This window comes from Ornithodoros turicata, chromosome 7 (assembly GCF_037126465.1).
Source record: "Ornithodoros turicata isolate Travis chromosome 7, ASM3712646v1, whole genome shotgun sequence".
Taxonomy (NCBI): Eukaryota; Metazoa; Arthropoda; class Arachnida; order Ixodida; family Argasidae; genus Ornithodoros; species Ornithodoros turicata.
The window spans coordinates 6,061,367-6,205,545 of NC_088207.1; the positions used below are offsets into that span (position 1 = coordinate 6,061,367).

Below are 144,179 nucleotides of genomic sequence, written 5' to 3' on the forward strand. Positions count from 1 at the left end.
GGCCACGTATACTTAGTATGCGCAGAACCCTTATTAGGAAATTTAAGAATAATATGCAAAAAAAAATAACGTGACGCCAACGCAAACACAAATGAATCTCCTTTTGCTTGTTACTCAGTTACCATTCTTCCCTTCAGGACATCCCCGTATTTCGAGCTGCATTTCGCGCAACGACTGCCATCTTATAGAAGTGGTTCTACGGATTCATACACCAGGTGGGTCATGGACGCCGATTACCTCACAGTGTGTCTGTTCTGAAATAAAATGATTTTCTTTTCATGTGACCCCTAGCATCTGAGCGCGTGCCTGTCACATACATCAGATGTCAGTGTCAGCTGCGTGTTTCACCCCTCTCTGAAGTATATACAGCCACATTCTGATTGGCCGCTTGCATGACATTTAAGTATCTATCTCACGCTCAATCGGACGTCTTGGCTAGTTCCCCTGTGTGCTTGCCTGCCTGCCTTCTGCTGTGTGCGTGAGCGCGCACACTCAAGTTTTATGCAAATAGACGATGTGGTGACCACGAGGACAATGTCACGATTGATGCCCTGAGGGAATGTCAGTCGTACGCTGACTTGAGGGAAATGTCCCGACATATCTCTGAAAGAGTCTGAGGAAAAATGAGTGAAAAAAACCTAGACAGTACAGCCGCCGGCACGTCTGTGAGGCCAACAATGGTGAGTCCTTTAGCGAGCACTTTTACTGTGAAGCTGCTTCCACGCCGGCAAAGTTAGATAACTAGCACTAATTATATGTAGCAGTGGGCAATTGTGACACAGCGTTTACGGCAGTCGCCGCACTAACAATGTTTAGGATAATAGGATATGATATTTATTGAAAGAGTAAACTAAGGCCTAAAGCCCAGACAAAAAAAAAAATACATTACAGAGATTAGAAAACCCTCATGCACAAAAGAACCACACATTGCCAAAAAATATACAACAGACAGGCGCATGAATGCCTCCGGCTTAAAAATCAGGCAACTCTCGACAAGCGTCTCTGTACAACAATACACTATACACTATAAAAAGACTATAGAATGCTATACACTACACCACACTACGCTACACGCTGTACGCTACACTATACCTTACATTACACTACACTGTATCATATACAACACACTATACAACGCTATACAAAAGTTAGGTGAGTAGGCCTACTCATGAACATAACAGCAACACAGCAAAAGGCAGGTAAATGAGCAACCCCAAACCCAAGTTGGAGAGTCACAAGCCATGAAGGGTACCCTCACTTCACACTCGAACTATTGTACAGTCAGCGAGCGATCCAGGCCGAGTCACAATTTGATGACGATTTCACCATTGGCGAGTACAAAGGGGTTACAGTGACTCCTCCACCGGCGCCGGAATCCGTCTCGTCCGAGCCGCCTAAGGTCGGCCTGCAAGCGAGTCCTGAGCGCGATGCGGCAAGCCATCAACAAATTGACCAGGGTCGTTGGCTGCGCACCATAGACGGAGGGAGTCCTGGCACACCAGAGCTGGTAGCAGATCTCGGACACTAGGATAGGATAGGATAGGATAGGATAAACGCTTGTCCCATCCTACAGTTGGCGACACAAAGTCAAACCGGGACTTTTCATTTTTCGAAAAAGTAAAATGAACTTACAGGCGAGAAATTAGTTCTATTTTGCAGCGTAATTTCCAGCTGCACTATGCACTTGTCCCAGCGTTTCACGAGGACTTGGATGCCAGCAGCGTAGAAATCCCTACCGGGACTATCGTTGACTTTGCTGACCAAGAGCGAGGGAGGCTCCGCCCCCAAATGGCGCGCCAATAGGAGGACTCGGGTGGCGGAGCGCTGCGGCCTCTGCTCTTGTCTAATAGATGGCACATCGGTAGCGCTCGGCTCGGGATATGTGAGCCGCTGTCGTCTGCTTCTTCCGGTAGAGCTACGACCTCGAAGCCTCTGCTCTCGCGTAAGAGATAAGCGAGATGGCGCAACATTGGCGCTCGGTAAGGGCACGTGTGGTCACCATAACTTTGATCCTCGACCTTGAGACTGGCCGGTAACCTAAATTCCGATGACGCGGCGATAGCAAACCATAGTGCGTAGTTTTGACAATTATGCTTCATGGATATGTAATTACATTACCAAATTTGTGGCCAGTTCGACGTTTCGCTCCGCTCTTTTGCGTAAACATTGTCTCAGCTCATGAAAAATGAAAGAAATATTTTTTCTACTCCTCGCACTGAAATAAATCATTTAAAATAATTGTACTGTGTTTCTTTTTTTCTTTTTGTAAGTAGTTACGCAAGTATATAAAAAGAACAGAAATGTTGCTGCTTGTTCTACTCCTGGGACTGAAATAAATAATTTAAAATAACTGAACCTCTGTATGCAATAAGGGGATAAGTCGAAAAATCCCAAAATGAGAAAAGGGGCCTGATATGATTGTCCGTCCCATTGACACACATGCATTTTTCGTTTTTTACCATGCTGTAGCGGGCCAAGAAATCGCAATAAGGTCCTAAGTTTTCATTGGCAGGTGCATACTGGTATGTAGATGTCATTGCAACAAAAATAGTAAAAAGAGGATAAGTCGACTTATCCCCTTATTGCATACAGAGGTTCAGTTGTACTGTGTGTTTCTTTTCACGTTTTTGTTTTCTTTTTGTAAGTAGTTACGCAAGTATACTGCGTAGTTTTGACGATTATGCTTCATGGATGTGTCATTACATTACCAAATTTTTTGGCCAGTTCGACGTTTCGCTCCGCTCTTATGCGTGAACATTGTCTCAGCTCATGAAAAAGGAAAGAAATGTTGCTGCTTTTGTTCTACTTCTCGCACTGAAACAAATCATTTACAATTGTACTGTTTGCGTGTCTTTCTTTCTTTTTGTAAGTAGTTACGGAATGAAATAATTGTACTGTGTGTTTGTCTTTTTTTTGTCAGTAGTTATGGAAGAAAATAATTGTACACTGTGTGTGTGTTTCCTTTTTGTAAGGGTTCCGGGACGTTTGATCGAACGTCGTTTGGTCGAAAGCTGTTTGATCGAACGCGGGAGATTTGGTCGAAAGGCATTTGATCAAACACCGTTTGATCGAGACGGCAGCAGTCGTTCGATCGATTCTTTTATTGGTTCGCTTGGAGCGTTGATGAAACAAAAAAGAAGAAAACAACAAAAGAAAGCTTCAGTTCTAAATGCTGTTATCCCAAGGAATATTTCACTCTGTGTCATCCGCTCGCCCATAAACACATTCGTCATCCTAATCCACTTTTTCACATCCAGAAGGCGATCCGATGATGTGCTTTTTTTTTCGCTATTTATTTGCATTTGCTGAAACTGCGTTTGCAGGAGCTTTGCAAGTAAAATTAGACGTTTAGCTCCACTCTTATGTCCTCGTGGCTGATACTGTCTCAGCGTATTACTAGAAGTACGCCCAAACATTTCATTTGGTAAAATGCTCCGCAAACTGGGACAACTTTTTCCTACGCCCACGCTAACGTGAGACATGTGGTTCTCTGCGTTTTCCCAACATATCTGCAAAAAATATGCAGAAGGTATCAGGGCCTTGGGGAATTGCTGCTTAATCTTGCCACGTTGCCTGTGTGTTCTGTTTCATGACCGCTGCCGTTTCGGTCAAACATTGTTCGATTAAATGGCTTTCGTCCAAATTTTCCGCGACAGCTTTCGACCAAACGACGTTCGATCCCGGAATCCCTTACAAAAACAAAACAGTTTCTTCCGTAACTACTTACAAAACGAAAAAGACACACACAGTACAATTATTTCAAATGATTTATTTCAGTGCAAAAAGTAGAACAATCAGCAACATTTCTTTCCTTTTTACGTACTTCTGTGCTTACAAAAACGAAACACACACACACACACAGTACAATTATTTTCTTCGGTAACTACTTACAAAAAGGAAAAAAAGAAACAGCGTATAATTATTTCAAAGGATTTAGTTCAGTGTGAGGAGTAGAACAAGCAGCAACATTTCTTTCCTTTTTACATACTTCCGTAACTACTTACAAAAAGAAAGAAAAAGATACACAAACAGTACAATTGTAAATTATTTATTTCAGTGCGAGGAGTAGAACAAGCAGCAACATTTCTTTCCTTTTACATACTTGCGTAACTGCTCACAAAAAAAGACACACACAGTACAATTATTTTAAATGATTTATTTCAGTGCGAGGAGTAGAACAAAAGCAGCAACATTTCTTTCCTTTCCCATGAGCTGAGGCAATGTTCATGCATAAGAGCGGAGCGAAACGTCGAACTGGCCAAAAAATTTAGTAATGTAATAATGACACATTCATGAAGCATAATCGTCAAAACTACGCACTATACTTGCGTAACTACTTACAAAAAAAAAACACGTGAAAAGAAACACACGGTACAATTGAACCTCTGTATATAATAAGGGGATAAGTCGACTTATCCTCTTTTTACTATTTTTGTTGCAATGACATCTACATACCAGTATGCACCTGCCAATGAAAACTTAGGACCTTATTGCGATTTGTTGGCCCGCTACAGCATGGTAAAAAAACTGGAAATGCATGTGTGTCAATGGGATGGCCAGTCATATCAGGCCCCTTTTCTCATTTTGGGATTTTTCGACTTATCCCCTTATTGCATACAGAGGTTCAATTATTTTAAATTATTTCTTTCAGTGCGAGGAGTAGAACAAGCAGCAACATTTCTGTCCTTTTTACATACTAGCGTAACTACTTACAAAAAGAAACACACAGTACAATTATTTTAAATTATTTATTTCAGGGCGAGGAGTAGAACAAATATTTCTTTCATTTTTCATGAGCTGAGACAATGTTTACGCAAAAGAGCGGAGCGAAACGTCGAACTGGCCACAAATTTGGTAATGTAATTACATATCCATGAAGCATAATTGTCAAAACTACGCTCTATGGTTTGCTATCGCCGCGTCATCGGTTACCGGCCAGTCTCAAGGTCGAGGATCAAAGTTGTGACGACCACACGTGCCCTTACCGAGCGCCAATGTTGCGCCATCTCTTACGCGAGAGCAGAGGCTTCGAGGTCGTAGCTCTACGGGAAGAAGCAGACGACAGCGGCTCACATATCCCGAGCCGAGCGCTACCGATGCGTCATCTATTAGACAAGAGCAGAGGCCGCAGCGCTCCGCCTCCCGAGTCCTCCTATTGGCGCACCATTTGGGGGGCGGAGCCTCCCTCGCTCTTGGTCAGCAAAGTCAAGGATAGTCGAAATGTCCGTCTTTCGAGCCAGTTCGAGACGTATTATCCGTCAGTCCTTGAGGATCAGGCGCTCCACAAGTTGGATGTTCTCAGGAACTCTGACACTGGGCTCTGAGCCGCCCCCGCCGGGATCGTCCTGCACTGATGTACGGCCGTCTCGGAACTGTTTCCACCACTCAAACGCTTGCTGCGGCTAAGTGTATCGTGGCCATACTGGGCTTGAAGCCTTCTGTGAATTTCAGATTACTTTACGCCTTCATTCACGAGAAACTTCATGACAATTCGCTGTTCGATGAGCACGCTCACCATGTTGTCAGTCATCTTGTCAAGCACGTGTGTTCTGTTTTGCACAAACTTTGGACCACTATGTGGTGGACGCGGATGCCTGTCGCGTGTGAAAAAGATTAAAAAGAAGTAGCGCGAGCCATTTGTACACTGAGGAGACAGAAAGTCCCGGTCTGACTTGAACGCCCCTCGTAGATAGGAAAATAGAGCTACTTCCACGTGTGTACTAGAGTACCTCTGTAGGTAGCTCTCCGCACTAACATTCAACTATCGCCTGCGGTAGCGGAGAAGGGCCCGTCGATAACGCGGTCTGCCCGCGGGTTGGTCGTGTCCTTGCGCGGCATATAAAAAAGGTTGTGGAGGCAATACTGCTTGCGGTGTTGTTCCGGAAAGATTTTTCTTTAATCTTTCGGTACTGTTTCCGGAAAAGAGTTTCTCTTTTGACTATCATCTCATTGAATACTTGCTGAGTAAGGTACTGTCACCAAAGTTGCTCGCGTGACCTTCCCTCAGAAAGAGCTAGAGGGTATTGAAACGGGCAACCGGCGCACTCTTATGGAAATGCGGACCCCAGATCCGAACCTCATAAGTGTGCGCATGGTAAGCGTGAGACCGTCTACTATGACGGTATGAAACGAGTTTGTATGCGGTGTGGCGCAGAGGGCCACTTCAAAAAGACTGCGCGCTCCCAGTGTGTGCTCGCTGAGGTGATTTTGGGCACGAGAGGTGCGATGCTTCGTCTCTAAGCGCTGTGGTAGGGGTCACGCTGTATCCGAAAGTTTTGCTATAACAGGGGCATCGCTTGCTTCTGGTAGCGGTGTGCTATCAACCGCTCTCATTGGAGCGCCTCCGGTGCAGGCGCCCGCGGACGAGAGTGTCACGGCTGAGGTGTTATGTTCGTCGGGAGTGCCTCTATGCCTCTGTGCCTATCGCGGTTCGTGCTGGCAGTCAAAATGGTAGTGGAGACGCAGCTAGTGGTGACGATGCCGATAACGACGACACCGTCGCAGGTGTCTCGTCTCTGCTGTTAGCGCCGTTACCAGTCCTGCTGGTGCTGTTCAGCTTTTCAGCTTTTAAATTCGCTGCATTTCCTTTCTTAATGCCTCTGTTCAGTCCTGCAACCTTAAACGTCCGGGGGATTGGCAGGGAGGCCAAGCATATGGAGGTTGTCGATTCGGCAAAGCTGGCAGGTGTGGACATGCATAATCCTTCTTCATGAGAGTGGTTGCCCTTACGGGCGTGCAATCAAGTCCCTTGACGATTTACATGGGCTCACAGCTTTCTTCAGTCCTGGCTCGCCACACAAGGCAGGCGTGGGTATTTTAGTGTTCCCTTCATTCCGGGGTACCGTGCGATGGTCCGACACAGTCACCGAAAGTAGGGTTGTGGTGGTGGAGTTCGAGTACGGCAGTTGTGCTTTTCGCATTGTTAATGTTTACGCCCCTGCCCGTCGCAGTGAGCGCTCCGATTTCTTTCGCACAATTGACCCTTTTTTCTATGGTAACCAAAATTTACTGTTTGCGTGCGACTTCAACTGCACGATATACGGACAGCACGGCAGACAAGCAAATAGAGGACTTGCGCGCTCAGTATATTCTGTTGGCTTCATTGATGCTTTGTCACACGACAACGGGAATGCCTATGAACTCACCTGGGTTGCTACCCGGGGCCGCCACAGCCGACTGGACAGATTTTATGTCTCGCCAGGACTGTTGGATTTCATCTCCCGCTTTGTGACGCGACCTGCTGGGGATCTCACGGATCATGTTGGTGTTCTGCTATCTTTATCTGGCCTGCTAAATTTTCGCGATTTTTATATAGTCACACAACGACGGAATCACAGCCCTCTGCAATACCCTTTCTACAACAAACACCAGGAAAGACACGGAAACCATACTCGCTCTAATGGACTTGGTCCTTAAACTGAACTACTTCGAGTTCAATGGCGAATACTACCTACAAGTACACGGTACAAGTATGGGCACACCTGTTGCACCCACATACGCAAATATATTCATGGGTTTCTTGGAAAACAAAGTTCTCAGCGCCCTCTCATTAAAACCCACTGTGTACCTTCGATACATCGATGATATACTGATAATATGGGAACACGGGGAACATGAATTTCAAAAGTTCGTAGATCTACTGAACACCGCGCATAGCACCATAAAGTTCACATCACAACAGTCAACTCACTTAATTAACTTCCTCGATACCAACAATATCACTAGACAACGGCAAACTCATCACAACCCTGTACAAAAAGCCAACTGACAAACAACAATACCTTCACTTCAAGAGTCACCACCCGCGCCACTGTAAGGTTGGAATTCCTAATGGGCAGAGTGTAAGACTACGCAGAATTTGTTCAGACGACACAGATTACGCTGAGAAGCTTGACGAACTCTGCAGTACACTTGCCCAAAGGGACTATCCAGACTCCCTCCTAACCGAATTCCGTCGCAAGGCACTCACACTCGATCGAAACGAGGTTCTGGAAAACCGAAAAAATCCTGACGCGTGCCAAATAAGCTTCATCACAAGATATTCCAACGCACTTCCAAACATCAAAGCCATTCTACAGAAGCACGAGCCCCTCCTCCAAAGCAATGACCGACTTAGTAATATATTCACCCATCCCATACAGGTGACATACCGACGCGCAAAAAACCTAGCAGACTCGTTGGTCAATGCCAAAATCAGCAAAACGAGCGCCCCGTACACGGGAACACGACCCTGCAACCTCCCGCGCTGCAAAACATGCAAGCACGTTCAACACGCTAACTCCATCAAAAGCACTGCGAGCAATTACACCCACGCCGTTAACCACGCATTCACATGCACAAGCTCCAATGTCATATACTGCATTGAACGCGGCGACTGCTCTATGCAATACATTGGTGAAACCGGCCAACAAATGAGCGACCGCCTTACCAGACACAGAACCGACACGTCCAACAAACTCCCCAAAGCAGTCGTCGAACACTTTAACGTTCCTGGTCACAATTTTGACAACATTAAACTATATATTCTAGAAACCGGGTTGAGATGCACACGTGACAGACGTGATACGGAGTGTTATCTCATATACAAGTTCAACGCTCTTCACCCGTCTGGTATCAACAAATCACAAGGCACCCTAGAAACACTTCACAAATAAAATATGCTTTTCCCTTCTACCCCGATTATCATCTGTTATGTTCTGCATGACCACTGCTTTCTGCTTTCTTTATTGCATGCACAACTTTGTATCACAAATATATATATATATATAACACTTTGCTCGTCCTGGAATTTTCCCCACGTAACCACTAACCTCCTTATCTTTCACTATGCTTGCCAATTCTTGTCTGTTGTCCCGTTTCGTCCACGTGTTCGTGAACCTTCCATTTTTCTGTAACCGGTCTGTAGCCTAGATCACTACGTTCACATAATCCCCTCCATGCTGTAACAAAGCAGCCATTCACTCCGGCCATAGAAGCCCGTAAGGATCCTTTCTTCCCCCCCGGTCTGTTGACCCACAATTCGCATGAACCTTTAAACACGTCACACCTAACCCTTTAACTACCATGCCAATGATGAGGACGGTGCCCAGAAGAAGAACAGTCTCTGTTCGAAATATCGGCGGCTTCTGTCCTGAGGCAACTCCCTTCCTGCATCTCTACCGGTTCGCTGGATTTCTACCCATCTACTATTGTAGGAGTGATTCCTATATAATATACTTCAGTAAACGCCGTACTAAAATACACCAGCCACTTTGGTGTGAAAAAAGGAGTCAGTTATAGGAGAAGCAGTTTACTCAAAAAAGGTGTAAAATGATGTACTGAGATATGCGCGGCATTGTGTCAGCATATGTTCGATAGTCTCTTAAAACAGGGCTTCACCGCATATAGCACGCTCATATGTTCGATAGTCCCTTAAAACAGGACTTCACCGCATATAGCACGCTCTCAGCAAGCCACCACTTCGGCTAACACCGTTCTGGCCAATAATTGTTTAAGAACGGGCGCAGTACCCCTTTTGCTGACACTATGCAGTTATGTTAGTTGCTATAAAAAAGCATCCGGACCCGCGCATTACATAAATTCGGGTGGGGTGGGGGGTATCGCGAAATTGATATTCTATGATATATGTGTTCCAGCCTCAGAACATCAATTGTCTCGTGGTGGTTATCAATCTGTGCAATGGCTGAACCTCACCGTGCTATGTGGTGAAGTTATGTTTTAAGAGCGGAGGGTTGAATCACTACAATTTCTCTTCGTAATAACGAACCTTCACCACGGCGCCGTGTTTATGAGTAAAACGTACGCTAGTGACCCGTAAATACCGTATACGGCCTGCTTAAAACATCCAATTTCGCGCGTGTTCACTTTATGTACGGGCTGCCAACAACTGGACAGCAAACACCGTTGAAATTACCCTGTGGCTTTAACATCGCTCAGTATAACAGCAACTGCTCAATAAAGGACGAAAAGAAATTGGGTTCGCCCGGCTGACGTCACGACTTCAAATTAGTATACTCGCGCTAATGCGCACCACCTGCGTGAAGAGAAACGGCGAGCTCGTTTTAATAACTCACTCACAAATGCAGTAACTGGTCTGCAGGGCACCCCTCTTGAAACTCGTTTAGGTTTCCTCTCGCTGCGTGGCATAGAATTTTCGTCATGTACGCTTCGTTACTACTGCTCTTAGTGTGGACACTCATGCTGGTAAGCAAACTTGAGAAGATTAGGTTCAGAGGACTCTACTGGTCGGCTGTACAAAGCAGTATAGTAAGATGAAAGGTTGAGGACACTGAAAAGAATGACCAGCTGTAGGACTCGGACCCACGCCTTCTGGATTACCGGTCCAGCGTTCTACCAAGTTTAGCTGAAGGGCTTAGCTCAATTGGTAGATCTCTGGACCGGTAATCCAGAAGATGTGGGTTCGAGTAATCCCTCTTAATTTTTTACATCCTTTAGGGTGTATTTAGGGTGTAATCCATTCGGGCGATAACTCATTGCCTTTAGGGTGTAATATAACACACTTTTCCATAGGCTACACCCTCAAAAAACAGGCTATAACCTGTGGAAAAACGGTGTTATAGTGCACCCTGAAGGATGTGGGTTATCGCACTTTTGGATTACACCCCTATTACATACTAAAAGGTGTAAAATATTAAGGACCATACAGTTGGCTAAGCTTTTCAATGACTTCCATCTTTCATGATTAATTTCGTAGGTAATTGAGTACGTACGCAACGCCGTTACCGTAATCGAATCGATACTCTATGTTCGGCAACACAGTGTGGGTCGCGATACTTTTTTTTTTTCTTTAAGTAGATACCGGAATAGTATTTCGGCTACAAATTTGTGGTAACGCGATCTCCGTGTCGTTACCGATACATATACTCTCATAGTGCCCCCCCTCCCTTCTGCACCGGCCATATTTCTTACTTTTATTCATTTTCACTGGTTCGCCTGGCGCATACCAGTGTACGGTTTGGAGAAAGCGCAGTAAGATGGCAGACGAGGAGTTTGAGCGACCCCTATTGCAAATTCCAACCAACATATCGAAGACTCTGTATATGCTTTTGCGATTCCAGTTTTAAAGAGTTTCCATGCCGGAAGAATGTTTCCGATATGAGTTGCGCCGTTCCTTGCAACGACGTTATGTAAGACACTGGTATATACTACAGTGTCTTTAGTATCGTCCATGTATTGACCTTGTCCACATTTCGTTGTACACTGGAAGTACACGAATGCGCGCGAGCGCGAACGTTTCTTCTTCTTCTTAATTGTCGGGGATACCATGTATTCTAACTCGTTTTTACCATCCTGATGATCGCACCTCATTAGTCCTGGCCAATCTGCCTTACGGATAAGCGCCATCCCGCTCAAGGAGCAATAACAACAACACCAGCGACATCCCCAGAAGCGGAAGATGGGAAAAGCGTCATAGCTTTCTGATGTCACGTGAGCGCCAGCGCTCAACGTCATGTCTTCACGTACACTGCTAACCGTGGGGAATATCCTGCTACACAGCCACCGGATATTCCGTAGCAGACGACAGCAAAACACGCTGACGGTGTCGTCTGCTAAGCGTCGTCTGCTAAATACGCAGTACGCCACTCCCGATATTCCGCACCGTGTGAATGTTCAACATAACACGAGAGGGAACTTCGGCTCTGTGAGAAGTGTTTTGGCTTTTTTCTTTCACTAGAATATTTCGTGAGGATGTCGCTCGTGCGAATACACGGATGAGTAATATTTTGAAAGAACAGGGTGTTTATGGAAGTCTTTAGATCATGTTATGTTGTGTCTTGTGCTGTCGACCTGCTTTTGTATGTTGCGCACTATATTATTTCGCTTTAAATTTCTTTCACAATTTACAAAGGGGTGTGGTAAGAGCGTGGTCCGACATACATGTCATGATCATGTCTTTCGCACTGATTTAATTGCTGCGAAAGAGGCCCATAAGAGGGGGATTATCCGAAACGAATAGAGGACTTTACTATTACGACGACGGATGCCGGGTCATACGAAGATGGCGCTTTGGCTACACGACGTCAAGGCGTCATCGCGGGCCCAGCGATCCCGTCGGGAGCCACACGGGAATATAGAGGTGCGAAGTAGGAAGCCCACTTCTACGGGCTGCCATCGTTGCGGGGACGCTGCGGATGATAGAGGCTCTCTTGGTATGTGGCGGCGGCGGTAACTCAGGGAACTGGCATGAGCCTGATGCACTAAAGTTTCGCTCGGCGACCGCAGCGCCAACTCCCTCCTCATGGGAAGCGTCCCCTTTCTAGACCGTAGCGTCAGGTGTGTCCTCTGCCTTCGTTGAGCGCGGATGTCATCCCTTTTGTGGAAATCATTGCGCCACGGTTTTTCAGAGCCGCACTTTAGGCGATACACAGAAAGAAACACGCACAACAGCATCCTCAACTTGCGGCAGGCCCCAGGCAACATGAGGCTTGTGTTGTGCTTGTTTGTTTCCATGTTCCAACCTCAGAACCTAAGTTGAGTCGTTTACAACCACAGTTTTTTGCGCTCTATGGTCTCAGTCGCTTTTGCGCCGAAAACCTCCAATTATCATCATCATCATCAACCTCAGGTCAAGTTCTTCCGTCATGTTCACCAAATGCTTCGAATTTGTGTCGTGTTTATATATCTCGACCATCTCTATAATACCCGACCATAAGACTCGCACCTGGCCCCAGCGCCGCTGATTTAGTTTCGCCAAGCGGCCGCCGTACATTTGTTGCGCTGAATACGGGACCCTCGGCAGACGACGCATGCTATGCGGATACCGTCGTTGCCGTAATTCGAGTTTGGCTCCTTGCTGGTTTCCACGCGGTGGGCAGTGTTTGTCTCCAGTGCATGGTTTGTCAGACGTGAGACGTGATAGTGTACTGCACCGTCCCGCTTTGCAAGCCGAAGAAGGCAGGGTCGGACCCAAGTATTTCCTTCCGCTCAAATTACTGCCCTATGGGAGAAGTAGCTCGAAATATATCGCGGAGTCCTGACACAAGTAACTTCACTGTGATTGTTTCATGCCATATACGGTGTGCTTTACTGACGGCAGCGCGTACCATAAATAGTTATATCTAGTAGCTGAGTACCTGTTACGCCCCTCTCTCTGAAAGAATGAATGATAAACTGTGGCCTCCGACCAAGGATGGGCATAAATACAACTTTTGAATATTTAAATATAAAAACAAAATACTTTGTTGAAGGAGGTGTTTAAATACTTCTCGATATCACACTTTTAAACACTCGATAAACACTTTTCGATATCAGTATTTAAATACAAAATATACATACAGCATTTAAACACCATAACTACTACGATAAATACTGTGAAGAGGATGTCATCTGGAACTACAGAAATAATGATGATCATAACAAATCAGCGAGGAAAAATAGTATTTATTTGTTTGATTATCATGGTAATTTTAAAATTACAAGTCTTTTGAAGACTGCATCACTTCGGCGTCTTGTGTTCGGCCGTACAATCTGATTCGCAAAAGACATCACCATCTTCGCAGGTGCCGATGAACAAACGCTTGCATTAAATTTGACGAATATGCTTGGCACTACAAGGTAATCAGCCGCGACCGTTCTCTCCAACAACAGGGAAGAACTCCCCATCTAAAATCGTTTTTCGGCTGCATGCTAGACCAAACACTGCGCCCTAAACTCGCCCTTCTTTCCAAAAAGTCAAATGCACAGCATATTTAAGACATGAGTCAGTATATTTTTAGGAATATATATTTTTATTTATTATTACTATTTCTATATTTTTTGGAGAGTATATATTTAGGAGTATTTATAAGGCATTTACAAGAATAAATACCCCCAAACGGATATTTAAATATAATTATAAATACGTTTTTCTACTATGTATTTAGATACAAAATATAAATACGTGTCGTATATATTGATACGGGCAGCACAGCGTGGTGATGGCAATGGTTTAATGGTCAGAATGAGAATGACCGTGCGTGACACGCGCCCGTCCCTGCCGACACCGTCGTCGTCGTCGTAACATTGCCCCCCTCCCCGAGGCGTGACCTCCGGGACACGACAGATGAAGAATGCCATGCTGCCGGGAGCACAATAAGTGATGTACTCGACGAAGAGCGAGGCGACGGTGTGGTCGATGATGGGAATGGATCGATACGGTGACGTTCGAAAGATGGACGGGTGGGCGACGATGGGACGATGGTGAAATGACGCTGTGCTGCCTCCACAGGGTCGGGACCGAGGGTATCCTCCACTGAGCGCCGTCGTCGTGGGCGTCGTTGGGCGTCTTCGGGACTGGGGGCATCTTCAGGGCTTATTCATTGTCGTCTCCGGTCGTCGTCGTCTCTTGTGGTCCTGGGATCGGGGCTGGGGCATTGATGGCCAGAACAACAGTGCTTCGAAGAAGGATGCCCCGCACCTCCACCAAATGACACGGGCAGCACAGCGTGGTGATGGCAATGGTTTAATGGACAGAATGAGAATGGCCATGCGTGACACGCGCCCGTCCCTGCCGACACCGTCGTCGTCGTCGGAACAATATATATATTTTAAGTAGTACTTTAATTACAATATATTTAAATACTGCCCATCCCTGCTTCCGACAGACTACTCGACAGCGTGTTTACGGCATTTCAAGGCCGAAGTTTAACGATCCCGAAGTTTAGGTGGCCTTGCATCTCACACGAGTGCAAAAGTAACAGAAAAAAGGCACCACAAGGTAGTGTCGCAGAAAAGCCACCATCAAGAAAAGTTCTCAAAGTGGCTTCTGTCCGAACAGCGTAATAAAGGTTAGCAGAGCCTTGTAATGGCAAACCGAAAGAAAAAAGACCAATAAGTAGGAAAACAAAACAAGCAACTGCTGATTCAAAACTGAAGTGCTTGCTTATACAACAAATTTTTTTGGGCGTCGTAACTGGTGTCAGTCATCTCTTAAGGTCGCATTCACCCATTATCTGTAACTGCCCCGCATGTTAACATGGAACGCCTCTCACGTGAAACGTAAAGTCCGAACGCACTTGCGTCTGACAATTATAAACGCATGATAACTGGCCCAACACAGAAGGTGCTGCTGCTAACTTTATGTGTACGATGTACGGTATATAGCGCGCGAGTTTCACAGTTTTGGCTTGCCACCTCACGCTTCAGGGCACAGCCCATTTCTGAGTATTTAGTTTCATAACTCTGAGCTTTACATGCACAGAGAACCTGCGATGATACACAAGCATGTACGCACGAAGAATTCTCCACAATGACCACTCATATTGCACACAGTTGAGCTATAACAGGCGCTCTCCTGGGGAACTGCAGGTGGCACCCCTGGCGGGCGCTCCGCGCGTAAATACGGCACTTCAGCTCCTGGAGCAACGGACGGAAGTCCCATAGGCGAACGGGCGAGTGTTATGGTCGTGTATTATTGAGATGGTCGTGGTACATATACATGTGTGTGTGTGTGAATTACAAGAAATGTAGGAGAGAGTGTGATGAGAGTGTATGCGTGTCCCTTCAGTGAATTTCGGCACGATGACGTAAACGTAATTTTTTTCGCAAGTGCTTTATTGTCACAAATGCGCTGCAGTGCTTGCGCCATGGTAGTGAATTTCAGTGTACATGGTACACAAAGTAACAGAAATGTGGCGTAATGACCAACACTCCAATATCTGAAAAATGCTGCGCTGGAACACAACTTCATTATGGAGTGGATAACGTATAAAAGAAGGCACCTCCGTAATAAAATTGCACCTTCATAAGAAACACTTTCTTTGCTGATACCAAAGACCGTAGCAAACACATGCATACTGCAGTTACAAAAGCTTTCATTCTAAACGTTATTGTGTAGCTTACGTCACCGTCATAGTAGAGTACAAAACAATCAGGGTGTTAAAAGGGCTATGAACTCTACTGAGCAGGCCCGCCGACTGTGCCGGCTCCAAACGGCGATTTTAACTTGTTGACTTTTGTATAACCTTTTTTATAAATGAATCTGACTGGTCCGTCTCTTCACCACATGTGGCAGGCTGCTCGTAAACCATCACCTCCAATGACAATGTTTTCGCTCCTGATTTGTTGATAACGGGAGGCGGAACCTATTATATACCATTACGTGCATCATGATGGTTACGAAATAGGCTCCGCCTCCCGTTTTTCAACAGATCAGGGATGAGAACTTCCTTTTTCGGGATGATAGTTGGCTACGAGCATGCTATCTGGTGAAGTGCGTAGAGCAGAACGTTATGTGTACCTCGGCGTTGGCGTCTGATTGGGTGCTACAATTCTTCAAATGACGTAGCAATGTATAGAGGTATCCTGGATGGCACTGCGTCTACTAGCCCGTATCCGAAAAAAAAAAGAGTGAGTTTTTGCATTAATGCTGCGCACGTTATGAAAGAGAAGAATTGAACAATAAATTGGGGGGGGGGGGGGTAGGTAGAATTACGAAACGTAGAAGAACAGTGTTACACATATTACACCCGTAAGTAAGTATACCTGCAGATAGGAGCTTTTACCTCCTTTGATACATACTGCAGTTGCGAACGCTTTTTTAGCCGACTAAAATAATAACGCTTTTTTTATTATTATACGTGTTCAAGAACAGCTGCGAGGGCCTTGGAGTTGGCGCACGCTCATCAATTTCTACATAATGCTGAAGACGACACATACATAGGAAATTGAGAATACAGTTACGGCTTAAGACCCTACGTAATCCCCTACAAAATAATTAGAGCTGCAGGATTCCGTAATGCACTCGTAGGTCACAAAACATATCGGTGAACATATTGGTACGTCATCAATAATATATTGTACATTACAGATACGTGAAACTAGAACTAAATATATGAGCGAAAGACTGCATAAATTACATGCAATACTGATCAGAAAAACTATAGGATATAGTAGGAAGGGAGTTGCCTCAGGACAGAAGCCGCCGATATTTCGAACAGAGACTGTTCTTCTTCTGGGCCCAGAAGAAGAACAGTCTCTGTTCGAAATATCGGCGGCTTCTGTGCTGAGGCAACTCCCTTCCTCCATCTCCACCGGTTCACTGGATTTCTACCCATCTACAGGATATAGTAGCCAGTTATATCATCGCATCCATGGAACACGCCACCGTTCTTCGTGCGTTGCGTACGGAAATACGTACGCGCGGATTTCGAATCACAAAAACTGTGTGTATCAAAATCACATGGAAAAGGGTCAAAACTTCACCGGCCCAACTGTCAAAACCATATCCGATTTAGGTATTATGTAATATTAACCATCGGTTAACGGAGCGCCAATGCACTGTGACAGCGTCCCAGGTGCCACAGTTGCTCCCCATATCACAGTCAGCATCCACTATACGCAAACCAGCAATAACCAAGTGTATGAAAATCAACAGCGCCATTATATCCTCTTACTGCATACTGCAGTTGCAAACGCGTTATTAACTGGCCAAAAAGTAAAAGTATCGTATCAGAGTTAAAATGCTCTGCGCTGCTTCGAGTGTCGCTAAAGCACCGTTATTATTTTTACACCGTGTTTACACCGTACCACCATTTACACCATGTTTACACAGTATTATTTTTACCGTGACGGCATCCTTGCTAGTACGCTCCATGCGCTGCTCGCATCGGCAGCATCCGCTGCTGCGCCTGCCGCCGCCGTCAGTCCCACATGGATGGCACCCAATGTATCGCTCCGTAGACGAAAGCGTTCTCGGCGAACGCAATGCATCCTGGACAGGTCCTGGTCGCACGTCACAGCAAGCGTAAAGGCACACCTGGCCTTAAAGATGGCTGCGCCCGTGATCGGCGGCCAAACCGTTTGTAAACAATGCGGTTGTTGTTTCTGCGCGACGTTTTGAATGTGTTTCGATCACGGTAATTATTTTTATCCGATAATCTCGCAGTAAAACGCGCAGTTTTGCACATAAGGCCTTGTAATGTTGAAGACTTAGAAAGATGTGATGACGACCGCGCGTTACGACTCACTGTGCCGATGCGATGTACTTAAACTAATGAGAAACGAGCTACTGCGTTGCGGAAGAAGCACCGCATAGTTCACGCTGGCAACGACGGAGATATGCGGCAGGCGGCAAACGGCATGTAAACAAAGTCACATGACCTCAAAATGACGTTTTCTATAACGTGCGACCAGGACAAGAAGGCAGTTTTGCCGTAGACACCCGCTTGAGGGTAGGTACAACAATGGCGGGCTTGTGTCACCCCTGGGGTCACTACATCTCCGACGCCCGCAGCGCCCCCGACGAGTAACGTGGACTCCCTACTTACCACCCCTAACCACGTTCCCTCTCGACACAATCGCCGACCCCGTGATGACGTTATGACGTCAAGTGGTCAATGCGCCATCTTCAGGTGACCCACATTCTGTCGGTGCCACCGACTCGATAGGTTAATCCCTATCTTGGCAACAACACCCAAGCTTGGGCAGTTCTGTTAGCGTGCCCTCAGTGTATATCCATCTGGCTTATAGTACCATTATGTGGAAGTCTTGTGATGACCTTGTTGTACAGCTCGAAGCAGAGTTAACTGGAACTCCACTTCGAACAACGGAGCAAGGGGGGAGCCACCCTGGCGGCGTTTAGTAGAAATAAAGGGGTGCGCAATCAGGTTGGCGTTATCAACGCTGGGCTCGTTTGTTTTGGGCGACCCTGTCTGAGGGATTGCGAAGAATCGATGATATCCCGATGGTGCGCGCCGGGTTAGCACGTGCGAACCTGTCGTCTCTCACCTCTCCAAACTTCCAAAATTAAAATTAAGGTGAAGTGATCGAGATGAGGAAAATTTTTAGAAAGGGATTGATGTGGGACAAAAAAAATCAAAATGCGATTTACGAAAGGTGGGAGAGGCAAATTTGGGGAACGTGCAGTCGATGTACGAAACGAACCTCTGCTGACGGAAACTGAAGTGAGGACAAAGGTCATGGTGAATTTGTCTAGCTCTGGTCATCATTCACTACACCAATAATAGAAAACGTTCACGGTGACTCCCTGCACTGTGTGCCAGCATGCACACAAATATTTGTTTGTACTAATTGGTTGTTTTTCCGAGAAACTCCCGAGAAACGCGAGATTCTACATCATGAAAGCATCGTTTTATTATTATTTAAAAACTCATTACGATAGTTTCGCGATTCCCATCGTTAATTATTTAAAGCCTCTTCGCATCACAACGAACACCCCTCCGACTGGAATGGAAATGTCGAAACGCCCTCTCCCTTTAATTCTGCTAAAGGCCGCCAGGGTGGCTCCCCTCTTGCTCCGTCGGTCGAAGCGGCGTTCCAGTTAACTCTGCTTCGTGCTGTACTTGACCCGTCTTCCCTCTGTCCCTCGCCGTCCTTTTCCTCTCAATTTTCCCACGTCTGTGGTGTATACTATATACGTTCCCTATTTTGTGTGAAGTAAATGATGCAGTACCGTTCTTTATTGCCCAAACTCATGCTTTTTTACTGCACCATTGCGTTCCTTAGGAAGGTACTTAGGCAGGTAGCTTTTTTTAATGTAGTCCCCTAAGTATTATATATATATATATATATATACCTCTTGTACGCAGAGCCCTGGAACAGCCATCAGCAGTGAAGAGTTTGGGCTGCATTACGTCAAGGCTTATTTTGATGCCATCGGTGTCGTAAGTTGCAACCACTGTTTTTAAGACACTCTTAGCACACCCTAAAGGGTTCACTAGAATGCGATAACAAGTTCACTTCCAATCACGTTCTACGCTATGTTAATTTTCTACTTGTTATCATAATTCAAACCTTTGATTCATTCCGTTACCAGATTTCCATCAAAAATATACAGGACTCTTTCTTGCTTCGGCGCTAACGACTGTGCCTCGTTGCAGCTCGTACATCGGTGTTTTTATTGCATGCTGCGCGTGCACGCGCGTGCCATGCCAGTCCCGGCGAAAAACATGGTTGCACGTTGCGAAGCGGGCTGGCGTCGCTGTCCGAAGGACGTGAAAATGGATGTTGTCGGTGGAACATCTGCGAGAGCTGTAGAGCAGTGAATCGGTATTGAAAAATGAAGCAGTGCGCATCATGCCGCGCATATACGGAACACTACGATCGAACCCGTTCCAAATCCCCACGGCCACGATAGGTAAAGCACGCGCTTGTCCTGTTGTCTCGTTGGATGCCGTTAATCGTCGCTTCCTGTGGATCCCATTCGTTGCCCCCAAAGACGGCTCTGTTTGCACTGCGTTTTTCTTCTACAGCGTTGCGCTGTGGGAACTAACTTTGCTCGCATTATACTGACTGAAACACGTACTTTCATTTCAAAACAAGATGTCTTTGCGTTTTAGCGCTCCTTTAAGCCACCAGAGGATACCTCAGACACCCTTAAGACACCATAATATACGTAACTCCAATTGCTGTGTATCTCATATCATCTTGCACGGCGGGCGATGGTTTGCATAACTATTGAGGAATGCAGGAAAGAATACATTCTGTGTCGGTAACCTGGTAGATAAAAAGAAGCATGAAGCACAGGAAGAAACGGTGAAATTAAACACAGGTCTACGTTTCTTTCCTTTTCTTCGTTCTGTTCTAACTTTTGTGGTTCATGAAGTGCCGCACTAGTTAATTATTCAATCTGGCTCAGCTCAATCATGACAACGAAATCAGCCGAAGGTACCGACTTTCATGGCACTGAAGGGTTTTCGTGTCGCCGCTTCGTAAATGTTTGTGTAAATACGCAACGAATTTTAATCATTATAAATTTTATAATACAGTTTACTTTTACAAACGTGAATCTGTACACAGTTTCTTCCGTATTTAAAGCTTATTTACAGGCAGCATGGCGATAATTAAATATAAATCAAATAATCAAATAAATAATATTTCAAATAATCAAGTTTTGAAATAATTCAAATAATCAAGTATCTGAATGCCATGGAAAATCACAGAAAACTTTCACCTTGATGGTGATGGTGATGTGATAAAGAAAAAAGTGGGGATAAAACTTTCACCTTGTTCACTTGCTCCTCGGCTCTTCTGTACTTGTATTAAAATACTTGTATTGAACCATTGGACTATGTCCAGAAGTAGATTGCAACTGTTAAAATGAGCAGTGACAGCAGTGTAGAGAGTCAACTTGTCTCAAGCGGTATCCCCACCGCGCTATAAAAGCCACATCGAGGCGCAATGGGCTTGAATCCATCACTGGAGAACCAGCCTGTGCCCTGCTTCGTAGACGATGTTGTAAGCCATTAACACATCCATCACCAACTATGCGGATAAGCATCGGATGCTAGAATTTTCAATTGCTAGCAGCGTAGACATAGATTCAGTGAACACAACCCATTCCCGCGGGATAAGATCAACGACATGCTGCAGAATGAAAGGTATGGCATAGAGTTCCGCAGCTGTGGAGGAGGTTTAATGAGAAAGGCGACGGCCTTCCACTACGCCTTCGGTTGGGATGACGAATGCCGATGCGGACTTGCCATTTCGAGGCTGAGCGCCATCGGTGTATGCTGCGGCAGAGGTAGGAAACTTCGCGTCTACCAGAGCATAAAAACGGGCTCGAAAAACTTGTGGGGGAACCTGACCTCTTCGTTCCAGCTGGTCGGTTGCCACCCGTACCACCCACCGAGGAAGGTGAGTGGCACAGGAAGGAATCAGGGGGTCGGTGTGACGCCTTGTCCGGCGGCGTGTCCTCTGCCCAACTCGATGGAAATCGCTTTCAGCACGGTATCGAATTTTCCCGAGGGAAGTGGTTGACGCGCACGCAAGCGTAGGAAGTGCACAGCCACTTCACGCTCACGGAGAACGTCCACCGGGAGTTCACCAGGTTCAGCCAGGGCTTGCCGTGTTTCAGACATTCTGAGAACTCCAAAGCAGCGGCTTCTGGCAAATAGGGCGCGAAGAGTATTGAATGACGTTGTGGAAATTCTGTGCAAGACTGGAAGGCTTTAAGGCACGTACAGTAGGCCTCACCAAAACCGCGTGAACGGCTAGAAGGGAGCGCTGATCACAGCCCCACTTAAGGCTACGGTCCCACTCATCACCCGAAAAGTGTCATTTTCATTCAAAGGTTACACGACTTCTCGGCAACTTACGTGAAATATGTTGGTACCGTTGGAAAGCTTGTTCTTTGGGCAAGCTAAGCCAAGAACTCGCTTTTTTATGTGATGATCAGCTGTGGCGTTATAAAGCGAGAAGGACGACCATATCTTCCATTTTTGGTGTTTTTCAATCAAGGATGATGCGAACACGAAAAGAGATAGCGCTGTCAATCTTTTTTCAAAGTGACGTTGCACAGTATACAAAGGATAATCAAGAACTTTTTTTCTCGCGTAAAGCGTCATTAATTGATTATTGCCTATCAAATTTAAGGAAAAAAACGCTACTTTTACACTTGCCATAAAAAGCTATTCTGTACTTATTCTCGGCTGAAAATATGATCAGCGGGTAGGTAATTATCAGCAGGAGTGATGTCCAAAGTTTTATCGCAAATGAAAGAATAATAAATAAACTAGCGTGGTTCAAAATCGCACACAGAAATGCAGAAAATATGCTGACAAGCGCCACCTGCCGTACGCGTTTGAAACCAGCGGCAGCTTCGCGTTGCAAGAGGTTGCCGAGAGATGGCACGGGTTCCTATGTGCTGATCACGTGATCACGTAGCGGTTCTCTGTTCTCTGACCTCCGTGACTTACGAAACGTTGGCCCCGTGCGTGATTCCGTATACGCAGGTTCCTGCCGCGTGTATTTTTGTTGATCGTACGGCTATATTGTGTCCGTTTGGCTGAATTTCGTGCTGAGGAGTTGCATTATTCTCCGTTGGGTGTGTAGACAGCACCCAGAAAAGAAGGAAAATGCCGTGTCCAAGTACGAACCCAAAGAAACGATGTTATTCCCGTCGAAAGTCCAGTAAAGCGCATTGCCGACTGCTCCGGAAGAAACGACGGTAAGCATATTCGTTCCTTTCCGTTCTAAAAAGACCACTTCAGAATGGAGGTCATGCGAAGAGTATTGATAGCTAGGCCGCAAATTTTCATGCCAATGAACTTTTCTGTTATTCTTTTTTGCTTGGCGTCTTTCGCGGTGATTGACCTTACACCACGAGTAACGCGAACAGCAAGCCATTTCATACGGGTGTGTTAGTAGACGTTGTATATGATGACATTTTCTGTTAGTATGAGGGTCGGTTAGATTGCTTGTGCTGAAGCATTTTATCTGCGTGGCGGTCACGTTAGGGTGTCTCGTTTTGCATTGGCAACTTACGAACGATCAGACACTTACACCCCGTGTACATGCGTCTGGAGACAATTTCCTAAAATAAACCAGAATTTAAGAAAGCAGCAACTTTGGAAATAAAGCAGGAAAGTAATGCAACAATGCTGTCGTCGCTAGTTGACAATCTTGGCTGAATATATTTGGCTTGTAGCATTTCCCGTTACTCGTGGTGTAACCCAGCTGGCTGTTCGCGTTACTTTTGCTGTAACGCTACCCACGGCGCGTTTGGGTTGATTACAGCGATTTTAAATGCTTGTGCTGTACGTTAATGCATATTTGCACTGAAAAGGCATGTTTCGCGCAAAATTGCACGAGTAGTGCATGTTTTGGTGACCAGCGCTCTGTTGATAATGCTATGGTTTTCAGACTCAAGGCTCATGCGACAATTGGTGACAACCAAGCTGACACTCTGCAGCTGTCTGATGGTGCCTTGGAGGAATCACCGTTCACACGTGACCTATCCGTGGCCAGTGATTGCACGGAAGTAGAGGGATCGGAGCACCGCCCTTTAGAGACACCGCCAGGTACTCTGTACAGCATTGCCAATGACATAGCCCAGGATCCTCAGACATCACATCCTGAATCTGCATTTTGTTCTGCGGGTGAGGAAGATCTGCCGGACCTTCCCGTGGAAGTGAACCCTCCTGTACAACATGAAGAGGACAGAATTCTGGGTCGGAGGCTAATTTCCCCAGCACATTTCATCAAGAGTTTCCGTGAGATGGCGGAGCACGTTTGTCCAGAGATATTTGGAGAGCAGTTCACATTTCAGAAGGAAAGGAAAGTTGGGCTGTGGTCTGAGTTTACGTACAAGTGCAGTGGGTGTGGCCAAGTGAAGAAGATCACTACTGACCCTGTCCCGGAACCCACATCTCTGGTGGCTGAAGAAAAGATGATGGGAGTCAACGATGCTGCTGTCTGGGCCTTCATGGCCATTGGATCTGGATTCTCCAACTTTGAGGAATCGTTTTCAGTGCTAGGTGTGCCCACAATGAGCAAGGGAGCATTCCTGAGAAGAGAGGAAGCACTGGGAGAGGTACGTAACAAATTGTTGATTTTCTGTTGTCCTTGCTCGAGTGAGACAGATGCATACTTGTTCAGTGTTGGCCCCACATGGTTTCGGGTTCTTTTTTGTGATGAACAAGGCCATCGTGCACACGACACAATGACTACTAGTCATCAATGTTGGCAGAAATAGTTTGTTGAATGTGTGGTTTTGTTTGGATTTCCCAGTAATTCTAGCAGCCTAATTGTAATTGGCACTGCACAAAGAGTAATTTGAGAAGGGTGAGCTGTGCTACCAGAGCATCGTTTGCCACATTGGGTTGCTCATTCTTCCTCGTTTTGTTTTCCCTGTTCAGCACTGGGAGGCAATTCTCATGAAGTCCATCATCCTTGCTGGGAAGGAGGAAAAGGAGCTTGCACTAGAAGCTGGGGATGTTTGTGAAGATGGGACAACGGCGCACACTAAGGTCATCGTTGACGGTGGTTGGTCACACAGAAGCCATGGCCACCGATACTCAGCTTCTTCGGGTCTTGCTGTGATCATTGGAGCGAGAACTAAGAAGATCCTGCAGTTAGGTGTGCGCAACAAGTTCTGCAGCTATTGCGAATACCACAAGCTAAAAGATGCTGGTGTCCCGTCACACAAGTGCTACCAGAACTGGGACAAGGCCTCGACTGCGATGGAAGCTGACATTATTGTTCACGGCTTCCAGGTGAGTGAGCAAGTTCATGGGCTCCAGTACAGAACACTAGTCGGGGATGGAGATTCTTCAGTTTACCATCAAGTGATGACGCAAGTACCGTATGGATACCTGGTACAGAAGAACGAGTGTGCAAACCATGTTGTGAGAAACTACACAAGCAGGTTATACAAGCTCCGTGGAGAAAACTCAGAAAACCAGAAGCTTCTTACTGTTCCACGTTTGAAACGTATTTCAAATGGTGCTCGAAAGGCAGTATCTCACTACGCACAAGAGCTTGCGAAGTTCCATGGCACAAACAGTGAGAAGGAAGCATTTCAACTGCAGCTCACCAGACAACTTCAGGCAGACCTCATCAATGGCCCAAAGCACGTGTACGGCTTCCATGAAAAGTGCAAAGACTACTTCTGTGACGGAACGAAAGGAACCGATATCTTCAGTACACTGCCATATGTTTTCCAGACGAAACTCCTCTCTGCCGCAAACATAATTGCTGACAAGGCAGGCCGCCTCATTACCAATGACACAAGCAACCTCGCTGAAAATGTGATGTCATTGGTGGCAAAATTCTCGGGCGGTAAGCAAGTAAACAGGAGCCAGAGGGGCTCTTACCAACACAGATGCTATGGTGCAGCACTCAACTACCAATATGGGCCATCATGGCAAGGCATTGCAGTCAGAGGGATTACAGACAAGAGCCCTTCTGCATCCGTGAAGAAATTCATCGCAATGAGAGAACAAGCAAAGAGAACAGCAACTGCCAGGAAACGGCGACTGGAGGCAGAGTTTGGCGGCGGTCTAAAACCAAAGAAGAGGAACATAAGTGAGGCTATGTCTAATGCACACTACGGGGAGCACTGCCAGCAGCCAGATATGTCGCCAATTCAGTATGAGGAGAAGTCATCAGCACTGCTGTCAGCTCTCCAGGTGGGGTCCCAGGAGAGGGATGGAATTGAAGTTCGCACCAGAGGACAGGCAGCAAACATGGCATGGATGATAGAGCGCAAGAACCGACTGTCGTCTTCAAACTTCGGTAAAGTTTGTAAAAGGCGGAGCACCACACTTAGCAGCAGCCTTGTGAAGCAGCTTGTGTACCCAAGGCCATTCTCTACAAGTGCTACAGAGTATGGAAAGCAGAATGAGGATGTTGCCATCAGATTGTATGAAGCACAGCGAAATTGCAGCGTGCAGAAATGTGGATTGTTCGTTGATCTGGAGTACGGGTTCCTGGCCGCATCCCCAGATGGCATAGTTCAAGATACTGGGATTGTGGAAGTGAAATGCCCTGCATCAAAGAAGGACCTTGCTCCCGAAGCAGCAGCAAAAGCACTGAACCCCCGAAAGTTCCAGGAACAATTGGCATTGCATCAAGGGCATGACTACTATTACCAGATACAAGGCCAGTTGCACATCACAAAGCGTGAGTTCTGCGACTTTATTGTTTACACACAACAAGGCATTCACGTTGAACGAATAATGAGGGATGACGACTTCTGGGCAAAGAAGATGGAACCTTTTCTTCTTCCATTCTACATGGATTGTATGCTGCCAGAAATTGTGGACCCCCGGGAGACAAGGAGCATGCCATTGAGGGAGCCCAAGCGCATCATGGCTGCCATCCAGAATCATAAGGAGAACCTCGACAGAAAGCTGCAGAAGAAGTCCACAAGGAAGCCAGGCCCTCCCCTAACTGTGATAAATTGAACCTCCCACTCTGATGCATCTGCACAAAGTGTAGCTGTGCAGCTTCTTGCTGCGACTTAGTCCAAATGTAAGACGCCAACAGTTGCCTCGTAGGCAGACACAGCTGTTGAGGCCTTCTTCCCCTGCGACTTCGTAAGTCCAAATGCAGGATGCCAACAGTTGCCTCGTAGGCAGACACAGCTGTTGAGGCCTTCTTCCCCTGCGACTTCGTAAGTCCAAATGCAGGATGCCAACAGTTGCCTCGTAGGCAGACACAGCTGTTGAGGCATTCTTCCCCTGCGACTTCATAAGTCAAAATGCAGGACACCAACAGTTGCCTCGTAGGCAAACACGGCTGTTGAGTTCACCTGGCGACCTACACATGTCTAGCTGAGGGTCAGTGTAGCGTTTTTGCCCCCTTTGTATCGTCTTAGGCATCAGTAGATACAAAAACCTGGTGTCATTGCCGAGGCTCTGGGGGCAAGACTGAGAAGCACCTGTACTACAACTTTCTACTGACAATTTTTCTTTTCTTTCTTGTTTTCTTTTTGTCTGTAGAGCTGTTGTGGCTGAGCTCACTTGGTGACATTTTATCTCTGCGCATGGGAGAACTGACAGGTTTTTGTGATTTTTATCTTTTTCAGATCACCACTGTGGTGCCAACTTTTCCTTGCAACTTTCCACAGGGACGGCCATTGGATGTGATGCGGTTCAACTCGGCTTGGATATTATCTTGGGCAATATATGCTCTTACCAAACTCTGATGTCTGTTTTCTATTCTTTCTATTTTCTGTTTTGTTTTGCAACAGCTGCTCCACTACGAAGCCGAGCGAATGGCAGTGCGATGAGCTCCACAGCGGATGCTCACAGCAAAACAGGAAAATGAATCGCTATAGCGTGTTTATAAATAACTTCATGAATGAGCTATAAAATGAGCTACAGGTGCTACCTCAGCTGTAGGAGATGTTTGTAACTCAAGTAGCAAAAATGCAACGCTAGCCTTTCTTTCTAGTCTTTCCTTTTTTTTTTACTAGTACTAATACACTTCAAGTGAACCACCCCGCATGTGCAGCTCCAACACGATAACCACCCGCACGTTGGATAAAGACCAGGCGGCTTGCAAAGGCAAAACATTTTCATTTACGTCGCTTCCGCGAATACTACGAAATGGTAAATGTAATCCAAGCGCGCGCGCCAATGTTTTGAAACCAGAGACAGGAAAAAGAAAAACATGCCGCCACACCTACGCCGACACGCAGAAAAACGGGCGAAAAAAAAGAGCAACCCCGTGACTTGTGACGCGGCCACCCACCCGCCCCCAATAGGATCCCTTCGTCGTTCTGCCGCCAGTGCCGTCTCCTCCGCACCGAGTCAGATCTTCAACCGAGAAATTTCCAGCCTTGTTTCAGTCGTTGCCGAGATGCTCTGTGTATCGGCGTTTCCGAACATTTTATCTAAGAAGCAAGCGAGATAGTGGTAACGATTCGTAAGAACTCCGTAACTTGAGAGACCTGGGACGAGGAGAGACGCATGGAGCGTTTTTCCTGCTCCAACCGCATGGAGCCCATCCTCGGCGCCGTGGGCAGCGTGGTCGCCACGGGGAAGTGTCGGAGGTTGGAGCATTTTCTGTTGCCACACGACGTTTGCTCAAACACCATCACACATATCAGCTATGTACTGTCTTATCAGGTTTAGTGACACGAAAAGCGTACTGCTTGCAACATATACTTGTTTGCAGTATGGGTTCCGCGGTTTTGCAACGTTCTGCGTGCTCTGTGAAGGATTGTTTGAAGTAATTGGTTATAAACAGGCCCAGAAAAGTACTCATTACGTGCAACAATTCTTCAGATGTCACAACGGCATTTAGCGAATTATCGGTAGTGACGGTCCTGTCACTCAAACCATGCAAACAGTTTATCAAAATACCCTCAAAAGAACACTCTGCATTTTTTTTTCTCGTTTGTAAGCATAGCCCCACAGACAAAATAACGTCATCAAAGTCAACAGTACACGGCTCTTGACGACAGGGTTTGGTTCTTTCCCTGTCGTTGTTGCTCCGATCCCGAGTAAAGAGAAATAACCCCCGTTCCAGACGGACAGGATCATCCTCGTAAAAATGCTTGACATGCCCAAAATCCGTTGGCAATTCTAGCACGCACTCCAGCTCAAAACCGGCCTCCATATTTTCCGCCGAACACGGAGGGCTCGCTCCTTCGTCGCCACTTGGCTGACCCTAATCCGCTGCCCCTACGTGGTTCGCGCAAGCAAAACATCTAACCGGCCGGTGTTAGCGTTTCGGTTGCGCTCGATTTGTTCCCCTCCTCGGCTGAGCTTGCGCTGACCTTCGGTTCACGCTGCGCTCGGATTCTAGATACGTGAAACACCCAAAACATACAAGCCAGGATAGGAAGCCACCACGGACGAAAGTGCTTGAATTTTTTCAACGTCGTCTTTTATTGGGCGCATCTCTTGAACCCGTCGGTCGAGCACGCCTGTACGGGTGGGCCGAGCCGCGAGGCTGGTGTTGCCGTCTTGGGGTTTCGGTGGTGGTGGTGGGCTGGTCTGGTGGGCTTCTCTGCCTCCTGCATGAGTTGCCTGAGTCGTCAAGCGCGTTCATGTTGGCGGTGACGCGTCCAAGCCGGTCCGAGAAGTGACCCCCGAAGAGCTGGCCTTGCGACGCACGGAAGTCCGGCTCCATGTGTTTCATACCAGGGACCAGGGTACCCAAAAAACGGATCCTTCGTTCTGACGCCAGCTTCGCTACCGCTTGTCCGGTGTGGTCCAGTACTGCACCTACGTGCTCTGCGACCTCCGCAAATGAGAGCTGCCCCTTGGCTGCCGCCAATGCAAATAGGGCTGCTAGAGGGTTGAGTGACGCCATTATTGAGCCCTCCACGTTACGTAGCCCTCGGTCAGCTGCGACGACGTCTGTGGCGTTGCGCCTCCTGGCATAGGTTGCGACGTCAGGGTCCACCTGCAGTGGTGTCGCGAAGGGCCACGGCACACGAGGGAAGGTCCTTTTGTTGTGCTGGCACCTCTCCTCCTGACCGTGGAGGCCCCAGTGCCGGGTGAAAAAGTCCTCTGTCCCGTCAGGAAACCGAGATGCGGCATCGAGGCGGCTTACGTTATCCTGCGTGGCAAAGAAATATAGATTAGTCCGCGCGCACAATGTGAGCATGAATGTCGCGAACAATATAAAATCTGCTTCTGCTAGTGTTCCATGGGAAAATATGCAATCCGGGCAAAAATTTTGAACTACAGGGTGTCCCAAGATAAGTCGTACCTATTTTGCCGTGGCGGCCAATGGCAAACTGGGTATTTTATCTTGGGACATCCCGTATAATGACCTACTGTTCCGTTCATCACACATCTCAAAGCAACCGTACTTCAAACGTAGCCTCCAAGCATCGTGCTTTCCGACATGAACACACACACAGTGTATCAGTGTTGTAGCAAAAAGAGCAGCATAAAAACAGGTGAATGTACAGGAAAACAATCTTAGAGAAATAGGCATAATAAGACCGAAAATGCGACATACCATGATTGAATCCTGGACTGGTGCGGCTACAACGTACGGCGATAAGTGCAGCGAAAAAAGGTGTCTGTCAGGTCAGGTGTCGGAAACCGTGATGTCTGACATGAGAAGTCGCTGTTTTCCCGGGTTTTATAATCCTGCATCGCCCTTTCCCACGTTGTCTTTTCTCCTTCGCCTTCTATGGAAAACACACAACTACCCGTCCGCAGTTCTATGACCCCAACACGTGCTTTGCTAGGAAAGAGCCCTACGTTCCAGTCCCAAATCAACAAAGACGGACGTCTTGACAAAGATGTTCTTCTGCTTTGTGCACGAAATAGAGCTTCCCAACTACACAGATGCCCTTGCGCCCTAAGGGGTTCATGGCCAAGTAAAGGGTAAACGAACTTCCAGAAAACCCCGAAGATTTAGTTTTCGAGGACACTGACGAAACAATCGCCAAGCATCCCACCCGGCCTGGCTTGCATGCTTCCCGCTGCTGGTCGCCAATCGTCCTTTTGTAGTACTGCAGGGCTGCACATTGGCACGTGTGGGCACGTTGTCCTCATGTGATTTCTTTATTCATATGTGTTGAAGTCAGGAGTTGAGAGCACCGGGCCAACCGCATGGAGCCAGTTTGGCTTAGATCAGCCAGTTACCCACACACTGCAAGCAAACACCACTGAGCATTCACACTGGAATGGTGGAGCAGATGCTCTTGGTCGAAGTTCGGCCTTTGTCACGTTATGCGCACCATTTCGTCGTGTATTCGATCACCCAGGATTGTAATCAGACTACCTAGAAAATCACTCTCTCGCAAAAGCAACATATTTCGTTGCTGCCATCTTTCCTGCATATTTCGTGTTTCTGTTCGTGCTTCCGGATTACTGTTCGAGCTAAATTTAGATAGCAAAGAAGAGCGTTTACTATTATTATTTTTGGTGTGTGTTGTTGTTGTTCTACCCTGACAATTACGTCCCCCGCGGGGTGCAGGTTTGATAGGTATTTTCTCAGTCCTATTTTAGGCCCCCTTACTTTTCTGTTGAAATTATTCCTGTACTGTGTGAGAAATTTTCTACCTTTACGAATAACTGGACTCGAAATGTGGTACGTTACCAGATAAAGATGGAACGCGTTACTTTCGTCGTTACCGCCCACGTGATCAGAACAGTGCCCGTCGCGACGTCGTTGTGTACGATATAACCAGGTCACGCCGGAGCAAGGATGATCAAACAGCATCGAGAAATACACTCAAAGCAAATATATTCGCACTGGAATGGCGGGAGAGAGGCTCTTGGCGGAACTTTAGACTATGCAAAACGTAGTAATCACTTCGTCGTGTAACTGATCACTCAAAATTATATTCATTTTACCTAGAAAAATTACTTGCTCGCAGAAGACTGATTGCAGACAAATTCACTAAACGAGTAATCGATCTTCACGTGTTACGTACAACTCGGTCGTGACGTTGTCCGCTCCACTGAGGTAAACGTTGCAGCTTTCACAGAGGCATAATTCCATCTGAAACATGTCTACCTCATGCTACTTTCGAAAATAAAGATACCGTTCGAGGCAAATTTCGCCAGCGTTCCAATTCGAGAAGCGACATGAGAAGTGCGGCAGACACCGCGTTCAGGGGTGCGTGCAAAATCTCGCCCTTGGAGTATGGAGCCAGGGCACATCATCACGACAGGTAGCTGTGGGTCAGCTTCTTCGCTTCTTTTGTCTTTCAAACACACTTCTCTGTTGGGTTCAGTTTGCTTTCTCTCCGTTTCCTTGTTTGCAACTGCAAGGTACCATGCTCCCTTCTACCCCTCCCCATCCTTCCAGAGAAAAGAAAGAGAAAGAGCCGTCCCCCTGTCATTCACGATTGCGCCGTTCCTCGCCAAGAACAAGTTCAAATTCAAGAATCGGGTGCTCCAAGAACCAGGATAAAATTCATTTTGTAGACAAGGGGACGGCATGGTGTTGCAGGCATTTTGCTGTGAGGAACCTTCGCCACGCGATGCTGTTTCATTTGGAATCAGTTTATGGAAACCAATTTCTTGAACTGAACTCTGAAGTTTACATGAGGGATCCTCTGTTCGCTCGCAAGAAGGACGATCACTTCAATCACTTCACTGCAAACTAACGCGGCGGAAAAGACTGAACTAAAGTAGCGAAATCAGCGACTTGACTCTGAGAAAGGACACACGTCTTATCATCACATAAAGCAATAACTGCGCCCAGTACCAAATTTAGGTGGCGGACTACTGCTACCCGCTACTCCTCTAAAAAGTAGCACAATTACAAGCGGCGCTACTCATTTCTGAACGATAGTGTGATATATCACTCTTCCTAATTACTAATTATGTATTCGCGTTGTGGCGAACACGTACCCATTTTGACTACATGTTGCTATAATCAGGAGCAATGAGCACGAAAATCGTCGATACCAGCCCTGAAACCAGGATTCTAGACAGAATAGGTTGGCGCAGAAATTGAAAAATGTCACCATATCACCCGATCATGTTGGATTGTGGGGCTAAAGACACGGCTCCGCCTTGTCCAAGTGGAACGCCCTGAGATACGGTATACTTCTTTCCATTTTTCCCACTGAAATAGCGACAAAGTAGCTGTAGCAGCATCGAATCCGCTGCCAAGCTTTGTGGCGGAAATTACTTTTCCGCTAGTGGTTAGAAACGTAGCACATCCGCTCCTCAGCTAATGAAAATCATGTATAGCGATTAGCGACTACAGCACTGCCCATTGTGGTACTGTCACCGTGGCTGCCGTGCGGAATACAGACGGGTCTAAGAGTAAAACGCGCAATTTCCCTATTTTTGCTTCGTTTATGCCATTTCCGTATTACGGGCATTGATGCTGGTCAGTTTCCGTGCGCAGTGTATGCCAGTATGCCATTTCCGTGACTGCTCGGTTCCATAGGGTAATTTTATAAATAATTTCAAGCTGAAATAATAGAAATAAAGGTGAAAACACATAAACAAGCAACTTCACAGCAAAAAACTGTTGACTACAATGTCTTTTTTATTATGATTGTTTCGTCATCTTGCATTTGAGAGGAATTCATTTTTTGCACACTGTACGTCACATGGCATGGACGCTGCAGGCAGCACCATACATAGGACGGTGTGAATGTTTGGGTTTTTGAGCACCGAAGCGAGTAATCGTATATCCTATTCCATTTCCTAATCAAATATGGAATTCAATGTTCGAATTCCAAATCGAATTGATGCTTCTACTAAATTGAATATATTTGAAGAGACCCGGCACATGGAGAACAAAAAAAGAGTAAGCGCTATACTTACGCATACATATACGTACCGTACATGTTTGTATTCCAATATATGTTGTATATGTATCCAATTACGGTTATTCAACGAGTAGCTTAATTTATTCGTATTCAATTCCATTTTAAAATGACTATTCACGCATAGCATTTCTTTGCCTAGGTAGTCGCTGTGGGTCTGTTTTGGTGAATTTGCTTCCTTGTGTCTTGCAACAATGCGGCCTGTACAGTCATGGGCCTCCCGAGATGTGATACCGCTAGATATATTGAAATATATTTTTGCCTGTCAATTTTGTTGCTTTCCCCCCGCATTTTATTTCCCTCTTTACACATCACACCTCTCGTCATCTCACAAAGCGATAACACGAATCGCAGCCAAATAGAAAAAAAAAAAAAAGTTATCTTCACCTACTAGTCACGGCCGCTACTATGCGGAATACGGACAGGTTACATAGCGTATAATTGTCGACTTCCCTATTTTACTTCGGTTATGCCATTCCTTTGATTCTTATCATTTTGTGTGCGTACTGTGAGTTGGACTTCTAGTTTCAACAGAAGTGGTAATTTCATAATTCATTTCAAGAAATCCTGTTTCTGTAAGCTGTATTGAGATAAAACTGCTACCGATCGGCACGTGAACAGACTCTTCACAGCTGACTGCAATTATTTAGTATTTGCGTCCATTTTTTATGACGGTTGTTTGACCATTTTGCGTTTGAGATATATATTTTTTATATCTCAAATATATTATATTTTGCACAGTCTTCGTCACACGCTACGCGCGCGGCAGCTACCCCCGTGCTACTCAAACCACGAAAGCACCAAAAATCAACTCGCCGTCTTGCACGACAGTTTCAGAAGGCTTTTACGAGACAATGCTCCCTTCTACACACGTATAAACACCGGGTACGGTGGCATACAGAAGAGACTCAAGGTCAAAGGGTCCAGTCGGGAGAATCGCGCGCAGTTCTCCATAACGGGGTCATCCACGGAAACCGCGACGGTGGCGCCCCGCCGTAGCAAGTCCGTAAGTAAATTCAAGATGGCTACCGTGAGACCGTAGCCTTAAAGTATTGGCATCATCAAAGACGTTTATTCCTGGGAGCCACACTCTGTATTCTCACGAAGGACATTCCCCAGAATACAGCGGAGAATGCAAAAAAAAAAAGGTCATAGCTTTCTGCTGTCACGTGAGCGCGAGTACTCAACGTCGTGTCTTCACGTAGACTGCTAACCGTAGGGTATCCTGCGACACAGCCACAAGATATTCCGTAGCAGACGACAGGGAAAGACGCTGACGGTGTCGTCTGCCAAGTGTCGTCTGCTATGAATGGCGCCGTATGAACTCTGCACGTAACATGGGATGGGACAGGACTTCGAGTCTGTGAGCATTGTTTTCGCTCTTCGTTCCACTAGAATCTTCCGTGGGGATGTCGTCCGTGTGAATACACGGATAACCATAGATTTCTTCCCGCTGTGCGCACTGTGGGTCAGGAATAATGGGGGGCCCAGAGGGAAAGCCGACGATATTGAAGTCAACCAGGTCGCATGGCGTAGCGGTTAGAACAATCGCCTTCCATGTCGAGACTGGGAGGTGACGCGGGTTTGTTTCCCGGCACCGGCTGTGTTGTCTGAGGTTTTCCCTGGGTTTTCCGAAGACTTTCCAGTCGAATATCGGCACAGTTCCCCCTGAAGCCAGCACAGGATCCCCCCTCCTTAATGCTGCCCTCTCTCCACGACTGTATGCCGCTCATAGGCACAGTTGCTTCGCCGCAAAAACTCGGATTTTGAAAAAAAAAAAAAAAAAGGATGAGGCTCTTGATAATTATTAACGCAAAGTATCTGTTCACGTTTCTTTATTGGTTCGCTGGATTTTCTACCTTTCAACTACAAGTAATGGTACGTTTACACGTGCACTCTTAAAAGAGAAGCTCGTGGCATAACGGATCATTAAACAGAAAGATCACATCCGATGTCCCGAATAGGCGAGACGACTCTTCTCGACTATTAAAGGGACACTAAAGTGACAACGTTTCCCTTTGCTGATGTCGCTACCTTGACACCAACAGAAAAGGAGCGGAATTCATCCGCTGCGTCTTTCGGGATTTATGAGCTGAACGAAATGAAACTGCAACACGCGCGTTAAGGCCAATATCCATGGAGCGAATGTAGAGCGAAAAAGCTGCGAACTTCGCTCAGCGTCGGACGCCCTGAGGGAGGCGTCAAAAATGTGAGAGTTCGCCGGCGATCCACCCTTGCCAGGTATTTTCGCCAAGTGTCTGCGATTCTGGAAGCGTCAACTGCAGATGAACCAATCAAAGCGCCCTCCTGCTACGAATCTACGCCGGCTAGGTCTTGTCGTCTGCAAGTAGTCGTCTGCTCTCGTGAGTCATCGTCGTCGTGGTCGTTGTCCTCTTCTCTATGGGATGCTGTCGTCTGCTCGCTGTTTCGCCTATACTGCATTGCAAGAACGCCAGGCATTCTCTGCTAAGAAACATGTTTTCCTTTCGTAGTAGTGAATGTGCCTTTCGGTACATTACTGGGCACACTTTTTTAGGCAGTTGATGGATTTAGTTGCAAAATTTGTGACATTAAATGCAATTTTTCGAGCAACTGATGAACTGAGCAGCTTTCACCTTGTATTCTGACAACAGTGACATCAGGGCGTGACTTTCCGAAACCGTCCGCTAGTTTTTCGTCCCATGGAGCTGGTGACGGCGTACAACTGTGGGCGGAACAGGCGTGGTAGTCTGCCGCGCGAACTTTGTTCCAAAAAATTCGCTCCATGAATGTTGGCCTTTATCCCTCCCAAAATGCCGGATGAGGCACAGACTGGTTTCAACTTAACGACCTCTCTCGATGATTGGATCGATCGTGTACGCGGACCAATCGGAGGCCTTTCCTCATTGTGGAGCTTCTTGCGTATAGGAGAGGGATAAAGCGTGGCTACCTTTCCCTCACACATCACTAACGACGTACCGGTTTACTATAGTTCCTTTTGTGCTTGTGTCAAGGTAACAATGTTTTTTTTAATTTCGCGAAGAGAAATAATTGCGCTCTGGTGCCTTCTAGTGTCATTTTAACATTACGGTGGTGGTGCTGGTGGTGATGGTAAAAGGGCACGCCGTTGTAGGCCTCAAGATGTGGTCAACGTCACAACTGACGCCCTGGGCCGACTTCTAAGGAAACTATGCCGACATATGTCTGAAAGCGTCTGAGGAAACGTTACCGCGTGTCACATAAAGCCGTACGCTTCCCGTTGTCGACAAATCAACCGAGAGAACGATGTCATTCGGGATTATGGTTGGGAAGGGACCTGTTATGCAGTGTATATATGTTTTTGGAATGTAAGCTTAGTCTGCCAATATGTCTGTGGCGATGCGCTGCATGCGGAGCGGGCTACGAGTACGGAATCATTTCGATGACCCGGGGTCTTGCGCAGTGCGCCGGAAACCTTCGACAAACATTGCGGAGGCAATGTTCAGCTTACCCATATTGTTATTGACCTCGACTTCGTACGATAAGTATTCAGGATAGGAAGGGGAGGTCAGATGCGGGGAAATAAGGATACCGTGATGTTACACGTAAGGTTTGTCTGCGCAGTGTGGCGACATGTTGCACGTGCCGCAGGGTGTAGAGCTGCGGATAATTTGGACCACCTGGGGTAATTTTTGACGTGTGCCGGAGATCTCCGACAAAAAGAACGACACACGGTGTTGGAAGCAATTTTTACCTCTCCCACATTGCTACGGCCCTCGGCCGGGATCGAACCCACGATCTTGAGCTCAGCAAACCAGTGCGCTACGGACTGAGCTACCGAGGACGGGGTAGCAGGTTGCACGTGATGGAAGGGAGACAAGGAATAGACGTACACGTATATTCCACTGTACTTCTACGTCTATTCCTTGTATCGGTCGTGGTTCCTTTCCATCATTCAGAATATAGTGTGATTGTGCTTTTAGACTTTCTTACACTCTTTAGTACCTCTATAACGCCACATTTTCATGTTAAATGGGTGTAGGCACCTGCTATCAGCATTAAGCGCGATTTCTGGTGACGCGTTCCTGCCTACCGTTCTCTACCTGTGAAAAACCGCACGTATTCCTCAATTCCGTATAGAGAACAACATTTCGGGCTTTCATTCGTATCACGGCATTAAATTAGTCTGCTGAGTGAAGTTAACGTGAATCATTTAAGTTACGCATATCGTCCTCACAAAAAAGAAAAAAAGAAAAACGAAAGAAAGGGTTTGCATATGTTCTACCAAAATTGCATGAATTTGACATATATTTGTACGTTTTAGGACTTCGATGACTCCGCTTGCCGCCCTCAGTCCAGGTACATTACGTCCACGGGTGGGACCAACATGCCTTTCCAGGCTCATCCATTCTCCCATGTAAGTTGCACGTTTGAGTACACGATAGAATACAACCTTTCAAACGTTACTTCGTAGTAGATACTGTGCTTAACAGTGATGCATACAGGGAGTCCCAGCTAAATGCGAACATATTTATTAGAAAATATATACATCACTTTTTCCGAGATGAAATCAATTGCAATATAGCGTATGCTGAAGGGCACACCTCAGGAGGGCATTAGCAAGCTCCTAAGGCAATGTCTTAATTAACTTTCAATAATGAACTTTTTAGTTATAAAAGCTACGATGTTGTCCCAATGACAACAAATGATCTATCTCTACGGTCGCCTGATAGCGCGGCCGTTTTCAGAACAAAAATCTCTTCCATAGATCGTCCGAAAAAAAAATCCTGAAGGAACACAATTTTTTCTTTATTTTCTTTGTTGTGCATCTGCGGAGACCTCCAACCACAATGTGAAAGAGTGAAAGGGCACGCTATCGCCTCTTGCGTCCTGGAAGAAGATTAAAAGAGAACAGAAAACGCAACCCTAGATAAGGGCAGTTCCGCTAGGGTCACCCGATACATTTGTTTTTGTTTTGTTTCCGCAAGTTAAAGCTCATCTTCTACGCACCAGGCTGCATTCTGCTCCTTCACCCTCTCACACTGTTGGTGAAGGAAAGACGCATCTCCGAGGATGCGCAATGAACAAAACACAGGAAAAAAAAGGTGTTCTTTCGATTTTTTTTGCGGACGATCGCTCAACGAATTTTTGCTCGGAAAACGGCTCCGGCATCAGGTGACCGAAGGAAAGCAGATTTTTCTCACTGGGTCCCCTGTCGAAAAAAACCATACAGCCATCTGTATGAGCAATCATATGAGGCTCGTATATGTGTTTATTGTATGAGCAATCATATGAGCTATATGAGCATGTATGAGCTATATGAGCATGTATGAGCTATATGAGCATGTATGAACTATATGAGCACTCTCTCAAACAGCGTATGAGCTATATGAGCACTCTCATACAGCGTGTTCATGTACATGAATGCACAACCGTCTGAACAAACGTGCAACGGCGTGATTAGGCCAAAATGACAACACGTGATTACAAAATACCGGTTTATTCAGGTACTGGCGCGACGTAGGTCCTTCAGAAAGCTTGCCAAATGCTTTTGATGAGCTTTTTTCGTTTCTGTACAGGCACCTTTGATGTCGATAGCTTACCGTTTTCTGCATATTTGACGAAGGTATCTGTTGAAAAGAACGAACAAAATTACAACTGCGCTAAATTTCTGCGCCTACAAGTATTCCAGTTCCCACAACTTATACAGCCGTATGGGTTTATGCTGAAATGAACATGACTAGGGCCTGTTTCTCATCCCAACGCGTAGATCACACCTTCAAAGCATTAAGTTGTATTTAGTCAGTCGGAATAACGCACGAGGTCATTTTGCCGATTAAAATTTAACGTAACCTTCCTCTAATGCTGGTGATGTCCAATGAACGCGGTTCTGAAACATCTGAGTATGTTTGCGTTGTGGTTGCAAAACTAAGTGCATGTACTTGTTCGCGCAGCAACGGGTTACTGACACAGAGTGTTCGTGGCTTGCTTCACTTTGGGGCATCCAAATACACATTTTTTTTCATGCTAACGTGCGATTTCGGTATGCCCTGGTGCACGACTTTATTTTAAACACTCTATACACACATGCAAAGGCTATCAGCGAACCGGCTTTCCACAAAAAGTAAAAAAAAAGCACGAATATGGTAGTTGCAGACAGCTAACCCGACAGACATAAAGGGCGATAACGGAAAAACGGGACTGCAACGTACCTGCATTGCGCACACACCTGCCACGGCTTCTGTAGTTTGATTCTAAGGTACACACACAAAACATCTTCAGTGATCACTGAAACGGTACAAAGACGCTGTCACAGCATGGAGACGGCGACGAAAATATGACTCCCACGCAGAGCGCAGCGAAATACGTCCAGACGGCTCCGAGAAGCAGGGTAGAATAAGCAAGTAAGCGTCCAAGCACTGAGATGGCACTCGCAACGGCTTGAATGAGAATCCGGGAGCCAAAGAGAATGTAGGACACGATCGGAACGGGAAATATGCACCTAAAATTTGAACAGAATCGGACGAAAGGAAATGGAGCTGCGACCGTTACGGCCCGCCGACTGTGACGAGCGTCTCTTGAAAGGCCATCACCAGACGCTGTGGCGCCAGCACTTCTAGGTGAATAATTGGTTAACTAAACGGTCAACCTTTCTCATACTGCTCATACTGCTCATATCTTTCTCATACTACTCGAAATGCAGCTCATACTGCGCATAACGTTGCTCATACTGCGCATAACGTTGCTCATACTGCGCATAACGTTGCTCATACTGCTCATTGCTTTTCTCGTATTGCTTATATCTGCGCACATAGCGCGTCGTTGGCCTTGCCGTGTGGTTCATACCATTGCTCATACTGCCCATAGCGCTGCTCATACTGCTCATTGCCTTTCACATATTGCTCATTGCCTTTCACATATTGCTCATTTCTTTACACATATTGCTCATTTCTTTACACATAGAAAGTTATATGAGTTTTTTCAACAGGGGTCCACTTCGTAGCTTTTATAATTAAAAGGTTAATTATTAAAAGTTGATTAAGACTTTGCCTTAGGAGTGTGCTACTGCCCTCCCTAATGAGTGCCCTTCAGCATATGATATATTGTAATTGATTTCATCTCGGAAAACGTGATATATATATTTAAAAAGAAAATATGTTGGCATTTAGCTGGGACGCCCTGTAGGCGGGCACAGCGGAATTTCCCTGCTGCTATGCACAGGAAGATATGCATTTAAAGAGCAAAAAAACTGTGTGTGACACAGTTTGGAAACTCTCTACAGCAGTGATTCTCAACCGATGGAAAATGTCACGGGGGAATAAAGCCAGCTAACATTCGTCTACAAATGGCACTTGCGCGCACACTCTGCGTACTATAGTGTTGTTGAAGGTAATTTTCTGGGATTATAATGACGATTACAGAGAGAATACTGGCTTTCGGGACCTGTGCATCGAGGGACTTGGTGTGCATCGAGGTGAACTGTTTTAATTCCATGTTAGCACCGCGAAGCAAGAGAATGTTATGAAACTATTCAAGACAATCGACCTCAGAAAGTCCACAGAACCCTTTTCGCTTCCGTTCACTACTACATCAACAGTATGTCCGCAATGTACTATTAAAGAGAGCAATTCGAACACTACTATATGCATCCATTTCGCCTTTGTTCTTCATCACAACACCCGTAGCTATGAAGACGGAGTGAAGTATACGGTCGCAAGTCCTCACAAACGGTGCGGAGAGCGTTTCTTGGAGGACGGAAGAACTTTACAAAATCTGTCTCGTCCAGTTGAAAGGCATCCTGACGCCATCACATCCATGGGGCACAGTTAGCCGCTTGTGTGATCGCCCAAGCGGAGAATCACTCCGCCATCTTTCTTGGGCAGCTTCAACGTCAGCGAGTCGTTACGAATAACGAAACGAAGAAACTTATCGACGCCCTGCTGTGGCACAATCTCTGCTCCTCGTTTTGCTTCTTCGTTTTGGCTATCGTGCTCGTAAGTTGCCGTTACGTGTTGTGATGTCACCGCACTGAACGAACTACAGCTGCCAACGAGGCTGCAATCTTCTCGACCAATGAGGTTGTTTAATTTTGTTTGGATAGCTCGCATGGTTTGTCTATGGTTTGTCTATGGCTTGTCGTTGTCACTTCTTCGTCTTCTTTCTCGTCTTCATCTGCATCTTCTCGAGAATATCTCACAGCCCTCATGTAACCACTGGTGTAAATACGATGAAATGGGGAGCATGTAATTTTGTACACAGTCGTGGAGTAATACATGTTCGTTTCTGCAAATCTCCAAATGAAGATGTTTCACATTCTAACGAGTGGGTAGACCCACTCGTTAGGCAAACGATCTAATTCGATCTTAACTGGACCGAGAGATTACGCCCCTGTCACTTTAACGAAAAGAGCGCGTCATACACCACGTGCTCGAGCTCCCGAGTGACTCGCGCCTAGTTCGATCATGAGCCATGTAGGCGATGAAGCACGTGAGCACGTGAACACATTCGTTAGGCAGACGACACCATCCGTCGTTACGCGAGCAAGAGATTACGCCTTTGTCCCGTCAACGAAAAACGCGCGTCACGCGTCACGTGAAACGTGTCACGTGTTCGTGTTAACGAGAGGCTCCCCCCTCGTTGGCTCGCAAACGATGGAAGTGATTAAGCCCCCAGGTTGTTTGCTGTACAGGGAGGCCATAAGAGATAGCAAAGCGGGTTCGAGTTGTATCAGAATCCCTTCTGTGTTCCTCTGTTCGATAAGGTGATGAACTTTCTGGTGACCCAGGTGGGGTTCGGCAGTTCTCGGATATTCCACAGGAGAAGGAAGGGGGGAGGGTTGTTGTATTATAAAAGGGGGAATGTTTCCCAAATAAAAGTCTTTGATTGGCAGTACAGCGCTGTGTTTGTCTCGTCCTTTGTCTTTTTCGTGGCCCCATAGCAATGTTTTTTTTTCTCGCTTTAAGTATGGATCACCAACCCGCCCGAATTTTAACTTTATTTTGTTGTATAAAATAGCTTCATACAGCATTTTTGTGCATCAGGTTCGACGCACTCCGTTGCTCTCAATGCCAATTCTCACTGTGCGACGTCCGACGCGACGTCGCGAATCGGCTGCGGAAGTAGAGGCGCATTTCCGCCGCCCCGTCAGCGCGCACGATTTTCATGTTCCCACCACAGCGGCATTCCGTCATCCAAAGCATACGAAAACTCAAGAGGCGTGGCGTGGGTGCAATACTGCGATGAACAAATGATCAGTTTTAGTTCTCAGTGGTTCCTGGTTGTGCTGTTTCGATATTACACTATCACGAAACATTCCTTAAATGCACTTTTCCTTCTGTATACTTCCAGGCTTTGGAGAACTATACACATGCGGCAGAAAAGGTAATTATCGAAAAGTCAGCAGTACAGGCTGTAGGGAAAAGAAAAAAAGTGCCAGCAAGAGCTAGTATGGGGAGATTGAAACTTGCGCCATCTTGGAAAGAAATGTAACAATATGATGACAGTCTCCAGAGTGCATGGGCGAACGAGAAGACGTCTTGACGTATCACGGGATCCGGCACGTAACCAGTGACACACAACGGCACTGCTCAAGCATGTATAAGCGGCGCGTGAGTCGAGTAGAAAAAACAAAGCAGACGGGCACTGAGCAGGTTGTACGTCACGCGGGGCTCGTGTCTGTCGTCCGCGACTGCTTTCTCCGACTGTTTTTCGTAAATTTTATTGCGCAGAGACACTACGCCGCATAGCGAAACTGTCTTGCATGGTGACTCCTTGATGAATAGGGATGAAGGAGGGTTTCGTGCCATGTGAAATGTCACTTCCATGCTCCTTTAAGGAGGTGGCAACACTTAATCTCGAGTTATTCCGCATAAACGTAAATGTAATCAGGTTTAAATCCATGTGAACCTGCATTCCATGTTGTACAGTAATGGACTTTATAGACGCGTAGAAAACCGACAGAGCAAACATACCGGAACTCATGCGTCTCTGACGTCACAGCAGGTCTCCGAGAGTGAGGAAGCGCGGTAGAAGTCACGTGCTTAAGAATACCAATGGGAATGGCCGGAGCTCTTGATGTCAAAGCTTAGCGCGTACGTGTGTTGAGGGGTTCCCATCTCGCCAAGTACTACACACAGGAGAATAAACCTCTTTCCCCTCAGTGTTTCAGTGTCCAATACGATGTGTGCGTGACGTAATGGACCACATGAAAGTATCAAACCCCTTGAACGCGGCAGTCATTCCTAAGAGTCATCACCGTGATATTTGTCTGCACACATTATCCCTTTGGTTCAATGATAATGCTGATCTTCGAAGAGTGTTTGATATCCATGCCACTACCCCATAATGTGGTTTCTGTCCTGTGCGACATATCTAGGGTTCTCAGAGGCGCATGTATACAGGGATGACAGAGCAAAAACACTGTGACTCCCCGCATGATCGTAGACCTGGACGCTCCGCCCTTCCAGTTATATCAATGAACATAGCACGCTTGTCTTATTCCTTCCAAGGTCATCGACTACATGGCGAGCGGCGTGAATGCCTTCATAGAGGTAAGATAATTCCCACGTTTATGTTTCCCCAAGAGATGAGATCCCCCAGGTAGCACAATGTACTGAAAGTCGAGTGCAATAAGGGTGGACGATATGTGTCTTATCAATGTTTTCAGTTTCACGAGCCTGTTCGAGGCCTTATATCCACCTACCCGTTCACCCACATTGCACTCGACTTTGAGTACATTGTGCCGCTTGGGGGCTGTCTGCGTAGTCTCAGGTTTTCTCTGGCGCTTGCAGACAAACGACGGCACGGTTGTCCTTGCGGCGCGGAGCTTTTTCTGTGAATAAAATGCGCTCGCAATTCTTTTCTTCTTGCCTATAATGCTGAATAACAATTTGCGAGAGTCGTTCAGTAAATAACCTTAGAGATTAAATTAAAATCCTGAACTCTCTCCCATACAAAATGTTCTTCCTGCGGGCTGTAGTAGCCCCCTCTGTGTGTGTGGTGCAGGGGGAGTATTGAGACACCCTAGTGAAAATGTAGTTACATGACGATACAGATGTGCAGAAAGTGAAGTCGTTAGCGCTGAAACGGGCAGGTCTCTTCTGGATGCGCTCAATGGACTCTGCCAGACAAGTTTGTGAAGGGTCCCACACAGAACAGGCGTACCCCAGTTCTGGTCGTACGCAACAAGTGTATCTCAGATGCTTTAGGTGTGTGTGTGTGGGGGGGGGGGGGGCTCTTTTAAATCAACGCCTACTGCATTTATAGAAATGTGTGCAACGTGACTGTTCCATGTACTGTTGGATGATACGGAAACGCAAAGATATTTATAACAGTAAGGGAAGGGGATGATCGTGTCATTAATCCTGTACGTAAAATCATCTGCGGCACGAGGACTATACGGTGACCACGTAAGGGAATATTACATTTATGTGTAGGTTTAATGGCACACTCTAACGAAAAAAAAAAATGCGTGAAATGGCGGTAACTTCTAGAGTTATCAATATCACCTAGGTCAACGTAACGTCTGATAAAGGGTGTAAAAGGGTGGTAGAAGCAATTATCATATCTCTAAATCTCGAAAATGCGTACGCCCTCCTCGCTCACCAAATCAGAGCGGTAACCCTATCATTCATAGATAGCAGGCAGAATATTTTCAACGTTTTACGCACAACATATGCGACAACCTATTGCCTCTTAAAAGGTGTAACTGGTTCACCCTTTTTCTAAGAGTGCATGTGCATTGTTACGCACCACTCGTGTACACGTTCACAAAGTCGGTTTCTAACATTCGTTGATCAAAGGAAAAAAAAAGTTCGGTAGATAAGGGAATCATTTGCGAACAGGCTGACAGTAGACGAAATGTTAGCTGGTGGGCCATTACATCATATCAAGAATAACAGGAAGCCTATTACACCCTAAGAAAAAGATGAGTTATTTTCCTCCTTTTAGGGACTAAATGCATTGCCAAAAAAATAGTCCCTTTCGGGAGTAAATGCACGAGAGTCAATGAATGTCACACAGTGGAGACTGCATTTCACGCTCTGTTCTAAGAGCCCCAGGTACGTAGCTCGTGTCCATGCATGAAAATACTCTGAATCAAAAGGTCAGCCATGATATATCGAGGGATATAAAATCTCGCGACATACATACGGGAGATTTTGAGAACAAAGAAGCGCTGTGTCTAACTCTGAGTGGGTGGAAAATTGATAAGTTGGCTGAGTTATGCAGCCATACGCCGTCAGATTAATTGACCAAGAGCACATATTCACGTAGACTGTTGCATTCGGAAGACCATTTGTTAAGTTCAGTGACAATTTACGCTCCTGGGGAGTAACTGCCGTGGTTAATGGACTAAAATTGGGACTACAGTCTAAGTGACTAGAAACTGCAATTACTCCACTTTTTGGCTTATGATGAACGGAGCCTTGGGTAACGCATGATTCAATATATATATTGTCATTAGCCTGGTTAACATTGTGAATTTACTTTCAGAACGCTAACCAGTCCCGTGGGCCCATGAAGGATCTGCAACTGTTTTTGGAGGTAAATCATACTGCAGAATTTGTGACACCCTCATACTAAAATGGGTGCTCTACGTTTATCATCACGTTTGCACTAGCATTCCACCAAAAGCAATTACATTTTATCAGATCAGTATGATGAAATGAAACGTAAGATATGTTTTGTAACGTTGTAATACAGGATGCTCCACGAGAGAAAGCAACTTAATTCCTAAAAGTGGCTTTCATTTCAGAAACTTATGGAACCACTTAAAATACATTCATTAGGACTTTTGCCACACACTGAGGCCGTTTGCGTTCGTGATACGTATTAATTAAGCTAGGTTGCATAATGAATCTCGAGAAACTGCCAACCAAAGGCAGTTTTTACATTCCTGAATTTTCCTTTCATTTTCCTTCCTGAATTCGGAAGCCCATTGCCGTAACACACTATTCCAATGAAAAACACGTGTTTTTCTCAAGATTTCTACAAGTATTTCACAATCAGTCGCTAGGCGAAGCATGCCCAGTGAAACTTGCGTTTTCGAAAGTCTTGGCTCATCCGAGGGGAAGTGGAAATGAGCGACACCGTTTTACTCCGATCGAGGACCTTGTCGCGCAGTCCGTCGTTATCAGTCAATGGCGGATGACGACAGCCATGTTGGTAAAGGCGAAAGATGTTATATTGTTGCGTAGCTTGGTTCCTTCTTGCACAGGGGAGAGGGGGGGGGGGTTGACGCCAACAGTGTCGCACGTGTAAATATCAACGATAAAAAAGTGCGTCGAAACTTTCCAGACGGTAGAGGCAGGCTGTATATTGTAGTACATTTACAATGGACACTTTCATTTTGGCACTGCTGTGCAGAGAGCGTACCGATGAGCAACCTAGTATATTTAAGAAGACAAGACAAAAGTTCATACTTTATCCGATATGCCTCCTGCTGGCGCAATGAATATCTATATCTTTAGGGAGCAGAACAAAATTAAAAGCCATACTGTTCTCAACAGACCGGCTCGGCTGTCCTGTATTGGATCGTCACATACCATACCAGGGGATGTTGAAATGTCCTCGGTCCGATAAGGATGTGTCATATAATTCTACATTACAGTTCGGCATATTAACCTGTTTAGTGCCCTTGGCACGTCGTTCTTGAAGCTCCTTTAAGCTTCGAGAAAAAGGCCTTGCTCTCGGTCGGGCAAGATCCGGGGAGTACGGCGGATGTGCAGTGCGTTAAAACAGCATGTCCTTCAGGACCTAAACGGACCATTTGCATGTACGTGTCGCCCCTGGCGCTAGAATTCAAATAAACTTCGCATTTCAACTCAAAATGAGCGTGGGGCGCTTTTCGGACTGTCACGTTGCGTGGGAAAGTAGCCAGAGCAAATTGCAAAAAGAATGCGGAAAGAGCGAAAGCGTATTGTACTGATTAAGAGTACAAAGTGTCGTCAAGTGTCGGCCTCGAACGTCCGTGCAACCTTGACACCAATTACCTAACCCAAAATGACATGTCAGCTGTCTGGAGGTTGATGAGCAAGCGCATATGCTTAAAAGAAAAAAGTCAATTGTCTTGCATGCTTTGTAAGTCCGAGAGAGCTATAGTCACTTCCGCATAATGTAATGTTTACTGTCACCTGAGAACCACAGTGTGCTGGGCATAAAAGTCTTAAGCAACCAAGCTGGTGTAAGCTCGACTCATGCAGCATATCCCAGTGTTTGTGGTGCAGACAAGCTAGGGGACGAACAGACAGACAACACAGGACAAGACAATCGTTAGGTTTGACATCGTCGTCAGGTATCGACATACACAAGTCGTTAGGCACGAACGTCTTGCGTATGATTGGAAATGCGCTATCTAGTGCAAGTATCTCTGGTTGGCAGTGCTACTCTGTCAAAACAGACCTTCACTGAATAGCATGCTCCTCGCCAACCATCATTCCGAATCATATCATTCTGTGTCCTGATTTGTTCAAAGTAGGGAGGAGGCGTCTATCTGGGACAAGCATAATGTTCTCAGATAGGCGCCTCCACCCATTTTCAGCAGATCAATGCACAGAATGATATCATTCGGAATGATGGTTGGCTATGAGCGTGCTATGAGCTGAAGTTCTGTTTTAACAGTGCAGAACTTACACGCTTACTTGCAGAACCTCTTTGGTTCCTTGCTGAGCACAATGTAGCTCCTTGTATAGCAGTGCCTCAGATGTCAGCAATCAAAAATAAGTGCGACATAGTCCTGAAAATGGGTTTGTCGCTTCGTCACATGGCCGTTGTATACTGACAGTCAAAGGACATGATCGCCAGTCGTACAGAACAGAGATTGGCCATCATGCTCTTAAAGTATCTCACCGTGCCAGTAAAACAATGCATGTGAACTGACGCTCGTTACAGCAACTAGGCAGCGATTCCTACGACTGCTGGTTCTATACTGGAACTCGCTTGGCGTGGAATACTCCTTATCCTTCTAGCTTTCATTGTGGAGTTACGAATATCTAAACGATAAACGACCGCTCCCGTCGGGTTGGTTGGTGGCGTGTCAGTACTGAGTGGTGCACGCTTGCCCGCTTACCGCGCTGTCCGCTCCGATCAGTTCATCTCCTCTAACCGGACCAATCAGCAACGCCTTTCTCCGGTGCGTTCTGAATGGAATAGGGTCTACAAATACGGTGCCGGGTGCAGGAACATTCTTAAAAGAGAACTTCACCACATAGCGCGGTGAACGCGAACCTTTGCGCAAAAATATACAACTATCACTCCTGATTTATGGAAAGCACGGGGAATGCGCAGTTTTTCTCAGACGTTCCCTGAGAAGTTGGCCCAACACGCACGCCCCCTTCCGTGACTTTGTGTGACTCCGTGAGCGTGGCCGGCTACGACAAGTAGTGCCGTCACATCCACCACCACCACCACCCCTTGACAATTAGGATAACCGCATAAGTGTCACAAAAGGCGTTCGCCTACAAATCAGGGGGCACTGTCACTAGGGATGGTGGTTGGCAAAGAGCGCGCTATGTGGTGAAGTTCTGATTTAAAAATGCAGGATCTTGGTTGAAGCGCCATTGCTTTTCTGGTGCATTCCCTGGTCCATGTGTGCCTGATTTTGTTGCTCCGTAGCGGACTCAGGTACTTGCTTGCGATTGATCAGTGGAATTTGCGATCATGCTGGCCTTCAAGTTTTTTTTGTTCTTCATTGTGCATTAATAATATAAGTAGATGGCTTAGATGCAGCTTGCGTTCCCGCCACACACAGGTGACCCTGCAGGATGTCATCAACGAACCCAAGGTATGTGAAATATATTCTATTGGTGTAACGTTGTTGGTGTTACCATTCGATGCTTGAGGGAAAGAGTGTCGCTACCCGCCTAGGACTTAGATTAAGAAAAAAAGATCGAAAGGAATAAATTTAATAAATGGATGACTTTTCTTTTATGAAGTCGAGCACGTAAAAGCAAGAAACTATTCTTCCAAAGCAGAGTGCCAACTATTTGGAGACGAAACGATGGAGCCTGCCATAATCCTGTAGCACAATGTTTCCACGAAAGATTATTCCATTCGTTGTCGTGGCGCATATATCGACATTACTAATCAGAGAGAATGTTGTCAAGTGTCGGTAAAATTTAACACTGTTGTGCCACCCTGGTGTATGTGTGAAATGAGGCTCTACACAACAAACTATTTCATTCTGAAAATACGTACCTTGAAAGTGGTATACAGTGTTGGCACCATCATACATACAAAACATTCCGCGCACACTGTCAAGAAGCGTTTTACACACGCACACAAGCTTCAATGTCACAAGACATCGGACAATGGACAGCCATTATGACTCGGTGCAGTCCGCGCGTGTTCTTCTGGTGACCTACGATTAATCACGGGACATTTAATATCCAATAGACATTTTTCACAGCTGCGCATGCGCATGCACGGCGGCGTCGATGACCTTGGGTTTGCGCTGGACCAGGTTATCTCCGTGTTCAATAGATGGCGCTGAATGGTAACGACTGGATGGGGACCAGTGACACACAGCGCGAACATGTCAGCCTTACTCCAAGACCGGTTTTGGTCCTTTAAGCTATACCCACGTGTGATTGTTTTGGCGCACGCCGAGTGTGGTTCGCTGGAGCACCGATGGGATACGACACAAATGTGAAAAAAGTCAATTGGATGTCAATTCGTCAAGTGGCATAAAGAAAGCGAAGTTTCTGAGGCACTGGACCGAAAGGTGTATGAAATGGAGTGTTCAAGCACAAATTAGCAATGTTCGAACCGTACAGCTGAGTAAAATCATGACAGCAACAAAACGTTGGTTTAACCAGCTTTGCGCTTCACACAACAATGCCTGCAAAGTCGAGACTGAAATTTGCGGTGGCAACACGAACTAATACCCTAGACAGACGGCAAACTTAAGGCCATAAACGGAGCAGCCGTAACTTCACCGGTATAGCCCAGCCATCGTCTCGAATGAGATGCCGTTACTCTGACAGAGCGTGATCTGGAGCTGCTGCTCGATAGGATATACAGCACAACAGTCCTGGCTTGAATATAGCTGAAGCCTGATCAGCACCTCGGGAAAGCTCAGAGACGGCCAACAAACACACAACCAGCTTACTCCTTACGACGCAAAATCGCATCCTCGTTTGCTCTTTCATGGTCGACCACCAGGCGAGCATTGATCTGATGCACGCCTGTTGCAACATACATTCCAACAACCTTCGGGTGATATCGATTGCGATGACCGCTCCGCAGCGATACGAGGCACCGAGTTTCCTGTCGCATGCGCAAGAAACGGACGGAACTTTGAATGATATAGGATATTGAAGTATTAATCAAACAATAAACCACCTTTTCAAAGCACAGTCCAAAATGTAGTTTAGGATATTCCGGGTGTGTCACGTAATTTTCCAGAATTTTCATAAATTCGCGATTTACTTTCTTTTAGAAGAGTCGTTGAATATATATATATACTCATGTTAGAGTCTGCTCAAAGGTATCAGTGTGATTATCAAGGGTGTATCAGTAATTAATGTAGACGTTAATTAACTTTCATAATTAATCTTCATAGTTAGTGGTGAGAATAGATTGACCGCGAAATTGCAGTGTTGTAGAGCCCAACCCCGAGGAGCCGATTCCGCTATGGAACCGAAACTCCAGCGCTTTTCTATGTCTGTAGTAGAAATATAGAAACTGCACAATTTTCGAGCGGTGCGCGAGTTTTGCGACCGCTTTTTTCCTATCCCCCTCTCGCTATCACCCTCTCTCAACAGACCGGTTGTGTACCTTATCCTACGGGTCCCATTGCTTCCGAGAGGTACACAAAAGGTACGCAACGGGTGTCAGATTTACAGTGTAGCTAACCCTTCCCGAACAGCGTCCACCGTTTCTTACACTACATCAATCCTATTGATGCGGCGAAGTGACATTGCCACCTAACACAGAATTAGCTACCCGCTTGCAGATAGCGGAGTTGAGATAGAAATAGCTAGCGGTGGGGTATTTCTACATGGCAGAGATTCTCGACCCACTACTGCAGGGAACATTATCCTTTTATTTCTCACCTAGGTTAACGCATGCGAGGGCACATCCCTCTTCAAGCATGTTGTGGTAAGTCCTTCCGTCCTCTTTTCAAGAAGACGCCCTGCCCGTGCAAGGGTGCAAGAAAATACAAACAAATCTTACTTCCACTAACGTTACAACACCACATTTTCAGCCAATAAGCTTGTTGCAGTTATTTGAATGAAAGAGGGAATTTTGATCTCTCTCGCGCTGAGTGTCTACGCTTTCTAACATCTTGTCGGGAACCATCCTCAATCTGGGGAGTGTATCCTGTACCTCGTGTATGCTGTCTCGCTCCTCGCGCTTCCTCCACACAAGGAATACTCCCTCTTGTTCACCCAGTCATGCAAAGAACTGTCGTACACAGCAGCGCACGCTGACAATCAGTCAACTCATTACTTTTGCCTTCAGAAAAATATAGATGTAACCATCAAAGAAGTTAATCTGCTTTGCAACCAACACCATCAACCCAGAGCAAGAACACATGCAGTGGCGCCATCTCGCGTCACGTCCGTTAATGATTCAATACAAACCCACAACCATGGTGGAAAGAAGAAAAGGAGAGGCCCCAACGGCTCTTCGACACAAGAGAGAAGCGTGGGGCAAGTGACGTCAGCATAGGAGATGAGCTGTAGCTTCATTGGAGCCGCGAGAGGGTCACGTTACCTGAATAGCCCAATGAGGTCGCTTTGCACACGCTATTTCGGGGACCACTTCGGCGCGCTACCACCACACCTCTACAAGTACTCCGAAGCTATACAGGGTGTCCCACCAAAAAGGGCCAGGGGCTAAACAAAAAACGGAGTGCTCTACACAAATGGAGCCAACTGCACGTGCTTGGCAGTTGTGTGGTCTATCCAAAAATATATTTTTCATCGCCCCTCGTCAATTAATTGGAGGTAATTAATTTTCTGACTTTTCAATTGTCGGTTCTAGCTCCCACAGGTCAATGAGGAAGTTGTAGTACATGACGAAAAAGGCGCAACTAAAGTGGTTCGAGGTTGCTATGGCTTGTGATTTCGTTTTTTCGCGAGTTTAAAAATTGGTTTCCGAAGCCGGTGCGCACCACAGAGCGCTCCCCATAATTCGGCACCTAATTATTCCGGCACCCATAATTCCGGTGCACTCTGACAGATGTGCCGTGAAACAGGTGAAATATCTTCCTCTTGTGTGACGTGGTCCAAGGATGGTCTCCAGGCGCTAATCTCAAGGTGAATGTACGCCGGAGGGCGCTGGAACCGTCACGCGCGGGAGCCGATTTGTGGGCAGCGATCTGCCCAGCATCTGAAACCACCTTTTAAACCCGAAAAAAAAAAAACGGAACCACAAGCCGTAGCGACCTCGAACCACTTCAGTTGTGTCTTTTTCGACATGTGCTACACCTTCCCCATTGATATGTAATACCTAAAACCGATAATTAAAAAGTTAGAAAATTAATTACCGCTAATTAATTGACAAGGGGCGACTAAAAACATATGACCACATAAGACCACACAACTGCCAAGCACGTACAGCTGGTTCCATTTCTGTAGAGCAGTCCGTTTTTGCTTTAGCCCCTGGCTCATTTTCGGTGGGGCACCCTGTACATGCGTTGCGGGCTCCCATAGAGCTGTATGTAACTGAAACCAGAAAGCGAGTGTTGATGTCACTGGAGTGGCCGCCAATCTCGGCTTCACTTCTCCGAGCAGTAGGGCTCCTCCTCTCTTTCCTTCCTCCATGCCCACGACGGAGCAGGTCGTGGGTTTCAGATCTAAAATACCGATTCGGCGGTATGATTCCAAGCGCAATATGACTTAAGGAGTAGTAAGTACTGGACTCTCACGGTGCACAACGCTCAACTGTCCTGAACACGATTTAATTAGCAATTAGAGCTAATTGGGACCCCCCACATTAATCAGCACCCTCCAGGGAGCCACCACACTAATTGGGGAAAGTCTAACTCGTGTCCAGACCAGCTGAGCGTTGTGCACCATGAGAGTCCATAAAAAAGAAAAATAATAGGCAGAAAATAAAATAAAAAGATAGAAATAGAGTGGAGAGAAACAATTTATTCGAAAATCAACGATGCCGCGGCGAAGAAGCCGCTCCGCAACACCCGAGTGACCAGCACCCGCCATGTTGGTAGTTTGCACCCAGCAGTTGCAGAGATCGACGACAGGTGGCCACTTAGTTGCAAGGCATCACACCAGATGGCGCCACCATCATAGCTCTAGACGAGAAAGACAGAACAAGATACTAGCGGCAGGTAAAAATGACAGCACTGCCAAGCAAGTCTAGGCATGCGAGAGAAAAGGTCTAACCGCTACTGCTAAACAGAAAACAGTACACATCGGGGAAAAAGGCTTACGGGGACGATCGCTTAGGCCTAACCTCAACACTACGCAGCTAACACAAGGCGGGAACCACACATCGCTAAACATGCGAGAAAAGGCTTAACACGAGCGCGGTCACCGCTAAACACGGCAAACATACGAGGAAAGAGGCTTACAGGGGGCGATCGCTTAGGCCTAACCCCAACACTACGCAGCTAACACAAGGCGGGAACCACACATCGCTAAACATGCGTCAACAGGCTTGGACACCGCAAAACAAGTCTAAACATGCGAGAAAAGGCTTAACACGAGCGCGGTCACCGCTAAACACGGCAAACATACGAGAAAAGGAGCGCGTCAAATCACTCACCTTTTCCCCCGCGGCAACTTCCAGGCAGAAACTGAGCGAGCGCGGAGAACATACGTCTGCTCTCTACGAGAGGCAGCCAGCAACTGAGCGAGCGCGCGGAGCGCACGTCCGTCTTCCGCGACGGTCCGAGAGAAACTGAGAGAGGCGACGCGCAGCGGCCGCTATGGATGCGCGCGCGCCCTCTGCTCCACCCGTCCGCGCATGCGCGCGCGCGCGCTCCTAGCGCCCCCTGCGCCGGCCGCGGGTGTTTTCGGTTTCGGCTCTCTGCTGCTGCGCGCGCGCTCCTAGCGGCGACGGGTGGCTTTTCAGTTTCGCTTTCATTCTCCGTTCGTTGCGCGCGCGCGCGCGTTTATCTGTATAAAGGCAGCGCGCACCGCGCTCGCGTCATCATTCTGACCGATACGTGGAAAACGCCATGTGTGGTTTATTCTCCTGCGTTTCTCGTCGTCGCAAGGAAAAGACAAAAAACGAAGAACTTCGCGAATTTATACGCGGCATCGTGGAGGAAGCCTTTCAAGTCCACCGTCTGGAATGGTTGCAAGCACGTCAAGAAATGTGTCAGGACAAGATGAAGACGCTCGACCGCATCTTAGCGGCGGACAGACTGACGAAAAAGAAGTCCAACTTTAGCCTGGACAATCTGTATTGGGAACGCAGTTCCGATGTAGAGGACGACGACGAGGATGTGTAAATAAAAAGCGATGCATTTCTCTTCGAGTCTCAGTCTCTTCTTTCTCTTCGTGCAACGTGTACGCACGCAACATGTCTTCCCCCGAACCTTTTCGTTTCCGTCATCCCTTTCGCTGTATCTTAAGCGGCCCCTCCATGTGCGGCAAATCTACGTTCGTTGCTAACGTGTTGAGGAACCTGAACGACGTGGTAGACAAGCCTCCGTCACAAATATTCTACGTGCAGAAATATGCTTCGCCGAGCATGCAGGACGAATTCGGGGACTCCGTAAAATTTACCAAGGAGCTACCGCGAGAGTGGGACACGTCGCGCGCTACGCTGATCGTCGTCGACGATCACATGACCGATGCCGGTTCCTTGAAGGAGGTGACCGATCTTTTCATTCGGGGTTCTCACCACGCCAACGCGTCGATCTTCTTACTCGTTCAAAACATCTTTTTCGACAGTAGCCATTTTAGAACAATATCCTACAACGCCAGTTACGTCGTCCTGTGGCGCACCGTGCGCAGCGTGCACCAGATGGAACATTTGGGCCAACAGCTATTTGGCAGAAAAAGATTGGAGTATTTTCTGGACGCATATAAACAAGCGATGTCGTCGCCCCACGCATATTTACTCGTGGATCTTCACAACTATACGCACGAGGATCACAGGTTGCGTAGCAATATCTTTCCGGGAGAACGTCAATATATCTACGCTCCGAAATGAATCTCCGCCCTCACCTCACTTTACTCAAAGTACTCTCCACTCTACCCCCTCCACGCCGCCGCGACGTCTTGAGACGTTCGTCCTCGTCCGACATGAAACACCTCTCCGAAATTTGTCTCAATGTATTGAACGGAAAGGTGGCTCTAGCTCCAGATACGTTCGCGCGTTTGAAGAAGCACAAACGCTTTTTACGACGGCTCGCCTACAAAAAGATTCACAAGAATCCGCAACGTTTGAAGCGCTATCTGTCTCAGCAGCGAGGACAGGGCGTTCTTTCGTCGGTGGTTCCTCTCCTGCTTTCCGCCGTGTTGAACCTTTTCGCCAATGGCCAAGAGAATTGAAGTGACCACCTCCATCGGAAACATTCTTTCCTCGAAGGAGAGTGACGACGTCAAAGTGAAACTCATACTGCAAGCACTGTATCGTATACTCAAGCAGTACGGATTTGACCCCTACGACAATAAAAACAAGGCGTCCGACGCTACAAATGACTTTGACTATTCGCTCCTCTCTCCAGAGGTGGACGAAGAGGAAGCGGAAAGGGTCGTCTCGGAATTAAAGAAGGTTCTTTCCTGGGATCGCGAGGGTTGTGTCTCCGTGTCGGGCAAGCCCATCAGACACTCCTCCGTTTACGAACTCGTCAATTATTTGTTGCAACGTAAAACGGGAAAGAAACCTTCCTGGTTCCCCAAAGTCTCGAAACTATTGCGTCTGATTTCTCTACCCAAATCTCGCGAGCCTCAACAGCAGCAGCAGCAGCAGCAGCAGCAAGCCTCCATTGCGTGGACGACTTATGGAGGGATATGAGAAACCAGAGGGTGGTTTGGGGGGTGTGGAACGCTATAGAAAAGCGCATCACTTGAGCAAAAAGAAGGCTCTCGCCATTCTCAGAAAGCTGGATGCCTACACGCTCCACCATCCGGTCAGAAGAAAGTTTAATAGGAGACGCATCATCGCACTCAAGATCAACGACGTGTGGCAAATGGATCTCGCCGATTTTTCAAAATACAAGAGATTCAACGGTGGCTACCGCTACATTCTCGTGGCAATCGATTCCCTCTCCCGCTTTCTGCGCACCCTCCCGCTAAAGACGAAGCGCCCCGCCGAAATGAAAAGGGCCATGATAAGACTTTTTCGGGGAGGTAACGTACCTACACGCATCTTTTGCGACAGAGGCGGGGAATTCTACAACAAGACCGTCAAGGAGTATCTCTCACGAAAGAAGGTACAGATGTATTCAACCTTCTCTCCAGTAATCAAAGCGTCGCAGGCAGAGCGCGTCATACGGACTTTACGCGACAGAATATTCCGTTATTTTAGAGTAACGGGAAAATACCACTTCGTTTCCGCGCTTCCCAAGATCGTGCGCGACTACAACACCACCAAACACAGGACTTTGGGCATCAGCCCGTCCGAAGTCACGCCCGAAAACGAATTGGAGCTGTTCAATAAGATAAATGGGAAGCCCGTCGTACCCTCCGTGAAAAAGAAGCTCAAACTGGGGGATAAAGTGAGGGTCCTACTTCACAGAAAAGGTTTTCATAAGAGCTCGGAAGGGAGTTGGTCGCCTCAGATTTTCACCGTCTCCCGTCTGAGAGACACCTCTCCTCCCGTCGTACACCTGGAAGATTACCGGGGTAAGGAAGTGGACGGATCTTTCTACCCGGAGGAGGTACTCGTCGTAACCCGAGACGCCAATCAGCCTTGGCCAGTAACGAAAGTGCTGAGGAAGAAGCAGGTGAACGGTCAGAGCTTCTCCTTGGTTCGCTGGTTCGGTTACGACAAAGAACACGACAGTTGGGTTCCGAGCAGCGACGTGGTCAAGATTGGGAAATGATGTCGGACATCTACGTCCACCTGCTCTCGAACGCCAGCATGGATAAGTTTCCCTCGAATAAACTCAACGCCTTCACGGTAGCTTTCGATAGTCCGCTTCAGCTCTCGAATCGGTATAAAGTCGGTCTGATGGATCTCAGCATAAGTAACGATTTTTTAAATATCGGGTACGAAAGGCAAGATGCGAAAATCGAGGTTTCTTTCGAGGACACGGTGGAAGCCGGCAGAACTTTTCGTGTCACCTCGGATCTCGAGAGGGATTTGGGAAAAGCCCTTTCGGAATTCGACGTTTCTTTCGCGTACAATAAATCGCGATACGACTTCGTCTTACCCGTGGACGTGAAAGCCGTGGAATTGGACCCTCGGCTCGCGCAAGCGCTCGACGCCTCGCTAGCGTCCCGCGAAGCAGGTCGTGCGGTGAAACCCCCCAAATTGAGCGAACGCGAAGCCACCTCCATCGTATTGGAGCACGCCGCAGCCGCCGTTGCTTTCGGCGACGTCACTCTGAATTCGGAAACCACGTCCCTACGGAACACACTCAACAAGTATTTCCAGACGCACAAGCTGGACGCCTCACTAGAATTCGCGGATAACGTGTACTCTCTGAAAACGCCGAAAGGGTTGCACGTACCGGAACCCTTTGTCAAGCTGCTACAACTCACACCCGTCGAGGGACACGAAGAAACGCTACGCGTCTCTCTCCCCATAGCGCGTCAATTTTCTTTCACGATCAAGACGAAAATTCCTCGATCTTTGCAAGTACATGTGCCTCCCGGCTATTATGCGACGCCGCAAGCACTTCTAAATGCGATTAATCAGCGCGTAGGCGAACGCGCGCGCTTCAGCTTCGACGGAACCGAACAGAAATGTAAAATTCGGCTTTCCGAGGGCACCTCCACCCTAAGACTTTCCGAGTACCTGGCCGTGCTTTTGGGCTTCGAATCGCGTACCGTGTTCACGGGGGATGAGGATGCCACGAGCTCCGTCGAGGTACTCCTGGAACCCCCGTTTCACAACATAATCGTGTACACGGATATCGTGGAACCCACGTACGTGGGGAGCGGGAAAAAACCGATATTAAAAATACTACCCTTTTATTACGAGAAAGACAAGCACGTCGTCACCTACACGTTAGATAACATCCAGTATTTTAACCTGTCTCAATTCGAAATTCCTTCAGTGACGATCGTTCTCGCGGACGAAACGGGAAGACGTTTGCCGTTGCGGTCCAAAGGCAGAACCAATCTAACGTTGCATTTCAAATATGTACCGTAATTCCCCCAAAATAATTCCCGTGTACACGGGACCCCTTTTCCAACGAGGGGGCGGTGTGTTGAGCAACATATCCAAGTTTATCGTTCCCATCTGGCAGCAAATAAAACCGATCGCCAAGAGAACGTTGAAGCGCTTGGCGCGGAATTTGGCCGATGGCGAAGGAATATCGCGTGCAGTAAAAAAGACGGCCATAGCAACGGGGAGAGACGTGCTGGATTCCATGGAGGGCTCTGGAAACAACAACAATGGAAAGAAACGCCGCAAACGACAACAAAAGGCGCCGACACACGACGCACCTGCAGATATCTTTGGTACGCCGTGAAGGTCACACATCCGCTGCGCGCGCTCCGTCATGACGTCAACGAAAGGAAAAATACAGACGCCGATCTGTCTAACGAGTGACGTGATGATATTCGAACCCCCCTCCATTCAATACGGCGTGGAAGATACTTCGTACCAACTCTTTTATCCGGTCAACGGAGTAAATAATTCCGTGATCGAGTTTTGTATTCAAAATTTGCAAAGGGCACACTTGGATCTCTACGGCAGTTTCGTGTCTTTGACCGTGCGCATTGTTCGCGACGACGGGGAAGAAATGGACGAGAAAGATGTCGTTTTCCCAATAAACCACCTGTTGAGCGGCATGTTTAAGACGGTCACCGTTTACGCGAACAACAAACTCGTCAGTTCCAACGAGTTGTACGCCTACAGGAGTATTTTGGACGTCGTGCTTCATTCCACGCCCGCGGCTCAAGAAACAGTGCACGCGGCTGGACTTTATGTCGAGGACGACGAACATTTAACGGACGATTACGACGTCTCGTCTCGCGGTCCGAAACAACGTTACGAAGCGACGAAGGGTGGAAAATACTTTAACCTGGTCGGTCAGATCAATACCGACCTGTTTCAACAGCCGCGCCTGATGGTACCTGCCGTCGAAATTCGCGTCGTTTTCCTGTTAAACAACGACGAATTTAAACTCGTATCGGTCCCCAAAGACAAGAAAACGTACAATTACGAGGTGGACATTAAAGAAATGACGTTACACTTGAAAAAGGTGACGCTGGCACCTTCCCTGTTTTTGGAATACGAGCGGCGGCTTCAGACCACGCCGGCCATCTACGTGTTACGCGGATTGGAAACCAAGGTGCGGAGCTTGAGTGCCGGGAGCTTGGACGCTCACTTTGAAAACGTTTACCCCGAAAGGGTGCCTTCCAAATTATGCGTCGCCCTGCTCGCCACGTCCGACTTTCTCGGCGACATCCAATCGAACCCCTACAAATTCCGCCATTACGACCTGTCTCATTCGATGCTCTCCGTGGACGGCCAGCAAGTGCGAGCCGAGTACGACTTTCAGAACGACCTCGTCAAAATTCCCTACTTTAACTTCTTGCAAGAACTGGGAGAGAAACATTTCAAGTATAGCTACGAGCGATTTAAAACGAACGGGTTCCTCCTCTACTTTAACTTGGACGTGGACAAGTGTTCTTCTCCTTCGCATTTGAACGAGTGGCGAAAAGGAAACGTTCGCCTGCAATTACGCTTCGCTAAAGCCCTTCCACACGCGGTCACCGTCCTCTTGATTTCCGAGTGTCCCAAGCTCATGTACGTCGACAAGGACCGTACGGTCACCTTCCCATAAGAAAACATGTACGAGAGCGACATCTTGGAACTCGTGTCCCTGAACCCCCTCGCTTCCTCCATGCTGAGAGGCATTTGCGCTTCAAACGAAGCCTTCGTTTTACGCAAGCCCGGTTATTTAATCATCAATACGGAAGAGCGAAGAAGACGCGGGCAGCACTGGGTGCTCTACCTGAAAAACTACGACGGGTCTGCCGTGTTTTTTGACAGCTACGGACTTCCCCCCATCGAAGCAAACCTTCGAAAGACTTTACCTGTAGTGGACGAGTATAACGACAAGTGTATTCAATCGCCTTTTTCGCCTTACTGCGGGCTTTTTTGTATCTACGTAGCCACGCGCATGTCGAAACGCTACAGCTTGAAAAGTTGTGTACCCATGTTTTCCTGTAACCTCGAAGAGAATGACGAAACAATAAAACGTCTCCTCGTGAGCGAACTCGTTTCGTAAAAAATAGACTATTTATTTATTCACGACATACACAAGACCCTTGCGAGACGATCTTCCAACGTGCTGACCCGACGCTCACCGCCGCCGTCGTCGCCGGTCTGCACCGTGACGTCGAGGGATGTGTGGAGAAGCCAGTAGCGACGGACGATAGGTCGGTTGAAACCCGCGTTGATGAGACACGGGTCGACTGTCTCTCCTCGTCTATACTTTTCCAACAGCTCGAGCTTGTAATCTACGAAACGCTTCATTTTCTTTGCAATCTTCCCACTGACGGTGAACAGACGTAAGGGTATCGTCTTGAGAATCGAGCGAAAGTCTCCCTCGCAGCTATCGCCGTGAATATAATCGCGTAATCGCAGCAAGTCCCGATACATTCGCGTTTGCACAAAGGTGGCAAACCTCTGCTCGGGCGTCATCATGACTGAGACGGAATGAGAGTAGACAACCTTTATTTCTCGTTACACATGAATTAGGCTCCAGCTTTGGTTTCGTAGCCGGGAAGGCAGCCCAAATACGGACGAAGGCTCGAGTCTAACCAATGGCTGGGGTTTCTCGACCAGAGTCCACCGCAACGACAGGTAGTCAGTTGATCGCCGATTCGCAAAAAGAAGGTCTTTGGAGGAGGCTTGAAGGTTAGGACCATGGGCAGATCTCCCGTCAGTAGCCATTCGTAATCTGCAATGAAAGGAGTGTGAGAAACGCGTGTTTTTATATCTCAAACACACACGTACAATCTTCTTCAGTCACAGAGTGACACTGATGGTCCATCTTCTCCATCTTCCTTCAATAGTCGAAGTCCTTCGCAACGTACGTCGAACGGTACCGTCCGACAGCCGAGAAACGGGCGAATCAATCGGTCCGTCCAATGCTTTTGCTCTGGAAAAAAATGTGAACGATTATAGAACGTATTAAAAAATAACGAGGAAGCGTACCTTTGGACCACAATCCACCACAATTGGTGCAGAAGAAGCGGGCGCTGCCAATCTCCCGAAATATGTGAGGCGGGAAAAAACCGACTTCACGCGCAGCAAAAGTGTTGTACACTGGAAACGAAACTCTTCAAACATTTCGGCGATGATGACGTCATGGGTATTACTTACGAGGATCTACCAAGCTGATCATAATGGAATGACGATCGACCATTCGCTTCGACATTTATAGTAAAGCTTTGCCTCTCACTCCCTATGACGTCATTGAACGTGTTTGGGCATGTTAAGACGTGTTTGAACATGTTTGAACATGTTCGGACACGGGCGGCGAACCGTCGAAGTCGCCCCTGGACACACTCGTTCCTCTCTCTTCCTCTTTATGACGTCATTGAACGTGTCTGAACATGTTTGGACGTGTTTGAACATGTTGTGACGTCACTGAACATGTCTGAACATGTTTGGACGTGTTTGAACATGTTGTGACGTGTGTAGACACGAACCCCGCAATACGAAAAACGTCACGCAGTACGAATTAGATTGATGGTTAGTGTGTCGCGCCCAGTGTAGAAGGATCCTGGGTTCGAATCCCACTCTGGGTCTTCTTGTCGTCATGTACAAGTCGTCCCAGAGTGTTAGCTAGAAATTAGTGTAATGTTTTATTCAACGTCGATGGTATTATTGTCATATGCGTCATCGCAAAAAGGCGCGAAAGACGGAAGGCGGGGTGGTCAAAGTACAGACGACACCGTCGCAATGCGAGGAGGAGGAGAGCGGTGTAGCGACTATAAAAGGTGCGCTGGTTCTACGACGATTGACAGGAAGCCCACGAGGGGCATCCATCCATCCACGACACGAGGCGTTTCGTGGACCAAAATGTAAGTTGACCGTCTCTGCTGTGAGAGTGTATTCTATGTATGACATTGTTTTTCAGGAACCAATAGCCGCTGTCACCGCATGACACTGACCACAGGGACTCATCCCATCCTCTCTCATCATCATCAATCTCAAGCGTTCCTCAACTGAAGGGAAAAGTGAGCATTGTTTCGTGAGGGGGAATCTCGTACTGATTTTGTTTGACCGCAGTGCCGCGCTGTCTCGTATGTCAGTACGACCCCATCGATGCCATGCTCGTGGCCGTAGAAAGAGAGCACGAAGCTAGAATAGAGAATCTCGGTAATAGCCCAGTCGTCCTTTCAGATGACGACGACGACGACGACAGAGTCAGTAGTCCGCCTTTCGTAATACCTGAAACGGACGACGACGACGACGACGAATTGCTCATGTGGGAAGGGGATCAGTCGTATGCAGATTTCATTCCTCTGTCTGGTAGGGTTCGAGATGAATCACCAGATGCAAGCCCAGAATTTCGAAACGAAGCTGAGCCTGTCCAGGGTCGTAGAATCGTTGAATTACGAGAACACGTCGTAGAGAATCATCCCTCCGTCACGGAGAGACGATTCCTTCCTTTTTTTGTCACAGACGAGGCATTTGACGGAACGGCTACTAGGTACACGCTTCTCTGTTCCCCGCACGACGACAACGTCGACGATTTGCGACTCTATCTACCGAGCATAGCTCCAGTAATCACGCGCGTCCTCGAAGCTTATCCCATGCCTTTTAAATTTTGTCTGTGCTCGAAGGCGCTCATGGTTAAGGACGGAGCCGACGGGTTGACTTCGCATCTCCTTCACGTGAACCTTCACATGAGAGTCGTTCATAACCGCCAAGAAATCGAAGGCGCGATAAATGCTGCCATCGCAGAGTCCTCGCAACGCGTTGAAAACTATGCGAGAGAAGGGTCTGGTTTCACCTCGAACGACGTCCAATGTGTCGACTTAAAACTAACGCGCTTAAAACCGAAGCGGATTGGATGCACGATCGAGCTTCCCGAGCTGCTAAAGAGAAAAACAAAGACTCTCACAAACGTCAAACTTCCGCCGAATCACGAAAACGAGTGTTTCAAGTATAGCGTGCTGGCACTCTTGCATCCGTTGAGAAACAACCCAAACGATTATGTTAGATACCGCAAGTACATGAATCCTTCGAATCCGGAGACGCGCGTAACGTACTGGCCGCCCTGCTTCCCAGTCACTTACGAAGACATTTCCCTGTGGGAGAGAAAAAACAAAATCTCCGTCTACATCTACGTGTTCGACGAGCAGACGAGTTCGATAACAACAGGACGGGTTCCCTGTACGCTCTATAAGGATAAAGTCCACTTGCTCGAGGTTAAGGAGCATTTCTATGGGATCCGAAAATTTAGCACTTTCATGGGACGAAGTGACTACTTTTATTGCGAGAAATGCACGTCCGGTTACGGAACGAGAGAGACATTGCAGCAACACGAACGTCTGTGTCGAGACGTAAACGAAGTGATTCTCGAAATGCCAAAAGCGGGGGAGAGTGTCTCCTTCAACAAGATACAGTACATGCATCCCTATCCCTATTTCGCGGTGTTGGACACGGAGAGCGTTTTGGAAAAGGACGCGCTCGTGAAGGACGCCGTGAGTGTGCACAGGATGAGCTCGTACTGCATCGTTGTAGTGAGAAGTTGGGACGGAAAAATACTAGGCCTAGATGGCTATTTGGGACCCAACGCGGCAGAGAAATGCTTGCTCTCGCTCAAGCGATTTAGCGATCAAATCGATAGGTTGAACAGTTGTCCCGCGCCGTTGGTCATGAGTATGGAAGACCACTTTCGGCACGCGAGCGCTACACACTGCGAATTTTGTGGAATCGAATTTAACCGACATACGCGGAAGGTATCGCATCACGACCACACCCGCTTCGTAGAGCCCGGTTCTTCGAATTTTGTCGCGACGCTGTGTGATACGTGTAACCTTACGTGTCGTAATACCAAAGAACTCGTCGTGTGCGTGCACAACCTGCAGTACGATTTGAGCTCCCTTCTCCGCCACATGCACGTTCTAAATCTGGGCGAGCCGTGGATCTTAGCTTCGAGCTCGGAAAAGATAAGAGGGTTCAACATTGGCGATCTCCATTTCCGCGATACCACGCAGTTTTTCAACCTCTCCTTGTCGAACCTGGTGGAAACCCTGCTCGCCAGCGGTGGTGAAAGCGCGTTTCATTGTACCCGTCAAATGTATGGTGACCGTTTCCGAAGCCTTCTCAGGAAAGGCATTTACCCGTACACCTTCGTCGACAGTTTCGAAGCGTACAATTTGCCCGCACTACCGCCAAAGGAAGCTTTCAAAAGCGACCTGAACGACCAAGAGATCACGGACGAGGACTATCAGTACGCCCTCGAGATTTTCGAATTGTTCGAATGTAAGAACCTCGGCGGTTACACGCGTCTCTACGTCACGCTCGACGCCTGTCAGCTCTGCGACGTCGTACTGTATTTCAGGAAGATTGCGCTAGAGACGGATGGGTTAGATATCCTACGCACAGTGTCCCTCGCCAGTTACGCGTGGAGCAGCGCTCTGAAGCTCACCAAAGTCAAACTCGAGCTCATGAGCGATCGCGAGATGTACGAAACGATCGAGAAGGGAATCAGGGGAGGCATTTGTAACAGCTTCCACAGATACTGTCGGGCTAATCACGAGGGGTGCGACGATTACGATCCCCAGCAAGAAAAGACTTTTATCCAGTACCTCGACGTGAACAGTTTGTACCCGTACGCGATGACTTTCCATCTCCCGACAGGTGGTTTTGAGTGGGTCGATCCTTCGAGGTGGAGCGAGATCGATTTTCTCAACATTCCTCACGATTCGGAAGTGGGTTACGTGTACGTGGTAGACTTGTCATATCCCGAAGAACTGCACGCGCTCACTAGGGATTTTCCCCTGGCACCCGAACACAGGTGCGTGGACGAGAACGAACTCTCCCCCTACCAACGCCACCTGAAAGATGCGTTGGCGCTGAACGCCCCTTCCACAACGAAACTCTTGCTGACGTGCTACGACAAAGAACGCTACGTCGTTCATTATGCACTGCTCGCTCTGTACGTGAGGTTGGGCATGAAAATAAAACGTGTTCACAGCATCCTCTCGTTCCGCCAAGACAACTTTTTGCGAACCTTCGTGCAGAGAAACGTCGCGTTGAGGAATGCCGCGAGCACGAAATTCGAGCGACTTCTGTACAAAACCATGTCGAACAGCACGTTCGGTAAGTCGATACAAAATGTGAGACGGATGAAAAAGTATGCCCTAGCCTACGACAAAGAAAGCGCGCTCCGAAAAGCTAGCTCCGTCGACAGTCAGCATTTTCACATTCTGAGTGATAAGTGCATCTTGTACGAGATGAAACAACGCCGCATCAAATGCACGCACCCCCTTTACGTGGGCTTTGCCATTCTTGAAATATCCAAAGTCCGAATGTACAGCTTCATCTACGAGTCGCTCTTTTCTCGCTTGACGTGTCCAGTGCAATTGATCTATAGCGACACGGACAGCATAATTTTTTCTCTCACGTGTGAAAGCCTGGAAGAGCAGCTGATGAAGATTGAGAGTGAGTTAGATCTGTCTTCCTATCCGCCGGACCACCCGCTTTTCAACGACGAGCACGCGAACCAGATGGGGTACTTCAAAGACGAGACGGGGGGCGGAGTTATTCAGGAAGTCGTAGCCATCCGAGCGAAAATGTACAGCATTCTCTTGGCTGGGACACACAAACAGATCGCGAGAGCCAAAGGAGTTAAGAAAGACGTGGTGAGGAAACATTTATTGCACGAAGTGTACCGAGATTCTCTGTTCAATGAAAAGGCGGTCTCTCAGAAGCAGTGCACCATCCAGAGTATAAAGCAAACGATGTACACCATTTCGAGACTCAAGAAGAGCTTGGTCCCCTACGACGACAAACGCTATCTCGTGGATGCCGTACACTCCTTCCCTTATGGGAGCTGCGAATACGGTAAGCTTTCCTAGTGTTTTGACGCGTATAGGATTACGATAGTACTCCCTCTTTGTGCAGCACCGGGAAACCCGGAAGAGAGCCCGAGACCGTCGACGTCAGGCATCGAGTAACCGCGGAACAAAGAGCTGCACGCGCATGTAATCGAGAATAAAAGTTCTAGTCGAGACATCCCTCTCTCTCTCTCTCTCGCAGACAGGAGCAGCACGGGACATCGTGGCAGTGTGGTAGCGGAATGGGTGTACGAAAAGAATTACCATTCCGTCATCGTGCTGACGCAGTGACCCGCGCAATGACGACGCTGCGATGAAGATACCCCATATCCTTTCTCTTGAGGTAAGTCAGGGAGGGTGCAGGCATCTATCGACCAAGTCCTTTGTATGTATTCAATAAAGATGTTTCAGTGAAAGAACACACAGAGTCTCGTCAAAGTTATTCGGACTGTTTAATGCGTTGCATGTCAATAACCAAGCGGTATTTCAATAAATCAGTGACAAAGTTGACGATGTAGACTGCTTGCAAATGTCGCTGCTTCCGCAGGGCGTGCTTAATATGAGCGATGGCACGAGCGAGAAGGTCCACGATGTCTGCAGCGATGTAGTTGAATTCTGCGTTGGCCAAGCTCACAAATTCGCTCATCAGTCCCAGGGGTCCGTCAGGAACCGTTATGCAGACGTTCTTGTAACGGGCGTAAATTCGACGCACCATCTCCTGCAGCGGCCCCGGCGAGATCTCTCCTATATTGCCAAAGCCTACCATGTCTATCACGTAGCGAAAAGCAGTGATGACGAGCTCGTTGCGGGGACTTTCGCCGTTGAAACATTCCTTCTCCACTTCTTCCCAAGAAGCGTGGGTACGGGAACAATTTTGTAAAGAGTGGTAGCTGAACATCTTCACGTACTGATGACGCGAGCGCGGTGCGCGCTGCCTTTATAGAGATAAACGCGCGCGCGCGCAAAGAACGGAGAATGAAAGCGAAACTGAAAAGCCACCCGTCGCCGCTAGGAGCGCGCGCGCAGCAGCAGAGAGCCGAAACCGAAAACACCCGCGGCCGGCGCAGGGGGCGCTAGGAGCGCGCGCGCGCGCATGCGCGGACGGGTGGAGCAGAGGGCGCGCGCGCATCCATAGCGGCCGCTGCGCGTCGCCTCTCTCAGTTTCTCTCGGACCGTCGCGGAAGACGGACGTGCGCTCCGCGCGCTCGCTCAGTTGCTGGCTGCCTCTCGTAGAGAGCAGACGTATGTTCTCCGCGCTCGCTCAGTTTCTGCCTGGAAGTTGCCGCGGGGGAAAAGGTGAGTGATTTGACGCGCTCCTTTTCTCGTATGTTTGCCGTGTTTAGCGGTGACCGCGCTCGTGTTAAGCCTTTTCTCGCATGTTTAGACTTGTTTTGCGGTGTCCAAGCCTGTTGACGCATGTTTAGCGATGTGTGGTTCCCGCCTTGTGTTAGCTGCGTAGTGTTGGGGTTAGGCCTAAGCGATCGCCCCCTGTAAGCCTCTTTCCTCGTATGTTTGCCGTGTTTAGCGGTGACCGCGCTCGTGTTAAGCCTTTTCTCGCATGTTTAGCGATGTGTGGTTCCCGCCTTGTGTTAGCTGCGTAGTGTTGAGGTTAGGCCTAAGCGATCGTCCCCGTAAGCCTTTTTCCCCGATGTGTACTGTTTTCTGTTTAGCAGTAGCGGTTAGACCTTTTCTCTCGCATGCCTAGACTTGCTTGGCAGTGCTGTCATTTTTACCTGCCGCTAGTATCTTGTTCTGTCTTTCTCGTCTAGAGCTATGATGGTGGCGCCATCTGGTGTGATGCCTTGCAACTAAGTGGCCACCTGTCGTCGATCTCTGCAACTGCTGGGTGCAAACTACCAACATGGCGGGTGCTGGTCACTCGGGTGTTGCGGAGCGGCTTCTTCGCCGCGGCATCGTTGATTTTCGAATAAATTGTTTCTCTCCACTCTATTTCTATCTTTTTATTTTATTTTCTGCCTATTATTTTTCTTTTTTATGGACTCTCATGGTGCACAACGCTCAGCTGGTCTGGACACGAGTTAGACTTTCCCCAATTAGTGTGGTGGCTCCCTGGAGGGTGCTGATTAATGTGGGGGGTCCCAATTAGCTCTAATTGCTAATTAAATCGTGTTCAGGACAGTTGAGCGTTGTGCACCGTGAGAGTCCAGTACTTACTACTTTAAGGTCTGCAATGTAGTGCTTGCCCGCTTTTCTGTGGGTTCATTGCTTCATGCTACCTTTACCTTTTAACTATTACCCTCTACAGATCGAACCCCAGAAATACCCGGCGGAAGATGACTCCGAAGCGGTAATTATTGCTCAGATTTACAATGGCTTACATCTAGATGCTGGTTCATGTTTTCAAGGTCGCAGAATCTAGCTCGTCCCATACATGTGTGTATTGCTCGCTAACATGTTCGAGGGCGCTGCGTGTCTCTGGATACAACTCGATCCGAATAGCACCAACAGAGAACAGGAAGAACGAACTTAAATATTTCAACACGTCCCACTAATGATGACAGGGGAGATGTAATTCTATCCCCAATTTCGTCCTCCAAACCCTTAATGATCTTTTTTTTATTGGCAAGAGGAACGCATCTTTTTCGCGCTGTTCTAAAGGCTGATGCACACATGCGTTTAAAAATGCGGTGCCGCCTCTGCATTATGAGTTATGGCCAGATGCGGCAGAATGATTGTGCTAGCATTCTATCCTACATAACGGAAAGTTACAACGTTCTTAGTGCCAGCTGGCACGACCTGCGCCAATAATAATTTTCCGCCTGCGGTAGAATATTTAAATAGTTTGTTCGGCAATTGCCGGACTTTTATAGGAATCACTTGCTCTCCTTTGCTTGGCCCTCCAACGAAGGAGAACAATCTACGACACTCGCCCTCCATGATGATGTTTTCTATATCACTATCTCAAAGTGCATGAAACTTTCCTCAATGTTCGATACGATTTTGATAATCATTTCGCTGCCATTGCAATTGTTGTACCACGAAAAAGTGCGAGGACAAGTGACGGCCACTTGCTACGTTTTTCTTTCGCTCCTTTTTTTTTTTTTTTTAGTTTGACCTGAGAAGGATGGGATAGACGAGGATAACGTGAAAGACTGCGCAAGCTTCCACTACTTATTAACTAAGCCCAGTGTCTTTCTTTCGGTCCTTCGCCGCAAATGTACATACATCACCACCGTGCATCTTTCGTGTGTTATTCTGACATACCCAGTCCTTCTCGTACTTGGCGCATTTCAGACTGAACAGATTGCACAAACTAGCCTAGCCTTTGCGGAAACCTAAGTTCCGACAACCTCGTGGCGTCAGCCCGTCCGCTCCGTGCGCAAAGGAACAAGCAGCACACACAGAAATTCAATGCAACATACCGGGTTTATTCACAAACAAGAGCAACAGAGCTTGCGCTGCATCCAGCCAACCAACTCAAGAAAAGAGAGACCGCACTTCCCAAGCACCTCGCTTAAATATCTGATAAGTGCACCACCAATCTGTTATCTTACACCGGAAGTGCCGTGTGATGTGCCCTCTGACGGCGCTTCATACATCAAAACAATGGCGTGGCCATACCTTGTTGGCAGTCATCCGATCCTGCGCTTGACATATGGAGTGCACGCGCGTGCTCGAGTAACGGCATGCTTTCTTCAGTACAGATTTGAATAGATTAACCAAGTATGTAATCTTAATTCGTTGACATGATACAGGACATGATACAGGACATTGAAGAGCAGACGATGTTTCTCTATACGGTTAAGTCCAATGTGTTGTCAACTGTCGAACTTTTGGTACGGGACAGAAAGAAAGACAAATACTCCATCTTCATTGTTGCCATTTAAGCGGAAATAAAACTGGTTCTTTTACAGGCTTTGTTCGAGTACGTTGCAGCCCTCGCAGAACTAACAAAGGTAACTTAGGTGGTGGTGTGAACAGCTTACCCTTGTCTTCACAAGTCACGGGGCTCAGTTACAGCATCTGTAGTAAATACTGCAGGACATTGCAGCAATGCGCACTTGCTTAGTGCACGTGCTGGACGAAAGCGGGAGTGAGGGACAAGAAGATATATGATGGTTTCATGGGTTTTTCTTCTTCTTTTTTTTTTTGCAAAATTTCATTTCATTTCATTTCATTTCAAAGGGCATGATATTCTCCTTGTTCGGTCTCTCACTGTCGCGTGCATTTGACGCATCAACTTTCGCTCATGGGGAGATAAGGGAAGTGTTGACCTCTACACTGTTCAAAGTATGTAGCCTTAATCACTCACACCTGTCCCGCTCAACATCGAAGTTATAGAGGCGAGAATCGGTTGTGCAAGTCTACATCCTCTCAGCATAGCTCAGACGTAATTCCGTTGTTTGTAATTGAATTTCAATGATCACGCTGTGCAATAATGCAATTCAGAGAATGAATCGCTCTATTTGCAGTTCGTCAACGCAGAGGCTGTGAAAGTGGAGACAAACGCCTTGGTACGCATATCTTCTCAGAGACACTTTCAATTACTTTGAGACTCAAAAATATACATGCGGCGCTGTCGTCGGCTAATCGCGGTTACTCAACGGCCACATATTTGCGTGCATTACAGTATTGATTTCAACGTGTTAATGCCAACATTCCCGCGACCCGTTTCTTTATTTAACTCGGATATACATTTTGAAAGGGGGCAGATGTATGCCAAAGGATAATGAGATATACTTTCTGCAAACATTCACCATAATCGGTAGTGTGCAGTAGGTTCCGTTCATTAACATTAACTAACTGAAAAAGGCGAGCTTTCCTTCCAATCTGGATGATCTCGGATTCTGAACGGGAATGGTTCATTCTTTCTGCACCAATGTGTTGCGAGCCTTAAAATGATGAACTCGAGAATTTTCGTTTCATTGACGGTGAACGGCCGTTGTAATACCAATGCGATAAGCAATGTCCAGTTTCGGTAATTGCACACGACAGATTATGACTGGGTTTGCGACTTTATTTGTAGGTTATATCTCTTTGGACTGGGCACGTGTCTCAGGTTCGCAAGGTAATGAAGCAACCTCGGAGCGGTTTCGTGAAGGATGAGTCAATGAATATTTCTAGTTATTTAGCCATTTAAAAGCATCTAGTAATAATATAAGTTGGTGAGGTCGTTGAAGTTTTCTCTTTTATTTATGCCATGACTCACCCCATTGTTACACGCGTTTTGATTCTGTATAGGCAGCGGCTGCAATCGGAGAGGAAGTGACCTCGGTAAGGGACACACATGAGGCGTTTTGCGTGCTATTCAAAGAATAGCAATTTTTGTTCGGTAGCTTTGGAGTAATCGCCAGTCAGAAAATTATGTCCCACGGATGTCCATCGGATATACTTTGACGGAGGTAGGGATATCCGTAGAATAATGATATTGCTCCAGCGGATACACTACGAAGATCTAATAGGCCGGGCTTCGAACTTCCTACGAACGTCCACCTTGCGGACATAACCATGAGATACGGATGTAAGCAGGAGCTGTTTGGGATGCAGCGTGTATCTTGCGAGTGTTACTTTATCGCTTTTCAGAGGTCTGCATATGCTTTGTAGTGGAATATAAAGCGTCTTTGCGCCAATTTTTTTTTAATATCCGCCACCATCGCCGGGCGTTTTATTTTCTGTTGCTCCTCTTTGTTTCCCATGAGGGACAATTGGGTGTTTGAAAAAGGAAAAAAAAAGAGCAGTGCAATACATGATCCATACAGCATCCCATCACGGAGCTGATTCGGACAGTCCGTGAAACAGACGCAACAAGACTTCTGCTATGTCTCCGCAGACCTACGGCTACGGGTGTCCCTCCATAAATATCCCAGGGGAGTCCCACGGAGGTATTCCGATATGAACATTGGGATCTATTTCGGACGTCCGTGTGAGATGGTTTTCTGTCTGGGTCTTTGCCTTATTTTTCTCTGCCCTCTTTCTCTTATTTATAATGCCTCGACTTTCTCAACCAGGCTCTTCTAGCAATGTCTGGACAATCCGGAATTCCAATTCTAGAGGTAAGCTGCGCGTTCCGTTTTGAGCTATATTAAAGAGTTTTAGCAAACTGTTCTCCAACAGAAGAAATGCTAATGCAAAGGCAGCTATACCTGATCGTATCCGACGTGCGTGAAGCAAGCACGTTTAGCAGACCGACCCCAAACTTACTGACGCTATGAACGGCGACTCTCCCGGCATCTAAAGGATGGAACGTTAAAATCCCTGCCACCTGGAGCCTCGCACGATACGCGTACAACTGGAGCTCACAGGATGGATATGGTTTTCAAACGGCAAAAAGGTTACGACTTCTCTTGATGTCATCCCTCGTGCTGAGAGGCGGCTTCTTTGTAGCAGCAGTCGACACGGTGTTGCAGGTGCGCCATCGCGTTTCAAGCGATAAATACAACATTTCAAAACAGTCCAAGCCGAAGGAGAGGCATGTTCGTCCCATAAGTACATTCCGTCACTGCATCATAAAAATGATAAAGCACTCGTTGTTATCCCAAGCAGCACAATGTACTGAAAGTCGAGTGCAATAGGGGTGGACGGGTAGGTGGAAGGCCTTGAACAGACTCGTGAAACTAAAGAACATTGATAAGACACATACCGTCCACCCCTATTGCACTCGACTTTCAGTACATTGTGCTGCTTGTGATGTTGCAGTGCCCGAGAGTACTTTTAAGTAATACAGGAGAACACAACGGTGATCCAAATCACAGGAGAGACGTACGCATTCTTTGCACGTTGTTTACCTGAGATGCCAAAAGCTGATTTGTCTTTCGTCTTTCCTTGTCATCGTCCTTTACACACTTTATAAGTGTGCTGTAAATTTATATAGACAGCATAACGAACCACAAATATCTTCCTCGCATAACAAACAGATCAGCTTTCAACCGGGTTTTCTAACACCTGAATGCATAATATTCACATAAAGCAACGAATAGCACATATCGACGTGAGTTGTAGTTTAAGTCGGGGTTATAAGCATTCAGCAAGAAAATGAAAACGCGATAAGGTGAGACGTTCAACAAATTTTCGTAATACATCTGACCCATGTTTATCCCGCATTGACTGTTTCTAGCGCGATTTCCGGATAACGAGGAATCCGGATAGATGAAAGGCAGACACGTCAGCGGCTTTCAATCAAGCGTACGTTCGTTTGGAAAGTTGTCCGTGGTCCCTTTGCGCATAGAGTTATTTCATCTCCATTGAGCAGTTGCTGTTGACGCTAGGCCGATCATTGTGTCATCATGGATGCAGTGTAGAGAGGCCATTTCGCCGTTCATGGTCACCCGAGAAATATAATAAATAAATAAAATAATAAATTATTCTCTTCGAAAAGTTTAAGAATTGATCTCGCTGTCCTCGACGGATCGCCAGATGTAAAAAAACTGAGGCCCCCACTGTGATTGTCGGACTCCTGCTCCTTTAAAACTAGCGATAACGCTTGTTATGTGCGAGTCAAAGATTGGGGTCTGATAAAGCGACTGTAAAAAAATGGTAGACTAGTAGAAACTGTGTGCGTTTCTGAGAACGTGTAACTTGGACGGCATTTCCTTAGCAATCTAATTTCGAAGATTGCGCCATGCAAAAATTTCGAACTTGATGATGCGGTAACCCTGAGACGGCTCACGCGTCATCTATTGAGATCGTGAGAAACTAGGCTAGCCATCTGGCTGCATGCGAGGTTTTGCATGTGCGATATACCAAGCGTTCTCAAGTGTTCGCGATCGAAAGCGCAGTGTAAAAGAGTTCAAAACTAATTAGTACAAAAAGTATGAAGAACTGAGAGCTGATGACTTGTGTGTTCCAACTCCAAATCCAAGTTTTGCATGATGGTATCTCAAAACGTGACGATTCGTGTTTCACTTTACAGTGCTCTTAAGCAGAACCAAAAAAAGATAATCCATATCCTTGGTAGGCGCTCGGCTGTGATCATATGTACTAATCAGCGTCGGCATTCCCGATCTCCAAAAGGGTACTCTCGTTCATGACTATTCAGTTTCTGATTGGAAAACGCGGCTTTAAAATTGTTTCTTTCGGGCAGTGGAGTGAGATGCGAATAACAAAACCGAAGTATTTCATTCGCCTACTCCTGAATATCCGCACACTCCATGAACCAGCATTTGTTCTCAAAGATTCCAGCTTGCAGCTCGCGTGCATAATGCGACGCATAATGACACAAGGCCCGCATAGTGGAAAACAGTGGAAGTCGTCACGAAATAGTGACCTTATCGATGATGTGTCACGGAGTACACGTTATCGAGGGGAAAACAATTATTTAATCTTCACTCCGGTACCGCCCTGGACCAAATATGGGTCACAGATGATCTGCGACACACTTACTCACATCCCGCAGTGAAGGCGGTTTGTTTGGTGTTCTTTGCAGCAGTTCCAAGAAAATCCTCATGCGGGACAAGGCAAAGACTCCACATTCATCATCTTAAAAATAAAGTTGTTGTTTAGACACACACAAAAAAGACAGATGGACCTCGCGCGGATTTGCTGTTGTGTTGGGAGATCAGCCAGCGCCAAAGAAAACCAATGAGGCTCGTGCACATGACGTCACGCGCAGCCTTTAAGCGCCTTTGAGCCACTTGACTCGGGAAAACATGTGGATGCGTCACATGCGTCCTACTGCGGGCCGAATGAGGTAACAGCATGTGTTTTTCCAATATCACGCATACCACAAAACTTACGACATGCCCTCCTACTGTAACTTCGGTGCGGCAATATGTTTTCCGGAGTCACATGACTAAACGTGACGTCACTGCACAAGCCTCATTCTGCCCGTCCGCGAGGGCTCCGATTGGCTGGAGGAAAACGCGTTTGCCGAGCCGCGCGCCAAAGTTGCAGCACGAAGCGGTTCTCCAAAAACGGTTGGAAGCGCTTCGCGTCTCCGCCTCAAGAAACGTTTGTGTGAATTCATTTTTAACGCACTAAGCAACGCTAGAAAGCACGGGGGCGCGCACTCGCCGTCAACAGATTATCCCTTACATTGTTGCCAGTCGCTCCCACATTCACATAAACGAACACACTCTTCGCGAGAGGAAATGTGCAAAGTAGGACTTTAGAGTTCACTCCGAGTTCACTCAACCAAAGTACCAGGGGCAAGAAAGCACGGTATGGCCTTTCGCGATGAAACAACCCAGGCACAATGATTACAACAATGTAGTCTAATAATCAGGACCGGAGAGAGGGCCCTAGAGGGCCCACCCTATCCAAGGCCTGACGGTTGCCACCACCAGGAGACATGAGGGGGGGGGGGGGGGGGGGGTACCGGGGCCAGACTCGTCCAGAGTCACCCCTGAGACCCGTAATTTCTCTCGCCGGCCTTGCTACTAATGATAAAATAGATGAAAAGCAAGCGAGCTGGTGGCTTCGTGATGAAAATGTTCAAGACCGCTTCTAGCGGGTATCCTTTGTTGGAATGTCAATAACACAAATTGTTATTTTGCATAGACTACCCCGTACAGCATTATGCGATCTCTCTTGTTGAACTTTTACTTTTCTGAGAAATAATTCTACGCTTTTTGACAAAATAATATATCACACAACTGGGCTCTCGGTAAGTAGGTAGACATAATTTGATTAATGGAACAGTGTTCCGGCGCCTTTGTTAACAAAGACACATTAATACGAAACATAACCTAAGCGTAACGTGTGACTCTCATTGTTTTCTTTTCTTGCGAACCTGCAAAGGGCAACGAACTTGGTGAATGGGCCAAATGGGTAAGCAAAAGCTTCTCATATTTCTGAAAAGCGTGCTCTTTAGAGGTATTACACATTCCTTGTTGTTTTCACGAAACCCTTCAGAATGTGTATGGTATGAGAAGACTGAACAATAAGCTGAGTGTTGAGGGAGTAAGTAAGCTGAGGGAGTGTTAGTAGACTGCTGATAACGTCACCGTTAACTTACAATGCCTACCAGAACAAAGCGTAGCTTACCCGGCTACCGGTAGCGGTCTACTACACTGGCATATTATTAAGGACACTGACAAACTCAGATTTGCGGACACGTGCGAAAAACAGGTCACGCGGTAAACTTGGACTTCCCTAACATTCTGGCAAACGAAGGACGTTGGGAAGTAAGGAAACATCTGGCATATAAAAAAGAATAAGGAACGCACAAACAAACATCCGCGTCCACTTCCTGATTGCTATATGCCCTGCTTGACAAATAGCGCGATTGAATGGCACGGTATTTCATTTCCGATTAAGAGACCCGTATGAGTTTCGAAAGCTATGATTTTAACTGTTTGAAGGTGGTAGTTGCCAGTGGAGTTTTAATATTTTAATTGAGCGTAAGTACCCCTGGCACCTGCTCCACCTTCGTCAACTCAAAACGTCATAGCTTTGCGCTGGCACGTGCTTAACGTCATATTTCTCTCGTAATCATGGGGAATATATCGCAGCTCAACCACAAGCTATTCCATAGCAGACGACACAATATTTCCTGCCGTACGCCGTTCCCGATATTCCGGCGCCGTGGGAATGCTCAACTTGGCACGCGTTGGCACCTCCTGCTCTTGAGCATTTTTTTTTTCTTATTTTTCTTCGACTAGGATATTTCGTGGAGATGTCGCTCGTGTGAATAGACGACTACTGTATCGGATTACTGCTGGGTAACTGCTGTACAAGGTGTATGCCTGAAACTGTTCATGCACCCCCCCCCCCCCCACTTCCCACTCGTATGAAATACCTAATTTTCCAGACGAACTTCGTACGGGAACTCTACAAAATTTGACTCTGACCGTATTTTCACACGCGCGATGTTCATTACGGAAGATTGTAGTGGAAGAAAAAACAAAAATACTGCTCACGAAGCAGAGGATCCTCCCCGTATTATACTGAGCATTCACACGGTGACGAAGTATGAGAGGTGCACTTCGTACTCAGCTGATGACATCGCCACCGTCTTTTCCTCTCGTTCGTTATGGAATAGTATCTTGTGGCTGTGTAGCAGGACATTCCTCACGGTTGTGCACGCGTAGATACGACGTTGAGCGCTCACATGGGAGCAGATAACTATGACGTTTTTCGCATTCGCGGTACGGTGCAGTCGACTTCCTTCTGTGAACGGAAAGAAAAATGCTTTTTTAAAGCTCAGCACATGTGCTAGGTGATTGGCTGGTGTTGTGTTTGGCTGGTGAGGAAGTTAGAAAACGGGTTGGTTCACGAGTGAACCTCGGTGTCCATGAAGGGAAAATGCCACCATGTTGAAAGACTGTGCCATACTTTCCATTTGGCTAACATCATGTCCTAAACCATAAAGGGTATGAAGGACTAGCTCTCCAATCAGAAGCGTGGATTCTTAAGTGTTACTGATGAAGAAGACGTCGAAATGGCCGCCAAGCCCTAGTATGGTGGACTGGTCCAATGTTGGTGGACTGCTGAAACCAAAGAAGCGCGTCAAACAAACTTGATTATGGACGTGGCCCGGATGCGTAGATCAGTATAGAGTGTATTTGGGTGAACACTTCGGAGAACGGTATCGCTGTCCCACACACCTTAACACCAGAATAGCGCTTGAGAAAGAGGAACATAAGTGATTGAGCTTTTTCGTATAACTGATTGAACGTCCTGCTCTTGGAGCGTTTTTACTAACAGAAAGTGCAATACTGTAGACGCTGTGCAATCAACTACTAAGGCTGAGACCGTCAAGGGAGCTTCGTGAAACTCTCACCTTGGCCAGGGTAGGTCATGTTATTACGTTTCTTCCTTGTCAATGCATCAAGTTTTAATATCTGGGTTTTCAAAATCAACGTTGCTAATTGAGAACATGAACGAACTCTAATAGGACCCCTTTCCATCGTCCTCACTTTCTCATCCCTTCCACAAGCGCAATGGAGCAATGTACCGCCATAAGGGCGATGAATGAACTACCACATCATCATTCCATCTATGTGTGTGTGTGAGTGAGAACATGAGAAGTGTTTTCATAATTGCCACAAAGCTTCATCGCCATCCCGCTCACATATTAACCCAGATGCGCTGAGGTAGGGTATCGCAATTCCTGCGGCGAAACACTGTATCCCATCGTCACGCATGTACCTGTTGTTGTTGGGGCCACAAAGCTAATTTGAGAATATTTGCGAGTAATCTAGTATTCTCGTTCTCCAGATATCCCGAATCTTCTCCAAATCATGTGTATAGCCTGCACTCCAAATCGTAATGGCAATGGTTCTGTTGGTATTTCTAAATACATCCTTCTCGGTTGCCCGAGCTACGAAGCTCTCAGATCCACACTTTCAGTGTCTCTAAATCACCTGCACTCTTGCCCTCTCATTATGTCAAGATTGCTTGGTCCGTGGCCAAATCCAGCCCATCACCGTTCTGCACTAAAAGCACTTCTAAACTTTTTGGATCCCATACCACTTCGGCCCTCACTGTGAGGTGCCTCATTATTCCATTTCACCCATCAGCAATGGCAATGGTTGGCTAGGAGCGTGTTATATGGTGTAGCTCTGTGTTAACAGTGTGGTTCAGTTGCCAATGCGTTTTGCCAGTAAGTTTATTCTTTGTCTAGCGGGTCTTGTTTCCCTTTCAATGCTATTTATCCTGACTTGCCATTCATAACGTTGAATCCTCATCTTTGAAATGATTTGCCCACACAGGACTTGCCAACATGGAGGGACTTTGGAAACTATAGCTTGGAGGTAAGATACGGTTACACGTAGCATCCACGTAGACGGGAACTTGTGCGAAATCTATGAAGGATACTACTTCGAACCTGATTCTGAATTCATTGTTTCAATCATAATCATCACCAGGGCATATGGTCACTTCGAACTGTAAATAGTTTTAAATGCGTTAAATCCTCATGTATCACGCCGTTGCTATCAATTATACGTTAAGTGGTAACTTGACGCATGTTAGATTGGGTACATGTAGAAAATTGGTTCTGTGAACTGAACCTGCAGTATATCGGCTTCGTCGGAACATGCTTTTGAATTGACATGCGTCAAATTGGCTTGTGTTTGAGTTTGATTATAGAAAAAAAAAAGAACCCGGAAGATATGGAATGCGTCAAACTGGCATTCGCCGGCAACACTCCCGCTTTCTGATCGTAAGGTTGCCATTCGAACCGGGCTGAGAACGCCACTATATTGGTGGCTGGATTTACCAAACTCCTTTCGTCGGACTCAGAGCGAGGGCGCCCTAACAGTGGTCGAACGCTAGGCTATAGGGCGCTCCGTAACGCAAGTATGTTCGGCTATTCCTCAATATCCGTGCCAATTACCGTGAACTTGACTAAATTCGGCACGCGCTACATATCGATGGGGAAGAAAGCAACCTTAGCAAATTTCCGAGTCCAGTTCATAAAAACTGACGTATATTTAAGTTAGATTATATTCACATCGGGCGCTGGCAATAATACTGTAAGAACAAATGTCGTTGACCTAGTGATTCTAGGTGGCGTAGTCTCCTCATTATAATTTATTAACACGCTTTCTGGGAGACCCTGTATACGGGTTTCTTAATTCGCAACATACTTTTTTAAACAAAAAGCTATGAGAGGAGCATAAATGCTGTTTCTGCATTTCAGTTGTACGGCGAGGCGGACATCCTCCTCTCGAACAGAGTGTAACTACTAGATAAATAATTACTTACAATTCATTTACCTCAGTAACTATGGGCGAAAACGAGGCAGCAGAATGGAAGACAATCCACGCTGAAAGCTATTATATTTTTCGACATCCTGAAACCAGCACGTACGTTGAGACATCCATTTCTGAAATTCGCTGTGCACTTACGTGCAAAAACGATGATCCTGTGCTACTCTAATCGTTTTTTATTAGAAAATTTGTAACGCTTCAACGAAAACACTCTGTACGTAGAATGCAACAATACCATGAGGCTCACCGGTAAACAATGTGAAATGGCCGAAGCAGACCACAGTTAGGGACGACACAGACACACAGACAGATGTTTGAATTCGAGGCTCGTCAGCAAGCCTGCGGTGCGCGTCGCCCTCTGAAATCCAGAACCAGTGATATTCCTAAACACAGATATGGTTCTTTCACGCCAGATATAATCACGAAATTCGACTAGGACCGAAATGATATCGGGCCAAAGAGGCGCAAGGGGGGAATATAAGCATGAATGTGGGCTGCTGGAGCAAAAGGCGGTCTCCAATTTCGCGTCGTGCTTATCTCCGAGAAAATGTATGCCCTAGTCAGACAGCAAACCTAAGTCCGTTAGCGGAGCGGCCGTTACTTCACCTGTAGTCCAATCATGATTTCGAATGACATCGTTCTGCGCCCTGATTTGTTGAAAAGAGGAGGCGTACTCCTTTTTTGTGGCAATTATGAACACCATAATTGTAATAAAAAAAGGTGTACGCCTCCCATTTTCAACAAATCAGGGCAGAGAACGATGTCATTCCAAATGATGATTGGACTACAGGTGAAGTAACGGCCTCCGCTAAAGGACTTAGGTTTGCCGTCTGCCTAGGGTATTAGACTGTGCTTCGGAAATCACTCTGGAGTCCACCCCTTTCAAACTTAGCACACTAACATAGCTCTTACTTTATTTTTTCAAGATGCTCAATGGTGTTATCAGGAGCGTAGCGGAAAAGGTAAGCAGTAGGAAGTTCCTGACCTTACCGAAAACGAGGCCCTTGGCATTTCTACAGACGTGACCTGCAACATATCGCGAAGGAGGGCCAGAAACCGCTTGAAAAGCAATATGAACCTCTTCATAACGTTACATTCGTTTCTTGTGGGTATCTCTCGCAACAAAGTGTTCCACATGGTCGGTTGGTTGCCTGGTTAGTTGTCCCAAAAACAACATTATTTAAATGGTAATGAGTGGGAACATAAGTGAGCATAACGATATAAGAATTTGTGGTGACTGCTGTTCCAGAACCCGTCTGAGCCATATCCTGTAAGATACTCTTAATTACACAGAGAAGGAAATGCAATTGAGAATGGTCGAGCACCAGTCCGCGATGCTCGATCAGTGGGTTGGTTTGAATTTTTCTAATAATGACCCACAGAAAATAAACGGAAGGCCATGTCGAGGAAGAGCTGCTTTCGAGTCCAGCCTATTCGGGAGGTCTACTCTCCTATACTGCAGCTGCTGTGTGAGCCTGCCATTGCATTAAATGTTTCAATTCACATTATAAACGACGGTGCAAAAAAGCAAAGTGATGACAGCCAAAAGACAAATGGGAGCTTGCACTCATATCACATCACACTTATGTGTGAGGCGACACGTCTGTGTTGTTACCACATAATAGTTACTTTACACCATGTCGACGAGATGCTCCTACCTCGTCCTTTGCCGTATATGTATGATTATGGATATATAAGAAACCAGTACAGGAGAAGATGTGAATATAGTATGTGCATGTCCTGTTTCTTGAATGAGGTCCCTTGGTAAGAATGACTTAGGAACGAAGCGAGCTGGTGACTAGAATACATGACGAAAGGACCTCTAGAGAGTCTGCGACAAGGTTAAGGCGGAGGGGATAGTAGGTCAGCTATTGCTTACTGACACAGTTCTCGCACGAGCGGATTCAGGTGGTTTCTCACAAAAGCCGCCTAGTCTGGTCATTATCAACAACCCTTACAACAATATCTTGCCACATAGAAAAACAGCCTTTACGACATACAAGACGCTTTAAAATTACAGAAGTTCGATCTATGTCCCAACAAACATCAGATGTCCTGACAAACGTCTGCAGGATATCCTCTCTTGGACAAAAGGATTTCCGTGGTGGGATCAGCCTGAATATCCCATAGATATTCATGTGACATCTATAGGAGACCAGGATATGGACATTGTTTGAACGTCGCAGGTATATTCCTGCAATGTCACTTCGAGATACTGGGACAAATGTGGGACGTTTATGAACCGTACGTTGTTCTGACTGTTAAAAATATAATGTGCACTTACTTTTACCTAATACATCCGAAGTGACGATGCCACGGTGATATGAATGGAAAGTACATACTTACCAAACATAGGATCAAGGTGTTTAGGGTGCTCTCGCCGTAAAAATAAGAGCAGTCTCTCTTTTTGCCCCCTCCACCGCGTACGCTGATTAGAAAGGAAACCAGAACATTTACAATAGCCTCTGTTGCCGAAATGGCCGGAGCATATACTGAAATACGTTGTTTCTGCTTTCAACGCACGTTCTTTTAAACCATCGTATAGGAACCTCTTGGTTTGACCTATATGTAAATGTAAGAGAGGTCGTATGCTAGCGGAATTTCATAGATTACATTTGACTGGCATTCGACATAGAACGTCTTACGGTTTTTATAGGTTGCCTCAGTGTTTTCAAATGTAGTCTAACCGAAATGGTAAGGTAGTCTATCCAAAAATCATTCTTAAAAACAACAGTAGCGTTGTACTTACGTGCTACAGACAGCAAATTGTGTGATACAATATGAAAATAAGGCACTACAACACAAGTACCAGCAGAACCAGTCAATGAGGGGGCGTGAGGAAGCACACAATTTCCCAACGTGACAACAAAAACTCTGGGTGGCTTCAGCTTCAACAAGACGGCGAAGCTGACGTATGATTGAAGAGAGTGCGTACATGACTTTTCTTTAAATACATTTAGGAGTCGACCATAGATACCATTACATAGCACCCGCAGAAGCACCGTAACTTTTCCATAACCCCACCGTAAACAGAAGTTTAAGACCAAGAAATTGCAAACCCCATTTTCTGGATGCTCGACAGCAAAGACAAGTTCCGGTGAGGAATACATGATAACCCTTTTACGCTCACTCATAACCAGAGATGGGTGCGGGTATGAAAGTTCGTACCCGCGGGCGCACGGCCCGCACCCGCAGCAATGTTACTGGTGCAATCTGCACCCGCACATCCCGGTGCGTACCCGCGTGCCCGCAGCTCTATGCGTACGCAATTTTCAGTTTTTCCACATGCATGATCGTCACAGCACGAAATGATTTATTAATGCTGGGGATACTCTCAGTTACGAGCCACTTTTCCAAGGCGCTAGACGCTGTTGCGAGTGCTGACATGGCTGCCAGCTTACTAACGCCAAGCGTACTAGCCGTACAAACATAGTCAAAGAGTAAGCATAAAACGCGGTGCCAGTGAATGAGAAAGTTGTCACACCACGGAAGGTCCTGGTATCGGACTTGGAAAGCACATTGTGCCAAATATTCGCAATGACTCGGGTCGTGCACAGAAAGCAGAAGGGATGGCTTTGTGCCTGCTGGTATTGCGGGTAAACATGCGTAAACCTCGGAGATAGTGCGGGGATAGACCCGCGCCTTACTCGCAACCGGAGATGACACGGAAATGTCTACCCGCGAAGAACAAAATTGCGCGGATATCCGCGGGTATACTGACAGCGGCGCTCATTTTTACTCACAACATCTTCATCAAACGACAAAAAGACACAATCAGTGTTCAGGTAGATTTCAGTAATGACCGGAGCTATGGCGGATCAAGTGCAAACACCCGTCTTTTGAATGGGTGTATGCTGAAATAAACACTTAAAAATAAAACGTAAAAAAATACACGCTGAAGATACCACCCGTCAAAATCCATCTGCTGAAATAAGCCTTTTAAGAATCCACGCTCGTAAAATCCACACCGTCAAAATAAATCGTAGTTAGGCATAGCGGGGAAGTCTGCAGTAGGTTTCTCCGTGGGCAACAGGATATTGTGTTAAACGAAATCCACAATATTGACGTTCTATATTCACATCTGTTCCATAATTAACTATGTTTCTTCCAATAATAGTTAAGGAAATCGAAATATCCAGCTTGAGAGTGAAACGACGACGCGTATCAATACACGAATAAGAGTTGAGCTCGTGGTACAATGCCATTCCTATATACGCTGGAAGGCCTCATGGCATAAAAGGATTCTTTCCCCCTTTCTCCCCACACTCAGGGATATGCTGCATAAGTAGTCACGGCACGTGGAAGTGGTGGATGCATGGACGACTACTCGTGAGTTCACGCTAGCTGACGCTTCGAATCCGTCCCCTTCGTTACTGTTCTCCTTCATAGAAGAATACAAATACTGTAGTAGTAGTAGAACTATACGAAGTACGAGGTCAAGGAGAGTGTGCGCACAGTCCGCTTCCAGTAGAGCGAAATTGTCGTTCTCAGATAAATGGTCATTCCGAGAGTGAAGAGCGTACTATTTTCTCATGTGGACGTAGAAAGCTTCGGCTGCCCAATAAGAGAGGATGCATTTTGAAAGATTTATTTCGACGCGTTGATTTTGCGTAGTTTATTTTTCAGAATTTATTTTGGCCACATTGGTATTGACACAATTTATCTTTAAAAGTTTATTTTAGTAGTTGGATTTTTAAAAGATTTATTTTTCAGCGTTTTATTTTGAATGGTTTACATCAGCTTCACCCCCTTTGAGTGAACAACTGACCGTTAATGTTTATAGCTGTTGATTTTAGATACTGCACAAGTATGGGCAAAAAGCCGGTAACAGAGATGCCCGCTGACGATTGGAAACCAGTGATGTGATCTACCAAATAGATCCTCACCCCGCCCAGAAGCATGGAATCTTTCACATAATAGTAAAAATCTTTTATGTTTAGGAAAGGTCCCCGGAAAAATGCCTCCGGGGATTACGTCACTAGGAAAAAGGTCGTTCAGCAAAACGGTCCCCGGAGGTTATCTCAGAAGTACGTTTCACGGAGACTCTAATCCGTTCTAATCCGTGACTGCTATAGCGCGAATGTTCATGTCATTTGTGCATTGCTGACATGGTATCATGCTTAAAGGGGGACTACCGCATCCGCCAAGGTCGATTGCAAAACTACAGTCCCATTTTACTCCACGTTCACCATTGATAATCACGCCAAAAATCCGGGGCGAGTTAGTGGAGTTGTTTCTCTGGAATTGAATCTTACGCATGGCAACAGCAGATGACGCATGTTGAGAGCATTCCGTAATTCCCTCTCTGTAGGCGTCACTTGGAGAACGCCAATCAGAGAGCGCCCTTTGGCGGGGACGTGGCCAATCAGGGGGTGCCAGAGAGACCTTGGCGTCAGGGAGTGATGGGGAGTGATGGAAGTGATGGGGACTGTAGGTCACGGTGAAGTCTGAGATCGGTTCGTGGAATGCTGTTTCCAGCTAGCGTCCTACGTGTTTGTACACCCAAGAGCGTAACACCGCCTGCTTTTGGAGCGAATTTTTGGAATGGGTTGTTAGGTAAGGGAACAACAATTTTTATTTCGGGGCTCATACTGCCAACACACGTGCTGGTATTCTAGGTGTAGTCGGGAGTACTGCAAACATACGCCCTCCGAGGCCTCACTCGTAAAGGTGAGACCCCACACACGCATGGTTGTGAGACATTTGAAGAATATGTTTGCCTTCCAGTGGAAGAGGACTGGAACAATTTCTGCAACGCACCAGATAAGCATCAACGAATCTAAGCGCGTGGACATCACCAAGGGGCACCAAAGCGGTGCACAGTTGACGGTCTACAGATGGTAGAAAGATACCGCTCAGAATAGGTGCCATGCACGACCCTCTGCATATTCCTCTTGTTTGAACAAACATGCCTTCGTCGTCTCTGGTGTAAGTAGGGATTAAATATATCTGCAAAATGTCTAAGGAGTTCTCTACAGATACACCATGCAGGTTCTGCAACTTGACCTTGTCATTTAGTTGTACGCGCTCCCTCACCGCCTCAAACAGTGCCTTATGAGGCATCGAGTAATCTAAATCACCAACATCGACTCACACGATGAACGGCATATCTTCACATCCTTCAGACAAAAATTCTATGATCGGGGTAGAGTTTCGAATTGCTAATACATCACTGACTTTTAACTCTCCTAAGTGATTTTGTAGATACAAGGAGACACATTTCTGCCACGTATTCATCTTCTTCTAGACCTCTTGTTGTAGTACCTTATTTTCATATTGACTCAGACAATGGACCTTTCCCGTGTAAGCGTATGTGTAGCCACTTGCGGGCGACTGCCATGTTCGCTGGGGGACATAATCGGTTTCAAGGTTACGCGGACGTTTCAGGCCGTGTCCTGTCGACGCTTTGTACTCGCAATGAGTAGAATACGTTTTCACTTTTTCCGCATTCTTTTTACAACGGTCTCTTGCTAATTTCCCACGGAACACGCCAGTCCGAAAAGCGTCCCCATGGTTATAGACGAACCTCTGTTCACAAACACGTGATGTCACGACGAGACCGGTTCGAGGTTACATTTTGCTGTGGTGGTCAAGAAGCGGGAAAAATGCGTCGGTTGATAGGCTGATCAAGCTTATAGTGCCACACAGAGCCCTATATTAAAAGAGAGTCCGGCCATTGGGAGGAGTCACAAAAAGGGGCTTGACCTGTCAATCACTCTTTCGGTCCTATGATTGGTTTGCTGTTTACCAAGGGGTCGCCATGACACCTAACTGCCACCCAAAATGGCGACGAAATCAAACACAGTGAAGCGGGGATTTCGTGACAAAAAATTTTCACAGTCTACTCTGATTTTACGCTGCAAATGTACATCCTCATATACGTTTCTTGGAAAGCAGTTTCAACTTATGGTCATCCATCGACATCTAACTGAAAATGATACGTTTTGTCGGTCGGTGTTAGGCCTAGTGAACACGGCAACCACAACGAGATCATAACAAAAACGGCAGTGTGCTGTACAATCTCATATTTAATTGCTGAATTTCATGGATATAAATATTCTTGCCTTTTATATTCCAACTATTCATGTAGATTTGTTTAAAAATCATACCGGCAACAGAATGTGTCCCAGTAGGTGGTTCTGCCGGCATTGGTACAACGATGGAAGCAGACAACAATTCCAGACTTGCCTTATGCTCCCTAGCTGGCGGTCATCAAATTTGCACCCGAAATCCACTAGTTTCGCAGATTGCGAGAGGTACCCATTTCAATCTCATCCAATCCACTTGCCACCCAAAATGGCGCCGCCCGTGTTGGATACGAGGACAAATAGTGAGAATAGGTTTGTTGATAGCGCCCCATATTTCAAGACTTCATTGGTCGGAAAGCTGAAAAAGTGGGTGGAGCTTCAAGTATAGGCATGCCCCATTAATGGCCAGACTCCCTTTTAATATACGGCTCTGGTGCCACCAGCATGCTAGAGCCACCAGCAATCCAGGTGCCGGCTGTGCTGTCTGGGGTTTTTCCTGGGTTTTCCTCAGACGCTTTCAGATATATGTCGGCACAGTTCCCTTAGAAGTCGGCCGAGGACGCACATTCCCCAGGGAGTCAGTCGTGACGTTGCCCACCTCTGTGAGGCCGACAACGGCGAGCGCTTTCACCATCACCACCACCACCACCTTGGCATGGCGGCAAAACGTAATCGATCACGTAGGGGCTCAGGTCGTCTATTGGGACGAAAGATACGACGTTCGACACTGTGCCGTCAGGGGCGATGCGAATATGGAGATGGTCACTTTACTGTCTGTAACACGTATGTTCAATGTTACTGTTGTTCTTAAAAATTATTTTCGCTTAGATTATGTTACACCCTCTGAAAAGACTCAAGCAACCTATAAAAACCATAAGACCTATGTCCAATGTCAGTGAAATGTCATCTATGAAATTTTGCAAGCATGCGGCTTCTGTTACACAGGTCAAACGAAGAGGTGCGTAAACGATCGTTTCAAGGAACATGCGTTGAAAAAGTATATCGTTCATCCCTCTGATACTGCAAAGCATCGTTATGTTGTAACGGCTCGTGTTCCTACGTGGCAAGATACTGTTGTAAAGGCTGTTGGTAATGATCACACCAGGCGGCTTTTGAGAGAAGTCTTCTCAATCCGTCCGTGTAGGAACTGTGTCAGTAAGCGGTCGGCACGACCTTCGGCCCTTTGATGAGACTATCATCCCCTCCGCCTTAACCTTCTTGAGGACTCTTTAGAAGTTGTATCCTTCTGCAAATAAGCTCTAGCTGTATAGTATAGTAGCTGTGTAGTTTTTCGTCGTCGCCTTAGTCTGTTTTTGTGTGTGTGTGTGTGTGTGTTTTTGTCATATCTCCCTTGGTAGGGAAGTTGTTTTCCACGTAGCGTAATGGTTATCAACCATTCGGGACCAGCAATCGAGAGGTGTGGGGTTCGACTCTCGCCACTGTATGGGTTTTTCGACGACTGCAATTATTTCAGTCTTTCAGTGACACTTTATGCAAATTGAATTTGACAAGAAACGGTGTATGACCAGTACGTATGACGTATCACGAGAGAGAACAATTTTGTTGTGATGGTTGCCAAGGGACATTCTTTTCGGCGTTAGCAGTGCTGAGTACCCTAAACATGAACGGTCAATGAACAACAGATACGTAAAAAAAAACAAATAAAGGAACTGCTCATAAAAGATGCCCGCGGGAGGGAAAATGAGTCTCACGAGGGTTCGTATACCGTCTGACGTGTTTATTTTTCCTGTTGTTTTTCAGGACTACACATACCAGGCAGCTCTGGCTGAGGTAAGACAACTTGTAGTCCGGTAGCCGTAGTTGAGATGAGACGACACGGAAAACTAGCCACTTTCTAAGTTTGCGAGATGCGCACTGTGTGGCAGAAAAGAAATAACCTATCGGACAGAGCTAGAGTAATATAGTTGTGCTCTATCAGTACCGTAACTTCCAACTGACAATTGTAACGCACAGAACAAGAAGAATATACCTCCAGCACTCAGTACGATCAGGGACACATTGCAATACGTTTATATCATTAGCATATTCCGTATACTTTTACCTGCGGAACCCGTTGCTGCACATACATTTGTGACTGGGAGGTTATCACGCTTCAGTTCAACAGGAATTTCAGATAAGGAACTCAGTTGTTGTCACAGTAGCATTTTAATGAATGGGGGAGCAGCTGACGAGAGCCTATATATTTGTCAATTTTGTCAGGCTTGCATGACAACCCATGCAGCTCGCGAATCGGTCGAGTAGGAAGCTCTAGCACGCTATCCCAATTTCATTGAACTTCTGGAGGCAAAATGAAATGGAAACTAGAAAAGTGGGTGTTTATTTGTGCTTTGTATTATTTATTGGTGTTGCCTTGGCTGATATCCAAGCACACAAAACTAAACAAAATGAAGTGCATCACCTTGGAAAGCGATCAGAATACCACTGTTCTTGAAACTTGAAGAGATGTCACGCCGATGAAACGTTTCTCATGATCCCTCATATAATACACACATCGACTTTTAACCGTATTCAGTGCACCGGCGTCGCACTTACCACGCAAAAATAGGGGCGTGACCGACAGACACATCCCTTCCAAGCGAGCTTACGTCAACAACGTCCAGGCCTCTCGGTCAATTGTGGACGATCGGGAGCGCACACTCCTGGGACCACGTGGGTACATGGTGTCGCTGTGGACAGCAACGACGTCGTATATCTCCTCTTCTCGTCTTCCACTCTTTGTTTTCCCCCATTTGCCTTGTGCGCATTTTTCCGGACTCTGTGGCAAACATTGACCAGAAAATCTTCATTGTGCTCAGCGTTTACTAGTCTTCCGACCTGAGCGGCAACACTATTATTAGTCGCATGAGGAGAACATTTGGTTAAAACTGATTTCACGGCGTTTCTTGCAATCCCTATTTTGATGGTCTTAGATATGTTAGAGTAGAATAGCATGTTAGGTTTCCGGCCCCTCTGTCGGTGCCTCCAGCGTAGATTCTGGCCTTTTCTGATTAATCCCAAGTCCAAGATTCGGAATTTGTCATTGGTTATGTTTTCTATTGTGAAACTAAGTCCCGGGGCTGCTCGCTCATAGAAAGTAGCCACTTGATCCGAACAGCTGCTGTCTATCTCTGGTCTGATTACTAGAATGTCGTCTACGTAGTGAAAAAAATGTTCACTTCAGAAAAGGCGAGCATCTTTGCTGGACTTACCAACGGAGATGCCAGAAACTACTCATGCCCTTCTACTCTAGCATCTCTAAGACAATCAGAATATAGATTGCAACAGACGACGTGAAGTCAGCCCTAACCAGTCCTGTCCAGTCCTCATGAAACTAATAATAGTTTTGCCGCTCAGATTGGAAGACATCCTGCTTGCCACAGAATGCTGAAGAATGCGCACAAGGGAAAGGGAGAAAAATAGCAGAGAAGTAGTTATTCATTAGAGAACTGATATTTTGAGGATGGAACAACAAGTAGTTATTCGTTATGTGCATGGGTAGTAACACTACTTGATGGAGATAGCTCGCAAGTATAATGTAAAGGTGGTTTGACACAGTTGGCACTTTTATGATTGCTTGTGTTCTTCAGGCTTCAGGAAGCTTAAAATTTCTCCGTTTCAGACTCGTGTCACAATTGGTCTGGCACAACAACAACAACTTTATTTCAGGATGATGGGTGGGGAGTTGGTGAAGCGCGGAAGGAAGTATCGCATCCCGTTACAATGCCGTGAAGTTCTGCTTTTAGAGTATACACTCTAAAAACTGAACTTCACCACATAGCACGCTCTGCGCCAACCATTGCCAGGAATGATACGGTTATCGCTTCTCGTTGGAGTAGAGAGGGAGGCGTACGCCTTTTTATGTCGATTTGGATACAGGAAAATTGCCACAAAAAAGCGTACGCCCCCATTTCTCATCGAATTCAAAGGGGTAACCCTATCATTCGTGGCAATGGTTGGCGCAGAACGTGCTATGCGGTAAAGTTCTATTTTTAGAGTCCAGCAATGTAAAATCTCGCGGCAGCAGAAGTTGGGCGGGATTGCGTGACGTCACGGCGCGGAAGAGGGAAGCATGGAGAGGCGTTGTTCTATCTAGGTGGTGTTGCAGTGCCGCCGCAGCAGTGGGGGCGTCTGACGCTCGCATCTGACACCTCAGCGCACTGTAGCGGAAGAAGCAGCACTGATCTTTAAAATTCGTTCATTTAATATCTAAGCACTTTTAGGGCAAAACATTTCTCCATAAGCCGGTGCCGACCATAGTAGCATGTGTTTCATAAATGTGTTTCCGGATGCGAGCGTTCATTTGAAGTTGCATATCACGTTGGAATCATGCTATGAATTCCTCCATTGGTATGGATGATGTCACCGTTAACTGTTTACCCCCCGTGTTTTGCTCTCCCTCACCCTTCATTGATTACACCACATGTTTCCCGTTATAGCTGACCGGCTACCTTGTTCAGGCACCCAGCAGTAGGCAGAACGTACGTACACAAGCCATTATGATGTTTGCTCTCAAACGTCCTGCCAAAACAGACGTATTTTTAGATAATAAACAGACACGAACTGCATGTTTACGGGTTGTTTCGGCTGCACGGTGACGTAAGCATCAGCTACCCACCTTAACGGACATCGCAAGGGTGCACGATCGCGATATAGACGATACACGAGTCTCGAGATATGGGAAACAGTATCATCAGCATGTTTACCCCCGAGTTCGTAGATATGACTTCACTTGAAGCCGCGTCTTGACTCGTGCAAGTCTGCGCCAAGACTTGTCATCGCTCAAAACGTTTTTTTTTTTTTTTTGTCTTTCATGAACCCTCGCGGTTGGCTTACTTCGTAGCCTGCAAACTTTAATTACGACTGGGAGCGACATTTCCGCTCAAGTTAGCGCCTAAAATTTGCATTGCTGTGTGAAAAACGACATTTCTTAGCGTTGACTTACAATATGTGTACACAAATTGATGATGAATCAGCTTACGTAAAGCTAAGCTAAGCCAAGACAAGATTCTGAGCGTCACGTGACTTCCCGGAGCTGCCGTACTCCAGCGTTATTCAAGTCATGATCAAGGTAGCCAGAGCGCTGACCTTATATTTTCACCACGCGTGTAAACTCGAGCTCGCTGCGTGAGAACGCTACAAGCCGAGCAGGGTTTCTGAAGTGCACTGGCGCTCTTCCAAAGTATCTGCACGCCAAGTAGAGATCATATCACATCTACGAATTCGAGGGTTAGTCTCGACTCGGTGGATCACGAAATCACTGACAATGCATCGCGGCAGAGCGCGGACAACAAAGTGCATTTAGAACTAGTTGTCTGAATTGCATCAAATTGGAATACTTTGTACGGTGACACTGACCATGAAAAAGAAAGCATCAGACATACCTTTCTATTTTATTTTTTAAATCTTTGGTATGAGTCGCTTGGGTCTTCGACTGTCGCTATAGTAAAACGCGATTGTTCTTCTTATGGTCCACTATTTGTGATGACTTTACAGCGCGATTATAGTTACCGACAACATGTCTTTCAGATATACTGGACCATGGTTAAGCTGCTACCAAAGGTACAGTCGTTTCGATTCGGTTTTCAGCCATGAGCACAGTGTCGTACTCGAAGGTTTTGCCTCAGTGTTGGATTGTCTACTATTTTATAAGCTGAGGACAGATACCGAAAACATAGAGGAAAATTACTGCAGTTACTGGCAAAAACTTTGTGCCAGTAACTGCTGTAGTTTTTATTCTTTTTTTTTCGCAGTAGTAATGACCGAGCATGCCTTTGTGTCACAAAGTCACGATCGGTCATGGTCTTTTCCTGAAACTCTCGTAAAGTGGAACTCATTACAACCTGCTGTTGTTGAGTGTTGAGCACTGTTACAGAGTTTGTTAACGCTCTTTCGGAGTGTTATGCACCGTCAGTACTGCTATCCGTGCTGTTATTGCATCTCCTGTTTTGGTCCTTGTGGGGACAGACAAATAGGTTGTGATGTCTCGTGCTGTTGTATGAACGTCTGTGATCCATTATAATGTTGAATTTGATACTTGTGTGATTTTGATACATGAATGTGATACGTGTCGATGGGATCAATGTATCAGGTTTAGTTTTTTCTATTAGTTTGAGCTTAAGCTATAGGACTGGGCATAAGTCCTCTTTCCTGTATGCGTGACCCTGTTTGTGATGAAATGAGAGAGGACGAGGACACTGTACATTATGCGTGACATTTGGAGTCGGGAACATATTCATCAGCTATACCCGCCTTATTCCCGGTGTGTGAACAAGGCAGACGAACACGGATTTGACAGCTGCATAGCTGAGCCAAAAGGCGAATTTGCACACTGCTCCACGCAAGAAATATGTAAACCGGAATCAATTATTAATAGCAAAATCACTATCACTACGTGTCGACGCGTTTCTTTTCTTTTTTCTTTTCTTGGGGTACTATTCGCTTGCGCTCCTGACGGTAAAACAGAGGTTCCGGAAGCGTCCGAAGTAAAATTTGCACAATCTAAAATTTTATATTTTCATTTAATTAATCACAGTATGCAAATTATCACCTCCCTGCTCTGTTCATGGACGATGTCACAGGTGTCTTAACAAGCTGAATTATTCAGCCGGAAGCCCTTTGTGAAGCAGCCAGTATAGGTGAAACTAGCAGACGACGAGGGATACGACCAAACCGGCACAGATGGAACGCCGCGCAAGTAATAGAGACAAAAAACTGAACTGGTCGACCATTGTTGACTAAAGGACATGTCGTTAATTTCGGCGATGCGATAACTTTGGCACATAAAAAGCGATATGTGTCTGAGAGCATTTCTACAATTTTGGTTCCTCATGTATGACGCTACAGCGTGCAGTAGCAGCCGTGCCCCCCTATACCGGATGTTTGCAGCGCCTTGCTAGATAAGTAGGCTGTCGTGCTCTTCTTAAGTCCTGAGCCGGTGTGTACTGATGATGCCACCTGTATAGGACACCGTGCCGACTGAGAGAAGGCCGATCGTCAAGGGGAGAAGGAATGGTTGCATTTTGCCTACTCTGGCTTTCTGTGGTGAACGACGAAATCTACCCCCTCCGTCTTAGGTGCACAGGACTCTCAAATGTAGTCAGAAGAAGTATCCACACAAGTAACCAGAGTGTAGCAAGTCACCATTGCTCAAAATTCGATGATACGACAGTCTGGAGGTAGCCAGTAGTAGCAAAGTAGCCAAAATCTGGCGACCCTGAGTGAAGACGCTTGTGTTCAGTGATCCAGTATTTCAGCGTGGATGCTGGCGGCGCTGACGTCAGTACAGTGCACGCGACCCCGCGTTGCGGTTAAATGTGGCGATGCCTTTATGTGTAGCGTGTCCAAAGGAAAACCCTAATGTTAGAGCGCGCTAAGTCAACTAAAGGCGCAGATATAGTCCAACGTTTTTGGCGTCGCAGTCAGCGACAGCCGAAGTCAGACACGCCAAGCAAAGCGATCCGGGAAATTTGCGTTTATAGCGCGCGCGCGCGCGCGTCAGCAGTGGCCTGCAACCGTTGCGCATGCGCAAAGTCACTGTGACTGCAGCAGCGCGACTCCGACTGCGCGAGCGCTTTCGGGGAAAAATAGAACATGCTCTATTCTGCGCGGACGACGTCCTAGCGCGTTGAATGCCGCCGGCCGCGCTAGCCACTAGACTATAGAGGGTGTGATTTTCCCCGGCGTAGCGCAACTGTGCAGCGCGCGTGGAGGATATTCCACGGGAGATGTACCTTTCTAAAGTTAATGATCGTCATCATACTACGCTTTTTCAAAGCAACTCCACGACTTCCCTGATGGTAGTGGTGGTGGCGTAAACCGGCTTGCCGTTGTTGGCCTCACGAATGTGGCCTCCCTGGCCTGTGGCCGTTAGCCTCCCTGATGTCATCGCTGAAGGTCCTCCTCATTGGCCAACACGAATACAACGCTAATACTAGCGCTGAAAAAGTTGACATGAGCTCACCTCCTGCAAGCAGTAATTTTTAGCGATTTGGAGCACTATGGGGAGGAAAATATTGGGCTATTTTCTAGGGCTACGTAAGAAATCGCTATATGTCGGAACAGGCCTTAAAGTGTCTAATGTGAAATGTAGAGCAGGCGGTGTTCCTCTACATAGAAACGAAAGAATACGTCCAGGGAGCTCGCGACAGAACGTGCGTGTTTCAGCATAACATTGATTTATATAATTTTTCATCCGTAACAGCTAAGAGAGGCATACTACTCCCATTCAAACCAGCAGGTAAGACACATTCCTACATCACAAGTTGGCCAGCAGCACATAGAAAGCTATTTGATGTGGTGCCCATAGTGCTCTCCACACGGCGAACCAGCGCACATCTGCCCGCTCACACTGTGCCAGTGCTATGCTCTCACAGTTACATACGTATACAGGATGTCCCAGCTAAATGCAAACAATTTTCTTTTAAATGTATATCTCACTTTTTCCGAGACGAAATCAATTGCAATATAGCATATGATGAAGGGCTCTCCTTATAAATGCATTAGCAAACTCGTAAGAGAAGGTCTTAATTAACTTTCAATGACTAACGGTTTAACTATAAAAGCTATACGAAGTTGTCCCAATGAGAACATCTGGTCCCTTTGGTCACCTGATACCGGCGCAGTTTTCAGAACAAAAATTCGTTCGATAGATCGTCCGCAAAAAATTGGTGAAGGAACACATTTTTTCTTTATTTGTTCATTGCGCATCTTCCGAGACGCGCCTTTCCTTCACCCCCAACGGGAGAGGGTGGAAGAGCACACTATCGCCTCTTGCGTCCTGGAGAAAGATTAAAAGGAAACAGAAAATGCAACCCAAGATAAGGGCAGTTCCGATAGAGTCACCCGATACATTTATTTTTTATTTGTTTTCGTAAGGTAAAACTCATCTTCGACACCGGAGGTGGCACTGTGCTTCCTCCCATCGAACCATCACATCTCTTCACCTTCTCTGGTCGAACATCATTCGCATGTATTGCCATTTGGTTTCACTGTGTGACTGGGAACGAATGTCAATTCGTTCCCATTCGTGCTGGGAATGACATTCAATTTGCCGTCAAAGAACGATGCTCGATTGTTAGAACGACTCTTAGTGGCAATTTGTCAATATTCTGTGCGTTTGATAAGGACCAGTTGGAATAAAAGGTGTACGTCACCCTTTAGGTATTGTAAGCTTGATCTGGATAGTTTGTGTATGTTCAAGCTGACTGAAGCTGCCGACTGGTCCAGTGTTACCTCATGAAGTCACAGCCCTTTGCTTGCTTCTTTGGTGCGGCCTGTCGGGAGCTCGTGCCGGTTGCGTGAAGTTTGCTTGACGGCCACGAGGGGCGTTAATTAACGCGGACGGTGCACAGGTGCTGTGATGCAGTCCTGGACTTTTGCGCTATTGTCATTTTGCTCCGAAAGAGTGCTCGGCTCCCGTACGTTTAAAGAAAATGTTTGCAACGATATAACTTATGTTGTAGCAAAATTTTCTTCCGGGTTTCAGTGTTTTCGGAGAGACCTCTGGAAATATGGCAAAAATGAACCCAAAAACAAAGTACAGTGATAAAACATTGAATGGGCTTGTAATATTATGAAACAACATGATAGGCTCTGTATGTCAGCTACACCTGCCACATTTCCGCGGGTCTAAAAAAATTACTTACTTACTTAATTATTTATTACTTATTATAAGTAATAAATTAATTCTTAGTGGAGACGAGTTCTCGAACACCTCGATATCGACAGCAAACGTACAAAACACCTACTGCGCCAGATGTAATCGCAGATGCCGTCCGCCGGTTGCAACAATTCTTTTACTCTGTACCTTAATTGTTTATGGCCATCTTGTTAGTTTCCATCGTTTACATCCAAGAATCCATCCCACGTATTGTTAATTTTTTTTCTTTTTACTTTCCATTCTACCTTAGGAATGACAGTCGGATCTTGGAGGTATGATATTTGAGGTGAGTGCTGAATACCTTATAATTGTACAACTAAAAGTGAACAAGTCAAGGTGTCTGCTGATCTGTTCTTATATGTCCCGTACGTCAGTGCTTCCCGAACTCTGCTACTCTGCGACCCAGCATAATTCTAACAAAATGCGTCCCAACCTGTCTTCTCGCGGTGCCACGAAAGCATCGATTTCACTGCGTGAACTGAAGGGAAGTAACTGAACAGAACTGATACATGAAACTGACGCTGAAATTTTAGTTGACACTGAAGTCAGACTGCATTTGCTGGGCTAGACACCATCGCGAACAGACACAAAATACATGATGGCAATTGATGTTCTGAGGCTGAGATGTTGCTTCGAATCCTACAGCTGGCTAACATTTTCAGTGACATCCTTATTTCATCACAAAATACATTCCAGCAGGAATGACTGCACCTGATGGCTAAAGTAAGCTTTTAATGATGAAAGAAAGTAAAGTAAGCTTGTCGAACCCAGAGTGGACCTTGGACACAGCAAAACTCAGTTCTGGCACGATGTTGAACTAAGCTTGCGATGTTGTATAGCTGGTAGAGGTTCGCGCGGATCCTGGTTTATAGGTCGTTCATTTGAATGGTGCTGATTTCCGTAGTGGTTGGTATGCTACGGCTTTCTCCAGGCAAATGTTAGCATAGAAGGTGCGGTATTTTGCGCGCAAACATGAAGCATCATTACGTTAATGAAGTTCCTGTCTAATCTGTAGGTGGGCGCTATCCTTTATCACTACGGGTTCGTGGTGAGTATTCGTGATTGATGCTTCTACTGACAGTATGAACAGAACGACAACACAAACACAAGACTCAAACCAACAACTTTCATTTCGAGATGTTTGCAAAAGTGGTATCCTCCGCCCTCTTACGTTTCCCGGAGGCAGTGTTTCCTTTCGGAAAGGGAGACAGTTTATTTCCTCGGTTGTGGCGCCATCTTTCGGTCGACAACATATTTAGGGTGGTAACTGAGCCAATTTACCACCCAAGGTACACCAGTCTCTTACATGACACAGCGATAATTTTTGGAAGAGCCGGTATCGTCGTATTTGAGGTGTAATTTAAGTAGAAACTACAGTGAGAAACACGGTTGTAGTTTAATGCGAAATATTGTCACTTGTTGCGGCATATTTTCCGTTACTACGAAGAGGAAATCTCCGAACCCTCACTTGCAAAGTCGCTTGTCAGACGAATAGGACCTCAGTATTTGGGATGTCGCAGCCTATTAATAGAATCTGTGTTCAGCCAATTGCGTGTGTTCCTTAATTCATGACATGTCTGCACGACCTTGTGTACGAAGTTTGCAATTTTTTAGGCGCGGTTAATTTTTGTTTGCGTATTTGCGCTCGTGATCGGCCGGTGAAGAAGATTTCTTGATTTTTCTGTTTATCATCAGTAACAACTGGTAAGTCGAAGTTTTACGGCGAAATTACGCTATATAGATGGACATTAGCGAGAAAATAACGAATTTCGTATGCATGTATCCTGTTTAAAACGTAAAAAAAAGGAGACAAGAGCAACAAAACATACACTATGAGCATATTTCGAGGAAGTCGTAGTGTCCACAACTTAAATGTCATATGCCTTCAGACGATCCATTTGTATATTTCAAATGTATAAATTTGACACAGGTCCATAAAGTTAGGACCCACGTCCAGAGTTGAACCGTACAACTCTGGCAAAGCGATTAAAGTTGACACATTTGTGGGCTAACGTTTGAGACAAGCCATTACCCCGCTAAATGGTATAAAAAGACAACCATTTTTGAGAGTGTGATTACACCAACCACGGTTGTACACTCTTCGACAGTGATTTATCCAGACCCCCCTTCGCCCCCTAACTGCCCCCTCTCCAAAAATCAGCAGGAGACCCCCTAAAATTTTGTGAAAATGCGCAATATTTCGTCGCAATATTCGCAATATTTGCGCAATATTTCGTCAATTTTGTCATGAAGGACCATCCCTTGCGGATCCCAACGCCCCCCCCCCCCCCCCAAGGACGAAATTCTGGGTAAGCCACTGCCATTCCATCCCGTCAAAAACCAATCGTGGAAAATGTATCACCTCAAATATACGGTTACATATCCGCGCTAAAACACAATCGCTCAAAAATCCCCTTTGAAAAATACACGTTAATAAATATACTGTCAAAAATATACCTATAAAAATGTGTTTTTCAAAATGCCTCATCGGGGATTGGCGCCTCCGCCATGCGGGGTAAATGGTAGCCAGATTCAAAACCCGCTAGTGGTCAACGATGAAAGATGTCTGTCCCTTCTATGTCGTTCCAGCCTCAGAACATCAGTTTATCTCTTGTCCGCTAGTGGTTCCCAAGCATTAGAATATATATTACAATACTGATAATATATATATATTGACATTAATGAATATATTTTGAAGTGTTCTGAAAGTCACCCCTGTTAAACCCTCTCTCCTCAATTCAGACGTTACTGCTTGGTCTTGAGTGTGTTGTGTTGTCCAAGTTCTGTTTCTAGAGTATTTCTGAATCTGTTACCTGCAGCCATAACCTTCTAAACTGATCATGCGGCAATGAAACGCCTCACCCAGAGGTTTAGACATCCATTTCAAATAACACACGTATAGTTGTATACTTTGTCGAAAAGAACTATAGCTGTTGTACTTTGAGAAGTTAATTTCATTTTTTCAAAGTGCCTCTAACATACTGGAAGTTATTTGCTGTGCTTTCTATGAGGCTTACCAAATCGCTTTGAATCATCTCGCTTGACGATTATAATGAGAGTGCGGAACATCTCGGCGGGAGCTAATGACGAAGTGAGCCGCCAACGTATGTTCTGATATTTATTACTGCGCATTGTGTTTTTACGTTCCTAGGTCGACCAGAATCTTCGTGACAGCATCTTTGGGATCGGTGAGGTAATGTCGACAACAACGCAAACATTTGAATGTCATTCACCAAGTAGTTGTTGCTTTTCCTGGGTTGAAAAAACTCCCTGCTAGTTGGTTTCCACTACTTCTGAACATAGTTGTGACAATGGTCGAGTCAGTTCTCAACATGAGAGCCTATTCCTGCCTTTTCAGCGACTCGGTGTCTTAGCCGCTGGACCCGAAAAGAAGGTAAGCCCCGATATCAGTAGCGGATAGCATTATGCAAATACAGTTTGCGGATATAAAGGAAATTATAAGTATTTGTGCTTGAGGTAACATGTCCAACTAAGTTTAAATCCATCTTGCTTACCTCAACAGTTATAAATGGTTTAAAGACCAACGTAATTTCAACGTGGATGAGGGGTGAGGTCGACATGGCAAAGGGACCCTTTTCTTTGAACTACTTTCTAAGCTGTAATAGACAGCATACATGAAGTCTTGTACTGTCTGTCAAAAAAAGTAAAACGGACGCATATGTGTAAGGCTGAATAAGACGTTACTTGCCATTAGATGAGGTACTTGGAGTCGTTATTTTAAAAATATGTCTTACTTCGAACAAGACAATTAAAAATACGCTAAATGTAAGCACGTAGTAAAAATTGCAACACTTGTGACACAAGTATTCGACATGTATGTGGACACAACACATCAAGAATGGAAAGCATCGCAATCACGCATCATGGAAGCAAACTGTACACTATTTATTTATTTACTTATGATACCCTCAGGGCTTATTAGCATTAGAGAGGGGAGGGGCGGAACAGTAAGTTCAAATATAAGTGGATGGATACAGATAATACAAAACAAACAACGAACAATTAGACAAAAACAACCACTACGTGGCGTTCAGATGATCACAAAGAACTTTCTTAAATAAGGAAGGGTCAGTAATGGATGAAATAGAGCCGGGAAGGGGGTTCCATCCGAAAGAAGTTGTGGGCAGAAATGACCGAGAGCATGTATTAGTAGTGCAAAAGGGAGTTCCAACCTTCTGTTCATGGTCCAACGGTGAAGAGATATGTGACGGACGAGAAATAAAAGAACGTCCGAAGATATCGCTATGATAAAATATTTTGTGAAATAGACAAAGACCAGTAACACTGCGTCGAAGTGAGAGATGAGATAGGTTAAGACTAGCTTTCATGGAGGTAACACTGGCTGTCCTGGAAAAGGCTAATCATTATTCCTTAAAGTGCCACTCCGGACTCGAAAAACAGCGTTTATTTTATTTAGTCCATAACAAGAAGGTGCCTAAAGGATTCTATACGCGAAATTTCAATCCTGTTTGCGAGCGCTGTGCATTTTGTGCCAATTTTTGAAGATCTGCCCAGCCTCCACAAGCTTCGATGACGCAAGGAGCGGGTGACGTAATCATAAGCCCACAAATTGCAATGATGTCTTATTCTGTAGAGGGCACTCGTCTCCTAGCAACAACGCCGGCGTCCGGCAGGGTCAGGTGATGGAGAAGTCACATGACGCTGATCGAAAGAGGGGAAAATGGGAGAGATGGCTTCCCATTGTTGTGTTTTCTCCAAGGTCAGGCGGTCCGTTGGGTATGTCACGTGGGGCTCCATGAACAGAGTGCAGAACGTGAGCCCCCCAGGAAGACGCGAAGGGCAACAACGTTGCCAGATGAGAGCCGGGTGCTCCGTTGGAGCATAACATGACGTCACAGTTCTCAAAAATAAAAATTATTTTTTTCTAGCTTTCGCATTACGCAGAGCCAAAATATTTTGCAGGAATGTAAAGTGAGACAAGAAGGTTTCGGTAGCATAACTTTGGTGAGATCCTGAAGACACAAGATTTAGTCCGTAGTGGTACTTTAATTGTCCACTTATGAAACTTATGTGCTGGAACTCCGATCACCTGATCGCTGTCTTTCCCTCGCGTGTGTGTTCCAACGCACTCCAAATGGTCTGAGGCAGATAATAACAATTGAAAATAAATTTACACGTAAGGCGAGACCCCCCAACACATATATGGCTACGTGCTATATGTGCCGCGGGGCGAGACTGCGGATAATTTTGACCGCCTGCGGTTCTTTAAGGTGCCCCGGAAATCTCGCACATATACCTGAGACAGATAAATCATCGTTGCCGGTGCCAGCCGGAAAGGTCCACCTTCGGCCATACGACAGTCATGAACTGATACCAGTGCCGGTTGAGAAGTAAACCCTGGACATAAGCGACGAAGTATAAAAAACTGATTAAAACGAAAACCGAAGGCGCGCAGCGACAGTCTACTGTACTGTGATACTGTGAGCAAAACGTGAGACAGTTCAATGATGCGTCCCTTATCTAAACTTCGATCCCAAAATGGGAACAATGTATGTTTCGCGGAACATCGTAGACTGGGGGAATACGAGTGCCTAAAACGCACGTACACCACGCTGTTCATACGCAGCGGAAATGAATCAATCAACTACCCAGAAGCGTGTGTCTTTGAGCCAAAAGTCAGTCTGCAGCATTCAAAGGGACCGCAACGGTCTCACTAATGTGCACCACTGCATTCATTATATTATGCGCATTACGCTATACTTATTCATATTAACCAGTTGTCCTATCTAGTGCTTTTTGTATCCATCTAGTGCGCTGCCTCTAGATATCCATATTATCATATTATGCGTGCATTGCGATACATGCCAGCCATCTTCCATTAAAGCCATAACGAGTGTAAAACATTATCGTTCTACATGTTGCTGAGATACAAGCTCTAGAAGGACTTCGCCGTGAAGCCTAGATTTCAGGAGAGATAGAGGGCCTAGGTCCATCACTATTGGCTCTCTAAGCACTTTTCCCGCCTTCCTACCATAGAATACCTCCCGTGACGTCACGTTTATATGACTTTCTGTATTAGGAGTATAGACTTTCTGCGCCTTTATTGCCCCCTTTCAAGAAAAATTTGATTACAAGATGACGTCATAAAAATAACACTCATTTACATTTATCCTACACAAGTTGCGCAGAAGTGTGGGAACTTCTTCTTCATACGTCCTAACTCTTCAAAGTGTCACTCTGGACTCAGAAAACAGCGTTTATGTTATTCAGTCGATGAAAAGAAGATGCCTCAAGCATTTCATACGCAAAAGTTCATGGCTGTCCACGAAAACTGTGCATTTCTGTCAATGTTTGAAGAACTGCTGAGCCTCCACAAGTTTCGATGACGCGACGACCGAATGAGTGCACAAATTGCAATGATGTCAAGTTCTGGAGAGGACACTCGTCTCCTAGCAACGACGCTGCTGTCTGGGTAGGGTCACGTGGTGGAGAAGTCACGTGCCACTGATGGAAAGAGGGAAAAATGGGAGAGATGTCTTCTCTGCTTCCTTTGTGTTTCCTCCAAGGGCGGAACGGTCGGATCATATGTCACGTGGGGCTCCGCTCACGCAGTGCAAAAAGTTAGCCCTCCCCCCCCCCCCCCCCCCCCCCGAAGCCGCGAAGGGCAACAACGAGAGCCGGGCGCGAGAGCCGGGCGCGAGCCGAGAGAGAGCCGGGCGCGGGACGCCGAGACGTGATGTCACGGTTCTGAGAAATAAAAATTAATTTTCTCTAGTTTTCGCGTCATATAGAGCCAAAATATTTAGCAGGAATATAAAGTGCGACAAGAAGATTTCAGTAACATAAATTTTGTATGATTCTGATAACACGATATTTAGTCCGTAGTGCCACTTTAAACCAGAGTTCGAGGTAACTCGTTAATGTAACTAAGTTCCTTCCTTTGGTAACTTGTACCTTAACTCGGTACTTTTGCGCAATGGTAACTTTCAGAGGAACTGGTTTCTTTTTCACGTAACTTTGCCAAAGTAACTTAAGTGCCAAGTTGCTTTTAACTCGCTTTTCACTGACGTCCAAATATTTTCTTGTTTTCTCTCCGGTTCCTTCATGGCCATATTTTTGTGCATAAAACGTGATATTCAATAACAGTATTTTATTCAGGAAGTAAGAACCGCTGCCATTGAAATTAAGCTGAACCACTGTGCGCCCACAGGGAGTAAGATGCAAAGCGTTCGAATAGACCTCAACCAGAGAAACGTTATTATGACATTGGTAGACAGACTGAAACCGAAACAAATCGGAGGGAGCGGGCTGGGTTCCACGAACGGGCACTTGTTCCCTGCCTCCCACTGAAAGAAAAGCAGGACCGAGGGTCACGTCCCTTTAAGGGACCATATTGTAATCCCCTCAAGACGGTGGCTTTCGGGCGCGACTTTGTTCACCTCTAGCTTCGAGTGTAGTTCAATTCTACCAAATTTGTGGCGCTGTCGAACACTATGACGTCATTTGTTTACAAACAGAGAGAGGTCTATTGTTGGGCACAAACGAAAACGATCTAAGCGTGTTGCACTCCTGCGCAGGCAGCTCAAGGTCTAACTCAACTGCTCACGCGCTGCACCTGCGTAATGCTATTTTGTATCCCAAGTAACTTGGAAGTAACTCCTTCTTTTTTTTAAGTAACTCAGTAACTGCGAGCTACATTTCAGGCTGAAGAACTTCGTTATGAACTTAGTTAGATTTTGCACACGGAAACCTAACTTGTAACGAGTACTTTTTGACCCGTAACTTCTGAATCTATGCTTTAAACCGTTTTCTAAAGCTACACTACACTATTTATTTTGTAGCAATTTTGTCTTGTGTTTTTGCAGTAACCAACCGGAATGCAAGGGCCGCTGTCATTGGGAGTGATGACGTTTCTTTGGCGCTGCGAAATAAAGGTGTTTTGCAAATTGACACTGGTCCATTCATTTTGTAGCATTTTGCAATAACATTTACGAGCCGCCCGATTGGTCACGTTCAACAGAAGTCTCGATTCCAACATCTTCGTGCGTAGTTATGCTCTCCTTAGTCATTGTGAATTGAGGGAGACTGGAACAAGGCGCTGCAGCGTAAAAAATATCCCTTGAGAAATACGGCCATCGCCAGCCATCATCACTCGTCTAGAAAGTTACAAAGCCAGAAGAAAAAAAAATGCAGTACGGTAGGCTGTGCTGGTATAGCGCATATGATACGAAGTCCGCTGAAGGTATATTCGGACAAATTATTTAGCAGTTGAAAACTACACTCCGCAGCGTTTTATAGTGTTAGGCCGAGAGTGAAGGAGACCGAAGGGTAAGGCGGGGCTACACTATAAACTGAAAAACACCCTTATGGGTGTAAATGGCTTGTCCTATAACTCACACCACTTTTTACACCATATGGTCTGGGACACCCCTTTTATAGGGTGTATTCTGTGTAAAACACCCCTTGAAAGGGTGCTTCTCCTTGGAAATACCTTCTTTTGCACCCTTTAAGGAGGGTGTAAGATTGTTAAACACCCTCAAACTAGGGTGTATAAAGGGTGCAAAAGACGGCGGTTTCGAGGAAAAGCACCCTCTCAAATAGTGTTTTACACAGAATGCACCCTCTAAATAGTGTGTTTCAGACCATACGGTGTAAAAAGCGGTGTGAGTTATAGGACAAGTCATTTACACCCATAAGGGTGTTCTTCAGTTTACAGTGTAGGCTGTTTACTGGCGAACAGCTGGAAAAAAGAATGAGAATGACTGGGTGGCTGGTGCAGAAGAGCGTGGGCGCGGGCAACACGGGCCTGGTGAAATCTTCATGGTCGGCTAACGCACAGTGCCGCTACAAGCGTCCCCCCCCCTGGACATAATGTCGCGACGGCACGAGTCGCACCGAAGGCGGGGCGGACGCCCACCGGACCCTTCTCGGCGAAGGTGCTGCAGGTGAAGGTGCTGAAGGTTTTGGCAGGGGCATGCGTGACGCAGGAGCCGGGGCGTCCGGCAGGAGGAAGGCCGACTTCACCCTGTCGATGGATAGGACATCTCGGCGGTTCGGCAGTTGGATGGTCACAGTGTTGCCTTGGCGGGCGTGGACGAGGTACGGGCCGTCTTACGGAAGCTGGAGAGGTCTACGGGTGACGTCGTGGCGCAGAGAGACGTGGGTAGACGTGGCCAGTTCTGGGTGGAGGTAACCTGGGAGGAGCAAACCACGTTAATATATATTCCATTCTCTACGCCCTTCCTTAGTTCGAACTTGCTAAGGTTTATCTTGAAAGTGTACAAAACTTCCAATAATACTACAACTTGTGATGATAAAGCTTATACATTTCCTAAAAATCTTCGCACTTGACTTGAAAAATGTCACGTTAGAGCTTCATTGTTGTGAACTTTGCCCGGCGTCGTCTTGTTAATCGCTAAGCAGGCGATTCTTACAAAGCAAAAGCAAACTAACAGCCAAAAGAATGGGAGAAGTCTAGCACTTGCAAGTGAGTAAGGTAAGTAAGTAAGTAAGTAACATTTATTTTACTGAAAAACAAGCTTAAGGGCGGAGTTCATCGTTCATCAGGTGCGAGGAAGAAGGATGAACAAGTGCCTGATGAAGGAGAGACTCCGTCCGAGAGCTTATTTTTCAGTAAAACAAATGTTTCAATCTCTTTAAATATACTAAAGCAAAAACAAATAGGCCTGCATGTTATTGTTTTTCATAAGAGACGTCGCAGCATTAAGAACGAGCGCTAGAGAAAACACAGTCCTTACAGACCGAAGAAGCAAACCGGTTGGTAATGCCTTCACAAAACGCAATTTATAATTCCAAGTTCAAGTAGCGTCCACGTCTCCACGAGTCCGTCACAGTTACAGAAGAAAACGGGAGCGAAGCAGTCACCCGCTCGAAATGTCCTACCACGCCTGCGCACAGTGAGCCAATCGGAGGGCGGAATAACTTTGTGGCTAGTCGCATGTAAAAAAACGTGCCATGCCGACCTTCTTTCACGAGGTCGGCGAGAGCTGCCGAGAACGACAGCTGGCGACCAATTAGGTGACAGAGAAAGGCCACGCCTCCAGAGTTTTCGTCTGCTTTGGACGACGGAATGCCACTGTGGTGGGAACATGAAAATCGTGCGCGCTGACGGGGCGGCGGAAATGCGCCTCTACTACCGCCGCCCGCTCACAACGCCGCGTCGGGCGTCGCCAAGTGAGGACTGGCCCTAAGACGTCTGGCTCTCTGGTGTCGTGCTGACGTGCGTCCAGCTGTGCTGTCTGAGGTATTCTCTGGGTTTTCCGAAGCCTTTCCAGACGAATGTCGGCACAGTTCACCCTGAAGTAGGCCCGGGACGCATACTAACCCCTCCTGTTCCCCACTCCTTCCTGCTGTCATTTCTCCATCTGTCCTCATCTGTACGCTGCTCACAGCCTCAGTTGCTTCTCGTCGCTAACACGAAAGTAAAAAAAGAAAAGGAAGATTCGGAACAGCCACAAGAGACGCTTTGGTATCTATTCTCAACACGACTGACATTTTGACGCTGACCGTTCTGTGATTCCGTAGCTAAGATAGCGCGCTCTTATCATGGATGATAACGAGTGCGCCGGGAGCGCTGTGAACTACTGGGGTGCACTCTTACAAATTAACTGCAACATATAGCACGCTCCTAGCCAAACATCATCCCGAATGACAGCGTTTTCGCCCGATTTATCGAGAACGGGAGCCTTTCATTTTATTTTTATTTTTTGTCCTTATGTCGTGCACAATTGCTGCAAAAAAAGGCGCACGCCTCCCATACTCATGCTATCAAGGGAGGCGACGTTGTCATCCGTGATGACGGATGGCCACACTCTTAAAACGAAGCTTCACCAGATGGCACGCTGAAAGCCGGCCATTGTACAGAGAGATACCTTCATCACTCTTGATTTGCGGAAAGCGCGGGGCGTACGCCTTTTTGTGGCAATTATCATTTCTGCATAAGTGTGCCCCCGTTTTCAACAAATCAGGGGAGACAACGGCGTCATTCGGAATGATGGTTGACTAGGAGCGTGCTATGTGGTGGAGTTCATTTTTAAGAGCGTAGGATGGTGTTATGCAGTGAAGTTCATTTTTAAGGGTGCACCATGATCAACATTTATTTGTCCTCAAAAGTGGAACATCGTCCTCTTTGCGTACTGCTAAGTGGCGTGAGAGGCTAACACTTTTATTGTTAAGCTTCCGCCACACCGTCAAAGTTGAATAACTGGCACTGATGATATGTGGCCGTGGGCAGACTGCAGCACACCGTTCGCGGCAGTCGTCGCGCTAACATTTCATGACGAAGTTACGCTTGCTTTGCCGCTGGTGGCGCTTTATTGTTGAAACGTGAGGGCAAGCTTATGCTTGTCCCATCCTACAGTTGGCAATAGAAGTTACGAGCAGTTGGCGATACGAGGTGTTCTGTTCCATCGCTCCTTGTCTCGCGACGTAAACACCCAATTATTATTATTATTGTTCCATCGCTCCGCTGTGATGTGGGTAAGCTTAGGCTTGTCCCATCCTACAGTTGGCAATACAAAGTCTTGAGTTTTTAACCTTTTTTGTGATTTAAATTGCTCCTGCCGATGTACCGCGTACACCGCAGGGATCCTGGTGATGATGAATAACAACTCACCCCTCCGGGAGTTGGTGCTTCGGCGTCCGCGTACCGGACGTCGTCGACGCCGTATTTGATACAGTGGGACCTGGGAACTTGTAACTTGGGAACCTCTACGAGGTCGACCTTGGATCGTGTCATTGAATGCGGCATTACGGTCGAAGAGCAAGCCTGCTCGATTGAGCTTTTCGGGCCACGTGTTGTGAATGTCACCTGCAAGATGGTGTCGCTTTATATGCGCGACGAGAATCTTATTCGCGCCCTGAACAAGTACTGGAAAGTGCTCAAGATGGATGACGTTACCTTCCAGGATCGGAAGGGTCGTGGTACCTTGCGTACCGGAAACAAGAAGGTCGTCTGCGAGATGAGTGAGAGGACCCCGCTTCCCAATTTCGTCCGGGTGGTGCAGGCACTCATCCAGTGCGACTACGCTGGAGCGAAGGAGATTTGTCGGCGATGCAAGCAAGAAGAACAGTTTATATCGGCCTGCAAGGTCCCGTTTTGTGAACGGCGCTCCACGTTCGGGCACACTACCGACGAATGTGGCTCCCGCTGCCGGCGTTGTCGCACCAGACACCCCCTTGATCCTTGCCCTGAACCCGCACCTTACGCTTCGGTGATCCGCACTTCTTCGGGGAAGTCGCACACACGACATCCCCGAGATCCCTCACGTACAGAGGGCCACGGATGCAGTGACGTCTGGTCAAGTACCTGCGACGCAACAGCCGGAACCTGAACAAGTTACTGGCCATGCACCGACAACCGAGGACAGCAGCTCCGTGTCTGCTGTGGTCTCGCCACCATCATCCACCGTTGAGCCGTCCGCGAACGACTCAACGTCGTCTGTGCCGTTTCCTGCAGCGTCACAGTGTGGTGACCCTTCGAATGCTGATGTCGGCGCAACCATGCGCGAGATATCCGGCACGGATCAAGAAATGGAGAGGAACACCGGAGACGACGCGCTACAAAGGAAGCGACGAAAGAAAGTTAAAGCACCACTGGTTCACGAGGTCTTCGGCTCGGACTCGGACAGCTCTTAGGTTCGTTGTTTCTGATTTTTCTATGTCGACAATGAACTTCGCCTGTGCTTGTGTACTTGTCTGCCTGCTTCTCATTATGCGGGTTAAGATAGCCACCTTAGATGTCAACGGACTCCGCAATGTTAAGAAAGAGGCGTACTTAGTTAGTTTTGGACGTCGCCTAGGTTTGCATATTTTCATGTAACAAGAGACACACTTTTACTCCATGAGGGATATTGCACAATTCAAAGCCCGTTTCAACATTTCAGTTTTTGCGAGTTTGGGCACGCCAAACTCCTGCGGTGCAGCGGTGATCGTTTACCTGCGGTGCAGCGGTGATCGTTTTTAACAGTGCGTGTCTGAACCGTTTCCTTTGCACGTATGACGCAGACGGACGTGTTTTAAATTTTGTTTTTTTCATACGAGATGTGAAGTACACGACTGTAAATGTTTACGCCCCAGCCAGGGTGAATGAAACCAATGCCTTTTTTTCGTCTCTTAATCACAGACTGTTATCAAACGGGAACGTCTTGCTTACAGGCGACTCTAACTGCGTGGTTGACTCTAACGTCGATGTGATATGTCAAGGTCAAGGCCAGCCGATATGGAATGCTCGCGAGCTCATTCGTATTGTCAACCCATTCCAGTTGATCGACTCTTGGCGCGTGGTCCATGGACCGAACCTGGTCAGCGTTACGTGGCAGAGGGAAGCATCAGGCTCCTGCTTAGATCAGTTCTACGTACCGGACAACTTACGCGAGAAGATCGCCTTGTGCGATCACCGCAGTATTCCATCGGCTGCCACATACAAGTTCGACCACTCGGCTGTGACCTTGATACTTGATCTTGACCATCCGCCTGTTTTGCATCGTCCCTTTTGTCGTATTGACAGAACACTCTTGTCAGACGACGGGTGGTCCACTCGTTCTTGTTCTGTGTACTACGCAAATACGGTTTCCCCCCGAGTTCTGCGCAATTCTGGAAAACATCTATACAGGTCCCATAGTAGCAGTCTAGTGTTTAACGGCCGAGAACTTCAAGAGACTTCGAGAGAGAACTTCGAGAGAGAACTTCGAGAGAAGAACTTCAATTTACGGTCGCCTGCGGCGTACGCCAAGGGTATCCTCTGTCACCCATACTTTTTGTTGTCACACTGGATGTTTTTGTACGTCATGTGATCGCCTGTCAGGGCATCCAGGGCTTTCCGTTGCCAGGAAGCGGTGCCATAAAAGTGTCTGCTTACGCGGACGACGTCACTTTGTTCGTGCGGAACGAGACGTCCTTACGTAATGTTTTTAATCTATTTCAACGGTACTTCTGGTGCCCAGCTAAATGGCTCAAAAAACAAGATTATGGCGATAGGGTCTTCTGCACTGCCCTCCGCGTTTAGTATTTCTTCATGCACGTCTCTGCGCATTCTTGGCGTGTTCTTTGATGGCCACGGGGCGCTGCCTTCAAACTGAGCCAATGCAATCATATCAGTACGGGCCGCTGTTGCGGCAGCAGAGCACTTTTCTTTCACTTTCGCAGAGCGCAGTTATTTTATCCGCTCGGTCGTTTGCCCCCGTGTCTGGTACTTGGACCAGATTCTTCCTCAGCCACCTTCGATAGTCCAGAGACTAAACGCAGTCTTGTTCCCTTCCTTGTGGTCAGGAAGACAAGCAGTTATAAATCGTCCGACTCTGCAACTTCCGGTTTCTTTAGGGGGCAAGAGCTTTCGTCACGTAGGCGCGGTCTGCGAGTGGCTTGTGCTAAAGGTCCTAATTAGCGTGCTCAGGGACAAGGAGAGCCCTGCCCACAGACTTGCTGTGTACTTCAGTTCCGTTCAGACTCGTCTCCTTCCTTATCTTCCACGCCTGAGAACTACACTCCGAGCTGAGCAAGCTCACAAGCTGCACGGCTCCTTGGTCACCTTTTACCGTCGCATTCAGCCTCTTCTCAGAGACTGGGATATAGACGTTTTTAGAAAAGCAAGCGCCACCTGTGACACGCAAGGGCTCATGGGAACTTTGAGGGCCTCGAAGCATTACTAGAGGCCAGAGACGAAGGAAGAAGAAGACGAAGAACATTCCCGGTGTGCGCAGCAGCAGCATCAGCCGGGTTATGGTAGCCGGGGTAAACCATAACCGAAGCAAACGACAGAGCAATGTCCCTCGAAGTTCCCATGCTGCTTTGCGCCTCGCGCTTGGTGCCGCGCGCATCTATTTAACATCGTCTATTCTCGGCGTTGCTGCTGTCCGCATCCAGAAGCGTTTGGCTTTGACATCGAACGAAGCTCGAGAGCGACTTCTGAAGTTGCGTATGCCTTTCCGATCTCGCATGTTTTCGGATCTTCCGGGTCGAACTCGTGATTTCATGTGGCAGGCCTGGTGGGGGGCCCTCCCTACACTCGACAGACTGTGTAGTATGTGCTCCCTTCTGTTGTCTCTGCAGAGCACAAGATACTCTGGATCACCTACTGTACGACTGCCGTGTTTCAAGAATATTTTTTTTGTCCCGAGCTGCCCACAGCTTTTCTCTTCGTGTCCAGCTCCAGTGGGGTGCGCTTCGTGTGGCGCCTCGATCTCCAACGCATCGACTGTGCAGGCTTGCGACTTTCATGGGGTTTCATGTCTTGTGGCGGGCTCGTAGCAGGGCCCTGGTTAAGCATACGAGGTTTTTGCCCGTCTTAGCGGCCGTGACATCGCTTCGCAGGGAGGTGCAAGAGTTCCTAAAGCAGGAGCTTCATAATACAAACATTGATGGCTTTGTCCACGGCAGCTGAAAATGTGTTCACCATCAAGAATGGGGGGGATATGTTTAGTACGAAAAAAAGAGGCAGGAAAAAAGGAAAGGCCAGCCAGGCAGAAGCTGACTGATTATTCCTTGTAAAAAAAAACAGAAACAGAAAAAGAGGAAGACGCAAGCGGCACATGGGCAGCAGGGGGGCATGAGTACACGATCGCTCAGAGGCAGTCCAGGAGCCCAGAGTCATCCAGGAAGCATATTAGCGCTCTGGTAACAACCCATTGCTTCTGCCCTATGGGGCCCAGCAGGGTTGCCAAAGAGAGGTCTCTGTGCCCCAGGGCAGATAGGCAGTGCGTGAGTGCGGTCCGAGGAGCGGCATATCTTGGGCAGGTCAAGAGTAAATGGTGGGTGTCGGCGTCTGTGGAGCAGGAGGGGCACGCGGAAGAGGGACACTGCTTGATCTTGAACAGGAACGATGGAGTACGGGCAACATTCAGGTGAAGACGATGGAGAGATGAGTCAATGGTGGGTGTCGGCGTCGTTGGAGCAGGAGGGGCACGCCGAAGAGGGACGCTGCTTGATCTTGAACAGGAACGATGGAGTACGGGCAACATTCAGGCGAAGACGTTGGAGAGCTGACTCTTCCTTTCGAGACAGCCGTAGCGACACACTGAAGGCCAGTGAGGTGGAGGAAGGTGTTGGCTGGGACAGTGTTTTCTATGAAAAGGTGGGTGTCGGAGGAAAAGCGCCGGCGGATGTGTATGAGGCAGACGGATGGTGATAACGGGATGACAGTGTTGCACTCAGCTGCGCCATGAGCGCGCCTCGCTGCTGTGTCGGCATGTGTGTTTCCCGGCAAGCCAATGCGGCTTGGCACCCACTGAAACAACACGGAGTGGTCGGAGGTGGCGAGGAGGTTGTGCACAATCAGGATCAGTGAGCGGATGTCAGAAACAACTTGTGAGCGAGGCGAAGACAGTGCCTCCAGCGCCGACCTGCTGTCTGTTAGGACTGTCCAGCTTCCAGGTGGACGAGAGGATACAAGCTTCAGTGCTTCGTGAATGGCTACAAGCTCCGCTTCGGTGGACGACGTTTCGTGGGGAAGCTTGAAGGCTTGTTCGATGTTTTCGGAAGGGAGGAACAGCGCTGCTGTGGAGACGCCCGCGGAGACCGAGCCGTCTGTATATATTTGCAGTCGCTGGCTGTGTAGGGCGTCCATGTGCTCCAGCACGAGGTACCGCAGGACAGGCGGGGGATGGTCGTTTTTGCTCGTGATGCCAGGGATATGTGTGTACACGGCGGGTGTGACCATCGACCACATTGGTGGGGCGTAAGACGAAGTAGACGCAGTTGATGGGACCGACACCTTCAGTCGCTGGACAGCGGCACCGAATGCCGACGCAGGGCAGTCATGGTCGATATCCCGCAAGTGGTGGGCGGGATGACGAGTAAGGTATCGTGAGTAGGCGCGAAGGGTTTCCAGGGCGCGCAGAATGTGTGCTGGAGACTCCTTGCCCTCTGCTAGGACCAGGTATGTCTCTGTCGTTTTGGGAACACCACGGCAGACGCGCAGGCTGCGGGCCTGGATGTTGAGGAGCTCGCGGTCATTGGCTTTGCTTACGGCGTGGAGGACTGGGAGGCTGTACCTCAGGGTTCCGGTCGCCAGCGAGGTGTGGACGAGCTTAAGGTCGGTGCAGGTAGGGCCCCATGACGTTCCAGAGATCCGTCGCAGGACATTGACGAGGACAGACAGCTGGGAGGATAGAGCTTTGGTATGTTTGGACCAGGTGAGGCCCCAGTCGATGGTAATGCCCAGATACTTGTGGTGTGGCACGAACTCCACCGGCAAACCTGCAACCCGTAGCAGGAACTGCCGGAATGATCGGGGTGTAAACGCCATGGCGACAGTCTTGGATGATGAAACAGACAGTTCCGGGTCGGAAAGATACTGGACAACATCATCAACGCCTCGTTGCAGGCGACGCTGAATCGCGTCACGGCACGTGCCGGAGGTCCGCAGGCATATGTCGTCGGCGTAGATGGTGATACTGACGTTGCCTCGGAGGTGAGCTGGTAGGGAGGCCATGACAACGTTGAACACAAGAGGGCTGAGCACATTACGTTGCGGGACGCCGCGGCGAACAGGGAAGGATTGGGTGTCCCCTTCCGTACTGTGCACAAACAAAGACCTGTGCGATAGGAAGTCCTGAATCCACGACAGCATCCGGCCCCCTACGCCAGCCTCCTGGAGTGTCGCCCCAACAGTACTGTGGAGTACGCTGTCGTAAGCCTTGAGAACGTCGAGGAAGACAGCGGCGGTATGTAGGCCTTCAGATCGGGCTTGCTGCGCGGAGGAGGTGACGGCGATGACATTGTCAACGGCAGATCTACCTTGTCTAAATCCGGCCATCACCTGCGGGAAGAAGCCCGTACTTTCAAGGCACCAGGCGAGGCGCGAATGGACCATTCTCTCGAAAGTCTTCCCGATGCAGCTGGTAAGGGCAATTGGCCTAAATGAATCGATGTTGTGTGGTGATTTGCAGGGCTTTAAGATGGGGATTATCATCACACATTTCCATTTTGTCGGGAAGGAAGCGGCTACCCAGGATACGTTGAAAATGCTCAGAAGAGACTGGCTTGCGCAAAACGGTAGATTTCTGAGCGCCTTGTAAGACAGATGGTCCGCGCCTGGCGAGGTATGCACGGGTGCATTCTCCAGCGCAGATTCAAGTTCAGCAAGGGAGAATGGAATGTCTAGGAGAGGCTCGCTCGACGACTCCAGAACTACGGGGATGTCCTTGGATGAGGCTGGTGAGTTGGTGGGGGCCGAGGCGAGGCGGTCGCAGTACTCCTCCGCTATTTCGAGTTCCTGACGCCCGGAGGCAAGCGAAAGCGATCGAAATGGCTGGCGCTGAGTGACGGGCACATGGAGCCCTTTGAGCACCGACCACAGCCGAGACAGCGGCGTGCGCGGCGACAGTGAAGTCGCAAAGCTCCGCCAGTGGGTACTTCCCAGTTTGACCAGGTGCCTGTGGACTGCCTTGTGCACACGTCGCGCCTGAGACGTGTGTTCCGGCAGACTAGTGCGACGGACGCGTCGTTCCGCGCGAAGGCGGAGAGCGCGCAGCCTCTCGCACTCCGCATCGACGGCAGTGAACTTTTCCGGTATCCGCGCAACGGTGATGGAGGAGTGCACGGCACGAACGACTGCTTGACAGAAGTCCCTTTCATTCATCGGCATGGGGTCTGCGAAGTCGGTCTCCAGAGCAGATCTGTAGGACGCTCAGTCAGTACGCTTGACACACCGCTCCGTTCTGGAGTGCTGAATTTTGACCAGGACAGGCAGGTGATCGCTGCCCATCGTGTCAGCATCGACTTGCCACCTCGAGATCCGCGCAATAGAGGCCGAGGCCACAGTCAGGTCCAAGCAGGACGAAAGGAGAGTCGACTGCACAAACGTTGGGGAACCGTCGTTTAGGATATGAAGGTCGCGTTCTTCAAACAGGGCAAGAATGGAATCATTTTCCTTCGGCAACACTAAGTGCCCGATACACGTGCTAACATGTGTCTGTGTAAATCTAGAGGTGTTTGCACACACTGTAAATACACTGTTTCAAGATGTGCGTTTTATAAATATGTGATTATTTAAGGATGTAAATAATTAACTATCCATTCTAAGCTTCGTTGATTGTTGTATTCACCGTTCGCTTCTTTGCATTGTACATTCCATTGTGCTCATTGCGCTCATGCCAATACATTTTCTTTGATCTCGTCAATCAGCACTCTGTGGCTTGATGATAATATATACAATCAGTACGTGGTGGAGGGAGGCAAAGGGGAACCTGTCCTCCATATATTAGAGAATCGGTGAATTAAGGTTAAAGGACGGGAGTCGAGCTCGTGGAGGGAGGCGGAGAGTACGGAGCGGAAGGGTGGTAGTGTAGGCAATGGAGAAGAATGTGCTTGAGATCTTCAACAGCACCGCAGTGACTGCAGTAGGGAGAGTTAACTTGTCGCAAGCAATAGCGCCACTGAGCCGTGAAGGCCACGTCGAGACGCATTCGATGAACTAATGCGGCGTCTTGACGAGAGATATGTGCTAGCATGCGGAAAGCGAGCGCTGGGTCAACTCTGCTCAGCATGGCGGAGGGTAGTATGTCGGCGGTCCGTTGGCGGGTAGCCAGAGGAGTCACAAGGCTTCGAAGTATGGACCGTCGATCGCCTCTGAGCAGTGCAATACGCGTTCGTGTCCGAGACGAGAGAGCTGCTTCGGCGGCGCTGTCCGCCAGTTCATTGCCTTGGACACCGCAATGGGCGTGAACCCATTGGAGAGCGAGCCTATGTCCTTCTTCGTAGACAAGTTTGTAAGCGGTTAACACATCCATAACCAACGGGGGGGGGGGGGAGGAGCCTCGGATGCCAGAATTTTCAATTGCTTGCAGCGCAGAGGTTGAGTCAGTAAAGACTAGCCAATTCCAGGAGGCGAAAGGAACAATGTGCTGCGAAAAGAAAAGTATGGCGTAGAGTTCCGCAGCTGTGGATGATGTACAATGCCAAAGGCGACGTCCATGAATTACGCCTTCGTCGGGGATGACAAACGCTGACGCGGACTTGCCATTTCGAGAGACGTCATCGTTGTAAGCTACGGTAGAGGTGGAAAACTGCGCGTCTACCATAGCATAAAATTAGGTTGGAAGGACTTGAGGGGTAACCTGAGCTCTGCGGACCGGAAGCTCAGGAAGACGTGTGAAGGTGGCACAGGCAGACACCAGGGGGCGTTCGGCGGTGTGGCAGTCCTAGGTGGGAAGCCGGTGAGAGCACGGCATCTCCTCAGCGCCACGTGATGGAAATCACTTTCAGGACGGTATCGAATTTTCCTGAGGAGTGGGTGACGGGGAACGTTCGCACGCAAACGTAGGAAGTGTGGAGCCGTTTCCCGATCACGGAGGACCTCCACCGAGAGTTCTCCAGCTTCAGCTAGGGCTTGCCGTGTTTCAGCCATTCTTGGAACGCCAAGGCAGCGACGAAGGCTTCGGGCGAACAGGGACCGAAGGGTATTTAACGATGTTGTAGAAACCCTAGTAGCCCTCACCAAAGCGGCGTGAACGGCTAAGAGCGAGCGTTGATCACAGCCCCAGCCGAAGCCAGAAAGATGTTGAATGACAGGAACCATCGCTGCACTTTGGTTTCAAGGTGCTTAATGTGGCAAGCCCAGCGCAGGTGGGAGACCAGTACCACGCCAAGGAAGCGATGGGAGCGCACAGGCTCGAAATTCCGTGCACCAACACAAAAAGGGAAATTAACCATAGCCTTGTGGGTGAAAGGGAGCTCGACGCACTTTTCGGGCGAAAGGTCCATTCCAAGTCCCGTAATGTAGAAATGAACGTTGTTTAAGCCTTGTTGTAAACGGCGCTCAATGGCTGGTCGTGACTTGCCTACTGTCCAAAGGGCAACGTCATCGGCATACACGGAGAATGCGACCTTGCGTGGAACTGTCGATTTTAGTCCTGCCATGACTACATTAAAAAGTGTAGCACTGAGAATGCTTCCTTGTGGTACGCCTTGATGAACAGGGTGCTTGGGGCTTTGGCCGCGGGATGTGCGGACAGCGACAGTTCGGTCCGTAAGGAAATCGTGAAGCGAGCTGAAAAGTCGACCAGAGACTCCAAAAGACCGCAACCCGTGGAGGACACAGATGTGCGAGACTATATCATAGGCGCGCTTCATGTCCAGGAAGACCTGTAAGGGAAGACTGGGTCGACCAGGTTGACCAGGAAGACTGGGTCGACCTTGTGACGTGTCGCACGCGACAGGAACGCGACAGAACGGTGCTACCGGCAGAGGCGGCGGAGCTTTCGAAGCTGGCCTGGGAAACAGGCGGAGCGGGCAGTTCCGAGAAGCCGGAGGAATTGACGACTGCCATGTCAAGGTCCATCAGGTATTGTCCAAGGTATTGTTCGGGTCACGCCTTGATGTGATGGCGCTGGCAATGCCGCCACAGGGCCTCCCCCTTAGCCAAGCGCTGGAAGCTGGCGAATAGAAACGGGCTTGGGAGCCCAAGTGACTTGTCGGGGTGGTCTGAGTCGGGGAGGCGAGGGGGAGAGTAGTTGGAGTAGTGAGCGGACAAGTTGCCGTGGAGGGTGAGTCGTGGAGTAGCTCTACGGAGAAGGAGGGCGGCAACGGTGGTGCAGCGTCGACGTATGCCGGGTTAAGCTGTTCTAAGGCAACAGTGCCCTCGCGGCCGTTCAGTTGAATGGTGTAAAAGTTGGGTGAACGGCGCAGCACGAGGTGAGGGCCTGAGTAGGGCGGTTGCAGGGGCTTCCATACAGCGTCACAGCGCACAAAGACGTGTGTGCAGGAGGCAAGGTCGGGATGCTGGAAGGCCGGGGGCACACGCGAGGGCCGAGATGTTGCTGGACGAAGGGCGGCTATAGTACGGCGGAGCCGCGAAACGTAGTCAGCTGGTGGCAGAGCAGTGCTGCATGGCAACGCGCAAACGAGATCTCCGGGGAGGCGTAGGGACGTGCCGTAAACCATCTCGGCGACGGCGCAGCCCATGTCAGCTTTGAAGGTGGAGCGAATCCCCAGGAGCGCGAGCGGTAGGACTTCTGGCCAGGGCGTTTCAGGAGCAGCCCGGAGGGCAACCTTGAGCTGTCGGTGGAAGCGCTCAACGAGGCCGTTTGACGCCGGTTGGTGGCAGTCGTTCGAATCCGCTTGCAGCCCAGTGTGTTGACGAGTCTAGAGAAGAGGGCGGACTCGAACTGGGGACCTCGGTCTGACGTGATGAGAGAGGATACACCGAAACGCGACACCCAGGTGTTCAAGAGGGCGGCTGCAACAGTGGGTGCAGTGGCGTCGGGTACCGGTACAGCCTCAGGCCAACGGTGAAGCGGTGAAGATGTAACGATAGCCGGATGATATTGTGAGTGATCCCACCAAGTCGGTGTGGATATGAGCGAAGCGGCTGTCTGGCACGGGAAACTGAGAAGGATGAAGGCGGGTGTGCCTGTGAACCTTGGTCCGCTGACACGGAATGCAGGCTTGAACCCAGCGCTTGATGTCCTTGTTCATGAAAGGCCAGCCGTAGCGCCGAGAAATGAGTTCTTGAGAGGCGCGTGTGCCAGGATGGGATAATGAATGATAGCTCGAGAAGACTTCTCGTCGAACTGCCGCCGGAACAAATGGGCGGGGTCGACCTTGTGACGTGTCGCACGCGACAGGAACGCGACAGAACGGTGCTACCGGCAGAGGCGGCGGAGCTTTCGAAGCTGGCCTGGGAAACAGGCGGAGCGGGCAGTTCCGAGAAGCCGGAGGAATTGACGACTGCCATGTCCAGGTCCATCAGGTATTGTCCAGGGTATTGTTCGGGTCACCACTGTAGTGCTACTGAACACTAACGAGACCAGGCAACAACATGGCGGTGGAATTGCCAGGTCAGAGCGAGAGCTCGGGCTGACCGAGGCAAGGATATTTATTATTCGCGCCTTGATGTGATGGCGCTGGCAATGCCGCCACAGACCGATACAACGATCCGCCGATGAGCATGAGCATGTTGGACTGTAGAGACGAGATCGAGAACTGGATCCATAGAACTTCGGTGGCGGCGAAATCAAGCCATTTCCTGAGGGAACGCACCTTGTTTTTCTGCCACCAGTCGAGGCGATGCAAAACCATTCTCTCCATCAGTTTGCCCAGGCAGCTTGTCAGCCTCACGGGGCGAAAGGAGGATAGGGCATTTGGGGGTTTGCCTGGTTTCAGGATTGGAACAACTAAACCCTCCTTCCAAGTAGATGGTACGGATTCCAGTCGCCAAGACGTATTATAAACATGAAGCAGAGCTAGGAGTGACGGCTCGTCAAGGTTTCGCAGTGCCGCGTAAGTGATTTTATGTGCTCCTGGGGACTATAGCGCATTCACAAGTTTCGACGCAGTCTGCAGCTCAGAGAGAGTAAACTCGCGGTCCATAACCGTCGGTGGACGGGGCCAGCCTTGATGGATTTCTGTCTGCAGGCTCTGGACGAAACTGTGGTGTACTGCAAGCCTTGACGCAGCCGCTGGTGTCGTTAGGACGACGGAGAAATTTGTCGCGGGCGTGGTTTCGTCTACACCCTTAACGATAGCCAATGCGACGAGCGGATCTATTTCAGGGGGCGCATCCTTCAGAGCTCGAATTGTCCTTCAGATCTTTGTGGCGTGGTCAAATGGTGAAAGGTGGTGACAAAAAATACGTCAACGCTTCCGGTCCTCTTTCTTAAGTTCTCGTGTTACTTTAGCTTTCATCCGGCGGTACGGCACAATGTCAGGAAGTTGCCCAGAGCGGGGAGCCGTTCTCTCAGCTCGGCGACCTAATGCTCTGAGGTGGTTAATTGCGGGAGAATGACCGACGTGACCGGTGACCCGTTTAGACATGACTACCGCGTCCTGCATGTTGGAACGAATGCCTTGAGAGAGGGCCTCTGAGGACATGCTGGTGTGCACAGATGTTCGGAGGCCAACACGAAACAGTGCCCAATTCGTGAAAGGGATCAGTCCAGTAGTGGGTGACAGAGGCAGCCTTTCGTGTCAAATGTAGATGGGAAAGCGGTCATTACCTCGGGTGTCGACATCGGTAGCGCACGACATGTAGCAAATGTCTGCTGAGCACCAGGAAAGATCCAGGGCATCGAGTGACATTGGTGATCGCATATAAGTTGGCTATCGGTTGTTAAGGAGGCACATGTGAGCAGTTTCCATTACTTCTAACGCTAGGATATACACTCACAGACACCACTGCTTATGATTTCTGACTGTGTTCGTTTATTGAACTCGAGCTACTCGGAAGTCGACTCTTGGTGGGCGAAAATACAACGACGCGGGTCTCGTGACGTTATCCTTATGGTAGGTACAGCATCCGTTCTAAAATTCCAAGATTTCAAAAACCAGAGGCGCTCGAGAGTCGAGTCCCAGCACTCCCAGCGACTCCCTTCTCGATGCGGACCGCTGGAAATGACCAGGTATACGATGACTATCACACGTCACGACCCCCGACTCCGGAGTTGAACACTCTTAAAGAAAAAAGAAGAATAAAAAACGGAGTTACAGTGAACTCCATAACAGCAAAGCTGAGCGGGGCAAAACACACAGACGACAAGCTTGCCTGTGTCTACACAATTTTATGAGCTAGAGTGACTCGCTTTGGAGGTAGCCAAGCTCTGCCACATATACAGGGCGTCTAAAAAAGCGTGTCATTGAATTATAATCGTAATTTTAAAAACTACGCCACCTAGAATCATGCGGTTAACGGTATCGTTACTAGGTATTTGCCACCTCCTAATGCAGGGGCGGATTTAAGGGTCTGTCATGGGGGGGGGGGGGGCAGTCCTAAGGAAATTTCGTGCTTTGCGGCGCAGCATCATCCAGGAGATAGGGTTTTTACATAGGGAACTCGACCGTATGTCGCTCCCCCCTCCGCTTCCCCCCCTTAAATCCGCCCCTGCCCTAATGTGAATGTCAAGTAATGTAGGTTTTATTATGTATTTTTGCGTACCGAACTCGGAAGTTTGCCAAGTAAAGGGCACTTTTTTTACACCACCAATGTGAAGAGCGCGCCGAATTTGCGCAAATTTATGATAATTGATAGGGATATTGAGGAACTATCCCATCCGAAAAAAAATAGCTGAACATCATGCTTTTCGGGGCACCATGAGCATAGCGCTTGAGGACCTTTTGAGCGCAATCGTTGTCAGTCCGACGAAAGTAGGTGGCAAGCCCCGCCCACAGAGGGATAGTAGAAAGAGATAAAACAGGCATGGCTTATCGCACCCCGCTTCCGCTGGGATCATGCCTTCACTTACCCAATTTCAGCAGCTGTCGCTTTTTTTTTTTTTACAATCACTTTGTGGGCTGGGTTTGGAACCTCCTTTCGTCGGACTGACAGTGATTGCGCACAAAAAAAATCATGAAGCGCTATGCTCTTGTTGCCCCGAAACGCACAGGTTCGGCTACTTTTTCCAGTGGTGTAGCTCCTCAATATTCCCATTAATTATCACGAATTTGCGGAAATTCGGCACAGTCTTCACATTGGCGGGGTAAAAAAAAAGTTACCATTACTTGCAAATTTCTGAGTTCGGTTCGCAAAAATTTAAATAATAAAACCTCTGTTACATGGCATTCACATCAGGAGGTGAAAAGACCTAGTAACAAGAAATGGCGTTGACCGCATGATTATAGGTGGCGTAGTTGTTTTTTTTTAATTATAATTCAATGACACGTTTTCTGGGACACCTTGTATAAACCCCATCCTGGAATAACTATGACTCCATCAACGCGCTATGATCATTTGATACCATACAAGTGACATAATGGGGGAGTCGCATGATGTCCCCAGGGAGTGAGTACACATATAAATTATACAAATGAAATACAAATATACAATATAAATAAATACAAATATAAATACAGGTGGGGCAAAGTCACCTCCTTCCTCGGGTCCCATGGAAAAGAGTTGTCGTGAAAGGTAGTGTTGGGACGACGCGAGTCAAGAGCCGCTGGCCGCGGAGAGAGTCAAAACAGTCCAGGTCGCAGAGGAAGAAGTTTATTACATCTATGTACAATTTGTACAGCAAGACGGGTCCCTACGACGAAGCGCGACTAGGGTCAGATCAAAAGACATCTGGATGACGGGCCTTTTTGTGTAAACTATGGGCGCCGCCCACAAAGGACACAAACAAAAATTAAACATGCAAATTTCTCACTTTTCAGCCCCAGGATTGTTCCGTTACAGAAAGTATCCAAAAGGACTCGATGCCAAGGCCAACACATTACAAAATAGAGTTCCCGGACTAAATAATTGTCACAAATAAACAATGTTACAAATCCAAAAACCCATCAGTGGCTCAAAGAGAAATGTACACAAATACATGATAGGGCTCGCAGGGTCAAGTTTCCCACGGATGGCAAGGTTGGCCCCAATACACGTTCCTAGCGTCCCCCAATGGAGATAAACGCTATAGTGTTCCGCGTGCCCACAATGATCATTCATACACGGACGTCCGGAGATAATCCGCAGCTATTCACGGAGGAATGTGAACACTTAGCGAAAGTGGCTCTAAACAAAACCCTCTGGACAGAAAGAGACGACCTACGGTATACAGAAATTCTGGCAAACAAAATACAATACAAACTACAGAAAGGTGATCTGGATGAAGAAACTTAACAGGGAAAGTCGCCATCACACCATGTATTTCAGCCTCTTGGCGGCGTAAAACACTGCAGACCGCCATTAGGTGACCCAGTGTGCTCGTTGCGGATTACCAGTAGGCTACAGATCCAATCCAGGTCCAATCGGGGTCGCAGCGGCCGAAGCCAAAGCGCCAAAGCGTTTCACGCAGAGAAAACAACACGAATAGGAACACGTCGTTTGTTCGCGATGCTTGTAGGCTTGTATTTGTCTGTTCCAGCCTCGCAACAGTTACTTTCAAGCGTGTTGAGAAGTTTCCAGGTTTATTGATGTCCACATGTCTTTAGTGTTGTATCTGTGGTTGTTGTCTTCGCAACCTCAGTTTGCTGTCGCGATCAAGTTTTCCGGGAGTGACGCGAAGACCGAAAGAAATGGACCTTTCTGCAGTGTGTTCCGGTACTGAGCAGCTTGATACACTGGGGTTGTTTCGTGCGCATGACATAAAGACGAGGAGTAAATTCCGTTTCCTTTACGCAATTACTTTACGTTCCACAGTGAACCCACATGTTACTCTGCCAGCAAAGCCAGAAAAAGATCACGTATCCCTTATTGCGTTGTTGGTTTCGATATTTACTTGAAATATACACACAGAAGCAAAATAAACATATTGCGTCATGTTGAATGCATGAAAACTTGCACTGACGGGCAAACCACCTCAAATTGTCTCCCTATTATTATTTTTTCGTCAACCTCAACACCTTAAACTGTACTACCAAGTACGAGTACAGTGAACGCTCGTTAATATGACCACCACCGTTCCCGCAGATTTTAGTCATAAAGCGAATTGTCATACTAATGAGAAACGCAATTTCCGCTGACCTCAGTGGCCGCTTCGTTCCGGCCATTCTTAGGTACACAACAGCAGCAACAGCACAGTGGGACCTGGTCTCGTGGTCACTGCTGTTTTAAGCACTACAGTGCTTTTGCAGTCCGAAAAGCGCAATGATTAATTCCGAGGTCAACAACATCAGGAGTCATCCCAAACCTTCAACAAGTGTCACCCTCTGCCTGAGGTACGTGGGTGGCGTCTCACGGGGGCTACTCTGCTGGTCATGTGACGTGGTCAGAACAACGAGAAGATAACACCTGTGTCGGACCCTACTTGTGACAAAAATATCAAGTCATAGTCGAATAAGCCCATTGTCATACTAACAGGATGGATTTGCATTCTGTCCCTCAAGGCAGTGTTAGCCATGTTCAAGCCAGGGTGTCGAACCGAACCCGAACCCGAACCGAAAACCGTACCCGAACCGTTATTTTTGCCGGAACCGAACCCGAACCGAAATTTTCATGAAACTGTTGAACCCGAACCGGAGCAGAACCGTAAAAAATAATAGCGGTAACCGGTTCGCAACAAAACGGTTCGGACATAAAAGAAGTCAGCATAAGAGTTCCTCTCTATCCCCGAACGAAGACACATTGGTATCATCATCACGCGCCTATGGATTTCAGAAATGTTCACCTAGCAGTCAGACGACGACGTATAGTAAGTATACTTTCAGCGTCTTTTTAACATGTTGAAGCGCAGTTGTCCTTGTGAGCGCCGCGGCTAGCGCCCCACGCACGCGGTGCGGCGTCTACTCTTCAGAGACGAAGTGCCACGCGGACGAATGAAACACGAATGGAGTACGCCAGTTATATAGCTCTACAGGACGAATATGTGATCAAATAAGCGCCCAAGATTTCCCTTTACACGTGAGCAGTACAAATTAAACAAGTCAGAAACATGAGAAGTGGAGAAGGAGCGTACGCAGAACGGTGCTTGTTTGATTGGTCGTGGTTTGAAAAGTAAATGTGGTTCTGCTTATTGGTAGCGCAGTTGTGTCGTGACACATTGCCGCCCTACTGAAAAATCCTATATGTAGATCCTCATATGATGTTATTGGATATAGGACCTATAAGTGGTGTAGGTACCACAGGAGTTATAGGTTTTATAGGAGCAATATAGGTATTATAGGAGATGTAGGACCTGCGTCTCCTATATGATCTGTACACTGCGTGTATGGGGACACGGTATGAAATTTGGCTGTGGCGATACATGCATACACATGCAATGAACAAAAATAATAAGAGAGGAGTACAATAAAATACCGTCTACTTCCCTTTATTTATTCATACCATTCACAATTTTTTACATTCAAGGACACAGCTGTAAAGGCTTGCACTGCCGTGGAGCAGATGACGGAGTTGCATGGGTGAGGCGTATGCCTCATCTGTTTCACAGTAAACACAAATTAGTGAAGAACTCTGCAACGTACTTTGACGCGACTTACTTGATGTCTTTCAACATTTCCGTGACGTATCTGTTCATTTTCCCACGTCGTGTGCGTGCTGGCTCATCTGCGTTGTTCACGAAAGTCGATCCGTGAAAAGCATCTGAAATTCACAAATTCGTCGTAAGTAGCAGGGCCACTGGAGCATCACATGTGACATCTTCACCCTGATAAGCGTTGGAGGTTTACCAATAGGGACACTGAGCTAACAGATAAAGATAACGTAATAGGAATCACAACAGTAATATTCACACTGAGAGCATAAAGTAGGAGGAACCCACATGCTGGAAAGGACACTGAACAAAAAGCACGAAACATGACACTACTGGCACGCAACTAACCTTTACTTCACCAAATCTAAGGGCTTCTGGACTTCCAACACGCACACAAGAAAGGACGTCCAGGCATCACCTGTAGAGCAGAATAACACATCCACAGCAGTTCGGTGCACCAGAGGCGCCCAGAGTCACAACGAAACGCGAAAATCCGGATGCGAGAACAAACGCGTCCGACCTCAACGAACTTTGCAAGCGAAATGGACGCCAGAGCCCCGCCTGGTGGCGGCGGTGGAACGGAAGGAAGCAGGCGCTCCTCGCACTATGGCAAGAGAACGGAAAGTCGCGTGAGGACGGGACTAATGCTATCGGAAAGAGGACGCTTTCCCCGTCAAAAAGAGACCTCAATCGCCTTTCTACGCCAACAAAAACCCGATATCCAGAAAAATGCCCCGGGTCCATTGTATAAGAGGCCGCCGTTGCCACGGTGTCCTAACTCGGGAACGGAGAGGGATAGAAAGGTGCCGCAAGTTTCTACGCGTTGCCTATGTCGAGTGCGTTTATCCATTAAAAGGAAATTCGCATCCGCCGCGGGCTTAGAACCTGAAAACGGGGGAAAAGTCAGGAAATGGTGGTCGGTGTCAGGAATTTCGAGAATGACGCCTTAACCGCTGGAAATGGACCGGTGGTTTGAATGGGAAGGTTTTAGAGCAGAGAACAGAGCACATGCGCACAAAATTTCGACTGAATCGGACGTCTGGTATGCGAGTTGAGACTCCGAACAGTGGGAAGCGTTTCAGAGTTGCGCTAGCCAGACTGGTCGCCTCGTCATATTCTTACGCCGATATCGAGAGAACGGAGCGTCGAGCGTCTACGGGATCAACGCTGTTCGAAAGAGCACATCGAGACTGTCACAACGAAGGGAAACACGACTATGTCGCAGCAAGGGGAACATTTTTGAGGAAAAAAGCCGTCGGTCCCATGTACTGGGAGGCCAGTAAACGCGGAAACCTGTAACTCGAGAACCGCTAAAGTTCAAAAAGTGTGGTAAATTTTACCACTGCACCGCGTCGATAACAGTATGCTCTCCAAAGATGAACCATGTCCGACGCGAGCTTCTTTCCGAAAAAGGGTCCTGAAGTTCGAAAAAACGGCGTTTCTAACGCGTCTCCTCGTACAACTTCTAAACCACTAGAGATCAGCTGCTAGTGTGATTTGAGCAATCGTAGAGCTATTCCAGACCTGTTCGGACCTAAATTTTGGTCTCGATCCGACAAACGGGGCGAGAGCTACGGGACTTTGGAGGTGTCGGAAGCACCGGCGGGGGCCTTGAATTCCCAAATATCTCGGCAACTGTCAGGAGGAGGAGATTTCTCAGAAGTCACGAGCATGCAGGCGAAGGGGGAAGAAACGGGAATTCGTAAAAAAAAACGCGTCCCGATATAACAGCTGCAGACCAAGATATTAGACCCGGAAACCCATCGAGCGACAATAAAGCAATGTCGCTGGATGGGGTTCAACAACCACTGGACGGTTGAAAAACGCCAAGTACTGTAATATGCCAAATGTGTGCATGGAACGCACGCATCATTTTATGTTTGATGTTTGGTCGATCAATAATGGACTTGTATGTATGTTCCAAAAATGAATCGAACATCAGTTATTTTAAGCTGCAGCTTAAAATAACTGATGAAACACCATATCAGCCCTCCTAAAATCAATATAAAATTTTTACATATAAAAATTTTATGTGTTCCTGCACGTTCTTGCTTGTTTCAGGGTTTCAGGGACTTATAACTGGTCGACAAAGGATGACTCCTATGTGGCCGCATGTGACCCTGTATGACTCCTGCATGGTCTACATATAGGACCCGTGTAACTCCTACATCCTCAATGCAGGAACTTATGGGTCCTGCATGGTCATACGTGACTCCTGCATGGACTCGTATAGGATCCCATAATGACCTACACAGGAGTTATATAGGTTCCTAAATAACCCATAAGGATCCTGTAGCATCCTATATAATTTTACACAGGACCTATATGAATTACTTATGGGTTTTTTCAATAGGGCGTTGTGTTGTGGATTAACAGTACACTGCTGTGAGCTCGGACAGAGTAAGGCTGGCAGGCTTATTTTCGACATGCTTCAGTACGGTTTCAGATCGATTCACGCTGCGAAGGCAGTGTGCCGGCAAGTACTGTCGTCTATGTTACGCTGTCCATCTTATTAGGCTTCCTTTAAGTGTATCTTGCTGGCACTGTGCGTGTGGAAAAAGAGATTTTGGGAACAGAAAGTAGCAGGACTACACCGCTTCAACAGCGTGAACTCTAGTTGCAATAAATGTTCCATTTCTCATTTCTCTCGCTAAAGGGCTACCTCACCGCTAGAGACGTCAATGCATACAACAGCAGTAAGGTATTAGCCACGCATTTCCTGATAAAAGCAGTTTTATGGAACATATAAAACGGAAGCGTTGAACCGGTTCGCGAACCGGTTCGAGGCTGCGAACCGGTTTGCGAACCGGTTCGATTTCTGGCGTGGCCGAACCGGAACTGAACCGGAACGAAATCGAAACAACGCGAACCCGAACCCGAACCGAACCCGTATTTTTTGCGGTTCGACACCCTGGTTCAAGCATTCGTGGAGAAGCGGACCGGTACCTCTACAGTGGAAAGTAGGCCAGGAGTTGCCGCTCTTGAAACCAGGAAAGCACCCGTCTCAGCTGTCTTCATTTCGCACAGTTACCCTCACCAGTTGTTTGGGCAAAGTTATGCAATGAGTGGTCCTACGGAGACTAGAGTGGTGGCTTGAGAGCCACGGATTCTTTCCCCAGGAGCCGAGCGGCTTTCGCCGTTACCGTAACTCAATGGACTGATAACTTAATTGACCTCGTCACAGTTGCGCAAGTTGGTAAACAGCGCAGGAAGGTTTCCGTCGCCGTTTTTCCTGATGTCAAAAGGGCGTATGACACTGTCAGTCACGCATTCATCTTGCATGATCTGTACCAAGCGGGCCTCTCGCATGTACACTACGTTGGATTAGGGACTTTCTCCAACAACGATCCGTCTTCGCGGCGACACCGATTTCTTCCTGGTCCCTCAGGGTGTTCCGCAAGGAAGCGTCCTGAGCCCGCTCTTATTTAATGTTGTAATGGCGGTCATCAAGGGTTGCATCCGAAGGAACGTCAACTTGTCCCTTTACACCGACGACATATACGTCTGGTCCACTGGTACATTTCGCCCTGCGTACATTAGGCCTCCAGGCTACATTGGACAACATTCACACTTACCTGTTCCGAGCAGGGATAGAAATATCAGCGGAGAAAAGTGCGGCACTCGCCTTCTCCCGCAAATCCATGCAGCGATGCCGTCTGCACATTGGGGACAGGCCACTTATAAATGTCCAGCATCACAAATTCATCGGCGTAACTCTAACCACTAACCTCTGTTAGAAACATCACATCGATGGCATGGAGAAGAAATTTCAGCGCTGGACCGCTGTCATCCGTCACTTCGCTGGAATGAGGTGGGGACAGGATGAGAAGGACCTCCTGATGCTGCATAACGCCTTGATGCGGGTTACAGTCGCCTACAGTCTGCATGTGCTTCACGATCTCCCCAGCACCTTCGCACAGAGGATCCGCGCTATGCTGGCAGGTAGCCTACGGGTGTGCCTCGGTGTCCCCCGCGGGGCCGAGACAAGGCTAGTGGTTGCGCCAGCCCGTGACATTCCTTTTGAAGTTCTCCGAAACACAGAAACTGTACGCCAGTATCTCCGCCTGATTGCACACCATCGACATCACCCGCTCATCCGTAAACTTCGGGCAAGGCGTAGCCCGCTGATAGACGGATGTATAATGTAATTTAAATCCCCCGTTCCGAAATTCGTGATCAGACCCGCGGCACGGACAACAAAAGGAGGTACCCCGAGCTCGTACTATAGTGACTATGCATTTCATCGGCACCGCATACGACGGGTTCTGCACGTTCTTCACGGATGGTTTTTCAACGAAAACTTCGTCATCCTCATCTTTTGTGATACCCTCGGTACCGCTCACCCGGGGCAGTCTTTTGTCCCATCGCATCTCTTCGACGTCAGCCGAGCTGTACGGAGTCCTATCGTTTTTAGAATATGCGGCCACCTGCGACCCACGGCGACGGGTAGTCTGTACGCACTCCAAGTCATCTCTTCCAAGCCTGAAAACCTTAGGTCTCTGCGGCTCACTGGGCACACTTGCGATAAATATTATACGCCAACTGAAGTCCATAACTGCACGCGACTACACCATCGCGTTTCAATGAATTCCGGGTCATTGCGGAATCTCTGGCAACCACATTGACGACGCTGCGGCAGCAGCCACTCACCATCAGCGCAAGTATCTCCCGATTGTACTCCCCAGGGGGGACAGACGGTCCCTACTTGGGCTGCCCCTTAGGCTGCCTCCTCATCCGCCGAACAATGGCGTCGGGATGTCCCTGTCAGTACGATACTGGGAATTGTGGACCCAACATTCTCGTGCCACTTCCCGACATCTTTACCGCGCGTCATTAAGTCCCTCCTACATCGCTTACGCCTGAATGTTGCCTTTACGCCGTACTACCGTTACAACATAGGATGTGCCAGTCGCCCCCTCTGTCCTGAGTGTGGTGTGCCAGCGACCGTGGACCATGTGATCATTGCATGTGTGCCACTTACAGGTGGGAGCGTCACTTGTGAGCGTCACAGCGAAACGACTTTGCCCGGACTGACAGCCGACCCCTTGACCTCAGACTCATTTTGGGAACATGGGACAAACGAAAGCAGATGTGCATCTTGCGACCCTTTATTAAATTCCTGGAAACTACCGCCCAGATCGACTCCCTCTAAGACCCCCGTCAGCGTCGTCAGCATCATCCTCATCACCATCGTCTCATTTTCCCCCAATAGCAATGGGGTAGCATTCTGCTCAGTTAGCGGAAGTCATCCGCATATCATCACATCACCTCTTCCTTCGTTTACGTCCAAGAATCCATTCCACGTATTATTGATTTTTTTTCTTCCTTTCCATTCAACATTAGGAATGAGTAGTCGGATCTTGGAGGCATGATCTTTGACGTGAGTGCTGGATACTTTATAATTGTACAACTAAAGATGAACAAACCACGTTGTCTACTGAGCTGTTCTTATATGTTCCGTACGTCAGTGCTTCTCCAACTCTGCTACTCTGCGACCCAGCATAATACTAACAACATGCGTCCCCACCCGTCTTCTCGCGGTGCCACGAAAGCATCGATTTCACTGCGTGAACTGAAGGAAAGGAACTGAACAGAACTGATACATGAAACTAACGCTGAAATTTTAGTTGACACTGAAGTCAGAGTGAATTTGCTAGGCTAGACACCATCGCGAACGGACACAAAATACATTCCAGCAGGAATGACTGCACCCGATGACTAAAGTAAGCTTTTAATGATGAAAGAAAAGTAAAGCAAAGAAAATAAAGTAAGCTGGTTTGTTAGAGCACAGTTTGTCAAAACCAGAGTTAGACACAGCAACACTCAGTTGTACTGCAACTCACGACTGCTCAGGACGTACTGCAACTCACGACTACTTTACTATTCAACACACATACACTCTTAAATACCAGAGCAGGTACACGTTCCCCAATGCATCCGACCTACTTTTTGAGATAGCACAATTCCTCCTGAATGAGGGTGATAGAGGGAGTGCTTACACATTTTTCCCCTTTTTTTCGTGAATCAGAAATGCTTCATATATCTCCCGATCCCTCTGCGATCGGAGACTAATTTCTATTGAAGTTTTATCAAAGGAAGGCGAGCATCCACATCTATCACAATGGAATGCCAAGTGACCCGACGGGGGCATCCCTTTCAACAGCGTCGTGTGCTCACGCACACTGTGAGGCGACTGGTTATCCCAAACCGACATTACCACCAGCAATGGGGTATACGGTACACCGCTGGCAATGAAGATCCCCAGTACCGTCATCATAAAATAAAGTTGTTGTTGTTGTGTAAGTCACAAAGCGACGTTTTTGAGGTAGCCTTGCATGAGTATCGCAAAAACGGGTGTTTTCACACAAGGCGTTTCACACCAACATTCACCTAAAGATTATCACAAAATCGTGGCATGAATGATAATATATTATCATTCATGTGCAGTGGAATCCTCGCAGCCTACGTAACAAGCTCCCAGATTTTAAATCTCATCTTTACAAGTACAAGTTTCCTTTCATAGCTGTATGCGAAAATGGCATGGATGCTGCACATCGTGTTCATGGTTATACAATCTATCGATCCCATCAATCCTCTGAGAGCCGAACAGCGTTATACATTCGTAATGACCTCTTTAATGCTCCCACAGGGTCAGCTTGTCATCGATCTTACGATTATGTCTCCTGTAAGATCCGCCTTGGGCACATGCTGTTAACCGTCGTCAGTACCTATCTACGTCCCGCGGTACAGGTTCGGTTGACTGACCTTCACCGCTTATTCAGTTACTGGAATCCCCAGCTCTTGTACTGGGTGACTTCAATACTCATCATACGGCCTGGGGAAGTCGTAGAACGGATGAACGGGGAAGGAGATTGTTAGAAGTAATGGAGACTGCTCACATGTGCCTCCTAAACAACCGACAGCCAACTTATATGCGATCACCAACGTCACTCGATGTCCTGGATCTTTCCTGGTGCTCAGCAGACATAATTCGCTATATGTCGTGCGCTACCGATGTCGACACCGAGGTAGTGGCCACTTACCCATCTATATTTCGCACGAAAGGCTGCCTCTGCCGCCCACAACTGAACTGCTCCCTTTCATGAATTGGGCACTCTTTCGTGCTGGCCTCCGAACATCTGTGCACACCAGCATGTCCTCAGAAGCACTCTCTCAAGGCATTCATTCCGCCATGCAGGACGCGGTAGTCATGTCTAAATGGGTCACCGGTCACGTCGGTCATTCTCCCGCAATTAACCAACTCACCACATTAACCACTACGTCGCCGATCCGAGAGAACGGCTCGCGGCACTGGGCAACTAACTGACATTGTGGCGTGCCGCCGGATGAAAGGTAAAGTAACACGAGAACTTAAGAAAGAGGACTGGAAGCGTTGGCATAAGTTTTGTCACCACCTTTCACATTTTGACCCCGCCACAAAGATCTGGAGGACAATTCAAGCTCTGAAGGATGCGCCCCCACATAAGAATCCTCTCGTCGCATTGGCAATCGTTAAGGGTGTAGACGAAACCACGCTCGCGACAGATTTCTCCGTCGTCCTAACGACACCAGCGGCTGCCCAAGGTCTGCAGTACACCACAGTTTCGTCCAGAGCCTGCAGACAGAAATCCACCAAGACTGGCCCCGTCCACCGGCGGTTATGGATCGCTACTTTACTCTCATTGAGCTGCAGACTGCGTTGAAACTTGTGAATCTGCGATCGTCCTCAGGACCAGATAAAATCACTTATGCTGCACTGCGAAACCATGACGAGCCGTCACTCCTAGCTCTCCTTCATGTTTATAATACGTCTTGGCGACAGGAATCCGTACCATCTACTTGGAAGGAGGCTTTAGTTGTTCAAATCCTGAAACCAGGCAAACCCCCAAATACCCTATCCTCCTTTCGCCCCGTGAGCCTGACACGGTCGCTGTCCGCACATCCCACGGCCAAAGCCCCAAGCAACCTGTTCATCAAGGCGTACCCCAAGAAAGCATTCTCAGTCCTACACTTTTTAATGTGGTCATGGCAGGACTAAAATCGACAGTTCCACGCAAGGTCGCATTCTCCGTGTATGCCGATGACGTTGCCCTTTGGACAGTAGGCAAGTCACGACCAGCCATTCAGCACCGTTTACAACAAGCCTTAAACAACGTTCATCTCTACCTTACGCTACTTGGAATGGACCTTTCGCCCGAAAAGTGCGTCGAGCTCCTTTCCACCCACAAGGCTATGAGTAATCTCCCTCTTTGGCTTGGTTGAGCCTGTGCGTTCCCATCGCTTCATTGGTGTGGTCCTGAACTCCCACCTGCGCTGGGCTCGCCACATTAAGCACCTTGAGACCAAAGTGCAGCGATGGTTCCTGCCGTTCAACATCTTTCTGGATTCGGCTGGGGCAGTGATCAACGCTCCCTCTTAGACATTCACGCGGCTTTGGTGAGGGCGACTGTGCTTTACAGCCTTCCAGTCTTGCAAAGTGTTTCTACAACATGGTTAAATACCATTCGTTCCCTGGTTGCCCGAAGCCTTCCGTGCTGCCTAGGCGTTCCAATAATGGCTGAAACACGGCAAGTCCTAGCTGAAGCTGGAGAACACCCGGTGAAGGTCCTCACTGAGCGGGAAACGGCTCGCCACTTCCTACGTTTGCGTGCGAACGCACCCCGTCACCACTCCTCAGGAAAATTCGATACCGTCCTGAAAGTGATTTCCATCGCGTGGCGCTGAGGATACGCCACGCTCCTCCTTCCTTCGTTTTCTCACCTTCTCCGTCCTTCGAGCCCAGTTTTATGCTCTCGTAGACGCGCAGTTTCCCACCTCTACCACCGCTTACACCGATGGCGCCTCTCGAATGGTAAGTCCGCGTCAGCGTTTGTCATCCCCGACGAAGACGTAGTTCAAGGACGTCGCCTTTGGCATTGTACATCATCCACAGCTGCGGAACTCTACGCCATACTTTGCTTTTTGCAGCACATCGTTCCTTTCGCCCCCAGGAATTGGGTGGTCTTTATTGACTCAACCTGTGCGCTGCAGCCTGCAATCAATGGGATATTCTGGCATCCGAGGCTCCTCCGGCCCGTTGGTTAACCGCTTACAAACTTGTCTACGAAGCAGGACATAGGCTCGCTCTCCAATGGGTTCCCGCCCATTGCGGTGTCCAAGGCAACGAACTGGCGGACAGCGCCGCCGAAGCAGCTCTCTCGTCTCCGAGACGGACGCGTATTGCACTGCTCAGAGGCGACCGGCGGTCCATATTTCGAAGCCTTGTGACTGCTCTAGGTACCCGCCAACGGACCGACAACATACTACACCCCGCCATGCTGAGCAGAGTTGACCCAGCGCTCGCTTTCCGCTTGCCAGCACATATCTCTCGTCAAGAGGCCGCATTAGTTCATCGAATGCGCCTCGACGTCGCCTTCACAGCTCAGTGGCGCTACTGCTTGGTCCTCTCCCTCACAAAATTGCTTTGCCCCTGGCCGCATCGAGCACACCAACGCTCTGTCCTCAAGGCTCTCTTCGCCTTTTTGGACGCCACAGGAGTTCGATCCTCATTGTAACGGGACACATTCCTTCATTCCCTGCTTCACATCCAGCAATGAGGTAGAGTATCGCCCCCGGTGATGAAACTCCCCACCCATTATCCTGAACTAAAGTTGTTGTTGTTGTTTTTTGTTATCATTCATGCCATTTTGTCTTAACTACGTCAAGGACGCCTTTCAAATTGACCTTTTTTTTCACAAAGGCTTTAGCGCATGCGCATGCCCATGACGCGCCGGTGAGGGTTATCTTCGTCTGCATTAGGTGTCACAGTATGGAAATGGAAATAGCGAAGAAATTCGGGCTTGTTGGTACACGGTCAAAGAGATGCCTAGCGCCATCTATTGCATTATTCGATAACGAACTAGCATATCTTGACACGTGGCGTTGTAAGAATACCCGGTATATATGGTCGAGGTTGTATAAATGTGGGGGTGATTTCCTGAAATAAATGTGTTGGAACTTAGCGCCCTTTTTTGTGTGTGCTTTGTCCGTGCCTCGTCTGTTAGCGCCAAGCGTTTCTTTGATCACAGTACGGGGACGAGAGAAACGGGCGACCAGTGGGGAGACCGCACGAACGGCGCAACTCGGGACCGATTTTGGTCCTTTTGTGGCACCCACGTGGATTTGTTCGGACGCGCCTAGAGCGTAGTTCGCCCAAGAGCTCCCGGGACACGACGCGCATATGTGAAAAAGGGTCTTTTTCAGTTTTAGTTTTGTGTTCGTCCTCTCCTTTTCTTATCTTCTTTGTCTTCCCCTTTTCTTTTATTCTTTTCCTTTTCTTTGCTTTCCCATTCTATCACTTTCTCTTCTTCATTTCTTTTCATTTCCTTTTCTTCCCGTTTTTTTTTTTTTTGAATAGCATGCCGACCTCCGTCTGGCTCACCTTTCCTCTTTTTTGTTAATAGATATATTCCTCTCCCTCCATTATCCACCCACCGCCTGGGCAGCCGTCCTCCGACTACACTCTTAAAAATGAACTTCGCCACATAGCACACTCCTAGCCAACCGTCATCCCGAGTAACAATGTTCTCGCCCCTGATTTGTTGAAAACGGGAGGCGGAGCCTATTTTGTGCCATTATGCACGGCACAGGATCCTGTTCTCAACAAATCAGGGGAGAGAACGTTGTCATTCGAGATGAAGGTCGACTAGGAGCGTGCTATGTGATGAAGCTCATTTCTAAGAGTGCAAAGGGCTAAACGCATGGAGCATTTTTCTAACGTTTTCACGACGTACACGCGCTCGGCGTGCGTGTGACTTCGTAAAAACCAATCTTTCAACGCGCACGGAGGGCGTACGCCGGAATCTGTCGACTACAGATATTCGTGCGCGTCTGGGCGCGTTTTCCGAGAAGTAGACAGAACCATGGCCGCCATGCGGCAGACAAGGTTGCGTATGAGCAGCTGGCATAAATTTTTGGGACATAAGCGTGCTTTGTTAGACGCTGCTCTAGAGGAAATGCTCCAAACCGGTGCAGTTCAGAGATCCCAGAGCCCTTGGGCGTTTCCTGTCGTCCTGGCTCCGAAACGTGATGGTACCGCAAGGTTATGCGTCGACTATCGTCGACTTAACGCAGTAACTGTAAGGGACTCTTATCCCATGGGCAACCCTGCCGTGTTTTCAACGCTTGATTGTAGCAGATGGTTCTTGCAGATCCAAGTTGCCCCGGAGGATGTACCGAAGACAGCCTTTACCTGTCATAGGGGTGTGTTCCAGTTCGTACGGATGCCTTTCGGTCTGTCTAACTCACCAGCCAGTTTCCAGCGGTTGACGGACATCGTATTAGGAGATGCGAAATACAATTTCGCGATGGCGTACATGGATGATGTCGTAGCGTTTTCCAGAAATTTTCAGGAACACTTGGAACACCTGTCAATCGTCCTTGCAAGGATGAAGCAGACAGGGCTAACCATTAACCCCCGCAAGGTACAGCTGGCATCGCCTAGGATCAGCTTTCTCGGCTTCGTGGTGGACGGAGGCACCATCAGTCTTAGCGATGACAAGCTAAAGGCGCTAAAGGCGAGTTTCCGGTTCCCGGTAACGTAAAAGCCTTGCAGCGTTTTCTAGGTATGGTTGGTTTTTACCGGCAATCCATTCCTAATTGTGCTCAGTTAGCGCAGCCGCTTAACCAGTTGTTGCGCAAGGACACACGCTGGCATTGGGGAGAACAGCAGGAACAATCCTTCCGAGCTCTGTCTCATGCAATCGCTAATACGGCCAGGCTATATTTAGCCGACCTAAATAAACCGTTTGTTGTGCAAACAGATGCTAGCGATTATAGTGTTGGCGCAGTTCTCTTGCAGGAGCATGACGCTATTCTCTGTCCAGTGGCTTTTGCATGTCGCACGCTGAATCCGGCAGAACGGAACTATTCCGTCACGGAAAAGGAGTGCCTGGCGATCATCTTCGCTCTCAGGAAGTTTGATCTCTACCTGGATGGCAGCACTTTCACCGTACAGACTGACCACCAGGCACTCTCATGGCTGCAGCGGCTCCACAACCCAGCTGGACGTCTCGCCAGGTGGGCCCTGAAGCTACAAGTCACTCCTTCAACGTGGAGTACAGGCGGGGCTCCACGAACGTGGTAGCGGACGCACTATCCCGTGCGCCTCTACCGGAGGGGGAAGAAGTAGGCACCGAGGCGCCTTCTCAACTCCTGGCAGCAGCACAAGTGGCACGGGACGAATCCTCGTCCTGGGACACGGTCGTGAGCAGAGAGCAGCTCCTAGACGCTCAGAGAGCGGACGGCCTTTGTCAGCGGGTGTGTCAATGGTTAGCTGAGCAGGTCTCGGCGGACACCGTAACGTCTGGCGGACCACATGACTCCTATCTGCTGGGCGAGCATGGCATCCTGTTCAGGTACATGCCCCAGGCGGATGACGACGACGGTACATCCCCATTCAGAGTCGTGGTGCCACGGAAGCTGCGTAAGTCTTTCATACGGTACTTTCATGACTCGGCCTTGGCAGGTCACAGCAGTGGCAGGAAAACTTATGTAAAGTTATGTCGTGTTACGACATGGCCACGAACGAGGCAGGGCGTAACTAAGTATGTTCGTACTTGTCCGATATGCCAGAGAGCAAATCCTCGTGGTGGTTTACCCCCTGGGCGCTTACAGCCAGTCCAGAGCAGATAGGTCCTGGCAGATAGTTGCTTGTGATGTGATGGGACCTTCTCCTCGTAGTCCTACAGGTAACCAATACCTGTTTGTGGTTACTGATCATTTCACAAAGTGGGTTGAGCTGTTTCCTCTCAGGACGCTACTTCCCAAAGAGTATGGGAACGACTACCCGACACCTTTTGCTGGTTCGGGTTTCCCGCTCAGCTGATCACTGACAACGCAACCTACTTTACAAGTAAGGTGTTCTCAGATTCTTGCGCTGTCTTAGGCATTCAGCACAAGAAGACTTCCCCGTATCACCCTCAGGCTAATATTACCGAACGTGTTAATCGGAACCTGGTGATGTTGTTTGCTTTTACTAGTCAGCACCACCGTGATTGGGATCTTCGCCTGACTGAGCTGGCGTTCGCTACACGGACGACAGTCAACAGACTAACAGACCTCACCCCGGCGTTCCTGAAGTTGGGACGAGAGGCTCCTTCTCCAGTAGAAAACGCCCTGGGCCTCCGGGATGGCATCACACTAAATTTACGTGAACATTTGAATGGTATCTGGAATGAAGGAACGCAGGAACCACAGGAAAGAAGAGCATCGGCTCGTTCTAACAGATATTTGTGGTCGACGAATATAGCAACAGTGGCGCGCGTCACTCGCTCAGTACGCGTCCCATGCGTTTCGGGTGGTCGCCTCGCGGGCGTTTCTTCGCAAGGCCATGGCGTACGCGCGACGTTTAGACGCTGAGAAAACGTCCAATGCGTTTCGTCCTTTAGAGCGTTGTCCTTACGACCGTGCTCGCCGACCTAAGTGAAAACGGACTCTTAGAATTCGTTGCTTTATCGCGTAGGACAGAAATATTATTTGAAACCATTTCGTTAAACTTCTCAGGTAGAGAAAGTATTAGAGGTCGATAACAGGTGTTTCATGAAGCTCCTCCCCACCCGGGCTCAATAATTCGTGAACAGTTGACGCTAGCGAAGAAACTTCTTTTTGGTAAAGATCCTTGGGACATTGGCTATAAATCGAGTAGCGGGTGTTTGATTTCGCACGCTTACGGAACCTCTGTTCTACGCACCGGGGCCTTTAGGGAAACCTATTCAACAACAACAACAAAAAAAGGCGTCGGCACTTCGTAATTTTTCCAAGTGAATATTCCATTTTGGTTTACATGTTTCTTGAGCAGTACACCAATGCGCTCTTTGCATGACATCTACGGTTGTCAATTTCGTGTTCATCTGTCTGTGTCCTTGTCCAGAGCAACACCGTAAGCGATACTGCCCCACGACCGTCTTATCAGCCGTGCTTTGAAAGACACACAGATGAGTCACAAAATTAGTGAGCCCATCTTCCTTATCGTTTTAGCCTACCACTCCCTATATCCTTAATTTACTGATTCTCCAATATATGAAGGACCGGCTCCCTCCACCGCGTACTGATTGACGCAGACTTATCGTCGAAGAGTGTGTATTGTCATCAAGCAGGAGAGCTACCTATGGAGGTAGTCCCCTAATCATCGAAGATCTTTAGAAAAAATCTTGCCGGAAGATATTTAGAAAAAATCTTCCCGGAAACAACACCGCAAGCGATGTTGCCCCGACGACCGTTTTTCGGGCCGCGCATTCCAAGACACGGCCCACCCGGGGGCGGACCGCGATATCAAGGGGCCCTCCTGGAAATATGAAGGACCGGCTCCCTTTCGTCGTATTGCCAACTGTAGGCTCCCTTTCGTTATCCATTGTTAGTGCGACGACTGCCGCGAACGCTGTGTTGCAGTCTGCCAACTGCCATACCATCTGTGCTAGTTATCCAACTTTGCCGGTGTGCTGGAAGCTTAACAATAAAAGTGTCCGCCTCTCACGCCACTTAGTGGTACGCAATGGAGACGACGTTCCACTTTTGAGGACTGAAATAAATGTTCATCATGGTGCACCCTTAAAAATGAACGTCACCACATAGCATGCTCCTAGACCTTTCGGCCCTGATGTACTCGGTTCGTCATCGTCATCGGTGAACGAAGAAGACGCATTGTTCTAGAGCTCCACTGAAAGATTTCGATTTTTTCAGCTATACGTGAGTGTATACGTTCCAGTAACCTCGTTTCCGCCGTTATTCGTTCGGATCGCAGCCCGGGCGAAGCCCGGAACACAACTACCCGGCTGGGACTTCTTCTCGGCAACGATGGATTTTCCGGACCGTACAGGGAAGGCGAAACGTACCACTCTACCCGCACCGGCGGCCACTCTCACTCCTCGAAAGGAAAGCGGTGAGGAAAATGCCCCACAAGGGCCCTCCCAACACCTTCACTACGATCCTGATCACCTACAAGAAAGCAGCAGTGACATGGACTCCCTGATAACTGACGAGGATGCAGATGACACCGTGGATGGTTTCCGGGTTCCTCGGCAGCAGCTTAAACGGAAACGACGAGCCGAGCGCCGTCACAGCAGCTCCAGTGACGATACAGTCAAAAGTGTACCCTCCTCTACTTGCTCCACAAGGGCTCCCTCTCTGACAGTGCTTTTCCGTCCCATTTCGCAAGGTGAGACGGTCAATAGCTTGCAGTTAACGAAACTCGAGCAATACCTCGAATCGGAAGCACCAAACGAGATTGCCGAAATACGCTTGAATTACAAAAAGAACATCGTCGCAGTCGATATAAAGACCGCCGGCGGCGTCAACAAACTTTTAGGACTGTCCCGCCTTTGTGCAAAGTCAGTGTCTGCTTTCCCGGCATCGGCACGTGCGACGAACGGGGTTATTCGCGTCTCTGATACATCTCTAAGTGATGCAGAAATTAACAAACGGCTCAGAGCTGACATTCCTGTTACGAGCGTCAGGCGCCTCGGTAAGGAAGGAGTGCTTGTGAAGCTGAGCTTCTCCTCAGGCCCCCTACAAAAGCAGGTCCACCTTGGAACGGTCAAGTTCCTTGTCAACGAGTACAAACCGAAACCAACTCAATGTTTCAAGTGTGGACGTTTTGGCCACGTAAATGCAACCTGCACACGTGCCACACCTGTATGAGATGCGCCCGGAATCATGACATCAGCGCTTGTATCGAAGAAAACACACTGAAATGTCAGAACTGTGGCAAGGCACATTCCACGCTCGACAATGCCTGCCCCGTAAAGCAGTTGGAAACAGCGGCCCATCGCTACAGCGTCAACAGTCGTGTCCCTATACGTGAGGCCCGTAGAATCTTCCGTGCTTCAAGAGAAAGCAGAAAAGATCCTGCCCCACATCATAAAACTACCACCACAACGAAGGCTCGCCCACGCGAGGGCGCCCTGCACACCAAGGCTTCTTTCAGTGAGGTGATCAAAAGATCCCAAGTCCCCTCCCCTGCTCCGCACACCGCTGAAAAGACTCATAACGTTGCAAGGGAGCCTCGTACGGCAGCCCCCATATTGTTCACAAGAAACCACATCTCTCCAAAAACGGCAGACAACACGCCCGAATCAAACCAGCCGCAAAAAGCAACATCCAATGAACAATTACTAAGATTTGCTGCGTTCATCGACATCGCTTTGCTCGTCCTCAGAACACTACATGAATGCTCATGGCTCCCATTAGGCATGCGTCACTTCATTTCTCTTATTCTCCCGCTTCAGCAATCTCTAACGAACTTCGTTGGAATGTGAGCCCTTTGCAATCCCGCTTCAGCACACTACTCCCCAGGGAGCGCATGTACCTTCTCAACCACTATGAATGCACGAACGAATACCACTACTCCTCGCACCACTTCTCGCACGGCCTCTGCAATCATACAATGGAACTGCAGAGGCCTCAAAGGAAAGCTTCACGAACTCATCCTGTTTCTCAAAAAGCAACCAATACCAATTATCGCTTTAAGCGAATGTGGTCTTCCAGAGCCGTCCAGTATCGAAGGCTATACGAAGTATGTAAGTCCAAACATACCAACCTTCCCTACCGGGTGCGCGGCTTTGTTGTGTGAACTCAAGTGAACTCAGTGTGAACTCAACCTACAGGACATCTGCTGTGAGAATGCAGAATTCGTCGCAGCAAACATATCGTTACACAAGCTGACATTAACAATTGTTTCTGTCTACATTCGTCCTGGCAAACTCAAGCAGAATGAGCTCCAAAGTCGTCTCAGAAGCTTACGGCAGCTCTGCCCTGGTCGCCTCATCATCTCCGGGGACTTTAATGCCCACCATGAGCTATGGGGCAGTTCTCATGCAACCAGACGCGGCAAAGAAATCGCCGAGGCTGCCGACGCACTAGATATGGTCATTGCTAATACTGGCTCCCCAACCTTCTACAAGCCTCCAAGTACCTACACTGCAATAGACGTCACGATTCACTCACCAGACTTAGAGGTCATATGGGAAGTAGGACCGGACACAATGGGGAGTGATCATTTTCCAATCTTCTTGTCATTGCCCGGACTGCTCGGAGGACGCCCCCGCCCACATGTCCAGGAACACTCCGTTATCCACTGGGATCAGTTCCGGACATTCTTAGAGAAGAGCGGTTCTGACGACATCACAGCTGATATTTGTCGGAGCTTGTCTGCTGCTACTCGGGTGATCGCCACTCGTACTTCCAACCCAACACCAGACCTGAAGTTCCTGAACCTAGCTGCAGCAAGAAGAAGAGCACAGCGCCTCCTTCGACAGAGCCCATCCCGTGCGAACCTAACAAGTTACCGCAGAGTCTCAGCAGTCCTACGTCGCTACTCCGTAGCCCTTCGTAGGCACCAATGGAAATCATCCTGTTCTTCGTTGAGCCCACAAACACCTGGGGCAAAAGTGTGGCGAGTTATAGACAAACTCGCAGGAACCCAACGTGATAGTCATCCCTTCCAAAAATTTGCCCTAAAACTAGGCATCACCATAAGTCAGGTCGCTGAGCTCTTCAGTGAAACCTTCACCCGGGAGGGCAACCCACAGGAGCCAGTAGAAACGGCAGAGGACTCCCAACATGTAATGGACACTCCGTTTACGCGACACGAGCTACTAACAGCCTTGCGGAAATGTACACGACGCAACAGCCCAGGACCGGATGGCATCACATATCAAGCCCTTAAAAACCTCCCGCCACAAGCACAAACGCGACTTCTTGATCTGTTCAACAGCATCTGGATCTCTGGGACTGTCCCCCTTGCTTGGAAGCATGCCATCCTGGTTCCCGTCCTCAAGCCTGGTAAACCTCCCTTTCAACCTGAATCCTACCGACCAATATCCCTCACTTCCTGCGTTGCCAAGTTAATGGAAAGGATGGTTCAAGCAAGACTACTGTGGTTCCTGGAAGTTCACTCCACTTTGCCCAGTAACATGACCGGATTCCGCTGTAAACTCGCAACCAAGGACAACCTCTTAGAGCTCTGCTCTGCCGCCGATGATGCAAAAAAAAAAAAAAAAGAGGTCTCGCGTTTCTGGCTGCTTTTGTTGATGTAAGAAGCGCTTTCGACATGGTCTCGCCAGATGTGGTGTCAGCTCAACTTCAGAAAATCAAGGTCACCGGTAGAACCCTCCGCTTTATCACTGACATTCTCAATGGCAGAACCGCTCAAGTAAGACTCGGAAGTCATTTCGGTCAACTCAAACATTGCCCTACTGGATTACCACAAGGAACCGTCCTGAGCCCGCTGCTGTTTAATGTAGTAATGTCTGGGCTTCCTGAAGCAATTCCCGGCCTTTCCCCTGCTGTGCAGCTGACCATGTATGCAGACGACTTCACAATCTGGACTGTTGGCAGCCGACTAGTACAAATGAATTGCAACCTACAAAGGACCTTAAACGCCATCAAGGAATACTTGGACTCCGTGGGCCTCTCCATCTCAGCCAAAAAATCGTCCTACATGATCGTCAACAAAAACGGAGAAAAGATCCAGCCAGCCTCAATA

The 144,179-nt window shown here is 47.6% G+C and overlaps 2 protein-coding genes and 2 long non-coding RNA genes across 6 annotated transcripts; 2 read left to right on the plus strand and 2 right to left on the minus strand.

Moving 5' to 3' along the window:
- The first annotated feature begins 10,031 nt into the window (after positions 1–10,031).
- On the plus strand, positions 10,032–104,762 carry LOC135400174 (uncharacterized). 3 transcript variants are annotated; one of them, XM_064631912.1, is made up of 27 exons: positions 10,032–10,203; positions 19,548–19,622; positions 37,731–37,823; positions 42,755–42,787; positions 43,915–43,956; positions 45,899–45,949; positions 49,155–49,187; positions 51,464–51,505; positions 68,798–68,839; positions 70,407–70,448; positions 70,965–71,006; positions 71,519–71,560; positions 71,734–71,766; positions 72,501–72,545; positions 76,228–76,257; positions 78,153–78,221; positions 79,143–79,184; positions 81,071–81,106; positions 88,934–88,963; positions 91,609–91,650; positions 92,699–92,731; positions 95,373–95,408; positions 97,081–97,116; positions 97,846–97,878; positions 99,982–100,023; positions 100,189–100,224; positions 104,678–104,762. In XM_064631912.1, the coding sequence occupies exons 1-23, from the start codon at positions 10,159–10,161 to the stop codon at positions 97,084–97,086; spliced, it is 984 nt and encodes a 327-aa protein (XP_064487982.1). In that variant the 5' UTR covers positions 10,032–10,158; the 3' UTR covers positions 97,087–97,116; positions 97,846–97,878; positions 99,982–100,023; positions 100,189–100,224; positions 104,678–104,762. The 3 variants fall into 3 exon arrangements, with proteins under 3 accessions (XP_064487982.1, XP_064487983.1, XP_064487984.1); XM_064631913.1 differs by lacking the exon at positions 97,846–97,878; XM_064631914.1 differs by lacking the exons at positions 71,519–71,560; positions 71,734–71,766.
- LOC135399486 (uncharacterized) lies at positions 53,486–54,303 on the minus strand. The gene is made up of 2 exons (XR_010424301.1): positions 54,140–54,303; positions 53,486–53,666 (listed from the first exon to the last, which is right to left on the minus strand). It is a non-coding gene; the product is annotated as an uncharacterized LOC135399486 (long non-coding RNA).
- On the plus strand, positions 67,664–68,481 carry LOC135400175 (uncharacterized). Its single transcript, XR_010424546.1, has 2 exons — positions 67,664–67,827; positions 68,301–68,481. It is a non-coding gene; the product is annotated as an uncharacterized LOC135400175 (long non-coding RNA).
- A 13,347-nt stretch (positions 104,763–118,109) lies between the features above and the next one.
- On the minus strand, positions 118,110–119,246 carry LOC135400401 (uncharacterized). The gene is made up of 2 exons (XM_064632243.1): positions 119,112–119,246; positions 118,110–118,913 (listed from the first exon to the last, which is right to left on the minus strand). Exons 1-2 carry the CDS (start codon positions 119,244–119,246, stop codon positions 118,110–118,112), a joined length of 939 nt encoding a protein of 312 aa, XP_064488313.1.
- Positions 119,247–144,179: the final 24,933 nt, after the last annotated feature.

What these genes read in the sequence shown, in the direction of transcription:
- LOC135400174 (XM_064631912.1), top strand. Translation starts at nt 10,159, where the DNA reads ATGTACGCTTCGTTACTACTGCTCTTAGTGTGGACACTCATGCTG. An exon ending in TCGGAGAGGAAGTGACCTCG is followed by an intron (nt 71,767 to 72,500) that starts GTAAGGGACACA and finishes TTTCTCAACCAG; the next exon opens with GCTCTTCTAGCAATGTCTGG. An exon ending in CCGGAATTCCAATTCTAGAG is followed by an intron (nt 72,546 to 76,227) that starts GTAAGCTGCGCG and finishes GAACCTGCAAAG; the next exon opens with GGCAACGAACTTGGTGAATG.
- LOC135400401 (XM_064632243.1), bottom strand. Translation starts at nt 119,246, where the DNA reads ATGAACAAGGACATCAAGCGCTGGGTTCAAGCCTGCATTCCGTGTCAG. An exon ending in CTCATATCCACACCGACTTG is followed by an intron (nt 118,914 to 119,111) that starts GTGGGATCACTC and finishes CCTCTTCTCTAG; the next exon opens with ACTCGTCAACACACTGGGCT.